At 43.8% G+C, this 118377-nt stretch overlaps 2 protein-coding genes across 3 annotated transcripts; one reads left to right on the top strand and one right to left on the bottom strand.

The window, feature by feature from the left end:
- Positions 1 to 5348: 5348 nt before the first annotated feature.
- On the top strand, positions 5349 to 33478 carry LOC127489680 (uncharacterized). The gene is made up of 7 exons (XM_051841412.3): positions 5349 to 5936; positions 15984 to 16167; positions 17489 to 20701; positions 23002 to 23160; positions 25175 to 25347; positions 29012 to 29129; positions 33160 to 33478. The coding sequence occupies exons 1-7, from the start codon at positions 5731 to 5733 to the stop codon at positions 33346 to 33348; spliced, it is 4242 nt and encodes a 1413-aa protein (XP_051697372.1). The 5' UTR covers positions 5349 to 5730; the 3' UTR covers positions 33349 to 33478.
- A 17909-nt stretch (positions 33479 to 51387) lies between these two features.
- On the bottom strand, positions 51388 to 113099 carry ZC3H6 (zinc finger CCCH-type containing 6). 2 transcript variants are annotated; one of them, XM_070068806.1, is made up of 12 exons: positions 112640 to 113099; positions 92513 to 92711; positions 83212 to 83334; positions 80670 to 80940; positions 76215 to 76348; positions 62228 to 62344; positions 61504 to 61615; positions 59339 to 59448; positions 58896 to 59149; positions 56771 to 57282; positions 56224 to 56460; positions 51388 to 53883 (listed from the first exon to the last, which is right to left on the bottom strand). In XM_070068806.1, the coding sequence occupies exons 1-12, from the start codon at positions 112669 to 112671 to the stop codon at positions 52403 to 52405; spliced, it is 3582 nt and encodes a 1193-aa protein (XP_069924907.1). In that variant the 5' UTR covers positions 112672 to 113099; the 3' UTR covers positions 51388 to 52402. The 2 variants fall into 2 exon arrangements, with proteins under 2 accessions (XP_069924907.1, XP_069924908.1); XM_070068807.2 differs by having other exon boundaries at positions 113032 to 113094.
- Positions 113100 to 118377: the final 5278 nt, after the last annotated feature.

Raw genomic sequence — 118377 nt, 5'->3', positions numbered from 1 at the left:
TTGAACCTCCCAACTTCTAGAATGCTGAGCCAACACATTTCTGTTCACTGTAAATACCCAGCTATACCCAGCTATAACAGCACAGAACAGATTAATACAGGAAATTGGTCCCAGGAGGGGGGTGTTGCTCTAAAAAATATTTGAAAATGTGGAAGTAGCTTTGGAGCTGGGTAATGGGTGGAGGTGGAAGAGTTCTGCTGTGAGCGCTGGGAAAGCATGTGTTGCCCAGAAGGGAGCATTAAGGGCAATCCCTGTGAGGGCTCAGAAGAGGAGGAGAGCTATGGAGAGAGTCTGAAACTTTGAGAGCTTACTTAGGAGGTCACGATCAGACAGTTTGCAGAAATATGGACAGGAAAACAATTCTGATGAGGTCTTGGGGTGGAAATGAGCAATAAAACATTGGAAACTGGGTAACAGGCCATCATTTTTATGAAGTGGCAAGGACCTTGGTTGAATTCTGCCCATGCCCGAGGGCTTTGTGAAAGGCAGAATCTGAGAGTAGAGCCTGAACATCAGGTAGAAGCATTTTCTAAATAAAATACTGGAGGTGTTACATGCTTCTTTTAAATATATCTAGGGAAGGCCGGCGCCGTGGCTCACTAGGCTAATCCTCCACCTGCAGCACCGGCACCCTGGGTTCTAGTCCTGGTTGGGGCGCTGGATTCTGTCCCAGTTGCCCTTCTTCCAGGCCAGCTCTCTGCTGTGGCCCGAGAGGGCAGTGGAGGATGGCCCAAGTGCTTGGGCCCCTGCACCCGCATGGGAGACCAGGAGGAAGCACCTGGCTCCTGGCTTCAGATTGGCGCAGTGCGCCGGCCGTGGCGGCCATTTGGGAGGTGAACCAACGGAGGGAAGACCTTTCTCTCTGTCTCTCTCTCACTGTCTAACTCTGCCTGTCAAAAAAACAAATATATATATATGGAAATGCGAGAGAAGGAATTTATAGTTAAAAAAGAAGCATAATGTAAATGGTAAATTCACAGCCCGGCCACGTAAAGAGTGGAAAAGCTTGTTTGGGAGAGAATCCCAAGGGTTTGGTCAAGCGACCCTTTTGCAAGGGGGTTAGTAAGGATAGAAGGGAGGAGCCAGGTGCTGGGAGAATGATGCTAAGGGCATTCCACAGAGCTCCATGGCAGCCCTCAGAGGGCAGCGCAGGGCACCCACAGGAGACGAGCATTTGCCGATCTGCACGGCCTCCGCTCTCTCGCTCCCCGCATTCTGGGCCAGTGCCGCTCAGCCACCCCAGCCAAGGCTTTGATTTTCCATGTGAACTTTTAGAAGATGTGGTTGGTGGGACCACCCCCAACACTGGATGCTGGGACGGGCACATGGACTCCCAACTAATCAGCATAGTCCCTTCCTGACGGCGAAGCCATTCCCTACCCAGATCTCCTGCTCAGGTTGGGCAGCCATGCCAAGCTGCTGTGGGCTTGCCTGTCGCTCACTGTCACAGGTACTCCCCTTCTCTAAAGAACTGTCCTCAACTGCAGGAACTCCTCATCTGGAGATGTGCCCTCTGTGCTGTGCGAGGACATGAGTAGGGAAACTGGGGGAGCCACAGCCAACAGCTGAATGATATTAGTGACATGGACTGGGTGGAGCCCTCCCAAATTCATATGTTAAGGCCCTAAACTCAAAGTGCTATTTGGAGGTAGTGTCTTTGGGAGTTCATTGGAGTTAGGTCAGGTCATGAGGATGGGGCCCTTGTGATGGCATGGATGCCCCTTCGCCAAGATGGGTAGATCAGATCTTTCTCTCCACCATGTAGGAACACAGCCAGAAGGCAGCTGATCTACAAGGCAGGAAGAGGATCTTTGGTATATACCAAGTCTACTGGCACCATGATCTTGGAAGTCCAGACTTCAGAACTATGAAGAATAAAATGCTTGTATTATAGCAGCCCTGAACTGAGACACGAGGACACACAATGCTGCCCCTCAGCATCAAGAGGAGTGATCCTCCATTACAGTTTGTTCTCTGGATCTCTCCCCCACACGTCAGGCCAAGACATTGCTTTTCTGTCGGGGATTCACGGGCAGCCATTGTTTGCCCCCTGATCCCCAAGGATCCATGTTCCTCCCACATATGAAATACACCCACAGCTTAGCAACAGAGCCCCCAACTTCCCACCTGCCCACAGCAGTGTCTCACTATCCAAGATCACATCCTCGATGATGGAGGCACCTAAGGTGTGCTTTGTTAGCCAGAGCTCCTTGAATTCAGCTTCTCTCAATCTGTGGATTTTTTTAAAAATTCCATATTAATTTCTTTTCTATGTACAATTTTTAAAATTTATATAAGGTGAGCAAATTTCATGTATTAAGCTGCCCATTCATTAAACCAAAAAGACCAGCTAACTAATAGCCCCAACATACAACAGTGGAATAGGCACAAGATAACTGGTTCAAAAAAGACACACAGGTGTCACGGGTCCATAGCAATTCTGAGACCCAGATGTTGGAAGAACTTTGATTCAACACAGTCTTCTTCTTGCCCCAAAATAATTCTCTGTGGTTTTGGGCTCCTCTCTCTCTTTCTTTTTTAAAGATTTATTTATTTATTTGAAAGTCAGAGGTACACATAGAGGAGATGCAGAGGTCTTCCATCTGCTGATTCACTCCCCAGTTGGCCACAATGGCTGGAGCTGTGCTGATCTGAAGCCAGGAGCCAGGAGCCAGGAGCTTCTTCCGGGTCTCCCATGTAGGTGCAGGGGCCCAAGGACTTGGGCCATCTTCCACTGCTTTCTCAGGCCATAGCAGAGAGCTGGATCGGAAGTGGAGCAGCCAGGTCTCGAACCAGCACCCATATGGGATGCCGGCGCTTCAGGTCAGGGAGTTAACCCACTGTGCCACAGCCCCACCCTCTGACTCTTAATTCTGCCTTATTAGTCGTCATTCATTCCTTTTCTCAGGAAAAGTAGCCTCTGTTTTCTCAGCCTGCTCCCTGCCAGAATTTTGGAGGTCCAGCAGCTCCTTTTCATGGTGGACTGTGTATTAGTTCCTTTTCTATTCTGTAACAAAATACCCAAGGCTGAGTACTTTACAAAAAATGCAGTTTATTTAGATCAGGATTCTGGAAATTCAGAAGTATGATGTGGGCATCTGCTGGGCTCTGGTGAGGGCCTGCTTGGCTGCATCACCATGTGGTGGCTGGGACCACGAGGGGAGCACAGTCACTCTTTTTTTTTTTTTTTTTTTTTTTTTTGACAGGCAGAGCGGACAGTGAGAGAGAGAGAGACAGAGAGAAAGGTCTTCCTTTGCCGTTGGTTCACCCTCCAATGGCCACCACGGTTGGTGCTGGTGCGCTGCGGCCGGCGCACCGCGCTGATCCGATGGCAGGAGCCAGGTGCTTCTCCTGGTCTCCCATGGGGTGCAGGGCCCAAGGACTTGGGCCATCCTCCACTGCACTCCCTGGCCACAGCAGAGAGCTGGCCTGGAAGAGGGGCAACCGGGACAGAATCTGGCGCCCCGACCAGGACTAGAACCTGGTGTGCCGGCGCCGCAGGCGGAGGATTAGCCTAGTGAGCTGCGGCGCTGGCCCAGTCGCTCTTTTCATAAGCACCCAACTTCATGGGAACTAACCAGAGTCCAGTGAGAACTATATTAATCCCAGCCAAGGGTAACACCCCCGGTGACTGATCATCCACACTGGCTCCACCTCTTAGAGGTGCCAACTCTCTCAATCTCACCACACAGGGGACCAAGTTTCCAACACATGAATCTTTGCGGGGGAACACTCAAACCATATCCGAACTATAGCACACTGGCTCTGTCTTTTCCAGCCCAAGCTAGCTGATGCAGTTTCTCAAACAATTTGGTGTGTGTCTCACTGAGGTCAACACATTAGATGAAACACACTATGCGCCTCTCTGAAATAAGCCCTCATTATCTTGAGCTCTTGCTGAGAGGCTGAGGAACAATACTCTTAAGCTTCTTAGAGGTTCTATTGTTGGATTGACAGGAACAAGTTAAATCTCTTTAAAGGGATCTTTGACTGAGTATGATCCTTTGGTCCCTCTGCCAACCCAGGAAGTAATTAACAGTTAGCATCACATAGTGGCTTTGAATTCCTTTTTGTTATTTTTTGTCTTGGATTCTTCATTATTCTCAAGCATCTACTTTTCTACATGGACTCTGAAATTTTTAGCTAGGAACTAGGAATTCAGAAATCCTTCCAGTTAGTTTAGCTAGCTCCAAACTCACTGTAATAAAATTTCAATGATTCCCATGCATTATTAATGTTGGGAGGATTCTTATTTCTATAATATTGTTTTCTGTCTAGACATGTTATATCTCTCAAATTATTCAGTTTTATTTCCTCTATAAAATTTTATTCGAGTTAAATTTGTGCCTTCCACATTAAACTTATTTCATGTTAAATTTAGTTGGTTTTTAATGAGATGTTTTTCCATTTCCAGTTCTGATTTCTGTTAATAGAGAAAATATATACAACCATATATGGAAATTTTTTTAAGATTTTTTTTATTTATTTGAGAGGTAGAGTTACAGACAGTGAGAGGGAGAGACAGAGAGAAAAGTCTTCCTTCCGTTGGTTCACTCCCCAAATGGCTGCAACGGCCAGAGCTGCGATGATCCGAAGCCAGGAGCCAGGTGCTTCTTCCTTGTCTCCCTTGTGGGTGCAGGGGCCCAAGCACTTGGGCCATCTTCTACTGCTTTCCCAGGCCATAGCAGAGAGCTGGATCGGAAGAGGAGCAGAACTGGCACCCATATGGGATGTTGGCACCACAGGCAGAAGATTAACCTACTGCACCACGGTGCCAGCCACCATATATGGAAATTTTTAAATAAAATATCTTGAATAACTTTGCCCATTTCAATATATCATTTTTGGCCCACTTGAATTGAGTGCAACTTCAAAAACAATGTTTAACAATGGTCACAGATGGTGTCTCTAGCTTGAAACAGACTTGGATGAAGTTGGCTCTGCATTTCATTCTTTGTTATGGAAGCTTTCTTCTGAAAAATAACCTATCATGTCTAAGTCTGAGAGCATAGTAAATGGGACTGCATTCCCTCTACTGTAGTACAAATACTGAAGACTTCAATCTTGTCTTCACAGTTTCAACCATTTCTTAAACTGTCTCCATTTCATACCATTTCTGAGTCCATTCGCCATTCTGTTTGCCTTTCTCCATACCTGTCTCATTGATTTTTTTTTGTTTTTCATATGTTTATTCTTTGGTGGAAAAAGATTATTTATTTGCAAGGTAGATTGACAGAGAGGGGGTGGAGAGAGAGAGAAAAAAAGAGAAAGAATCTTCCATTCACTGGATCACTCCCCAAATGGCCACAACAGCTATGTCTGGGCCAGGCCAAAGCCAGGAGCCAGGAGCCAGGAATTGCATCCTGGTCTCTCACTTGGGTGCAGAGGCCCAAGTACCTGGGCCATCTTCTGCTGCCTTTCCAGGTCCGTTAGCAGGGAGCTGGACTGGCAGCAGAGTAGCCAGGACTCAAACCAGTGCTCTGCTATAGGAAGCCGGCATCACAAGTGGTGGCTTAACTCGCTGTGCCACAATGCCAGTCTCACCTTTCTCATACGTTTCTGCTAAGCCACAACCTATCCTGTACTTGTAAGGTTCTGAGAATAAGCCTCCATGCGTCCCTTTACTGTTTTGTAGATTCTCTTCCCTTCATAGAAGTCAAATCAGCCAAGCATCAAGTCAAGACGTTCAGTCAGCACAGGCTGTGACCACGTTGCCACAGACTGCGAGAGATGGAGTCTTTTCTCTTCGATGACATCAGCTCCGCGATACAGAACGAGGCTATTGAGAGAATCATCTTGCCCATGAGTGTTCAGCTTTGCCACCTGCTCATCTCCATGGAGAGGACAGATGTGGCGAACGAAGCGTTTGCCTCTTTGGAGAAGATGGCAGAGGACTTGGCTAAAGCTAGCGAAGCATTTGTGCAAGCGGCCAGAAGGTAATGTTGAAAGAACTCAAGCCCTTTACTCTGGCAGATTTGCAGAAGAAAGAACGTGCGGCTAGAAACTTCCCGCAGTGCCCTTAAAAGCCCACGGAAAGAAGTCAGATGTGAAAACCTAAGGCAGACTTACGTAAACGTTATTATTACTTGGAGTGTACTTTAAATATCCAAATATTTTAGAACTAGGTGAGTTTTCCTCTAAGAAGCAGATCTGTGTCCCATCAAAAGATTTTTAGATTCATTCTTACTGCATGTCACACAGATTATTCTATATAGGTATGAGAATATTTAGAATTGTCTAAATATAATTTTCATGTCAATCATTCTTGCATTGGGCATGATTCTTTTTTAATATTAAAAATGTATTATAGATACAGACAGAGACAGAGAGAGAGATCTTCCAACTGCTGGTTTACTCCCAAAATGCCTGCAATAGCCAGGCTGGACCAGGCCAAAATCAGCAGCCAGGAATTCTATCCAAATCTCCCACTTGGATGGCAAGACCCAAACACATGAGCCATCACTTGCTGCCTCTCAGGGCACACATTAGCAGGAAGCTGGATTGCAAGGAGAGGCTGGACTTGACCCTGGGCACTCCAGCATATGATGCCAGAATACCAAGTGGCAGCTTAACCCACAAGCCGCAATGCCTGTCCCAATTCTCCCCTCTTTTACCGAACATTTACTGAGTACCCATTAAGGTGCCAGGCACTGTTCCAGGTGCTGAAATAGAGCCCTACGTAAGAGAGCCAAAGGCCCGCTCTCGGGCAGTGGATACAGCAGCCGTGTCTAGCTTCCTTCCTTTTTTTCCTTTTTCTCAGTGTTTTTTTTTCTTCAGATTTTATTAAAGATCGCATAGTAGTTATAGAACTAGAAAAATTATTTTAAAATAAACAAGAAATTTTAATTTTAAAATAAGATTAATCTTAGTGTAAATCTCTATGGACTGAATGATGAAGCTAATTCAAATAATAGAGAATTAGTAAGGTAATAGGATGTAATATTAACCTACAGAAACTAGTATTCTTCACATACACAAACAATAACCAACTATAAGATTTTAATAGTAGGAAAAAACCCTTGTTATAATGGCAACAAAGAAAATAACATCTTAGGGATGAATTTATAAAAACTGTACAAAATATTTATGAACATCAAAATTAAAATTAAAAACATCAAAACACTTCTGAAAAGTATGTTCAGAGGACCTGAACAAATGGAAAGACGTTCTTGGAGGGCTTGACCACTTCTTAAAAGTGTTAGTTCTAAGTTAATTCTCCAATTTACTATAATCTCATACAAATTCTTTCATTTTTAATGGAGCTTTAAAAGTTGTACTAAAGTTCATATGAGAAAATCAAACATGCAGGAATAACTAGGAAAAACCCAGGATAAAACATTATGAGGGCAGCGCTGTGGCACAGTGGGTTAAGTCTTTGCCTATGGACACCAGTTCTAGTCCCGTCTGCTGCTCATCCAATCCAGCTCTCTGCTATAGCCTGGGAAAGCAGTGGAAGATGGCCAAGGCGCTTGGGTCCCAGAACCCACATGGGAGACCTGGAAGAAGCTCCTGGCTTCAGATCGGTGCAGCTCTGGCTGTTTTAGGCATTTTGGGGAGTAGACCAGCAGATGGTAGATCTCTCTCTCTGTCTCTCCCTCTCACTGTCTGTAACTCTACCTCTCAAATAACTAAATCAATCTTTAAAAAAAAAAATGAGATGGGGCTATACCTGCAGAGATTACAACCAATCTAGGTCTTCTGTAAGGCAAGGGGTGTGATACTGACACACAAAGAGGCAGACAACCAGCGGTACCACACAGAAAGCCAGAAACACACCGGTGCACATGGGGCTGCACGTGGCAAAGAGCACTCTTGGCTGCACACAAATTTTAGAAATGAACCCTGGGGTGAATTTGGCACAGTAGTTAAGGTCCTGCTGGGGACAGCCACATCCCATATCAGAGTGCATGAGTTCAAGTCCTGGCTCCAGCCATGACTCTAGCTTCCTGCTAATGAGCACCCTGGGAGACAGCAGCTGGGGCCCTGCCACCTACATGGGAGACCTGGACTGAGTTCTCAGCTTCTCTGGCCAGGCCTGGCCCAGCCCCTGCTGTTGCACACATCTGAGACATGAACCAGTAGGTGGGAGATGTCTCTCTCTCTCTCTTTTTCTGTATGTCCATGTCTGTCTCTCTTTCCCTCCATCCCTCTCTCCCCATCTCCTCCTCCTCCCTGTCTCTCTCAAAATAAATAAATACAAATTTAAAAACTGAAGCAGGATGTTAATGATCTGAGTGAGAGAGAGGGAGACTGTGACAAGTGACTCTACATAGATTGCAGATGCAAGATATAACGTCATCGAAAGGGTTGGGGTAGCGGGGAAGAACTGCTCTAAGCAACAGTATTTCACCGGATGCTGTAAAACTAAAGACAAAAAGAACCATGCATAAAATGTGGCACAGCAGTTGGTAAATTTGTTTCTTGTAGAGGAATGGTCACTAATTTTGGAACTAATTTACAAATATAATCACTAAGTAATGGAAACAATGAGAGCCAGATTCTCACTGACAGAGACAATAGTTACAAACAAGCCATGTGGGAAGGTTATAATGAGCTCTCTGGATTCCAGGAGACTGTCTCGGTGTGAACGTGTGCGTGTGTGCGTGTGTGCGTGTGCGTGTGTGCATGTGCGTGTGTGTGTGTACTACATGGGTTGGTTCAGATCTATTTCTCAACTACATCTCCTGAGAAGCTCTAGAAGCAGTGACACTTAGTGATAATGAGCATAGCTGTGGACCCTCAGGGATCCCCGGAGAAATGGCTGGGAAACTCTAGGACTGGGGACAGGGAAATACATACAGATACATCTTCTAGCATGAGAAGAGGTGGGAAAAATGGAGGGGCATGGTGAAAGGATGGTAGGCTGAGTATAGCCTGCAAATTTGTTCATGTCCTAACCCCTAGAAGCTGGGAATATGTTACCTTACAAGGCCGATGGAGGGACCTTGCCAATGTGATTAAGTTAAGGACCTTGAGCTGGGAGATCATCCTGGACTATCTGGGTGGCCCTAACGGAGTCATAATAGTCTTTTTCTTTTTTTTAGATTTATTTATTTATGTGAAAGATTTGAAAGGAACAGTTACAGAGAGAAAGCGGGAGAGTCAAAGATCTTCCATGCACTGGTTAAATCCCTGAATGCTTGCAAGGGCTAGGGTTGTGCCAGGCGGAAGCCAGGAGCCTAGAGCTCCATCAGCGTCTCTCATGTCAGTGGCAGGGCCCCAAGCACTTGGGCCATCTGCTGCTGCTTTTCCCAGAGCATTAGCAGGGAGCTGGGTCAGAAGTAGAACAGGGGCCGGCGCTGTGGCTCAGCAGGTAAAGCCACTGCCTGCAGTGCCAGCATTCCATATGGGTGCTGGTTCAAGTCCCTGCTGCTCCACTTCCCATTCAGCTCTCTGCCATGGCCTGGGAAAGCAGTAGAAGACTGGCCAAGTCCTTGGGCCCCTGCACCCAAGTGGGATACATGGAAGAAGCTCCTGGCTCCTGGCTTCGGATAGGTGCAGCTTTGGCCATTGTGGCCATTTGGGGAGTAAACCAGTGAATAGAAGACCCTTCTCTCTGTCTCTCCCTCTCACGTCTGTAACTCTACCTGTCAAATAAATAAGTAAAATATTTTTTTAAAAAAAGCATAATCCCATTGTGGAAAACAAAAAGAACTAAAGCAATGAACTTTTGAACAAGACATTTTAGTGCAAACCTTAAACCTAAAGACAAAATGAACTGCAAACATATACTGAATTCCACTTAGTGGGTTTGTTTTTCAAATTGGCATGGGTTGGGCCGGCGCCGCGGCTCACTAGGCTAATCCTCTGCCTTGCGGCACTGGCACCCTGGGTTCTAGTCCCGGTCGGGGCGCCGGATTCTGTCCCGGTTGCCCCTCTTCCAGGCCAGCTCTCTGCTGTGGCCCAGGAGTGCAGTGGAGGATGGCCCAAATGCTTGGGCCCTGCACCCCATGGGAGACCAGGATAAGTACCTGGCTCCTGCCATCGGATCAGCGCGGTGCGCTGGCCCCGGCAGCCATTGGAGGGTGAACCAACGGCAAAGGAAGACTTTTGTCTCTCTCACTGTCCACTCTGCCTGTCAAAAAAAAAAAAATTGGTGGGCTAACAATGCTCTGTTTTTCACACGTATGGGACAAACCAGTAAATGTGCCGAAGACACAGGGAGTCAGGGTTCTCACTAACAAAGAAGGGAGAGGGAAGTCTAGGAGGAACCCTCTGGTGATGGACTAAGACTGGAGATGAGCAGCATGAACTCACGTGTGTGTCCAAGTGTACGTCTGTATGTGAGTGTGTCTGTGCATGTGTGTGCACTTCCTTTGCCCACTGCAGAATCCTAGAAACAATGATACCCCAGTAGCAATGAGCACACCTGTCACCCAGATTTTGGTTGCTAAACACCATTTGCCTCTAAAAAGAGCCTGAGCCTTTGGGGAAAGGGTTGACTCTGAGACCAGGGTAAGAAAAAACAAAAGATGAGCCTGGAACACCTTGAGCCAAGAAGGAAGTGATTAAAAAAAGAACAGTGAGGACAAATAAAAAAGGTACAGGAACCAATTTGAAGGAGGCAAACTTGGGGAAAACATGGTCTAATATGAGATAACTTGAGCATATAAACAAAACAATAATGGATTATAAACCACTAAATAAGAATCAAAGAGTGTGTACCATAAGAAATAAGGGAGGAGGGAACATTCTTTCTTATTGTAGAGTGACCATTAGTGATGGCAGGAGGAGTTGCGAAATCAGATGACTGCAATTTAGTGACTCTCACAACTGGTCCAGGCAGGATCATCAATGGACGCTAAAAGCAGAAGTCGAATGAAGAGCAGGATGTTTATGTTGTCTCAAGGTACCTTCTTGCCAAGTTTTTATTAATTACAAAGGGGAAAATGGCCTCACAGAGCACAGACTGCAGGCTTCCCGAGTGGTCTGAGTTGACATTGTCCATTTCTGGAACTCAGCGTGATGCTGCTGATGTGAGGCACTGAGGACACAACCTCACCCCTGGAGAATTATTTCCCCAAATGTGCAGCCTAATCAGGCAAACCCAAGCTGAAGGACTTTCTGTAAATGACTGCCTTCTACTCGTCATAAAATACCAAAGGCCAAGAAAGCCAGAGAGAGTCTCAGGAACTGTTTCAGATAGAGGTGAAAGGGATTTGCATTCATTCCTTTCACTGCTTGAACCAGTTATCACAAACTCAATGACCTAAAACAACACGAATGCATCATCTCACAGTCCTGCCGGGGGTCTGGCCCACAGACTAAAGTCGGGGAGGGGGGCGTCAGTTTGCTGGGCTTCCACCTGGAGGCTCTGGGCATCCAGGCTCATACAGGCGGTCGGATGAATCCAGCTCCTTGTGGTTGTAGGACCAGGGTCCCTGTTTCCTAGCTGGCTGGTCTTTGCTTTACTAGGCTGATTGCTTCCCGGTGAGTCCCTCCACCAACTGCAAGTTAGGCTCCTCCCTGCTTTGAATCTCTCTGACTTCTCCCTCTCCTGATCTCTCCCTCACTCTTCCCCCACCTTGGGCTCTCCTGGATAGTCCTGGACACTCTCATTATTCAAGGCCAGCTGATGAGTAACCTAGCTGCAGCAGCAGAGGCCTTGCACAGCAGCACTTAAGTTCATTCTTGGTTGATTATCCAGGGGACAGGGGTCTTGGCAAGTTCTTTCTTTTTAAATACTTTTAGTTATTTGGAAACAAAAAGAAATTTTCAAAATTTATTTGAGAGGGGAGAGGGAGAAAAGTACACAGTGAGATAGCTCCTACCCACTGGTTCAGTCCCCAGATGCCTGCAATGGCTGAGACTGGGTTAAGCCAAAGCCACAAACTGGGAACTCAATCCAGCCATCCCACAGGCATAGCCGGAACCCAATTACTTGAGCCATCACCACTGCCTCCTGGGGTCTGCACTGACAGGAAGCTAGAGTCAAGAACCAGATGCAGGTATCAAACCAGCCACTCTGATATGGGACACAGGTAACTTCACTGCTAGGCCAAATGCTCACCCCCTATTCTAAGTTTTCTCATGGTATACATTTCATAGTCTCAAAAAGGACACTAAATTTTGAGAGAAGCTGGGTGTTGTTTTTGTCTGTTTTAGTATAAGTGCCTTTGCTGTAGTACCTGTTCCTGGCAAGGTCAATTATTTACACAGAGACGTAGCCGCACTCATGGCTGGGAAACAGTCCAGCACAGCCACTGAGCAAGGCTGTTTATAATTCATACTCGGACTCAGATCTGACTGCGCTGTCTTTCAGAGCAGCTCCCCGAGCAGTGCTCAGGGGAGGCCAGATGGAGGCAGTCAGCACAGCACGCGCTGGGCGTGGGGTGGCACTCCCGGCCTTCCTCTGCTGGGGAGCTGCTTGGGGGGGGGGGCACGTCAGCAGGCCCAGACAGCTTTTGGCAGCAGGATGGGGCTTTTAGGCAGGACCCTGCAGGAAGAGGCCAACATAGTATACGCTGCTTTTTGCTAAAAAAAAAAAAAAAAAAATTGAAACCTACATATAATGAATATGTAGAGAATATGAAAAAGCTGAAGGAAGAAAAGAATCATCCATAACTCTACATTTAGTTTACATTTTTTTTTTGAGCCAAATCTCTTTTTAATTTAAAAGATATGGTCATCATAAAGCTCTCTCTATATATACACACATATATGTATATATATACACACACACACACATACATATATGATTTATATAAAACAAAACCAAGTCTCTTCCCTAAAATCCATTATTATTCCATGACAGATTTTCACAGCAACAGTATACATATCAATATAGTTTTTACAATCTTTTCAGTTATCTGTCTGGTATGCACTTAGAATTAAGACACATTACCACCACAGCAGTCTACACATTGTTCTTGCAGGGAGATGTGCTTAGAAATGCTTCAGTGATCTGCTCGTTAGGTTGGCTATTTACAAAGATATCTATTTACGTTAGTAATAAATAATCCTGATATCAAAAGAAATAATGTTCATGCATACACCGAGATTGCTGCATGCTCTTAAAATATTTACATGAAGTTTTTCCTTTAGAGCTCTCCCGTGAACAGTTAAAGTGTGCTTCCTTCCATTTTCTCCACGGTCCCTTTAGTCTTGCTTCTGGGGGATGCATCCTTCCATCTCTACAACTTCAGGCCAGCCTTCATATTTGTTTGTATCCTTATTGTTCTTTATGTGCTGTTCAAAAGGGCTTTTTGTCTTAATGCCCTTCCCACCACAGAAGACCCAGTTGTCTCTAAAACCAAGATTAGTAATAGATGTACTTCCCAATTCTGCAATGAGCCGCCGTGCCTCATCATTGAGTTTGGTTGCTCCATCATCGTATGTTCCCATTAAAACTATTGTTCCATCTTGTATGGCCTTAAGAAACTCAATAAACGGTTCCACATCTCCTCCCCACATGTCAAAATATTTAGTGTCTAATACTTCTCCTGTTTTTCCATTTGCCAAGGCAACGTTGATCCCTCTTCCAACGTTGTTCTTCACGCCGCTCATTAAACTGCTACCCTCATGTTTGGTTTTTCAGTGTATGGCACTTTTCATTAAATAAGCTCCAGCCTCCCGCCCGCCTTCGGGCCTGTCCGCGGTCAGTCGTGCCGGAGGCCGACGGGAACGGCCGCCGCCTCCAGCTCCTACATTTAGTTTACATTTATTCCAGATTCTCTCTCTCCCTCCCTCTCTCGTTTTTATTTCCTCTTTCCATATTTTTCTTCCCCATATTTCCATTTATCCTTTTTTAAAAATTCACATAAAGAAATATCTGTGGGGCCAGCACTGTGGCGTAGTGGGCTAAGCCTCCGCCAGCAGCACCCGCATCCCATATGGGCACTGGTTCTAGTCCTGGCTGCTCCTCTTCTAATCCAGCTCTCTGCTATGACCTGGGAAAGCAGTAGAAGATGGCCCAAGTCCTTGGGCCCCTGCACCCATGTGAGAGACCTGGACAAAGCTCTTGGCTCCTGGCTTCAGATCTGCCCAGCTCCGGCCATTGTGGCCATGGACGATGGACGATTGCGGCCATGTGGCAGATGGATGATCTCTGTCTTTCCCTCTCTCTCTCTGTAGCTCTGTCTTTCAAATAAATAAAATCTTTTAAAAAAGAAAAGAAATACCTGTGTACTATGGTACTTAATGTTCATGGAGGGGCTAGCATCTGATATGGGCACCAATTCCCGATCCAGCTCCCTGCTAATGGGAAAGCATCAGAGGATGGTCCAAGTACTTGTGTCCCTGCACCCACGTGGGAGACCTGGAAGAAGCTCCAGGCTTCTGGTTTTGGCCTGGCCCAGCCCTGGCCATTGTGGACATTTGGTGAATGAACCAGAGTATGGAAGATCTCTCTCTTGCTCTGTCTCTCCCTCTCTCTCTCTATAATTCTGCCTTTAAAATAAAATAAATAAATCTTTAAAAAAGAAAGTTCATGAAAAACAGAATTAAAAGATAAGTTTGGGACCTGCCTCGTGGCTCACTTGGTTAATTCTCCGCCTGTGGTGCCAGCATCCCATATGGGCACCAGTTCTAGTCCTGGATGCTCCTCTTCTAAGCCAGCTCTCTGCTATGGCCTGGGAAAGCAGTGGAAGATGGCCCAAGTGCTTGGGTCCCCTGCACCCACGTGGAAGACCAGGGAGAAGCACTTGGCTCCTGGCTTTGGATTGGTGCAGCTCCGGCTGTTGCAGCCATCTGGGGAGTGAACCAAAGGAAGGAAGATCTTTCTGTCTCTCCCTCTCACTGTCTGTAATTCAAATAAATAAATAAAATCTTAAAAAAATAAAAAGATAAGTTTAATTTGGTGCAAAAAATTGAAGTTAAGGCTTAGTGTTTTATAATATGCATTCTCCAAGAGCTTTTGATGTGCCTTACTACTGATGACTTTATACTATCACTTGATTAAGGTGCTAACAGATTTCTCTATAATTTTTCCTTTTGAAATGGATAAATAGCCTTATGAAAACACTTAGGTAACTGTTCTGCTTCTCAACTTTTTATCCATTTATGGTAGCACACACTATGCCCCTTGCCTGCAAGAGTCATTACTTTGTTTGCCTAATGATAATTTTTAATTGCTGTTATTCCACCTACATTTATTAAGTGGAATTATTCTATAAAGAAATTCTGTCCTTTCTTCCTCATTTATCTATTGAGTCATGTGTTTATTCATACAATATTGCCTCATGAATTCTTATTTCATCCTATGAGTTATAATCTAATACTGTCATTATTATTTTATTATTCAACATTATTTATTTGTTCCAGCTTTGGTCATTGAACACATTCTTCCAATTGACTTCTGTATCCTTTTGACATTTCCCTATTCTTTTTTTTTAAGATTTTATTTATTTATTTGAAAGGCAGAGTTACAGAGAGGGAGACATAGAGGTGGAGAGAGAGAAAGTCTTCTATCCACTGGTTCACTCCCCAGTTGGCCACAACAGCCAGAGTTGTACTGATCTGAAGCCAGGAGCCAGAAGCTTCTTCAGGGTCTCCCCACATGGGTGCAGTGCTGGGGCCCAAGGACTTGGCCCATCTTCTATTGCTTTCCCAGGCCGTAGCAGAGAGCTGGATCGGAAGAGGAACAGCCGGGACTCAAACCGGTGCCCATATGGGATGTGGGTGCTTCAGTCCAGGGCTCTTACCTGCTGCTTCATAGCACCGGCCCCCTCTTTCTCTTCTTGATCCCTCCTCCCCAAGTATTCCACCAGTGCCATCCCCCAGCCTCATCAGAGACCAAACCAATGGGCGTCTTGGACTTGACCCTCCAAAACTGTGAAATAAGTAAGCCCTTTCTCTTTATTAAGTTAGCTATGCCATTATGTTGACAAAAAGCTGATGAATGTCCTGTATCTTGGAGAGACTTCCGTGACTCTAAGTGCAGCCGGACTTCTCCATGGGAATCGCTGTTGCGTGCTCTGCTTCTGCGTAGCCTGCTCTCCTTAGGGGGACATTTCCCTTTGTAACACAGCATGCTGTCTGTGCAGGCTGGCAGCTGACTCAGGGGAGGAGTGGCTCAGGGCGGAAATGGAGCCGGCCACCGAGTCTCTCATCCTTTCTGGGAGGAACATCTCCTGCGTGGCCCGGAAGCTTCACCTGCAGCCAGAGTGTCACAGCCATCGGGAGGAGCTCGTGACCACAGCACAGCAGATCGTGGTGGGCACTGCCAAGGTGAGGCTGTGGTCAGAGCCGGCCGGCTGGCTGGTCCCAACAGAAAGCCCACTGCTGGGAAGCATGGATGGGCGTGTTCTTTTCACAGTGGATCCTTGCCCCAGAGAGAAACCCACCCAATTTTCTGCCAAGATCCTAGGCGAAGTATCCATTGCCAACTAAAAGGCTAAAAGTAGAAGCTGGCACAGGGAGCTGAACAGTCATACTGAGTTAGGGTCTTTTTTTAAAAAAAAAAAAAGATGTATTTATGTATTTGAAAGGCAGAGTTACAGAGAGGGAAGGAAACCGAGAGAGAGAGAAATCTTCCATCCACTGGTTCACTCCCCAAACAGCCACAGCGGACAGAGTTGGGCAGATCTGCAGCCAGGAGCCAGGAGCTTCTTCTGGTCTCCTACATGGGTGGCAGGGGCCCAAACGCTTGGGCCATCTTCCGCTGCTTTCCTCAGGCCATAAGCAGGGAGCTGGGTCGGAAGTGAAGCAACTGAGAGGTGAATGGGCACCCATATGGGATGCTAGTGCTGCAGGTGGCAGTTTTACCCACTGTGCCACAGTGCCAGCCCCAGGTCTATGATCTTAAACCCACATGCAGTCCCCTCATCACTTACATTTAGCCACTTACCTCTAAGGGGAGGGCGGGGAGTCACCAAAAGGGTTATTTTCCACCCTGTCTGTGGCCATGAGCCATGGGGAGAGGCCCCTGAAACCTCAGCTACTCAGCTTATTTGTCATACTGACTGGAAAACCAAAGGCCCACTGCACTGGCCTCGGCTGGAGGGGTATCAGGAAACCAGGACCAACTCCCAGTCTCCAAACACTGGCCATGTTCCATCCAACACTCTACTATGACTGCATTCATGAGGCCCTGTTGGAATCCATGTGCCTTAAACACTATCAAATACAATTGCTCATCAGTAAGTAATAGTGTGGGTTAATCGTTGTTGGTGGTGTGTGTGTGGCCGGGGGAATCTTCCTAATTTTACAGGTCCTTATTAAAAGAGGGTTGGAAATGGGTGGATAAGAGACAGAGCCTGGGCTTTGCCACCTGCTCTTGATGGCACGCGGAAGGCAGGGGACGGAGCTGTCTGGGAGGGCACATCCCTCCAGCCACCATCCTCACCCAGGCCAGGCCCCACATTAAATATAGCTACGTGCAGGCGGCTTTCCATGTTCAGGTAAACCAGCTGTTCGCTTGCGAAGCTACTCCCAGGTGGCTCCTCCCTCCCTTTGGTCTGTCTTGGGAGTTAGGTAGGGGCCATTGCTCTCGCCCTTGCTCCAAAACGTGCATGCATCTCCAGGCCTCTCTCCCCGGCTGTCTGCACAGGTCCTGCTCCTGGAAGAGGCGGCGAGGGCCAGGAGGACGGCGCTGGCGGTTGGCTGGTGCCTCACCTGCTTGGACGCACTGGAGGTGGAGGACGACGCGGCCTCGCTGAGCGGCCCCTTCGCAGACCTGGCGGCGGCGCTGCTGCGCCTAGGGGCTCTGACGGCGCGCGGGCCCGGCCACCTGCTCCGGGCGTGCGTTCCCGCCCTCGTCGCGGCCGCCCGAGGCCACCTGCGGCACCCGCACGACCCGCAGCTGGCAGCCTCCCGGCGCCACGCTCTTGTTCTGACCCGGGAGGCCCTGGGCAAGCTCCTGGCGCGGCTCGACCCCGGCGCCGCGGCCCGGGGCCGCACGCGAGGCGGCACGCTGCCCCGGCGCCTGCGTCAGCTGAGCGAGCTGCTGGCGGCGCCCAGGGCCGGAAGCCTGAGCGGGCTCCTAGATGGACCGCTGGCGGCCGTGCTGGGGCACTGCATGCGCCTGGCCGCTGGCTGCGCCCCGCCGGAGAGGCTGCGCTTAGTGGCCCGCTGCAGCCGGTTGCTGGAGCTGCGTGGGACTCTGTGCGCCTGGGGGCCCGGCCGCGGGAACCTGGAGCCGACCCAGGAGCGCGCGGCGCTGCGGGCCGCGACCGAGGCCCTCTCCCAGGGAGTCCGCACTGCGCTACTGCGCCAGATCCTGGACGCGTTCACGGATACGCAAAGCCCTCTTCAGAGACTGGTGCAGACCGCGCTGGCGACCCCCAAAGTAGGCTGCCCGAACGGTGGCGAAGCCTTGCCCGAGAGCCTCCGGCCTTTCCTTACGGCTTTCCTGGACCAAGCCAAGCAGATGCTCAGGGTGGCTCACCTGGTCTTGGTTTGCTGCCCGCGGCCGCAGACCTGCAGAGACCTGGAGGCTGCCACAGTGGGCCTGTGGGCGCTCGTGGTCAGAGTGCAACAGCTTTTCTCCCGAAGCCCCCAAGGATCTGGTCTGGACCAGGACCCTGCCACTCTGCAGGCCTTGCTTCCGGCCTGGGCCGGTGCGTCCCAATGCCTGTTAGCATGTTTCGATGATGTTCTCAATATTCCTGAGTTCCTGAACGTGTCCATTCAGGAAATGACCAGGCATTTGCCCTTCCTCACGTGGGCTTTGAAAAATGGAGATCCCAGAGAGTTTTGTAGACCTGTGGTGTATTTACAGGGTCGAGCCACACACATCGTGCAAGTCATGAGCAGGTATGTGGGCCAAGAAAGAGACCCCATTTTCCGGAATGGCCTCAGAGTCTTGATCCAGCAGCTGGCGCAGTCTTGCCTGGTCCTGGGTGCGGTTGCTGAGCGCTGCTCAGGTGGGCACAGCTCCCAGGACACAGACGTGGTTTTAGCCATGGCAAAACGACTCATCTATTCAGCGCAGAGCGTGCTGGAGGGGTTGGATGGAACCAACCACCCGGATATCCTCAGCCCTCTTCGGATCCAAGTCCAGAGGTTACGAATTGCCAAGGGCCATCCTGGTTTCATTCTTCCCAGCCTCTGGGACACTAATGCCCCTAAACTGAAATGCCAGAGGGTGCCTGGGTTAGAGGAAGGTGACCCGGGCACCTCCTGTTCCCCAAGGGACCATCCTTCCTGCCCCTGGATTCCTGACATACAACCACAGAGGAGGGTCTCTGCACCCCCTGCCATTAACAAACTCATCCTCGCTGTAGAGAGCCAGGACCACCAGACAGTGCCCTCCGCTGGCATCGGCCTGCTGGAGCAGGGTGCAGCTGTGGATGCAGATCAAGAGGCCCTGGCTGGGGAGGGACCCCTGGGGTCAGAGCGGATGACAGGTCTCCCAGAGATCTCAGCACGGAGACCTTCTGCCTGTGAGCCACCAAGGGAGGTAGCCCATTACACAGCCTCTAGAGCTGATGGGCTTCTGAAAGGGACTCTCCAGCTCCCTGGGAGAACCAGGGAGACCAGACAGAGTTTGGTAGCTGTGGCTGGGGACTGGTACCATCTGTGTCAACAGCTGTTTTGTCACAACCGAACAGCTGATCTACCAGGGAACATGGCAGTATTCATGGAGCTTCAGCAGAATTTAGCCTCAGTGGTTCAGCTAGCAGCTCAAAGTGGGCCCAGGGACTTGACTAAGCAGGACCCGAACTCAACCGGACTCCCAGAAGCACTTTTACAAATGCAAGGCAGATTGAAGGAGGCAGAGACCCGTGCTAAACAACTGATGGACACCATTCTGGCCTGGGATGGTCTCCAAGCCCCCAAGTCATGGGAAAAGGACATTGAAGATGGGTGCTTTCTATGGTCAGCGGCTGTCCATGACCTCATTCAGTACATGGAGAGGTTCACCGAGAGACAAGGCCTGTTCCTGCTTCCCCTACGGCAGGCAGTGAAACGCCAGCAGGGGTTGAAGGAAGGGTTGGAGCAGGCAGCAGACGCTTCTCGGAGGCTGCGAGAGGCTGCCAGGCTGTCTGGCCCACTGAGTCGGAGTGAGCAGGTCAAGGGTGAGGTCTCCTTTCTATGTAGGGAGGTTCACGTGCTCACAGACGCTCTGCTGGATGTGGCACAGATCTTGGTCTCCTGCCCTAAGCCGTCTCCCAGCCTGTCTACACGCTTTCAACTCCTCTGCTTGGAGCTCGCCCTGCGAGCCAAGTCCCTGACTGGCCACTTCAGGAGCATCAATGCAGACTACGAATGTGCCCTGCAAAATGTTTTCTTCTCGAGACGCTCTGGCTGCAAGGATCCCCAGAGCAGCCCAGAAAGCTCCCTGGAAACAATGGCGTCCAGAATCCAAGCTGTGCAGGAAATTGTGGCAAGTAGCCGAGAGTCTGGGCCCTGTCAAGAAGACCTTATGGTGGCTCTGGAAAGCATTCTTGTCCTCACCAAGGAGGTGGCCCGGAGGGTCCCTCTGCTCCGAGAACACCCCGAGGAGTGGGGGACGCACGTCCTGGACTGGCTTCGGTGGGAGTGGGCAGCCAAGGCCCACTATGTCATGGCCCAGCTCCGGGCCTGGAAGGGCGGTCACTCCGAGGCCTGGAGACTCCTGGCCCAGTGCTTGAAACCTGCGGAGGAGCCACCAAGGGTCCCAGAACAAGACTCTGTCCAGTCTCAGCTCCACTGCAAGGAGGCTGCAGCAGGAACCGACATGGTGGGCAGTGTGGATTCTCAGGGTGCCTCACCGACAGGCAGCCCTGGGAGCACTGTGGGGACCTACACTGCTGAGCCAACCACAGCAGACCTGGACACGGTGGGTGGGGTACTCAGCATCTCTCCTTCACCCCATCTCCACTCTCTTTCTAGTAATCAAAGGCCTTGCCAAGTTTTAGAAAAAGCTGTCTTGGTGCCCAGATGGGTAATTCACACTGAGCAGACAGCCCATGCAGCCTGAAAGATCCCCAGCTCAGGCATCCGTTTGCCTGGGCTGTGCTGCCTCCACTGTTTCCTAGCCAAGATCTCAGAGAAGCTCTGTGACCATGTTGGACTTCAGTATTCTAGACTAGGAAATGGGAACATTGGCAATCTCCTGGTGGGGGGTTAATGAAAGCATCCAGAATACTTGCACTTGTGGGCCTATAGGAAGTATCCTATGACAGTGGCCAGAATTCTTACTGTCTTCCAGGAGGTTTTCCTTATCACCCCCAACTGGCAGGGATCCCCGTGCTGTGACAGACAGCACTCCTCTCGTGGGACAGGCTGCTTCAGGCTGCCACCTTGGCTTCCGCAGATGTTACATCCCCATGCCAGTGAAGGTCCTTTTGTTTCCAAGAGGCAGGAATGCTACTTGAATCAGCATAGGCAGAAAGGACTTAGAGAAAGGTGCTTGGTCCATTGCACACCTTCCACCTGTGTTTGTTTCCTACCACGGTGAAGAACAGACACGTGGGTCCCAAACCTTCAGCTAACTTACACTGACCAAAGTCAGTGGGACATAGAACAGGTTGGCAGGGCCTGAGAAGGCTCCAAGAAGATACGCTTAGCCCAGCCCAACCTGCCCGCCCTCCTGAAGCCTCCTGGCCCCAGACTCCCCCATGTCGTCCCATCTGTCACATGACAGCTGCTCACCTGCACACCCATCTGAGTTCTCTAGCTACAGCTCAAGTATAGGATTCACCCTACCTCTTCTGGGATGATCAGTCTCCCTGTTCCACACTGTCAGCCACAGCCCACTTCCCACAAGCTCACCAGCGAAGGATGTAGCTGCCTACCCAAGCAACAGTTGCCAGGCCATGGGCTCTGTGCCAAGTCTCTCCACAAGGACTGATACAGGTGTCCTTTGATTCCCATTCATCCTTTGATGAAATATTTGCTACACATATATCCTTGGACCAAATACAAATAATCGTCATCTGATTTAGATAGAATTTTCTAGTATGTACCATGAGCTCACACCTCGCAGCAGTGGTATTTTTGCCATCTGAGGCATATGTTGCCACACTGGGGTGCCTGGGGAGAAAAGGGGATAGGGTGGGCCCAGAATCCCTCCCATGTGTTCTTCCAGCCTCTATCCTGGGCACAGCCCCTGCGTTGTGGAGCTCAGGGTCCAGACAGTGAGGCAGAGGGACCATCCAGGATGTCTTGACCCTCTGTTCCTGGATTTGCCTTCAAGCACAGAACAGCTGTCTTGACTCCAGGATCAAGGCTTTGGGAGGCCCTGCTAAAGGTCCCACAGGAGAAGGGCAAGGCCTGGCCGTGAGCAGTGGTTCACATCTCAAGGTCAGAGCTGCTCCCATTCTCTTTCTCACTAGAAAGGAGTGGCCACCCAGTTAACAGGAAAAAGTAACTTATTCACAGCAAGTTTGCAAAGCCCTTTCCAGTAGACTAACATGAGGAAGCGTTTGGGTCCCAAAAGCAGGAACATTCAAGGATTCCTGGATTACTTTGGGGGTTGCAGAGTCTCTCTTCTAAGATGGAAATTCCCAGAGAAAAAGACGATGTGATATTTTCTTTATTTTTTAAAAATATTTATTTTATTTATTTGAAGGACAGAGTTACAGAGAGAGGTAAAGACAGAGAGAGAGGTCTTCCATCTGCTAGTTCACTCCCCAGATGGCTGCAATGGCCAGAACTGTGCCAATCAGGAGCCAGGAGCTTCTTCCAGGTCTCCCATGTAGGTGCAGGGACCCAAGCACTTGGGCCGTCTTCCACTGCTTTCCCAGGTCATAGCAGAGAGCTGGGTCGGAAGTGGAGCAGCTGGGACTAGAACCGGCGCCCATATGGGATGGCTGTGCTGCAGGCCGGGCCTTTAACCCACTGCGCCATAGCGCCGGCCCCAATACAGTGTGGTATTGTAACTTTTTCGAGAGCGTGCCAGGTTTAGTTCACGCAGATTCTGGGTGAGTGGAGCACAGACTGTAGGGACCCCTCCTGTGCCTGTCCTCTACTCGCTGTTTCCGCACGTGTTTGGGTAAGAGTGGGAAGGGCAGAGTCAGGACACCCTCTGGGTTCCCTCTTTCTTTTAAAAACATGAAAAAGGCAGTAGCATCCCCGTTGTGTGTGAGAGGCCTGAGAGCAGAAATTGGATGATGTCTAATCTGTCTCTTCTCGCAGCGGCAGAGCGGCCACCCCGACTGGCCACCTGCTGAGCTGGCCCAGCCTCTGCCAGGGGATGGTGGCGCAGATGGTGACAACCGACTCACACGGATCACTCGGGAGATGGCCACGGAGGTGTTGCTGATGGCACAGAGTTTGAAGGGGAGACGCCTCCTGGTACTGGGCTCCAAGAGACCGTGGTGGGGAGAAGCCTGGACATCATGTGGGGGATGGGGTCCCCTGCTGTCCCCCAGGAACTGGGCTGAGGAAGGGCCAGTGGCAGGGCCAGGTGGCACTCAGCACTTCTGTGTGCTGCCTTCATTCTCTGGCTGCTGTAGCCTAGAGTCTACATCACCTCTTCCTTCCCCTCTATAGGGCCTGGCTGCTAAGACATTGTCCTGTTGCCACCGGGGAAGATGATTTCCAGAAAGCCGCAACTTAGTACAATCAAGGACTACTTAAAGCCCAGGAGAAGGAACCGAGGGGAGCCATTTACCTTTAAAAAATGTTTAAAGATTTATTTATTTATTTGAAAGGCAGAGTTACAGAGAGAGAGAGAGAGAGAGAGAGAGAGAGAGAGAGAGAGAGAAATCTTCCATCTGCCGGTTCACTCTCCGAATGGCCACAAATGACCAGAGCTGAGCAGGAGCCAAGAGCTTCTTCCGGGTCTCCCACATGGATGCAGGGGCCCAAGGACTTGGGCCATCTTCTGCTGCTTTCCCCGGCACATTAGCAAGAGGCTGGATCAGAAGTGGAGCAGCTGGGACTCAAACTGGCGCCCATATGGGATGCCGGTGCTGCAGGCCAGGGGCTTACCCTGCTGCACTACAGCATGGGCTCCATCATTTTCCTATTTTTAAGCTCCCCGAAATAGGGGTAACAAGGACTGTAGCCCACTGAAGCGTAGCCATCCGGGACTTGAACAGCTGGGGAGGAAGAGGGCTGCTTCCCTCCAGCTTCTGGGAATAGTTATTGGCTTCACTGAGTAATTCAATAATAGTTGGGAGCGGCTCTGCTCTCCCCAGAAAGCCTCATTATGTGAGTGGCAAACCTTCTCACACCTGTTTGGTTCACATGGCAGCCCAACCAGATCTGGGGAGGGCAGGTCCATCCCGTCTCTGCAAGGTGATCCCGCAGCAGGACATGTGGCATTTCCGGGGTGTCCTCTTTTGGCCTGGCTCTCCTCCTCCCATGGCCTGCTCCTCCCAGATTGGCCAGCAAAGCTGGCTTTGGGCTCCCTGTCAGCCGGGGAAGCACAGCTTTTATTTGTGTTGGTTCTGTCAACATGCACCATTTTTTAAAGAAAGGTTTAGAATGGGGCAGGGTTGGGGTGAGAGAAAGTGAGAGAGAGAGAGAGAGAGAGAGAGAGAGAGAGAATCTTCCATCCGCTGGTTCACTCCCCAAGTCGCCATAACAATCAGGGCTGTGGCAGGCAGAAACTAGAGCTTCTTCTGGGTCTCCCACGTGGGTGCAGGGGCCCAAGGACTTGGGCCATCTTCTGCTGCTTTCCCAGGCCATAGCAGAGAGCTGGATTGGAAGTGGAGCAGCCAGGACTCGAACCAGACCCATAAGGGATGCCTGCATTACAGGCTTAACCCACTGTACCAGCCCCTCACCAGTATGTTTAAGATTGCCTTTGAATACAGGTTTCTGATGCTTAAAGAAAAAAGAAAAATGAGGCTCAGCAGGGTCAGAATTTATCCACTGTCTGGTAGGTGGCCTCTGTCACTGGTCCGGTAGTGATGGAGTCCCAGTGGGCAAGCTCCCGTGTGACCTTTGCTACAGGGAAGACCCCTTCAACCTGGACTGTCCTCACACCTGGCCCTTCTCAGGGGGTTCCTATCTGCCCTGGGCCTGCTGGAGGCCAACTCTGCACCTCGGGCCAGCCTGGTTCCTGGGCAGAGTGGGCTAGGTCGCCACCAGGAGCCTGGGCTGCCTTCCCTGGAGCGGCCCCACACAGGGGGTGGAGCCATGGCCCTTGACTCCGCCCACTTCAGAAGCGTGAGTCTCTCACCAGGAAGGAGCCTTGGAGGAGAGGCTGAGATCACATTCGCCTTGGGGGCGGAAGTGAGAGGTGCTCGGCACATTTGGGCTGCTTTATAGTTTTTTACCAGCTTCCTGGGGCGGGGCTCAGGGGGACACGTCAGGGCGCTGTCCAGCTACTCCTAACTGTCACGGGTCTTTGCTACAGACCAAAGATCAGCTCATTACCTCGGCTAGGAAAATCGTGACCTCCGCACAAGACTTTGCCAGGCTTATCTGCATCATTGCTAAGAACTGCGCGGATCCAAGATGCTCCCAGGAGCTGGTGTGCAAGGCGGAGCAGATTCAAACGATGAGCAGCCAGCTCCGTATCATCTCCAGGTAGGAAATGGCTTTGGTGAAAACCGCTAAGCTCTTATTTGGGGAATGATACACAGAGTTTTAACTTAGGACAAAAGCTACACATTTAAGCTTGGACCTTTTCTCATTTCACTGCAACTGTGTGACAACATAAGAGAAAATAAGATTTAACATGGAAAACTAGTTGCTAAGCAGGTGTGACCAGAAAGTACCCATGAGGAACTTTTAAAAATATTTGTCCATTTGGAAGTCAGAGTAACAGAGAGATAGAGATAGGGAGAGAGAGAGAGAGAGAGAGAGAGAGAGAGATATCTTCCATCTAGTGGTCCATTCCCCAGATGGCTGCAATTGCCAGCACTGGGCCAGGCCAACACCAGGAGCCAGGAGCTTCATCTGGGTCTCCTGCATGGGTGCCAGAGGCCCAAGCATTCAGGCCATCTTCCACTGCTTTTCCCAGGCTACCAGCAGGGAGCTGGATCGGAAGTGGAGCAGCCAGGACATGAACCAATGCCTACATAGGATGCCGCTGTCACAAGCCGTGGCCTTCTCGCTATACCATAACACCAGCCCCGCCATAAGGAAGTTTTAATGATCAGATGTCAAATATCAAAACATACTGCTCTTCAACACCAGCCCCTCCTCCTTGCCAAGTGCCAGGGATACACTTCAGGGTTAAGCTACCGTGATGAACTTTCTTCATAACCATGTCTATGTTTTGGCTATTAGCTCTCTATTTTAAACTAACAACATCTAATGGAAAAGGCAGTTGTCTTTGAAAAACAAATACAGTCATGTGGAGTGGGCATTTGTACTGGTAATTAGATCACTGGGTAAGATGCCCACATCCCATATCAGTAGACCTGCCTTGGAGTCCTGGCTCTGACACCTGACTCCAGCTCCCGCCAGTGCAGACCCTGAGAGGCAGCAGGTGGTGCTTCAAGCAGTTGGGTCCCTGCCACCCATGTGGGAGACCTCAACTGAGTTCTCAGATTCTGACCTAGGCCCCGCTCAGCTCAGCAGTGCAGGCATTTGGGAAGTGAACCAGCAAACGGGAGTTCTGTCTTCTGCTCGTCTGTCTCTTGCCTCTTAAATACTACTACTGCTGAATCGGTGCAGCCACGTGTCACATAGTGTCTAATATGCCCAAACTCTGGGATTGAGCAGTTTTCATTAGTGGTCTGCTTCTAACAGTTTTCCTGTTGGTTACTATAGAACATGATAATGTCATCATCAAACAATTTCATTTCAACCTGAGTCTCTTAGTAACTTGCAATGGCACAGTCACCAGTAACAAACTTTTATTATTCTTTTAATATGGAAAAGATTAATAGTTAAAATTATTATCAGTTTTTGTGAGGCATAAAAATAAGATTGCTAAAACAAAGTGTATGCATTCTTTTAAAATGTAGAATAAAACCTGGCTAAGGGTCTTCAGGAAATAATGTTTCAGGTACATGATTGCCCTAAGCTTAGCTACCAAAATTCTTCTATTTAGAACTGCATTGATTTTTTAATTAATTAAGTAATTAAGAGGCAGATGGGGAGTGGAGGAGAGAGAGAGAATAAAAAATTGTCGTCTGCTGTTTTACTCCCCAAATTCTTAATTTCTTTAATTTAATTTAATTTAATTTTTTGACAGGCAGAGTGGACAGTGAGAGAGAGAGACAGAGAGAAAGGTCTTCCTTTGCCATTGGTTCACCCTCCAATGGCCGCCACGGGCTGCGCGCTGCGGCCTGTGCACCTCGCTGATCCGATGGCAGGAGCCAGGTGCTTATCCTGGTCTCCCATGCAGGTGCAGGGCCCAAGCACTTGGGCCATCCTCCACTGCACTCCCTGGCCACAGCAGAGAGCTGGCCTGGAAGAGGGGCAACCAGGACAGAATCCGGCGCCCCGACCGGGACTAGAACCCTGTGTGCTGGCGCCACAAGGCAGAGGATTAGCCTAGTGAGCCGCAGCGCAGGCCTCCCCAAATTCTTGCATTGGCTGGAGCTGGGCTGGATTGAAGGCGGAAGCCAGGAGTCGGGAACTCAATCTGGGTCTCTCACATGGGTGGCAGGAACCCAACTCCCTGAGCCCTCACCTCCACCCCCTGGGTCTACGTTAGCAGGAAGCTGCAGTCAAAACTGCAGCAGACATACAAAAACTGTACATGTTTACAGGGTACTATGTGCTGTTTTGTTTAATGTTCAATCAGCCTGAATATATGTATCTCTTAAACTTTTAATGTTTATTTTTGTGTTGAAGACATCCACAAGGCTGTCTTCTAGTTTTTATTTTTTTTTATTTGACAGAGTTATAGACAGTGAGAGAGAGAGAGAGACAGAGAGAAAGGTTTTCCTTCCGTTGGTTCACCCCCCAAAATGGCCACTACGCCGATCCGAAACCAGGAGCCAGGAGCTTCTCCTGGTCTCCCATGGGGTGCAGGGCCCAAGCACTTGGGCCATCCTCCACTGCACTCCCGGGCCACAGCAGAGAGCTGGACTGGAAGAGGAGCAACTGGGACAGAATCTGGTACCCTGCCCGGGACTAGAACCCTGGGGATGCTGGTGCTGTAGGTGGAGGATTAGCCTAGTGAGCCACAGCGCCGGCCCGGGTGTTGTTGTTGTTGTTTTTTAATAGAGAACCTACAGTACCCTAGGGTGTACAATGAATTTTAGCTTTTCAGATATGGGTGGTGTTGTCAGCATACCCTGGAAATGAAACAGACAGGGAAAGGACGTCACAAGGGGAGAAGTTCTTAGACTCACAGGTCCCTACACCAGCAGGTACAGTGTGGGGAAGCTGCAGCGCCGGTCAAAAGGCAAAAGGGAAACGTGGGCAAGGGCATTTATCTTGGTTTTCACAGGAAGCAGAGGGTGCATCAGGGGGAGCAGGCTAAGCCGGTGTAGGGCTGTCTGGTTTGAGTCATTTCAGTGGGCCCTGGGTGTTGTGTTTGTCTCTGGTTGTCTGGGATCTGGCTCTGGGTGATTCGGGCAGGTGGATTGTGGCCTGGAGGGCAAAGCTAGGGGAAGGAGGTAGCTGGGGGTGCAGGCTCCAGACTGGTGGTCCACACATGGAAGGCAGCTTGCAGGTGCATCATTTGCTGTCTCTAGGAGCTGGCTGGCCCCTGCAGGCTTCAGAATGTCAAAGCAAATGTCAGAAACACAGACGATAACAAGGCATGCTTAACACGGGTATGCTTACGGCTCTCACCTCCTAAAGAATCTAGAAGTCCTAAAATTTTGCCAGTTAAAGTCAGTTTAAGTTTCACAGCCTTTTCATTTTCCAAGGAAGAGAACAAACTGCCTAAATAATTCAGTTACCTTCCGTTTAAAACAGATGTCCTTGAAGTGAGTCATTCAGATAGGAAGTAGTGGCCTGGCCTTTCGTGGGGCCTTTGCCTCTAAGCTGGCACAGAACTCTGTCCCAAAAAGTCCTGGCTCCCCTTGGGCGTCCACGGTGGTGGAGCACGGACCGCCTGCTCTCTCTTCAGTTAGGTTCCGTGAAGGCGTCCATCCAGCTGCTGTGTGAGTCGTGCTGTCTTCAAGTCAAAGTCAAGGTTTCATTTTCAACTGTTAAGTTCTCTCTCCGCATGGTCCCCCAGCACGGCAGCCCAGCCTGTGGTACAGTCCTCCGGCGTGGAAGAGCACTTACTCGGGGTGGTATCTCTTAACGTGGTGTACGTTCCTTTCTGTGAACTCCCAAGGGTGAAGGCCTCGCTGGCCAGAAGCCAGTCCTCTGAAGAGCTCCTAGTGGGCACTGCGCAGCAGCTCCTCCGGGCTGTGAGTGAGACCGTGAGAGCCGCAGAAGCTGCCAGTCTCCGGGTGAGTGGGGGGCCGGGGTGCGGGGGGCCGCGTGGGACACTCACACACCACCCGGCACCAGGGCTCAGGGTCACGGGCCATGGCAACGTCAAAGCTTGCCACTTTCACAAGGATACTCAACCTTCTTTCTATTTATTTTTGAAAAGACTTTATTTCTTCAAAAGACAGAGCGAGAGAGAGAGAGAGGTCTTCCATCCTCTGGTTCACTCCCCAAATGGCCACAACAGCCAGGGCTGCGCCAGGCGGAAGCCAGGAGCCTGGAACTCCGTCTGGGTCTCCCACATGAGTGGCAGGTGGACACAGCGACACCTTAGGAAGGCGGAGCAGCCAGGACTTGGACGCGCTCCAGTATGGGATGCTGCATCCCAGGCGGTGTTAACGTGCGGCATCGCAACGCCAGCCCCTCTACCTTCCCTGTCGCTGTTGAATTCATCCTCATTCCTCCTCCCCATCTATCACCCAATTTCCTGTGCAATTCAGTTTGCCCAATTGTTATTGATCTACCTTCAATTTCTTTATTTCTTTAGCTGTAGCCTGTCTGTAGATGAGCCTGGCCAAGCATTCTTCATATCTGTTTGCTTGTTTTTTTTTCCCCTTATCTGTAGTATTTCTATTTAATTATTTTAATAGTTTTTAATCTCTCTGCTAAAATTCTCCATTTGGTCATGTACTTCTGTCCACTTTTCCACGAAGATCCTTAATATATTTATCATAGTTCTTTTCAATTCCCTGTGTAATTTGAACAGTGTGGCTCATACCTGAATCTGGGTTTTTGTTGTTGTCGTTTTGTCTTCTGACAGCTTTGTTTTGTGTTTCTTTTTGCATGTCTCATAACTTTCCATTGAAAATTTGGCTTATGCATGGAATAGTAGAGATAAAATAGATTTTTTGGGGGGTGAGCAAAACAAGATTTATTTAAGTGAGAAGCCTCCTACTGCAGCAGCCAGGAGGGGGCTCTAAGAGAAGCAGAGCCGAGAAACTTGTTAAAGTAGGACTAAAAAAAAAATAAAAGATTTCTTTATTTCTTTATTTATTTGAAAGGCAAAGTTACAGAGAGAGACAGGGAGAGACAGAGAAAGAGAGGGAGAATCTTCCATCTGTTCATTCACTCCCTGAATGCCCACAATAACCAGAGCTGGGCCAGGCCAAAGCCAGGATCCAGGAGCTCCTTCCAGGTCTCCCACATGAGTGCAGGGGCCATCCTTTACTGCTTTCCCAGGCACGTTAGCAGGGAGCTGGATCAGAAGTGGAGCAGTTGAGACGTGAACCAGCATCTATATGGGATGCCGGTGTCACAAGCTTCGGCTCACCCTGCTATGCCACAGGTTGGCCCCTGACCTCTTTCTCATGAGCACAGGAGTGGTTCCTTGCAAAAACCTATGAGTTTATGTGGATTTTTCTTGTGTGTGGCTCCCATAGGTTCTGTGTACTCACACCAGTGTTAAACTTGGCCATTAGCAATTTGTTAAACATTTTCCCTAAAATCTCACCAGATTGTGGGGTGGCCCTGTCTTCCTCCCATGCTCTTGTAGCCTATGAAAGCCAGCGTCTCTTTGTAGACATGCCTGTCTTTTATTAGATTTCAGACTAGTTCATTGCCTCCTAACCTGAGCTCTCTAGTGAGTTCAGGAACAGTTATGACTTTGTGGATGATGTACCTTTGCTGTTGTTGTTAGGGCATGAGCACCGCTCTTTCCAGCTTCCTATACCTGAAGTAGAAGCTGGAAATGGAGAATAGTTAAGTGTCCGAAAGAAATCTTGCTTAGACCTCTCTGAGTGCTGTTCCCCCTGTGTGTGATCCACTTCATCAATGGCTTCCTCTTCTTTTTTTTTTTCTTCTTAATTTATGTTCTTACTTATTTATCTGAGAGGCAGAGAGAGATAAAGAGACAGTGCTCCCATCCATTGGTTCATTCCCCAAACAGCCACAGGTCAAGGTTGGGGCCAGAGCCAGGGTCCAGTAACTCTATCCAGGTCTCCCATTTGAGTGGCAGGGTCCTAATGACTTGCGCCATCACCTGCTGTCTCCTAGGGTCTGCACTGGCAGAAGCTGGGATTGTGAGCCTGGCTCCTGCATATACTTTGGATCTGAACTTGAATTCTTTTTTAAAATTTAATTTTATTTATTTGACAGGTAGAGTTATAGACAGAAAGAGAGACAGAGAGAAAGGTCTTCCTTCCGTTGGTTCACCCCCCAAATGGCCACCATGGCTGGAACTGCGCCTATCAGAAGCCAGGATCCAGGTGCTTCTTCCTGGTCTCCCATGTGGGTGCAGGGCCCAAGCACTTGGGCCATCCTCCACTGCCTTCCTGGGCCACAGCAGAGAGCTGGACTGGAAGAGGGGCAACCGGGACTAGAACCCGGCACCCATATGGGATGCTGCCACCGCAGGCAGAGGATTAACCAAGTGAGCCACGGCACCGGCCCTGAACTTAAATTCTGCCTGCTCCAAAAGGATGAAACAATCCCACTGTCTAAACTGAATCACACCGTTTCCTCTACTTTGATTTGTGTGTGTGTGTGTGTGTGTGTGTGTGATTCCTTTATAGTACTCATCACAGTTTGTAATTATTAGTTTTCCTTCTTTGCATTTATTTATCTGGCTTGTTTATTAGAATGTGAACTCCATGAAGTTCCACACCTAGACTGGAAGGCTGGTGCATGCGGGTGCTAAAAATATACTGAGGGTAGCAAAGTGGTAAAGCCACCGCCTACAGTGCTGGCATCCCATCTGGGTACTGCTTCTACTCCCAGCTGCTCCACTTCCAATCCAGCTCTCTGTTATGGCCTGGGAAAGCAGTTGAAGATGACCCAAGTCCTTGGGCCCCTGCATCCACGTGGGAGACCTGGAAGAAGCTCCTGGCTCCTGGCTTCAGATCAGCACAGCTCTGGCCATTGCAGCCATCTGGGGAGTGAACCAGCGGATGGAAGACCTCTCTTTCTTTCCTTCCTTCCTTCCTTCCTTCCTTTCTTTCTTTCTTTCTTTCTTTCTTTCTTTCTTTCTTTCTTTCTTTCTTTCTTTCTTTCTTTTTTTGACAGGCAGAGTGGACAGTGAGAGAGAGAGAGAGAAAGGTCTTCCTTTTCTGTTGGTTCACCCCCCAAATGGCAGCTAAGGCCGGCGCACTGCACTGATCCGAAGCCAGGAGCCAGGTGCTTCTCCTGGTCTCCCATGCAGGTGCAGGGCCCAAGGACCTGGGCCATCCTCCACTGCCTTTCCAGGCCACAGCAGAGAGCTGGACTGGAAGAGGAGCAACTGGGACAGAATCAGGCACCCTGACCGGGACTAGAACCCGGTGTGCTGGCGCCGCAGGCATAGGATTACCCTATTGAGCTGTGGCGCCAGCCGAAGACCTCTCTCTTTCTGCCTCTGCCTCTCTATAACTCTGTCTTTCAAATAAATACATCTTTAAAAAAAAAAAAAAAAAGAGTACATAGACCAGGCATACCGGGTAAAAGGCCTTTGAGAAGTACACTTTTTTCAGCTCCGTGTCCTTTAGTCCTAGGAATATAAAAGGGGCTGTGGGAAAAGCTCTGGCCTGGCCCCTGAGGAGCAGATTGTGTCCCCCGCAGGAGCCATGGCCACAGTCCACAGCCTTCCACTGACCCAGCCACGCCAACCAAGGCAGGGCCACCGCCCACCCCACAATCCCCAGACCCGAGAGCCAAGCGAGTGTGCATGGCGCGCACCTGTGTCGCGGATCCGCTTAGGGCCCTGGCTTCCAGACGCACAGATATTTTGCAGAAAACGAAGACCCCAAGGGAGTGGGCACTTGAAGTGGAGAGAGGATCTGCAAGTATTGGCTACAGTCTCAGCACAGAGCAAACATGAAGAAGCCTCCACTGCGCTCCGTGCAGAGGGCCTTTCCAAACACGGTTCCGGGAGCCCCACAGCATTAGGGCTAGAGCCACCTGAGGCAGGGGGCCCCTAAGAAAGCGCTGCAGCCAAGCAGTGGGAAAGCGGCGCCATGCCTGCAGAACTGAATCCCCCCCCCCCCCCGCCTCTCCCTGCCTCTCTCCCCCTCCCTCCAGGGATTGAGGCAGCCACCTCCCGACCCAGAGGAACTGGAAGTAGCTGCCTTCTGCATGCAGTGGAGGAGAAAACTTCTGCAACACAGACTTCAAGAAACTTCCGACAGAGTCTGTGATGAGTGGGGCCTGCGGACAGCGAGCACGAAAACACCGCCCACGCTTGCAGCTGTGATCCGAGACGCGGTGTAAAAGCCAAGCCATAGCCTCCAAGGTCGGCTCCCTGCTCCCTGCTGCCCTGTCCTCGGGCCCGGGGGCTCCTGCCAGAGCTGGAGTCAGCCTGTGTGGACACAGTGGGCTGGGTGGCCAGGCCACCCTTACACAGAACTTTTTTTTTTTTTTTTTTGACAGGCAGAGTGGACAGTGAGAGAGAGAGACAGAGAGAAAGGTCTTCCTTTGCTGTTGGTTCACCCTCCAATGGCGCTGTGGCCCGTGCACCGTGCTGATCAGATGGCAGGAGCCAGGTGCTTCTCCTGGTCTCCCATGGGGTGCAGGGCCCAAGCACTTAGGCCATCCTCCACTGCACTCCCTGGCCACAGCAGAGAGCTGGTCTGGAAGAGGGGCAACCAGGACAGAATCCGGCGCCCTGACCAGAACTAGAACCCCGTGTGCCGGCGCCGCAAGGCGGAGGATTAGCCTAGTGAGCCGCGGCGCCGGCCTTACACAGAACTATTCCGACAGCATTCCTGGGTAGGCGGGCATCCTGGGGCCCCAGCAGGAGTGCTGGCCTTCCGAGAAGGACACTTAGACTTCCAGACTCGAGATGAGTCATCCATAGACTATAGACAGAGGGGCTAACAGGCGAGTGCCCTCAGCTTAAGCCTTTATTAAGACGTAGCAATGTGAGAACAGTTCCAGAGTGCTCTGCAGGGAGCCAGGAGCTGAAAGATTTATAGGTTAGACTGGGGAGGCCACAATTCACTTTGCTTGAATGATTAGACTCCGTTCAGGTTCTCCAAGGAGAAACTGGGATTGTGTCCACCGGGAGCTAGGAGGTGCAGGTGCGGGGCTGTAGGTGCTGACAGAGAGAGTAACAGCTGGAGCAGAGGCCTTACCCAAGCCCATGGGAATCTGTCAGTTTCACAAAGCTGTCTGGTAAAGGAACCAGGCAAAGAGGGATGAGGACATCGGACCCTTGTACATCCCTGAGGACTGAGTCCTGGGCTGGGGCCACAGTCTGGGAGCAGGAGCTCGCCGAGGGTCAGGGCCAGGGCCAGGGTCTCGCTTGTCTGTGGGGGCACCGTGTGAGCCGCCTAGATTCAGGTACAGCTCTCAGCAGGGAGGGGCCGGTGTTAGATGAAATTGAATTTCCCACAATCCAGTGGGGCAGTGGCTCAGATTTACAATAAAGGGTTTCTTCCAGGTTTTTTTTTTTAAGTGGGGTACAATCTGGTGAGTTTTGATGAGTGTGCCCCCGAACCTGTCACCACAGATGAGATAATGAACAGGTGCGTTGTCCCCAGCGTACCTGCCATGCTCCTTGGTCATCTCTGCCTGCCTCTCCCTGCCTCTCCCCCAGTCCCTATAACGACTAACCTGCTTGGACACTTGCAGGAGAGTCTGCACTCCCTAGGACTTTTATAGAAATACAATCACTCAGCAGGCATTCTCCCCACCCACGCCCGTCCCCTGCACCCCCAGCTTCTTTCGTTTGGCTCAAGTATTTTGATCCTCCTCCTTGTTGTGTGCACTAGTGATGCATTTCTTTTCATTGCCTCGATATTCTATTAAGGCCGGCGCCGCAACTCACTAGGCTAATCCTCCACCTGTAGCACCAGCACCCCGGGTTCTAGTCCCTGTTGGGGTGCCAGATTCTGTCCCGGTTGCTCCTCTTCCAGGCCAGCTCTCTGCTGTGGTCCGGGAGGGCAGTGGAGGATGGCCCAAGTGCTTGGGCCCTGCACCCCATGGGAGACCAGGAGAAGCACCTGGCTCCTGCCTTCGGATCAGCCCGGTGCACTGGCCACAGCGGCCATTAGGGGGTGAATCAACGGAAGGAAGACCTTTCTCTCTGTCTCTCTCTCTCACTGTCCACTCTGCCTGTAAAAAAAATTTTAAATAAAAAAGTCTACTAAGTGGATGTGTATACCAGCATGGTTTATCTGCTCACCTGTTGATGGATGTTTGCATTGCCAGAGGTTTGGAAACCGAAGCGAGGAATGGCTGGTTGCGTAAGTGAATGTAAAGCTACAAAATTATTTTTCAGAATGGCTGTACGATTTCACATCCGCATCAGCAGAGTTTGAAAGTTCATTTCCTCCAGATCCTTGCCAGCACTTGTCCCAGTCTTTTTAATTTAGCCGCTGTAGTAGGTAGGCACGGCATCTCACTGTGGTGTGAATTTTCATTTTGCTGGTGACTAGCGATGCTGTACTTATTTCCACCTGCTTATCTTCCTTAAGGCAACTTGTAGAATCTGTTGCCCTTTTTTCTATTTTTTTTTTTAATTTTGAGATTGTTTAAGTATTCTTTGTCGAGTATGTGACAGCAAGTGTTTCCTTTCAGTAGGAAGCTTGTTTCATGAAGATCATCTAATTTGTGAGTGCACTGTCTGTTTGGTGTCATTGTTGCTGTTGAACCGTGCTGTTGATGTCTTGAGAACTCTGCCGAATTTAGATCACAAAACTTGCTCCTGCTTTCATCTAAAAGATTGCTAGTTTCTACAACCGACTTTTAGATCTGCGGTCAGTTTTGAACCAACTTGTTTAAAGTGTGAGGTATAGCCAAGACACTCTGGCAGAAAAAAAAAAAAAAAAAAACTAAATGAAAGATCTCTGCGAGTGAGATCCTGGTAGAAAGAATGGGTCAGCAAAGGAGGTGCCTTTCTCTGAAGGGAGGAGAGAACTTCCACTTTGACTATGACCCTGTCAGAATAAGATCGAAGTCAGCGAACTCAAAAGGCTTCCAAGCTTTGGAAACTCATGACTAGAGCCTAGGGAGATTACTGACGCCATAAACAAGAGTGTCAATTTGTTAAGTCAACAACAGGAGTCACTGTGTACTTACTCCCCATGTAGGATCTCTGTCCTTAATGTGTTGTACAATGTGAATTAATGCTATAACTAGTACTGAAACAGTATTTTACACTTTGTGTTTCTGTGTGGGTGCAAACTGTTGAAATCTTTCCTTAATATATACTAAATTGATCTTCTGTATATAAAGATAATTGAAAATGAATCTTGATGTGAATGGAATGGGAGAGGGAGCGGGAGATGGGAGGGGTGCGGGTAGGAGGGAAGTTATGGGGGAGGGGAAAAGCCACTGTAATCCAAAAGCTGTACTTTGGAAATTTATATTTATTAAATAAAAGTTAAAATAAATAAATAAAGTGTGAGGTATAGGTCAGGGTTAATTTTTCGAGATGGATGTCCAATTGTTCTAATACTATTTATTGAAAGATTATCTTTTATGGGACCGGTGCTGTGGTACAGTGGTTTAAAGCCCTGGCCTGAAGCACCAGCATCCCATATGGACACCAGTTCTAGTCCCGGCTGCTTGTCTTCTGATCCAGCTCTCTGCTGTGGCCTGGGAAAGCAGTAGATGGCCCAAGTGCTTGGGCCCCTGCACCCACATGGGAGACCCGGAAGAAGCTCCTGGATCCTGGCTTTGGATCAACCCAGCTCTGGCTGTTGCGGCCATCTGGGGAGTAAACCAGCAGATCGAACACCTCCCTCTCTGTCTCTACCTCTTCTGTAACTCTGTCTTTAAAAAAAAAAAGTGGCCGGCACCGCGGCCCACTAGGCTAATCTTCTGCCTGTGGTGCTGGCACACCAGGTTCTAGTCCCGGTTGGGGCTCCGGATTCTGTCTCAGTTGCCCCTCTTCCAGGCCAGCTCTCTGCTGTGGCCCAGGAGTGCAGTGGAGGATGGCCCAAGTACTTGGGCCCTGCACCCCATGGGAGACCAGGAGAAGCTCCTGGCTCCTGGCTTCGGATCGGCGCAGCTCCAGCCATTGAGGCCATTTGGGGAGTGAACCAGCTGATGGAAGACCTCTCTCTCTGTCTCTACCTCTCTCTGTAATTCTTTCAAATAAATAAAATAAATCTTTAAAAAATTATCTTTTTTGCATTTAATTGCATTTGCACCTTGCACACAAAAAACCCACCTGATCATTGTTGTTTGGGTTTGTGTCTTCACTCCATTTTCTGTGTATTAGTCCGTGTCTGCCTTTCAGGAGTCTCACACAGCCTTGATTTCTGCTCTTATAATAAGCCTTAAAATTGGGTAGCATGAGTCTACCAACTTCGTTCTTCTTTTGCAAGTGGTTTTGACTATTTTCATTCCTTTGTCTTGCGTACAAATTTTAGAATCAGTTTTTATCTCACAAAATAATGCTGGGATTTTGTTGGAATTGCATTACGTTTCTAGATTGTTTAGGGAATAAAATATTTTTAAAAAATAAATATTAAACAAAATTAAAATTAAAATATTTTAAAAAATATTTCAGGAAGACAGATGGAGACAGAGAGAATTTCCATCCCTTGGTTCACTCCTCAAATGCCAGCAGCTGGAATGCAATCTAAATCTCCCTTGTGGCTGGCAGAAACTCAGTCACTTGAGCTATCATTGCCACCTCCTAGGTCCACATTAGCAGGGACCTAGATCAAGAGCCAGAGGTGGGACTTGAACCCAGGCACTCTGATATGGGGCATGGACATCTTATCCACTAGGGCAAAAACCAGCCCCTGATACCTCAACTCTGAAAATATTTGCAGTTCTTGAGTGCAATACATCTTTTCCATTTACTTAGGATACATTAATTTCATCAGTATAATGTGGCTTTAAACAGGACTCTGCACAGGTCTTCTATACTTGAACCTAAGTATTCTGACTTTCATGGTTATAAATAATACTGTAAAAATAAATTATACTGTTTTGAAAATTTTTCCCTTCCAATTTTCTATTACTAGTATAAAGAAATGGGATTGGTCTTTACATGTTACCCCTATATCCTGCTAGGAACTTTTTTTTTTTTTTTTTTTTTTTTTGACAGAGTTAGTGCGAGGGAGAGACAGAGAGAAAGGTCTTCCTTCCGTTGGTTCACCCCCCAAATGGCTGCCACAGCCGGCGCTGAGCCAATCCGAAGCCAGGAGCCAGGCACTTCCTCCTGGTCTCCCATGCGGGTACAGGGCCCAAGCACCTGGGCCATCCTCCACTGCCCTCCTGGGCCACAGCAGAGAGCTGGACTGGAAGAGGGGCAACCGGGATAGAATCCAGCGCCCTGACCGGGACTAGAACCTGGTGTGCTGGCGCTGCAGGCAAAGGATTAGCCTATTGAGCCGCGGCGCCGGCCCCATTCTGTTTTTATATTGTCAAGAATGTTTTAGAAATTTGTTATTTATTTGAAAGATGGAGACAGAGAGACAGAAATCTTCCACCTACTGGTTCACTCCCCAGATGCCTACAACAGCCAGGGCTGAGCCAGGCTGAAACCAGGAGCCTGGAACTCAAGCTAGGTTTCCTACGTGGGTGGCAGGGGCCCAAGGACTTTGGCTGTTACCTGCTGCCTCCCAGGATCTGTATTAATAAGAAACTGGAGTCAGGATCCAGAGCTGGGTATGAATCCCAGGTACTCCAATGTTAGATACAGGCATCTTAGGTGAGATGTTTATTTTTTTTCATTTTATTAGAAAGGCTGAGAGATGAACAGATGGACAGAGATCTTCAATTTACTGGTTCAGTCTCCAAATGCTAGCTGAAGCCACAAGGCAGGAACTCCATCTGTCGCCCACATGGCGGGCAGGGCGCCAAGTACATAAGCCATCATCTCCTGCCTTCCCAGGATGTATATTAGCAGGAAGTTAAGATTGGAAGTAGAGCTGAGACTTGAACCAGGCACTCTGACATGGGATGCAGATATCCCAAGCGGCATTATAACTGCTCTGCCAATCCCCACCAACACCACAAGCACCAAATACTGTTTGCAAATAGGCACTGAATACTCAGGGGAAATATGGTAGTTTGTTGATTCCAAGAAAGTACCTGTCTTTAAAACGTTTTATATTTATTTGAAAGGCAAAGAAACAGAGGTAGAGAGAGAGATCCTCTATCCACTGGTCACTCCCCAAATACCACAACCAGAAGGGCTAAGCCATGTCGAAACCAGGAGTCTGGAACTCAATTCAGATCTCCCAGGTAGTGGCAGGGATCCAAGTCCTTTTTTTGCATTTTTAATTTTTTTATATGAGAGTTAGTTATAAACAGAGAGAGGGAGAGACAGAAAGGTCTTCCATCCACTGGTTCACTCCCTAAATGGCCGCAATGGCCAGAGCTGAGCTGATCCAAAGCCAGGAGCCAGGAGCTTCCTCCAGGTCTGCCACATTGGTGCAGGGGCGCAAGAACTTGGGCCATCCTCCACTGCTTTCCCAGGATACAGATGAGAGCTGGATTGGAAGTGGAGCCCATATAGGATGCCAGTGCTGCAGGCAGAAGGTTGGTCCACTACTACGCCACAGCGCTGGTCCCCAGGGTGATTTTTAATGATTATTTCAAAGGCAGAGCAACAGAGAGGGGGCAAGATGGAGATGGAGACACACACACAGAGGGAGGGAGGGAGGGAGGAAAAGAAGGAAGGAGAGATGGGGGGGGGGAATCTTCTATCCACTGGTTCACTGCCCAAATGGCCACATTAGCCGGATCCGCACCAGAGTGAAGCCAGGAGCTTGGAACTTCATCTGGGTCTCCCACATGGGTAGCAGGGGCCCAAGCACTCAGGGTCGTCTTCCACTGCTCTCCCAGGTGCATTAGCAGAGAGCTGGATTAGAAGTAGACCAACCTGGACTCCAACCAGTGCTCAGATATGGCATGCCAGCGTCACAGGTGGCAATTTAACCTGCTGCACCACAGCACAATGCCAGCCCTTGGGACCCAAGTACTTGAGTCTTCAACTACTGTTTCTCAGGTTGCACATTTGCAGGCAGCTGGAATCGAAAGTGGACCTGGAACTTGAACCCAGACATTCTGACATGGGAAGCAGTGTGTCCCAAGAGGTGTCTTCACCATTGCACCAAACATCTGTTTGACTCACTTTTTCAAGTTGTCAAGCTTATTGACATAAAATTGTTTAGAGTGTCTTTTTCTTATGTTAGCCTTTTTGTATCTGTGGGATTTGCAGTTATGTCATGGCTCCCATTCTTGATACCGGCACAGTGATGCACTGCACAACAGCGCTTTGTTGAGTGACAGACTGTATGTACACATTCAGTGGTGGACCCGTGAGATTATATTGCCCAGTGATGTCACGGCTGTCTTAATTTGTGTAAGATGTTTGCACAATAACAGAATCACCCAAATTTCTCAAAATGTGTCCCTGTTGTTGATCAAAACATGACTGTAACTTACCTCTTCACTCATTTTTTTTCCTGATCAATCAACCTAAAGGTTTATCAAATTTTTAAAAAGATTTATTTATTTGAAAGGCAGAGTTACAGAGAGGCAGAGGCAGAGTGGGGAGGGAGGGGTCTTCCATCCGCTGCTTCACTCCCCAAATGGCCGCAACGGCCAGAGCTGAGCCAATCTGAAGCCAGGAGCCAGGAACTTCTTCAGGGGTCTCTCACGTAGGTGCAGAGCAAGCACTTGGGCCATCCTCCACCGCTTTCCCAGGCCATAGCAGAGAGCTGGATCAGAAGTGAAGCAGCCAGGACTCAAACTGGTGCCTGTTTGAGATGCTGGCATTGCAGGTGGTGGTTTTACCCACTGCGCCATAGTGCCGGCCTGGTCCTTTTTTTCTTGATCAGTTTGGCAAGTGGTTTATCAAATAAGTAATTTGTAATTTTTTTATATTGTTTTCCTGATTTTTTTTTTTTTTGACAGGCAGAGTGGACAGTGAGAGAGAGACAGAAAGGTCTTCCTTTTCCATTGGTTCACCCCCCAAATGGCCACTAAGGCTGGCGCACCGCGCTGATCCGAAGCCAGGAGGCAGGTGTTTCTCCGGGTCTCCCATGGGTGCAGGACCCAAGCACTTGGGCCATCCTCCACTGCACTCCCAGCAGAGAGCTGGACTGGAAGAGCAGCAACTGGGACAGACTCTGGCGCCCCAACCGGGACTGGAACCCGGTGTGCCGGCGCCGCAGGCAGAGGATTAGCCTACAGAATTGAGCCACAGCGCCGGCCTATGTTTTCCTGATTTCTACCGTTCTTGTTTCTTTTACTTACTTTGAGTCTACTTTGTTATTCTTGTTCTGGTGTGTCAAATTTAAAACTGAAGCCATCAATTTAAGACCTTTCTTTTATTCTAATATAGGCATTTAATGCTATAAATTACCTCCTAAATACTGCTGTAGCACAGATTCTGGTAATTTTGTTTTTATTTTCATTCAGTTCAAAATATTTTCTAGTTTCTCTTTTCATTTCTCTCTGGAAGAGGGTGGGGAGGGCACCTTGGCACACTTTAATAACGAGCGTGACATAGGTCAGCTCCTCCACGCCACCACATACTCATATCCCATTTGCTGCTGAACCCTCATAAAATGCCTTCCCGTATAATATCACACATGCACAGAAAACCACATTTCTCTTGCACATGAAGTCCATAAACTGAGAGACCCGTGAGTCCTGAGGTTCTCCATTCCAGGGGAATTCCTGACTGTCAATTCTGAACTGGAAGATGGGTCATGTGATGACCTGCATAGGCTTAGGTGCCCCCATTTTCAGAGACCCCATTTTCTCAAGGACAAAGTGCACCCACGTTCCACAGCAAGTGTGTTTTCACACATCCGTAATGATTAATCATATGAACATCATGACAACTGCTTTTGAGGTAATCTTTTGTCACGTATCTTTGTCATTTTTCTTATAATATTTTTATATCAAAGTCTTTTTTCAAGTTGCAACATTTTGAAGAAGCCATGGGCCCTGGGAAGGGACACACACCCCACATACAAAAGCCCCTGGTGGACATTTGGTGCAGCAGTTCAGTTGCTGCTTGCGATGCCTGCATCCCATCTTCGAGCGCCTAGTTTGATTCCTAGCTTCTTCATTTCTTTTTTTTTTTTTTAAGATTTATTTATTTTACTTGAAAGTCAGAGTTACACAGAGAGAGAAGAGGCACGCGTGGGGGGGGGGGTCTTCCATCTGATGGTTCACTCCCTAATTGGCTGTGACGGCTGGAGCTGTGCTGATCCAAAGCCAGGAGCTTCTTCCGGGTCTCCCACGCGGGTGCAGGGGCCCAAGGACTTGGGCCATCTTCTACTGCTTTCCCAGGCCATAGCAGAGAGCTGGACAGGCAGTGGATCAGCCGGGTCTTGAACCGGTGCCCATATGGGATGCTAGAGGTTCAGGCCAGGGCGTTAACCCACTGCGCCAGAGCGCTGCCCCTGGCTCTTCATTTTAGATCCAGCTTCCGGCTAAGGCACCTCCTAGGAGGCAGTAGCCAATGGATCAAGCACCTGGACCCCTGCCACCCACGTGGGAAACCTGGATTGAGTTCTAGGCTCCTGGCTACAGCTTGGCCCCCAGCTCTGGCTGTTGCAGGCATTTGGGGAGTGAACCAAAGGATGGAAAATCTTCATGTCTTTCAAATAAAATGAAATAAATAAAGGTCTCTGACATGAAGTCCAAGGCTGTCACGTCATAGTGTGTGCGGACACAGGGAGCTCCTGCTGAGCACGCACTGGGTGAGGTCATGGAGATGGCGCAGATGGAAACAGCTCCGAGGGCCACGGAGGAGAGCAGCACACAGCGCACTGGAACAGAATGTGGTCAGCAGCAGGGGCGCACACAGAGAACGAGTCCTGCACAGAGCCACAGATTAAGCAGAAAAGGCAACGGAGAAGGAGCCTGGACTGCCCAGCCAAAGGAGCCTGGACTTCTTGCCCAAGTAGAGGAAGTCAGGAATGCTTGGAGGCCAGTGAGTAGCAGGATACCAGCTGCATTTTTGGACAAACTGGTTGCTGTGTGGAGGACTTAGAATGGGGTTCCCACACTGAGTTCCTAGGTGATCCAGGAGTGGGACCCAGCACCCGTCCCACAACTTCAGCCATAATGTCTCTGCTTTTATCTATTTTTTTTACACTGGAGTTACAAATAAAATTTTCATTTAGAAATTGTAGAACATAAAGACAGTCTTTTGTTCACTAATAGGCACAGAACTGGCCAGGAAGAGGTGCTCAACAAATGTTTGTTGAGTGAAGATGGACATTTGCTACAAGGAATCAACCATTCCGATTCTCACTCAGTAATTATTAACCTGCGACCCTTCCACTGTGGGCAGTGTTCTTCCCTAGATAAGGACGTTGGCCAGGACATAGAACTTGCCTTGTCAGGGGAACGTCAGCAGATACAACGGAGGCTTGAAAGGAGCCTGAGTGTTCTTGCTCCAATCTAAGCAAGCAATCTGAGAGCAACCTCTCAGATTCAGATATTTTAACAGAACATTAATTTTAGCAAATTTAAGAGAGGCGGCCAGCGCCGCGGCTCACTAGGCTAATCCTCTGCCTTGCGGCGCTGGCACACCGGGTTCTAGTCCCGGTCAGGGCGCTGGATTCTGTCCCGGTTGCCCCTCTTCCAGGCCAGCTCTCTGCTGTGGCCCGGGAGTGCAGTGGAGGATGGCCCAAGTGCTTGGGTCCTGCACCCCATGGGAGACCAAGATAAGTACCTGGCTCCTGCCATCGGATCAGCGCGGTGCGCTGGCCGCAGCACGCTGGCCGTGGTGGCTATTGGAGGGTGAACCAATGGCAAAGGAAGACCTTTCTCTCTGTCTCTCTCTCACTGTCCACTCTGCCGGTCAAAAAAAAAAAAAAAAATTTAAGAGAGGCTTCCTGGATTGAAGGCAAGATCAAGCAATGGGGCCTTAAATGCTATTACTCTTTTTTGGTTAAATGAACTTCAGTGTCTGTGTACTAAGAATAAACTGGGGGCCAGTGCTGTGGCATAGCAAGTAAAGTCGCCACCTGCAGTGCTGGCATCCCATATGAGTGCCGGCTCAAGTCCTCGCTGTTCTACTTTCCATCCAGCTCTCTGCTATGGCCTGGGAAAGCAGTGGAAGATGGCCCAAGTCCCTGGGCCCCTGTATCCACGTGGGAGACCTGGGAGAAGCTCCTGGCTCCTGGCTTCAGATCGCCTTAGCTCCTGCTGTTGCAGCCATCTCGGGAGTAAAACCAGCGGATGGAAGACCTCTCTCTCTCTCTCTCTGCCTCTCAAATAAATAAATAAATCTTTTCAAAAAAATAATAAACTGGCCGGCACCATGGCTAACTTTGTTAATCCACTTCCTGCAGCACCGGCATCCCATATGGGCACCGGGTTCTAGTCCCAGTTGCTCCTCTTCCAGTCCAGCTCTCTGCTGTGGCCTGGGAAGGCAGAGGAGGATGGCCCAAGTGTTTGGGCTCCTGCACCTACAGGGGAGACCAGGAAGAAGCACCTGGATCCTGGCTTCGGATTGGCACAGCACTGGCCATAGCAGCCATTTGGGGAGTGAACCAACAGAAGAAAGACCTTTCTCTCTGTCTGTCTATAACTCTACCTGTCAAAAATAAATAAATAAATAAATCTTTTAAAAAAGAAAATATAAGGGCAAAGAGTTAAATGCTATCCCCTTCCTTGCAGAAGGTCTGGGATAGGTCCTGTTTGCAAACTCTTACAAGTACACATGGCTCCCCTATGCTCTGTCTTCAAATGCTGAAGTGTGCCGGCGCCACGGCTCACTAGGCTAATCCTCCGCCTTGCGGCGCCAGCACACCGGGTTCTAGTCCCGGTCAGGGCGCCGGATTCTGTCCCGGTTGCCCCTCTTCCAGGCCAGCTCTCTGCTGTGGCCAGGGAGTGCAGTGGAGGATGGCCCAAGTGCTTGGGCCCTGCATCCCATGGGAGACCAGGAGAAGCACCTGGCTCCCGCCATTGGATCAGCGCGGTGCGCCAGCTGCAGCGTGCCAGCCGCGGTGGCCATAGGAGGGTGAACCAATGGCAAAAGGAAGACCTTTCTCTCTCTCTCTCTCACTGTCCACTCTGTCAAAATAAATAAATAAATAAACAAATGCTGAAGTGTTATTCAGGCAAAGCAGCACACTGCCAGACAGGTATTATTAGAAACATTTTTATTTAAATCCTGACAATAAAAAGGTAACACAGGGAAAAAAATGACAGAAACTTGCAGTAACAGAATGCAACCTGGAATTTATAGAGAATTAGAAGGAAAAAAAAAAAGAGAATCTTGATTTTGCCAAGTGGTTTGCTATTTCTCAACATAATAATTTTCCAATTCAGCAAAATAACTGTTGAACAGAGAATAAACAGATTAACAAATTAGTTAATCTACTGAAGTGTCATCTACTACACCTTCCAAAGTGAAGCAGTAAGGCAGTATTTCCCCAACATCTGAAATACAACTTGAAGAACTGAAATAATACTAGAAAGTTAAAACAAACAAAAATCAACCTACCTCATACCAAACAGGCGTAACCTGGATTTCAGGTCACAGAGTGTGCTGGTAGATCTGATAGAAGATAGGTGATCCTAAGTCTAGGCACCTCCCCCCGCCCCCACCACCACCACTGTCAGCCCTACACACTTCCTCTGGACGCACCTGCCACGTTCAGGCACAGACGCCTGAGCTTAAACACAAAGGCCCTGGGCCCCGGGCCCTGGATCTATGCTGAGCCCTTTCTGATTCCTGGATGGATGGGGTAAGAGTGGGAAACAAACAAAACGAACTTTAAACTTTGGCAAGTCAGTACACAAATGACTATTTCTTGATTGTCACTTTTGTAAGGAAACTTCATTCTAACTCTTGAAAAGATATTTTATGTTATTTGACATCCCTCAAACATGTGAAGGGTAAATTCCTGTTCAAAAGAGTTGGACTAAGACCTCTTCCCTGTAATAATGGTTAGTTCATCATTTTTGCACCTTCTCTAACAGGCATATAAAATGTGTGGTCTACCATGGACAAATAGCCAAAAGACGTTGCTGGTTATAGAGGCCTGGGAACATGTGGATAATATTTTGAAAATTTTGGTCTCTATATATTGCCTTTATAAATAAATTATGTGTTTCAGAACTTTCATAAACTATTAGCTAAAGCAAATTTCAGCATTCCTCTAAATCCTAATACCTCTGTGAGGGTAGTAAAATCAATCATGAGCCACGTACGTGGGACTCAATAATTGGCAGAGCTGGTTGCTTCTAAAATGCTATCATTAGCTGACCACTTTTTTTTTCTAACAAACTCTAAGTTAAAAAAGAGACTCAAGATTAAACAATGCTATAAAATACTATTCAAAGAACTCACAATCTTTGATATTAAGGAACAAATTTTCTTTATGCCTGCCATGATTTTGCTAACTGTAACATACTTGTTTTGTTCCCAAGGGTAATGAAAGCTGTTTAAAGATGAGACAAAGACCCCAAATTAGAGTCCCATCATCACTTGAAAGGGTAATTTTTGCTGTTAGTGGTGTCAGGCTATCAGGAATTTTAAATGCTACCGATAATTCCTTAAATTAGACCTATCTTCATAATTTTGGTTGATAGTTTAAGAACAAAGTTGGGGAGGAATATAATTAAAACCAAAAATATATGACTTTGGTTATATACCTTTCTGGTTATGAAAAAAATCCTTCACATATATATAGGAATAAATTACTGATCTATTCAAATTTTCCCCATGGAGTAAGTGGAGTTATGTTTGAAGTCTGGAGGACTTTTAAGAATTGTGAGTTATTATAGAAACATATGACCTCCTCAGTTGTATGTTGTCCTAACCTTGCCTTCATATTGTTTGGGGATGGGAGTGGGAGAAAAGGAGACGAAGTGGGGGTACTGGTCTTGTGGCACAGAGGGTTAAGATACCAGTTCTGATGTCACCATGCCCTACCAGAGCTCGTTTGAGTCCCAGATACTCCACTTCCCATCCAGCTCCCTGCTAATGTGCTTAAGAAAGGAGTGGAAAATGGCCCATGTAGGAGACCTGGATGGGGTTCCTGGTTCCTGGATTTGGCTTGGTTCAGCCCTGGCTGTTGTGGCTATTTGGGGAGTGAACCAGCAGATGGAAGACCTGTGTCTCCCATTCTATTTATTTCTGTCACTCTGCCTCTCAAATAAGTAATCTTAAAACAGATAGCAAGAGAGAAAATGGGTTCCCTATGTCTACTGAAAAGAAGTATAATTGATAAGTTCATTCTAATATGATCAGGGAATGCTTCTGCCATCTCTGTTCTAGTTGACAGCACCTGTGAAACCTACTCCTGATTGGATGTCAAGAAGCAGCTAGCAAAGTACACGCTCTATGCCTGGGTTCGCTGCTAAGGGGAAACTTAAAAGTACGTAGACACAGATGAGTCTTGTCTCTGAAAGTACAAAATGTGGCTTAGAATAACTTCCTACTTAAAAATTAGAAATTCTAAGCATTATGTTGATGTTAGCTTGACATCCTTTCTTAGGTCTGCATTCTTTCCAAGGAAAAGGCAAGTTAATTTGGGTCTTCTTACAACTAGCAAATATTGCTGATAAACAACATACATACCCGAACACAACACTCCCGCAATAGTGGAACTGGTAGCCATTAAAATAGCTTCTGCAGACCACATTAAGCTGTCTGGGGAAAAAACATCACGTAAACACCAAGTCATAACATACTGGGAAGGAAAACAGCTTTAAACATTCAGACCCTGTTTGGTTATATTTTATCAAAACTTAGGTTTTCTAAACTAAGTCTTATTTAAACTAACTATAGCTAATATTTTTTTCTACTGGGCTTAATTTTTTGTTTCATTTTATTTTTGTTTGATACATAATAATCATACCTTTTTATGGGTTTTGAATACAATAATATTTTCAAGCACTGCTAAACCATTTCTGGAAAAAAAAAAAAAAAACTACAACTCTTTGTTTTAGAAACTCACAAAAACCCAAGGACTGAAGGTTCCAGGGGCCCTATCAGTGGACTCTTCTACAGACGGCCCTCAGAGGCAGAGCCCTCAACACAGAGCAGCTACTGAGGTGCAGCCTTCAGTGTGGCAGGGTAACGCCCAGGAAGTCAACTGTAGCCCAAGATTCTGGGTAGTGTACACAGGGATGTGCGACCAGCCCCTCCCAGGTCTCACATCTGGCCCCTAGGGACTTCCTAATTTCTAGCTGCTATGAACCGAAGGAAATGATACCTTTATCAAGCAAGTGCGGAATCCGAAGACCTCAATGTCACATGCCTGAGAGGTGAAGTAAATAAACCCGTTTCTGAGTCAAGCAAACACATCATGCAACATGGACGCTCACAACATTTTTACCCTTCATCAAAACCCAACCTGTATAAAATGGGCAGAGAAGTCAGATACCAAGGAGACACTACAAGTTTATACAGCTCTAAGGTATGGAAGTCCTGTGTCTTTGTGGCACAACAATGCTTAAGGAAATTGTTAACTTGATGGGTTAATAGTCTCTGAAACAACTTCTCAGGCAAGTCTATCTTTGTGTCTTCAGTGTACATCATCTAAAACAATAATATTGGTATATCACAGTAACCGTATCATGTTGTTTTGGAATTTGTACAACTTAATACACCCCAATGGAGGTTTAACTATTATATTCATGAAAGTTATAAAGCAATTTTGTATTTACAAATACTTTACAAAAATCATTCATTCGTTCCTTGCATCAAATCTGTGGTCAATTAAAATTATCTCCATTTCACAGAAAATGAACTAGACATTGAAATAAACTGTCTAGCAATCAGTACAAGAAGAGAACATGATTTCATTTTCTTTAAACTTCCAGCACTTCTGGTGTTCTCTCTCCTCCTCCCTCCCTCTCTTCAGCAATGTAACTTACTGAAAGCTCATACGATTTATCTAGTAATAAACTATTTCTCCATTCTTAAATAAGATTAGCAAGGAACACGACTATGTAAAAGTCCCATGGCAATTACAATAGACAGAAACCTAAGCATACAGCATTTCACAATTAGGGGGCTCTGACTGCAGCTTAATTATGGGGTTTGGAGCATTCAGCTGGGAAACACAGAGGGTCTATAGAGATATGCTTGCTATTACTGAGGCAGGGTGGAATTCACTCCAACTTTGACTTGTTTTAGGGTTGCAAATCAGGTTCTCAGCAAGATATGGAAAAGAAGTTGCTAAATATAAATTATTAGGCTCTTTTGGTGTACCAGTTCAACACACTGATATATACCTTCTTACTGAACATGGAAGTAAACAGGCACAAAACTTCTGTCACAAACCAGAACACCCAGCAACAGGTGTTTGGCCTGGTGGTTAAGACACCTGCATTTCACACTGTAGTAACTGGGTTGGACTCCCAGTTCTAGCTCCTGAGTTCAGCTTCCTCTTAATGCAGACCCTGGGAGGCAGCAATGGTGGCTCAAGTTAATGGGTTCCTGCCACCCTAGGTTTGAGTTCCCAGCTTCTAGCTTCAGTTTGGGGAGTAAACCACTGGATGGAAGCTCTCCGTCTCTCTGCCTCTTAAATAAATAAAAATTTAAAATAATAATAATGAGTTCAGTAACATCTCAGCTGATGAACTTACCCAGACTGTTATTTTTAAAAGTTATTTCTATTATCTCAAAATATGTGTATCCTAAGAATAAGGACATAATTTATTTTTCAGTGTGATAATGTCAAGTACATTCCATGGATTCTGAAAATATAGATTACCTTAAGTAACAGCTCATTAGTAAAGGAAAATAGATACTTACTAAATTTTTGTGAGAAAGTAGAAAAGAAGGAGAATATTAAATAATCCATGTTGATCAAATATGACAAAATGTCCTGTGAGTCAATGTTATCGCAAAAAACTCAGTACTAAAAATAATTTTAAAAATAAATAAAATATTTTCACATAAAATATTCTGTCAGCTTTGAAACTATGCTGAACTTTCTTGTAAAATAGCCTCAGCTGATGCCATAAGGACTCAAAACTAATGAATTAATGAACATTACACACTTTGCATTAATGACTTTTAAACCTTACATTTAAATTAATCTTTCAACATCTCCTTTAGTAGTAAAAATAATTTCTATCAAGAATTTTAATCCCATGTTTTCATACATTTTTATTTATTTGAGAGGGGAAGCAGAGAGCAGAAGGGAAGACAGTAGAGGGAGTGAGAGAGCAAAAGATTCCCCGATGTACTGATTCACTCCCCAAACACCAAACGCCTTGCAATGGTCAGGTCTGGGACAGAGCCAAGATGGGAGCCAGGAACACAACCCATGTCTACCACGTGGGTGCCAGCTGAACCACCACTGCTGCTTCCCAGGGATGCACTAGCAAGAAACTAAAGTAGGAGCCAGATATGAGAATCAAAGCATGCACTCTGACAGAGGATACAGGCATCTCAACAGGGAGGCCACAGGCTTGCTCTCTGGGTCCTAATTTGATCTTTAACAAGCCAAATTATCTCTTTCGTATGACATTTAAAATATAAACTGCATTACTTAACAATTATAAAATACATGAATGAGTTAAGGATTTGCTAAAAAAATTCATTTACTAAACTTCAGAAATTGTACTGATTTGATACTGATTAAAGAGTAAATTGTACTTTGGGACATACATATATATATATATTCATTGTCAGATTTAACCATTTTATTGACTTTTCAATTAACAATAAAGTTAATTTGGACACTAAATCAGAAAATACTTTCTATGGTGACTTTAAACTGCATTTTTCAACCCACAAATTTATCCAGAGCCATGTTTTAGGCAGTAAGAATTCACATTCCCTCTAACTGTCCTTCCACAGAGAATACAATGAACTTCGTAGGTGGGCAGAGTTCTGTTCACTTAACTGCGACCGCGTTTCCTCGTTTTACCATGGAATTGAAGCAAGAAAAACTGGACAGAGAAGTGAATAGAAAGGATTTTCATTATTATCAAACCATATGCTATCTGAGTGTTAAGGTTCCCACACAAATATTTTGCTGTATATTTTTAAAATCACTTCTCAAAGGTAGCTGTTTTCATCTAAGAACTGATTTTACTAGCTATTTTCATTATCTTTTATCATGAAATACTCCTTTTTCAAGTTACTTACTGGAGTTTACACCAGCAAACACAGTCAGGAAACTCCAGTTTAAGATATGTGTCAGTGTAATACTTAGTTTCAGTTATAAATCATGTATGTATAAAACAAACAGAGCTGCTATTATCTACATACTATAATAAAGAATGAATATAAGTTGTTTTTCATAAAAATACAACTTCTTATCAATTTATATTTCCAAAATATGAGGGCATTAAATACTTAAAATGCCAGGTAATCCCCTCTGTTACAGAATGCCAGTCAGGTTAGAACTGAAAGAGGTTCTTTATTGATAAGACATAGATAGTTGACTACCTGCAATCTATATGTTTTCTTGCTGTTTAAGAAAAAATATAGAACCTAGACATTTAAAACATTATCAATGTAATAATCACTACAGACTCACCATATCTTTTAAAATTTTGTTAAAAATTGCCAAAACCATGATGAGCACAATTATTACAGCTACATTATTTGGAAAAGTAATATAAATTATGCTGCTAAAGACAAAAACATTGAGATACATAAACATCACAATGTAACAGCAATAACTCATGACTATTTGATATGAAAAATTAAATTTAAAAAGTTATGTTAGAGAACTTGGGAATCTTTCCCTTTAGCAAAACATTCTTCTATTTATATACCTTCCAACGTCTATGATACAGTATACAATAAAATACTTTTAAAAGATATGACATTCAAATGCTTCATTTACACAAACAGTATTACCAATACTAATAAAGTGATGCCCTTAAACAGTAACTGCTCTGCTAATTTTGATTGTAAAATATTTTCTTTACTTCATTTTGTATTTTAGTTAGCAGTTGGCATTACATACTAATCAGTTCTGGGCTGACAAATGGAGATGGTTTTAGTCAAAATACTGTTTCTCAAAAGTAAGGTACATCAATTGCTTGCAACTAAACAATCATATAAAAGTGGTAATCATTTATCTAAACATTGATTATGAAAGACAACTAGCATATATTCAGGCAGAGCACTGAATTCATGATGGGTTATTTACAATAAAAGTACTTTTACTAAAACTAACATGATATATAAGTTTCTATGTCAATTACTACAGTCTCTTAAAGTTATAAAAATATTATATAAAATACCACAGGCTTTAGAGGATATAACTTCATGTGGTTCTGATACTAGCAGCTGAAAAGTGTTTATAATTTAAAAATAAATAAACTATAGAGGTAAACCAGTTACAAAACAGCAGAGGACTGCAATAGTCACAAGAATGAAAAGAATTGCTTGATTACAGAACAGCTAACAAAATGGTGAAGCAGTTGGATCAAAAGTTTTAAAAACCTCTTTTAGAGATTTATCATCTGTTTCTCTATTGGGATCATTATCTGGAATTGGGCTCACTTGTCCAGGTGGCCTTGACTGCCTTGGATCGCTGTACTGGGGTCTAATCAAACCTGTGAGGGCCTGAATAGGAAGACTGTGCACTGCTGGGAACTGAACCTTACTGGAACTTCTGAGACTATCCACCTGTGTGTCAGCTGGCCCATCGACAGTGCCTTCCACATTTGGAGAGCTTTTTTGTGGCAGGACTGCTTCGCCAGGGGAAGGCTCGTTTTTGTCATTATTTTTTAACCCACCACTTTTTTTCTCATTCTCTGAATTTTCTCCTAAAGCAGCTGTTGCTACCTCTGATGTAGATGAACCCTGCTCCCTAGGGTCATACAAACTAATAGCACTAAGGACAGAACTTGGAGTTCCCAGTGGAAGGCCTGCTGAAGATGAGAGTTTAGGAGCGTATGGAGGCAGAGCCCCAGAACTAGCATTGCTAGTTACTGCCCCTGAGGACTGTGATGAACCCGAGTTTGATCTGGCTGAATGAGGGGCACTCTTGGATGGACGTGATTCCTTCACAGCCACCTGATGAGACTCCGCATTGGGCAGTCTGTGAAGCCTAGGATCGAAATTCTTTTGCAGCCTAGGATCTCCTAATTTACTTCCTGAACTATGTGAGTCTCCAAATTGTTCTGGGTAGCCTTCTCTGCTTGTTGTGTTACTTTTGGCTTTGATTGCTAATTTTGGATCATTAGATGCTATATTTTGATGAAGATCACTTTTTGTATTCCATAACCTACTGAGCCTCTGGTCAGCTATTAGAGGGGGCAGAGGTAAATTGATTGAAGATACTGGATCAGGTTTAGGTAAAGGTACTGGAAGTAAGTCTTCAGGAGCCCACACAATGTGTTTTGCAAAGTTGGGTTTAGTTAGGATAATGTCCATTTTAATGTGACTGAACTGTCTCAACTGTGACCTTGGATCCTGGAGCATTATACCAGGTAAAGGTTCCAAAGGTATGAGGAAGGCTTTTTCTCTCAGTTCTCTTTCTGTATCTTCATCATCATCATCCCCTCTTTTGTGTTTGACATTAGTACCAGTGTTTGTATGATGTAAATCAAACTTTGCTCCACCAACAGAAGAGCTTACATGACCACTTCCATTCCCTCTTAATTTCCTGGGATCCCATGCAAGTCTAAGATCCAGCGGGGCAGACTCGGACGGTTTTCGAACATCTTGCCTTGAGTTGGCCCTAAGTCTAGGGTCAACCACTTGATTTCCTTTACTTTTCTCCTTAGCAAGTCTTGGGTCAGTAGGAGTGCTAAGTTCTGTGGAAGGCTGTTGCTGGTTCCTTAAAGTTTCTGTTTGTTTCTGTAACGTTTTCAGTATTGACTTGACACTGCTTCCTTCTTCCTCTTCACTACTGGAATACCAGTTAACCGTATCATCTAAATGCATATAAAAATTTATTGTAAAGACTGAAGTATTCATATTTTGCCTTAATTAAGATAAAAAATAATATTTCTGAAATCATTATAGTCTAACTTTAAGAAAATACATGATAAGAATGCCATGTTTCAATTCTGGAACAAGATGAAAAGTGGTAAAGTGATTACCAATTTGTTGAGTAACTCTGTAAAGGAAGAAGTACATATCGGAATATATGTAAAATCTTTCCATTCAGAGAAAAGTCAGGATCTTTCATTCCAGTTGGCCAAAGGAACTAAAAAATGTGTGCCATTTGTACAGCAGGGTTGGGGAGAAGGGAAGATACTCTTGGAAAGGTACTCTACACTGTTTGAGTCTCATCAATTCAAACAATCCTTAAGCTTCACAGCTCTGGACTTAAAACAAGGGAAAACAATTAACTAACAACCATGGTGATGGGAGTTGAGCAAATGAGGGACTGGGTGAAATTTCATTTATGCTTTATTCTATCTTTAGATGTTTAACATTTGCGAACATATTAGCTATTCAAACTGAAATTGAAAAGTAACAAAATAAATCTAACATCCTAAAATTTATGTATTTTAACTTTCTGAGACCGTATTGGGCCTTACTCATAATGCCTATTTAGCCCTAATGCACTGGGCACACTTTTAAGAAGCCTGATTATCAGAGGTCCTCTCCCTAGTTAAGTAGGAGGGATCACAAATGGATGTTTCTATAGGAGGGCAGTTCTCCTTCCTGGCCATTAAAACATACATAGGTTGGCTCAAAATTGGCCACATAGTATCTACTCTTCACATTCTTGTCAGAACCCATCTCTATCTTCGAACATCCTGCATCAGTAAAATATCCTAGATATTTTCATTTTTACCTTATTTTGCTGCCCACTACATTTCTACCATATGAAAGTGTGGGTCTCTGGCTTAGTTTGAACAGAACTGTGCTTTATTAAAACAAGCACTGGTATTTAGGGTGGAATGTGGTTTAAAACAGTATATAGCATATCACAAGAGCAAAGTTTTACTCAGATCTCTGTACTTCTAGATACTACATCTCCTTTCTTCTCTTTGATCACCAGGAAGCATTTAGCTGGACCTGTGATTCACTTCAACTGGATGCAGTTACTTTAAATATTTCTGTATAGTGACTCTACTGGTAATATTTGTTGTTTTTATTCTTACTTTCTTTGCATTTTCATAACAATTTATTTTAAAAGCAGTCTTAAATCATTTTTGGAATGACAGTGAATCGTAACAGGATGTAGAAGTGCAGAGATAGGTCAACGGAAAAGAGGTATTAGCTCAGAAATGACAGTTAACAGCTTTTTTAATCAAAAAAGACATACAATTAATGAAAGCATTACAATTTATAAAAATGAAAACACATAAACCTAGCTGTTAAAGATTATTTTTTTCTTTCTATTCACAGCAAACAATTCTCACTGAACATCAACAACTATGTATCACAGTGTAAAATTTTATATCATTTTGAGTTTTCTTCTTTATGAAAATATAAAGTTCGCAAGAATTTTGGAAAGATCGTCATTAAAGTGTTTTTTAAATTAGGTTTTAGTACTTGAAGTAATATATTTAAATAGTAAAAATATGCACTTATGAGAATTCTTCATTTCCTTAGATAAATGAAGAGTTAGCCAGTCTACAGCCATACCACCCTGAATGCGCCCGATCTCGTCTGATAAATGAAGAGTTAGCTTACCTCCTTTGAAAATATAACAGATCATGTTCATAACCTTATAGCTACCTACTCTTAACTTATATAGTTATTTATGATTAAGAGTGGCCAAATACAAACTAAAAAAGAGTACCCAAACATATCAGTATGTCAATTATGTAATTCACAAAAAGAAGTGCTTTAAATTTTTCTGATCCTTAACTGAATTAATTGCTATATACTTATCAATACCCCAAATTCTAAAATATACTTACTATTTTCATCTAACCTTTTTTTCACTAAAAAGTATTTGTTAATAACATAGCAAAATATTAACTGTGCCCATAAAAAATTATCTAATAACGAAAAAGTTGGGGGTTGGTCTAGAAGTCAAATCTCCAAATTGGAAAGTATTTTTTTCCTGTCTTATTTCTTTTCTCCCTTAATAAAAAAGGGCTCACTTGCTTACAAGTCTACTCGCTCAGGACTTGACCTCTAGTTTTAGATGTATTCACTACTTCAAATGAACCCTTTTGCAATTTATTATTAATGCATTAATGTCACAATCAATCCTAAGCAGATAGGGGCTAGAGGGTAAATCAGAAATGGGAACTGATTTTCAAGTGTTAATCTATATAAATTAAGATGTGTTATAATGCCTGACATACCTTCTTCCTTGCTTGGTGCCCGATGAGGATGAGTGCTGGTTGGTTCTTCATCTTCTTGATATCTTTGAGTAAGTCTGACAAAAAGGGCTCTCTGCACTGCAGGGAGGAGCCCTGGAGCAGACAAGGAGCCATGGCCTGTGATGTTGCTGCTGCAGTCAGACCCACCAGTCCCAAGGTTAGGTGAGTCTTGAACCATGGGAGGCTGCTGCTGGCCAAATTCCCCATGCCACATCCCATCTACAGACAAAACAGGAGAGCAGACAGATACTGTGTGAGCACAAACTCCACCACAGACGTAAGAAATAGAAGCTTTACTAACAATCACCTTGATTCTTATATTGTTATATAATTTAAAAACATTGTTCAAAGTTATTTCAAGTTCTACATTCTAAAAGTTTGGCTAAAATTAAAACATATTTTAAGGTTTCAATTAAACCAATTTTACTTAGCTTTACTTAAAACATGCACTGCTATTATACTTTTAATGAAAAAACAAGACTCATAATATGTTAAATTAAATATGAGTTATTTCAAGAGGTAAACTTACCACTGCAGTTACTGGGTGTCTGAAAATTATGTACAGCATGCTGTGAATAGTAATTACCATAAAACTCATCTGGGGTTTGAAGGGATTCATAATTGGTATTGAGTGGCATTTCACCAGGACCTTGCTGGTATGATGAACCTGGAGAACAGTGATTCTCTCTGGGGACCTTCATCCCATGTCCTGGAAATGCCGGGGAGTGATAAGCCCCACTCATATTTGGTGCTGTCAAAGGTGCATCTGGTTGGACAAGTACTCCAGCTTGATTGTGAGGGCCTACAATTTCAGGTGGACCAGGTGGCAAAGGCGGGCTGTGTCGCATTGCTAGGCCAGGAGGACCTGCACATGGGTGATGCCCAGGAGAGCCTGGGTGTATCACAGGACTACCGCATCCCTGAGACACATTAGGTCCTGGACCTGGACTTGACCCAGAATTATAGATGTGCTGAGGGTGTGGGCTGCTTCCCTGAAATTGTGGTCCCGGTGGTGAGGCACTGTTATAAAATGCTGGTGGCCTGCATGTAGAAAGAAAAACAGTTAATAGTTGAAAGAAAAGAGATAAATGAGAATGTTACAATTCTGAAAATAAATTGGTTATGTTTTTCTATATCAGAATACTATGTATTCAAAGATGCCATTTATTCCATATCTTGTATAGCACAGGTGGAAATATCATAAACGCCTTGCTTTCATGGCATGCTAGAATTTTCTTAATTGCTACTTACCATCAGCTAGTCTAGAACTTACTATAGATAAGTATTTTTAAAAATACAGAAAAGTATGAAGATAAAAAAGAACCACCTCTAATCCCACTGCCTCCAAATTTTTTCATTGGTTCTCAGTCCTTTTTCTAGGCATATGTACACTGTTTTTTTTTTTTTAATTTTATTTATTTATTTATTTTTGACACACAGAGTGGACAGTGAGAGAGAGAGAGACAGAGAGAAAGATCTTCCTTTTTGCCATTGGTTCACCCTCCAATGACTGCTGCAGCCGGCGCACTGCGGCCGGTGCACCGCGCTGATCCGAAGCCAGGAGCCAGGTGCTTCTCCTGGTCTCCCATGTGGGTGCAGGACCCAAGGACTTGGGCCATCCTCCACTGCACTCCCTGGCCACAGCAGAGAGCTGGCCTGGAAGAGGGGCAACCGGGACAGAATCCGGTGCCCCGACCGGGAGTAGAACCTGGTGTGCCGGCGCCACAGGCGGAGGATTAGCCTATTGAGCCGTGGTGCTGGCCTACACTGTTTTTCACAACAAAATTGGAGTCATACTATATAAACAAACAACTTTTTATTATACTTTCATAATTGGTTATATATCTGATGTACAAAATAACTTCTGCTTTTTAAATGTTGCTTATCTTCCTGGACATTTTACTAATTAATTATTATTTCTAAACTCAATCTTAGTCAAAAGGCCAAGAAGCAAAATAATTCTTATTTCTAATACTTCTATCAGCTGATTTTTCATGATATAGTCAGGATCACTACTCGGCCTTCTGGCTAAGATCAAGTGCAGGATATAATGAGGAAAAATACACAAATAATGAGTCTGCTCTTCACTTCTAGTTTTTATGCCTTTTCTTTCTTTTATCTTATTGGTTGGGATCTTATATCAGCAAAATTGGACACACTTGTTCTCTTGACTTTAACAGAAATTTTTTTCAATTTATTTTATTTTTATGTGGAAGATTTACAGAGAGAGAAAGAGTCAGAGAGAGGTGGGGGTGGGGGGAGGTCTCTTATCCCCTAGGTCACTCCCCAGATGACCACAACGGCCAGAGCTGAGCTAATCTGAAGCCAGGAGCCAGGAGCTTCTTCCAGGTCTCCCATGTGGCTGCAGGGGCCCAAGGACTTGGGCCATCTTCTACTGCTTCCTCAGGCCATAGCAGAGAACTGGATCAGAAGTGATGCCCATGTGGGATGCTAGCACTGCAGGCTGGGGCTTTAACCCACTGTACCACAGTGCCAGCCCCTAACAGAAATACTTTTAATGGCTCCAATTAACTGTGATATCTGCTTTAGATTTCTTGTTTCTCATTTGCTGAGACCACATTGCTTCCCCGAACTAACAATGGGACAAATTTTTAGGGAAAAAATGTGCTACCACTTTGAAAATTTTAACTTACTTCTTCCCAATTTTATGTGCTAAATCCACAGTAGGTTTTACAACTATTTCAAAAAGAGAAGGGATTTTCTTGAAGTCATCTGGAATATCCGTCTGAAAATCATCTTCAGGATCAGAAAAGGGAAAATGCTCTGGTGGGGTTGGCAGAAGTCCAACTCCTGGAGGCGGCTTGGGAAGAGGAGTTATGCCACGTTTTCTAAGTTCTTCTAATTCTCTTTCATCTTCATTTATAAGTTCTTCCTCAGTATTCAATACCTAAAATAATTAGTTAAGATTATTATTTCAAAACAACCTCTCTTCCTCACTTTTAAAACTGTAAAGGCTTTAGTAAAAGAAAATATAATATTAAAGTTAAAATAGATCAGAGACAGTTAACTCCTCATTTTAGATACAGACTGATGATGTTCAAACAAGTTAGAGATATTGTTTGAAGTATATACTCACTTTGTCCAAAAGTTTCTTTGTTTCTTTAGTCAGATCATCATGGGAAAATTTACATTTATCTCCTTGGTAACATTTTGCTCCTGTATGATAGAACTTACATGGAAATTCATGTAAATAAAAATATTAAGGAACAGACCAAGTAAAGTCAAGACCTAATTTTTGAAAACCAACCAATGTAACTGCTATGCATGATTAGCTCCTGGAGAGCTACTGTACAACATTGTGCCTGTAGTCAGCAGTACCATACTGTATACTAAACATGTCAGCCCCATCCCTCAATTATAAACTTCCTCATTAACCGTTCAGCTAATGATTTTAGTGACTATCAGTAACCACTACTCGGATCTATTATTAGAATTTGCAAAATGATAGGATTGTTAGATCAAAAGGTGAATGCATGTGTAATTTTGCCAGACACTGACAAGCTCTCCTCCATGAAGATGCATCATTTTGACATCCACACAACAAGGTATTTTCTTACATTTTTTTGTACCAAATTTTGCTGTTACATTTACTTGATTCTTATAAATCTGTGTCATTTCAATGTAGCTTAGATTATGTTCCTCTTATTATCAATAAGCTTGAGCATCTTTTCCTATGTTCTGAGATTATTTGCATTCCTCTTTCTGTGAATTACCTGTATCTCTTGCTCAATTTTTCTAAATTTTTTCTAAATTTTTCTAAATTTTTAGAAACTCACATATTAAGGGTATTACCTTTTTATGATATAAATTACATATAATTTGCCCACTTTATTACTTATCTTTTTACTTACTCTGTTGTATCTTTTTGTTATACAAATTTAAACTTTTTTATTCAGTCCAATTTTCAATGCTTTCCATCATTGCTTCTGGATCTTAAGACATAGTTAGGAAAGTTCTCTGTTCTGAGTTATAAAGGACTTCACTCATGTATTCCTCTAGTAAGTACATGGTTTCATTTTCCACATTTGAATCTAAGACAACAGAAATTTTTCTCTATCCATTTTATTCACTTTCCTTTTGTTTACATTAATTAAAAAATTATCTGGAAAAATAAATGTGAGAATCTAGCAAATGTCACAGTATGCTGTTGAGGCAGCAACAGTCACTGCAAAGCAGCACAAACATGAGGGCAACCAAATCTACACAGCCAAATAGAAAGTTCAGGAAAAAATGTATGTATAAATATTCTGTCTCTGATAAAAAATGGGGTTTCAAATCCATGGGGAAAGCTCCCATAGCTATAAATGGTAGTAGAGAAGCAACTAGATATTTGGGGGAAAATTAGTGGAAAGATGCATAATAACTATTTTTTCAAAGGATCAGAGTACCATATATAGTGGAATCCCATTTTGGGTAGATGCAGCAGTCCAATTTAAATGTATCATTTCCAAAGAGAAAAGTATGGAATTACATACAGTGTTTATCACTGGGTGGTAAAAACTGATGAGACCTCATGTTTATAATTTTCAACATTGATAATTTATTAAAGAAAAAATTACATAAGAAAATGAATATTTTGCTAACTACTCCTTCAGGAAGCACATTCTCTTGATATGATTTAAACTGATTATATAAAATATAAAGTACGGGGCTAGTGCTGTGGCATAGTGGGTAAAGCTGCTGCCTGCAGTGCAGGCATCCCATATGGGTACTGGTTTGAGTCCCAGCTGCTCCATTTCCAATCCAGTTCTCTGCTATAACCTGGGAAAGCTGTAGAAGATGGCCAAGGTCCCTGGGCCCCTGCACCCACGTGGGAGACCTGGAAGAAGTTCCTGGCTCCTGGCTTTGGACTGGCGCAGTTCCAGCCATTGTGGCCAACTGGGGAGTGAACCGGCGGATGGAAGACTGACTCAACTCTCTCTCTCTCTCTCTCTCTCTGCCTCTCCTCTCTCTCTGTGTAACTCTCTCAAATAAATACATTTAAAAGATATATAAAGTACCTTCACTTCATAGAACTGCCTTCCAAAGGGAAGATATTTCATTTCCCTGAAAAATGAAAAGTTAGTTTGTCCTTTTGAAATATAAGATTTGACTAGATGGGGTTTATGCAATGTGTTGTTTTAAATTTAAAATCAAACTAGGCATTCTAGGTTATATTTATGATTTTTAAAAACTTCAATAATACTTTAAAAACCTTAGTATTTTAGCATTTTGGTCAGTATATATTATAATAAAGGATATTATGCATATAAATGCAGTTCTCTCCTTTGGTACAATATCCTTGTAAATAAAATTTGCAGATCTCTTTTCTCTTCTCCAACTCTGCATCATGATCAAATTTACATTGATCTCCCTGTTCAAAAGAAAGAAAGAAAGAATTGAATTACTGAATTGCATTTTCTCCATGGTGTTTCTTGGTAGAATAGCAGTCATTATCTTCAGTCTTTAAATAATGAGATAATAATAACTGAAACAACCCCTTAGAATTCTTGTCCAAGACAGTGGACATGGCCATTTGCAGCAGGCCAGCTAGTGAGCAAGGCCTCAGAGGATACTGGGAGCATTCCAGGGCATGCACCATTTCTAGATGAGCTACCCTGGGGACTTATTTAACTTCTTGTTGCCATGTGTAAAATGGGGACAGTAACAGCAAGTACTTTGTAGTGTCACTGTAAGGAATGAATCATTTACAGTTAGTTGTACTTTGAACAGTACTTGCTACACAGTCAGAATTATGTGCTTGTTAAATAAAACCTGATTTTAACAAATTATGCTATTGTCCCAGAATACAATTAAATGAACACTCATGTACAGTATTTCCATGCAAGATAAATTTTAACTAATCAGTTTTATTACAATTACCCAATAATAAAGTAAAATAAGATAATCACCGCCAAGAAAGACTTTTAAATTTTAAAAATCATTTTAGAAGCAGAAATGATTTATGGCATCTCCATAGATTTACCTTAATACATCTCCCTTCCAGGAAGTATTTACAGATTTGTTTTCCTTTGTGTTCCACTGTGTGTTGATTAATAAATTCCTGAGTCATAACCTTCCATTTTTTCCCTGGTTTACTATACTGTAAGAAAAAATTTCATTTGAATGCAACATGTGAAATATTAATAGTTATAAAAATATACAGTTAAACATACCTGGGAAATGGTATACAATGACTATTAAAGTTATCAAGATCCAATGTTCTGATGCTAATCATTTATTTATAGAGATATACTTCTATTAATCTGCTTACACAACCTACTAATAGTTACAAAGAAGTCTATTTCTATTTTAATGAGGATCATAACTATATTTTTAAAGTAAAATCATAACAGGCTTGCAAGTGCACAAAACTCTGTTTTGGTGAAGGCACAATAAAATGTGCACTGTCATGTATCATTGAGATGTCTCTTATGAAAGACTTCAAAATAGCCATGCTGCTTGACATATAACATGTACATTTCAGGATCACTCTAAAGGAACTATCAGGGAGGCACTCAAAAATTTATTCACAAAAGTAATTACTGAAGAATTACATACATGGTAAATCAAACAAAAATAGAAACAATCTACACATACAAAACTAGGAGACTGGCCGGTGCCGCGGCTCAATAGGCTAATCCTCTGCCTGTGGCGCCGGCACACCGGGTTCTACTCCTGGTCAGGGTGCCGGATTCTGTCCCGGTTGCCCCTCTTCCAGGCCAGCTTTCTGCTGTGGCCCAGGAGTGCAGTGGAGGATGGCCCAAGTGCTTGGGCCCTGCACCACATGGGAGACCAGGAGAAGCACCTGGCTCCTGAATTCGGATCAGCGCAGTGCACCGGCCGCAGCACACCGGCCGCAGCGCGCCGGCTGCGGCGGCCATTGGAGGGTGAACCAACGGCAAAAGGAAGACTTTTCTCTCTGTCTCTCTCACTGTCCACTCTGCCTGTCAAAAACAAACAAACAAACAAACAAAAACAAACTAGGAGACTGGGCAAATATATTTTATTCATTTATGTGCTGAACTATTACATAATCATTAAAAAATATATGCTTACTATACTTTACCAAGTGAAAAATGATCCCAGTTTTTTAATAATAAATAACAGCAAAAAAAAAAAACTTGAAAGAATAGATTGCTACATCTTACAGTGTATATCAATCACTAATTGTGACATTAAAAGATTTTGTATGTGATTATCTTGTACTTTCTTCAGGAAAATAAGAAGAAAACAGAAAGCATGTCTTACCTTTAAATTAAAAAAAGTAAACTAAGAAAGAGAAATGTATGAAGAAAAATTAAGAAATCTCACAGCCAGATTTGTTCTCCTCAGTCCCCTGTTCAATTTTTGCTGCAAGTCTAAGAAGACTGAGTAACAAGTCAGGCTATGATGTTTGGTCACACTGAATGTAATGAGTTACATTTATGAACTCTAAAATTTTCAAGCACCTATCATGTGCTCTGTCTTGCACACCACAGGCGCTGAAGTAACTATTTACTCTTGATACGATTTCAGATTTCCCTCTTCTCTTAATGGAACTTAATGACAGTCTATGGAAAATGGGATATTGCCTCACAGAAAATACTTGAGGCAATGAATGGCAGGCTGAAATGTGATACTTTGCGATCCCAGCTGAAATTATGTTTTACTGTATGAATTCTTTTTTTTTTTTTTTTTTTTTGACAGGCAGAGTGGACCGTGAGAGAGAGAGAGAGAAAGGTCTTCCTTTACCGTGGGTTCACCCTCCAATGGCCGCCGTGCCCAGCGCGCTGTGGCTGGCGCACCGCGCCTATCCGAATTCAGGAGCCAGGTGCTTCTCCTGGTCTCCCATGGGGTGCAGGGCCCAAGGACTTGGGCCATCCTCTACTGCACTCCCTGGCCACAGCAGAGAGCTGGCCTGGAAGAGGGGCAACTGGGACAGAATCTGGCACCCTGATGGGGACTAGAACCCGGTGTGCCGGCACCCCGAGGCGGAGGATTAGCCTACTGCGCCGCGGCGCCGGCCTGTATGAATTCTTAAAAGATAGGCAGCTGAGCCGGCGCCGCGGCTCACTAGGCTAATCCTCCGCCTTGCGGTGCCGGCACACCGGGTTCTAGTCCCCATCAGGGTGCCAGATTCTGTCCCGGTTGCCCCTCTTCCAGGCCAGCTCTCTGCTGTGGCCAGGGAGTGCAGTGGAGGATGGCCCAAGTGCTTGGGCCCTGCACCCCATGGGAGACCAGGAGAAGCACCTGGCTCCTGGCTTCGGATCAGCGCGGTGCGCTGGCCGCAGCGCGCTGGCCACGGCGGCCATTGGAGGGTGAACCAATGGCAAAGGAAGACCTTTCTCTCTGTCTCTCTCTCACTGTCCACTCTGCCTGTCAAAAAATAAATAAAAAAATAATTAATTAATTAATTAATTAAAAAAAAAAGATAGGCAGCTGAGTAAGATGATCTGGTAATTGTTTCCTTACAGAAACATCAATTTGAGCAGCTATTCACGCACAAAGTCACCTTCACAAGAGCTAAGGAGGTCAGGTTAGAGACCGCAGTGCCTGGTTTTAGCACGATAAGAAGAAAAGATGCATTCAAGAAAGCAGGAAGGAGAGCTGCTGGATCATCCCTCCAACTCCTTCAAGTAGCATAGAGTGGAGAAGGACTTCCTGTTTGGGAGAGGCAGAGGGAATTAAGTCTAGACTTTAGAACTGAAGCCCAGTACCAAACCTGCTTCACAGGCCAATACCTGTGGACTGAGTCTTTGGACCTTCCTTAGCCAGGAGGCCAAGGGAGCTGCCTTCACCTCCCCTCCCCCAACCTCCAACAGACAGTAGAGCAAGGCTTCAGTCAACAGGAATTAGGGCAGGAAAGTGAGCTTAGGACTTTCCCTTGAAGCTCATTGCCAGACCTGCTGCAGTAAGAACCAAAGAAAGCTCAAAAGCCTCCATCCCTAGGCCAATGCTAACAGAGCTTCTAGATGTATCCTGGCATCAGGAGATCTATATTCTTGTGGGATAGACTTTTTTTGGTCTGTCATCACTAGCACTGCATAGGCCTGGATTACACCCTGAGAATGCACAGGGCCCAGTGATGCTGACACTTAGGTGCAATGTGGTCTATTGTCAGCCTGGGCAAATCCTCTCAGTTGATCTTATATCCCAGCCAGTATCACCTGTGGTTGGTTGCAGCAGGCTTAGGTCACATGTCTACCTCAGCAGCAAGCAGCCATAGCAAGGTGGACTTTGGCCCTATCCTATGCTGTGCTGGTATTGATGGGCTGTAGACTCCAGGTGTTACCTAGCATTGTGGTACAGGTGCCCATAGCACTGCTCAGTCCATTCCTCGCCCAACCCCAGGTGGCATAATACAGAGGGAGTAACTTATCTGCTTGAGGGTTAGAAAAGGGAGGGGAGGGGAGGGGGAAAAGGAGAGGGGAAAGGGAAAAGGGAAAGAAAAGAAAAGAAAGATTAAAAAAAAATACTGAAGACACAGGGCCAGCATTGTGGCACAGCTAATTAACACACTTCTTGGGATGTCCACACCCCATGTCAGAGTGTCAGTTCAAGTCCTGGCCACTCTGCTTCCAGTCCAGCTTGCTGCTAATACATCCTGGAAAGTAGCCAAAGAGAAGAGTAAAGGCATAGAAAACCTATCTAATAAAATAGTAACTGAAATCTTCCCCAGTCCTGAGAAAGATTTGGACATCCTAGTATAGGAGGCCCAAGGGATACCAGATAGATATGACAAGAAATGACACTCATTGCAACACATTCAGGTCAAATCTCAAAAGTACAGCACAAGCCGGCGCCGCGGCTCACTAGGCTAATCCTCCGCCTTGCGGCGCTGGCACACTGGGTTCTAGTCCCGGTCGGGGTGACGGATTCTGTCCCGGTTGCCCCTCTTCCAGGCCAGCTCTCTGCTGTGGCCCAGGAGTGCAGTGGAGGATGGCCCAAGTGCTTGGGCCCTGCACCCCATGGGAGACCAGGATAAGTACCTGGCTCCTGCCATCGGATCAGCACGGTGCGCCGGTCGCAGCGCGCCGACCACGGCGGCCATTGGAGGGTGAACCAATGGCAAAGGAAGACCTTTCTCTCTGTCTCTCTCTCTCACTGTCCACTCTGCCTGTCAAAAGAAAAAAAAAAGTACAACACAAATAATTCTATGATCTGTAAGAGAAAAACATAAAACACTTAGGATAATCAATTTATCAGCAGAAACTTTATAGGCCAAGAGAGAATAGAATAATATACTCTAAGTATGGAAAGAAATAAACTGCCTACCAAGACTACTATACCCAGCAAAGCTAACCTTCATAAATGAAGGAGAAATATTTTCCAAAACAAGAAAAACTGAAGGTATTCATCGCCACCACACTGGTTTTACTAAAGATACTTAGGGGAGTCCTATATACAGAAGCAAAAGAAAGGGTAGGAGGGTAGAGTGGGAAGTATCACTATGTTCCTGAATCTGCATATAGGAAACACATGGAATTTGTATACCTTAAATAAAATTTAAATAGATAATTATCATTATGAACACATATGAAAGTATAAAACCCATTAGAAAAAAGAACATTCAAAATAAACAGAACAAATTTTTTTAATGACAAGACTAAGTCATGCTTATCAGCAATAAATCCTTGAATGTAAATGGAATAAATTCTCCTATTAAAAGCTATACACAGGGCCTGGCACTGTGGTGCAGTGGGTTAAAGCCATGGCCTGAAGCGCCAGCATCCAATATAGGTGCCAGTTCTAGTCCCGGCTGCTCCTCTTCCGATCCAGCTCTCTGCTATGGCCCGGGAAAGCAGTGGAAGATGGCCCAAGTCCTTGGACCCCTGCACCCATGTGGGAGACCCAGAAGAAGCTCCTGGCTCCTGGCTTCAGACTGGTGCAGCTCCAGACATTGCAGCCATCTTGGGAGTAAACCAGTGGATGGAAGACCTCTCTCTCTGTCTCTAGCTTTCTCTGTAACTCTTTCAAATAAATAAAATAAATCTTAAAAAAAAAAAAAGAAAAAGAAAAAAAAACACACTATAGACCCAGGGCCAACACTATGGCGTAGCAGGTTAATCCTCTGCCTATAGCACCAGCATCCCATACGGGCGCCAGTTCGAGTCCTGGCTGCTCCTCTTCCAATCCAGCTCTCTGCTATGACCTGGGAAAGCAGTGGAAGATGGCCCAAGTCCTTGAGCCCCTGAACCCATGTAGGAGACCTGGAACAATCTCCTGGCTTCATATCGGCTCAGTTCCAGCTGTTGCGGCCATCTGGGGAGTGAACCAGCAGATGGAAGACCTTTTTTTCTCTCTCTCTCACTGTCTGTAACTCCACCTCTCAAATAATTAAGTCTTTTAAACAAATAAAATAAGTAAATAAAAGCTATAGACTCTGGGTTGGTTCTGTGGCACAGTGGGTAAATCTGCCACCTATGGTGCTGGCATCTCCTCTGGGTGCCTGTTTTGAGTTCTAGCTGTTCCACTTCCTATCCAGCTAATGTGCCTGAGAAAACAGGAGAAGATGGCCCAAGTGCTTGGGCCCCTGCACTCACTTGGGAGACCCAGAAGAAGCTCCTGGATCCCAGCTTCAAATGGCCCAGCTCTGACTGTTGCAGCTATTGGGAGTGAACTAGCAGATGGAAGAGCTTTCTCCCTTTCTGTTTCTCTGTAACTCTTCCTTTCAAATAAATAAATAAATCTTAAAAAAAAAAAAAAAAAGCTACAGATTCACTGAATGGATAAAATCCAGCCCTAATTATATGGTGCACACAGAAACTCAATTCACAGACACACACAGACTGAAAGTAAAAGGATAGAAAAACATACTCCATGCAAATGGAAAGCAAAAGCATGCAGGAGAAGCTATACTTATATCAGACAAAATAAATTTTGAGACAAACACTTTATAAAAAGAAACAAAGTCACCATATAATAATCAAGGGATCAATTCAACAAGGAAATCTAATAATTGAAAATGATATGCACCTAATGCTGGAGCACCCAATTTTATAAAACAAACATTTTATGTCTGAAGGGAGAGATGAGTTCTAATATAATAACAGGGGGTACTTCAACACCCCCACTTGCATTAATGGACAGATCATCCAGACCAAAAAATTTCAATTAAAATAATCAGTTAAACTGTACTACAGATCAAATAGACTTTACAGATACTTACAGAACATTTCATCCAACAACTGCAGATTACATACCCATCAGCACAAAGAACAATCAATCTCTCAGATAAACCATATACAGGCCACAAAATAAGTTTCAATAAGTTCACACACACAAAAAATCATAATCACATCATGTGCCCTTTCTGAACACACTGGAATAAAACTAGCAAAAGAAACTTTTGGAATGATACAAATACAGAGACTGAACAACATGCTCTTGAATAAACAACGAATCACTGAAGAAATCAAAAGGGAAATTTTAAAATTCCTTGAAACAAATGAACATGGAAATGCAAAATATCAAAACTTATAAAATACAACAAAAGCAACACCTTAAAGTTTATAGCAAAAAACTTTATAAAAAAACAGAAATATATTAAAGATAATGATGTATCTCAACATCTCAGAAAAGAACAAACCAAACACAAAGCAGAAGTAAAGAAATCGCAGAGGCCAGAGCTGTGGCGCAGCAGGTTAACGCCCTGGCCTGAAGTGCCAGCATCCCATATGTGTGCCAGTTAGAGACCCGGCTGCTCCACTTCTGATCCAGCTCTCTGCTGTGGTCTGGGAAAGCAGTGGAAGATGGCCCAAGTGCTTGGGCCCCTGCACCAGCATGGGAGACCCGGAAGAAACTCCTGGCTCCTGGCTTCGGAATGGCGCAGCTCCAGCCATTATGGCCAAGTGGAGAGTGAATCATCGGATGGAAGACCTATCTCACTCTCTCTCTGCCTCTCCTCTCTCTGTGTAGCTCTGACTTTTGAATAAATAAATCTTTTTTAAAAATCACAAAGATCAAAGCAAAGATAAATTAAATACAGGCTAAAAAATTATAAAACATTGATGAAAAATAACAGAACAGGAGAGGAACTGTGTTCCCAAAGCACTGTTGGAAATTTTTTGGAGGGAAGTATACAGAAAGAACAGAGATTTAGTGGAGCAGCAAAGATCGTACAATCATGCAGCAGCTAGCAGGATACCACCAGCAACTCCTGTGGCTGTCAGGGATGCCATCTTCTCAGGCCACAGTGAGATGAATCTTAGCAGCCTGCCACACCACTGGTAATCCTGTCTAAGGGAGAATCTCATGATCCCTACTTTGTGAGTCCGGCCTGAAGAGCTGGTGGGGTACAAGGTTCACATCTAACTGTGAACGGAGGGCACACCGCTCCCCTTCCCTCACATGATCAACCTCTGTTGAGCAGGTGGCTGGCTCTGGGAAGGGGCAGTTCTCTCTGTGGACGGAGAGGCTCGCAGGACAGGAAATGGATCCTCTGCACCATGACTGTGGGAATCCTGTGACTGCACCATAGGCCGGAAAACTGAAAAAGGTGTGAGGTGTGCCTGGTCTTTGGCAATCACTGTGTCTGCTTGCAGCTACCTGAGTGCTGGGGAGGGTCATTGCAGAAGGCTCCGTGCTCACACTAGGGAGCACAGAGATCCTTTGTATGTTTTGTGCCCCTTAGTGTGTGGGGTGCACAGGCACTCTGGGCTCACCTTGGGCAGTTGGTTCACCCTGGCAGAAAAGGGTTGCAGTTGTAAGCAGGCTAGCCCGTGTGCCACTGCTGCTGACAATAGAGATCTACCATGCCAAACTTGGGTGGTTTTTTGTTTTTGTTTTTGTTTTTGTTTTTTTTTTTTTTTTTTTTTTAACTCTGGATTCTTGTCCCAGTCTCAAGCTCTGGCCAGAGCTTCCGGCCCCATTCAGCACTAGCCTCAGGATATCTGCTGAAGGAGCACACATTCCACTAACCCATAGAGGCACATTTCAGAGAACAAAGATTTCAGTGGTGATATCATCAAGTATTTACCCAAATGCATAAAAACAATTGTAGAGATACAAGAAACATGAACAAGGAAAACAATATGACACCCCAAAAGGAACACAACAATACTTCAATATTAGTCTGTGAAGACAAGGAGGTTGATGAAATGCCTGAAATGAATTCAAAAGAATGACCATATGATTACTCAAAAACATTGAGAGGCAAACACATGAGTTAAAAAAAAAATCTATACATGACATGAATGAGAAACTCTGCCAGGTAATAGAGATATTAATGAAAAATCAAACTGAAATATCAGAAATGAAGAATTCAATACATCAAATACAAAGTACAGTGGAAAGCCTCAGATTTGATGAGGCAGAAGAAAGAATACCTGAGCTAGAGGACAAATCTTTAGAAATATCTATTAGACAAAAAAAGAAGAAAAAATTAGAAAAAAAATCAAAAACCATTTTGAGATCTAAGGGATACCATCAAACAACTACATATATGAGTCTTAGGAGCTCCTGCGTATATTGAAAAACAGAATTGCTTAGAAGAATTACTCAGTGAAAGACTATCAGAAAATTTCCCTAATTTGGAAAATGTAAGGACAGTCAAGTACAGAAAGTGCATAGAACCCCTAATAGGCATTATCAGAAAAGATATTCACCAACACATACTACAATCAAACTTTCAAAAATAAAACATAAAGAAAAGATCTTTTGTGGCTGGTGCTGTGGTGCAGTGGGTTAAAGTCACAGCCTGCAGCACTGGCACCCCAGATGGGAGCTGGTTTAATTCCTGGCTACTCTACTTCTAATTCAGCACTTTGCTAATGTGCCTGGGAAAGCAGCAGAGGATAACCCAAGTCCTTGGGCCCCTGCATCCATGTGGGATACCCAGAAGAAGCTCCTGGCTCCTGGCTTCATTTGGCCAAGCCCCAGCCACTGTGGCCATTCAGAGAATGAACCAGTGAATGGAAGATCTCCCCCCCCTTTTCTCTCTCTCTCTCTCTCTAACTCTGCCTATCAAACAAATAAATAAACCTTTTAAAAAATCTTAAAATGAACAAGAGAGAAACACTAGATTACCTTTAAAGGAACTTGAATTAGATTAATGGCAGATTTCTCATCAGAAATCCTACAGGCTAGGAGAGAATAGAGAGACATAGTCCAAGTCCTAAAAATTGTCAACCCAGAATATTGTACCCAGTGAAGCATTCATTTATAAATGAAGACAAAATAAAGACTTTGCAAAAATAAACAGAAATTGAAAGAATTTGTCACTACCTGGCCAGACTTACAAATGATATTTAAGGATGTGCTACACACAGAAGCAGAGAAAGATAATCAGCATCACGAAAGAATATAAAAGCAGAAAACCTCCTATAAAGGTATAAAGGAGATCCAAAAGAAACATTAGGAATATGGCAGGACCAACAATAACCTTTAAAAGTAAATGACCTAAATTCTCCAATTAAAAGATACAGACTGTCTCGATGGTTTAAAAAACAAGAGCCATCTATTTTCTGCCTACCAAGAAAAATACTTCATCAACAAAGATACATGCAAACTGAAAGTGAAAGGATGAAAAAATATATTCCATGCAAATGAAATTCACAGAAAAGCAGGAGTAGCCTTCTTTAATATCAGACAAAATAGACTTTAAGACAAAAAATGTTAAAAGAGACAAAGAAAGGCATTATGTAACAATTAAGGGATCAATTCACTAAGATGTGACTATAGTATATGTACAAGCACCCAATGCTAGGGCACCTGGCTATTTAAAATAAATGTTAATGGATCTAAATGGAGAAAAATGCTCCAATATAATAGTAATGGATGACTCCAACACCCTACTTTCATCAATGGACAGATCAACTAGACAGAAAAATCAATGAAGAAATAATACAGCTAATCTACAGTATTAACCAAATGGATCTAATTGATATCAAGAGGAAATTTCATCCCATAGCTGCAAAATGCACATTCTTTTCATTGCTGTATGGAAAGTTCTTTAGGATAGACCAAATACTAGTCCATAAAACAAAATTTAAATCATATCACATCCTTTTCTAACTATAACAGAATGAAGCTAAAAATTAATAACATAAGGAACTCTAGAAAATATGGAAACCAATGAAGAATGATCAGTAGTGGGTCATAGAAGAAGTCAAAAGGAAAACTAGAAAAGTCCTAGAAAAAAATGAAAATGACAACAAAACATATCAAAACTTATGGGATATAGCAACAGCAGTGTCAAGAGGAAAGTTTATAGCAATTAGTGCCTTCATCAAGAAATTGGAAAGAGAACAATAACTGATCTAACAATATATCTCAAAGATCTAGAAAAACAAGAACAAACCAAACCCAAAATTAATAGGAGGGAAGAAATAATTAAAACTACAGAAGAAATAACCAAAATTAAAATAAAAACACACAAAATATCATGGAAATGAAGAGCTTTTTTAAAAAAATAATAAACAAGACTGATATACTACTGGCCCAACTAACACCCCCACCAAAAGGAGAAGACCCAAGTTAATAAAATTAGAGATGAAAGTAGCAGCTCAAAGTACGACTCAGGAAACTAAACTTTTTTTTTTTTTTTTTTTTTTTTAATTTTTGACAGGCAAAGTGGACAGCGAGAGAGAGAGAGACACGGAGAGAAAGGTCTTCCTTTGCCATTGGTTCACCCTCCAATGGCCGCCGCAGCCAGCGTGCTGCAGCCGGCGAATCGCGCTGATCCGAAGCCAGGAGCCAGGTGCTTTTTCCTGGTCTCCAATGAGGGTGCAGGGCCCAAGCACTTGGGCCATCCTCCACTGCACTTCTGGGCCATAGCAGAGAGCTGGACTGGAAGAGGGGCAACTGGGACAGAATCCGGCGCCTCAACCGGGACTAGAATCCGGTGTGCTGGCGCCGGCCAGGAAACTAAACTTTTTAGCTATAAAGTAAATTACTGGGGGCCAGCACTGTGGCGTAGCAGGTAAAGCCACTGCCTACAGTGCTGGCATCCCTTGTAGCTGCTGGTTTGAGTCCTGGCTGCTCCACTTCCGATCCAGCTCTCTGCAATGGCCTTGGAAAGCAGTAGAAGATGGCCCAAGTCTTTGGGCCCCTGCACCTGCATGGGAGACCCAGAAGGGGCTCCTGGCTTCAAATCAGCACAGCTCCAGCCACTGAGGCCAATTGGGGAGTGAACCAGCGGATGGAAGATCTCTCCTCTCTCTCTCTGCCTTTCTGTCTCTCTTTAGGTAACTCTGCCTTTCAAATAAATAAATAAGTAAATAAATCTTTAAAAAAAATAAAGTAAAAGAACTGGGTATAGAAGCACACGTACTTCGCAAGCATTCACTTTATTTTGGGTTAGGGAAAGCAGCACATCATAGAGGTATAATGATGTCTAAGATGATGAATATGAAGGTTATAATAACTACAAATTCTAAATTAGTACCTTTAATAATTCCAATGCTGCTCTTCCATGGAACAGTGACTATCAATAGGTATGCATTTGTGGGAGAAGAGTTTGTAGTCAAATAAATTTTGATAATTGTAGGCTTCTTTATTCCTAACCTGCTCAGAACATTTAATATATTAATACTGACATTTTGCTGCTGTTTACACCTGGGTATATAATTCCTAGGAAAGGAAAGCCTAACAGAACACTATTAGAGGATTATTTTTGTTTTTAAAATCATCAATTTTATTTTGAGGCTCTATTAAACATTTTAATTTTATTATGAGATCACTTAAATTTGCACCTCTATTGTGGTATTATAATTAATTAAAACAACAAATTTTTTCAGTTTATTTACACTCATTTTATCTGAGCTGGCTATCTTTCATTTAGTAGGGAAGGAGCATTGTCATCAGAGATGCATCAAAGGGTGAATAAAGAAAATGTGACATAACTACACAATGGACATTATTCAAGCAAAGAAGGATGAAATTCTGGGGCCATCAGTGTGGCGTAGTAGGCTAAGCCTCCACCTGCGGCACCGGCATCCCATATGGTCACTGATTCGAGTCCCAACTGCTCCAATTCCAATCCAGCTCCCTGCTAATGCACCTGGGAAAGCAGAAGAGGATGGCCAAGTCCTTGGGCCCCTGTACCCATGTGGGAGACCAAGAAGGAGCTCCTGGCTCCTGGCTGTGGATCAGCCCAGCTCAAGCCATTGCAGCCATTTGGGAAGTGAACCAGTGGATGGAAGACCTCTCTCTCTCTCTCTCTTTCTCTCCTGTGTCTCTCTCTCCCTCTCTGTAACTGGTTTTTTTTTTTTTTTTTTTTTGGACAGGCAGAGTGGACAGTGAGTGAGAGAGAGAGAGAGAGAGAGAGAGAGAGAAGGGTCTTCCTTTACCGTCGGTTCACCCTCCAATGGTTGCCGTGGCCGGTGTACTGCGGCCGGCACACCGCACTGATCCGAAGCCAGAAGCCAGGTGCTTCTCCTGGTCTCCCATGTGGGTGCAGGACCCAAGGACTTGGGCCATCCTCCACTGCACTCCCGGGCCACAGCAGAGAGCTGGACTGGAAGAGGGGCAACCGGGACAGAATCCGGTGCCCCAACTGGGACTAGAACCCGGTGTGCCAGCACTGCAGGCAGAGGATTAGCCTATTGAGCCACGGTGCTGGCCAATGTAACTCTGCTTCTTAAATAAATAAATAAACAAATCTTTAAAAGGATGAAATTCTGTTATTTGCAGAAACGTGGATGGAATTTGAGAACATTATTTTTTTATAAAAGAGCTATTTTCTTTTTTCTTTACAAAGATTTATTTATTTATTTGAAAGTCAGAGTTACACAGAGAGGAGAGGCAGAGAGAGAGGTCTTCCATCCACTGGTTCACTCCCCAACTGGCAGCAACAGCTGGAGCTGAGCTGATCCGAAGCCAGGAGCCAGGAGCTTCTTCCAGGTCTCCCACATGGGTTCACGGACCCAAGGACTTGGGCCATCTTCCACTGCCTTCCCAGGCCATAGCAGAGAGCTGGATCGGAAGTGGAGCAGCCGGGTCTTGAACTGGCGCCCATATGGGATGCCGGCGCTTCAGGCCAGGGCATTAACCCGCTGCACCACAGCGCTGGCCCCAGGACATTATTTTTTTAGAAAGATTTTATTTCTTTATTTGGAAGGCAGAGTTACAGAGAGAGAGAAATAGAGAGATCTTCCACCTGCTGGCTCACTCCCCAAACGGCTACAATGGCCAGGGCTGGGCCAGGCTGAAGCCTGGAAATTATTCTGGGTCTCTCATGTGGTTGTAGGGGCCCAAGGACTTGGGCCATCCTCTGCTGCTTTCCCAGGTGCATTATCAGGGAACTGGATCAGAAGTGGAGCAGCTGGGACTTGAACCAGCACTCTTATGGGATGCTGGCACTGCAGGTGAAGGTTCAACATACCATGCTACAGCACCAACCCCAAAGGCATTGTTAAATGGAACAAACTATACACAGAATTACTAACATAGTATGTTCTTAATCATTTGTGGAAGCTAAACATATCAATCTCTTAGAAGAGAACATTATATAAGGAATCTTCCAAAAATCATGGAGGATACATAGTATAAAAAATTGATGAATAGAATGCAAAATAGCTTTTGCACCAAAAATAAATTTAGCTCTTAATTCTCTTTTCCATGAACTTTTTAAAGCATCCTTGCTGTGTCACTAGAAAATGGGAAGAGAAGCAATGAGGGGGATGGAGATCAGTTAGATAACAAGTACTGAAACACAGTTACCAGGCATTCATCCTGGTGCTCTGTAGCACAGTAAGGGAACTATTGTCTGCATCAGTTTATACTCTATTTAAAAATAACTAGAAAAGAAGGCTTGCAACACACAGAAATGATAAACGTTGTTGGAAGGAAATGCTAATTACTCTTACTGGGTCATTATACATTGTGTACGTGGCTCAGATTATTACACTGTGCCCCAGAAGTACATAGAAATATTGTGTTGATTTAAAAACACATGAATATTTTTAAAACGTTAAAAAACCTTCTTTTCAACCAAATAAATTAAAATATGGAAAAGCTACTCTCTTCCTTAATATAAAAATTCTCGGTACCTCTTGATAGTCATCTGTTCCTGAAAAAACATGTCCTTTATTAGTTCTTCCTCCACGGTCTTTTCGTTTGATTTTCTTCGGCAAACTACGTCCACGACCAACATTATAACTTTTAACTCTCTGTTGTTCAGTACCTAGAAAGTTGAAAAGTACTTTAAATATTATAGAAAAAGAGTAGAATGGTCAGTCTATTAATTTCAAAGGAAGGGTATATTTTTAACTAGATTCAATAAAAAAATTAATGAAATCTTTTTACTTTACCACAAATGTACTGCTTTTTGTTCCTTTGCTTCTTAAAGGATGTTAGCAACATAGGAAGGAAAGGAACAAGGATATACATGGCTAGAGAAGCCAAATGTAGCCTTATGCCTTTTAAATTTCCTTAGGATAAATGCAAGTCCTTCTGTTTTAAGAGGATTAAATATTATATTAATACTTAAAGAAGACATCACAGATATTAGTGATTAATTTGTAGCAAACTATTTTTTGAGGCTTAGAACAGTTTATTTTCTGTGATTCAACTTAAGTTTAGTTGAGATAGGTTGATGTTTAGCTCTATGCAGTGGTTTTTATTTTTAAGAAAACTTTTATTTAATAAATATAAATCTCAAAAGTACAACTTTTGGATTATAGCGGTTTTTCCCCCAAAAACCACCCTCCTACCCACAACCATCCCATCTCCTACTCCTTCTCCCATCCCATTCTTCATTAAGATTCATTTTTAATTATCTTTATATACAGAAGATCAACTTAGTATATACTAAGTAAAGATTTCAACAGTTTGCACCCACACAGACACCCAAATTATCAAGTACTGTTTGAAGACTAGTTTTACCTTTAATTCTAATAGTACAACACATTAAAGACAGAGATCCTACATGGGGAGTAAGTGCACAGTGACTCCTGTTGGCAAACTGTATTTCTATCGATAATCTTTAGTAAATCTAAATATATATCTCCAAGTAAAAATTTTTTTTCACTTTAGAAAAACTTGGTGCTTAAAAGTATCCCAAAAGAGGCCGGCGCCGCGGCTCACTAGGCTAATCCTCCGCCTAGCGGCGCCGGCACACCGGGTTCTAGTCCCGGTCGGGGCGCCGGATTCTGTCCCGGTTGCCCCTCTTCCAGGCCAGCTCTCTGCTGTGGCCCGGGAGTGCAGTGGAGGATGGCCCAGGTGCTTGGGCCCTGCACCCCATGGGAGACCAGGAAAAGCACCTGGCTCCTGGCTCCTGCCATCGGATCAGCGCGGTGCGCCGGCCGCGGCGGCCATTGGAGGGTGAACCAACGGCAAAGGAAGACCTTTCTCTCTGTCTCTCTCTCTCACTGTCCACTCTGCCTATCAAAAAAAAAAAAAAAAAAGTATCCCAAAAGATACCTAAATTACAAAAACTATTATGTTAGGGTACTAAGTTATAATATGTAGTAATTTCTCATTTTACCAAAGTCATACTGAAACTACTAAGTTTCCTAATAACCTTAAAACCTACATAACCAACCAATAAACATATGAAAAATGTTTCACTTTATTAAAATAAGTAAAAGTATAAAATTAGCATATCCATTTTCACTTTAGAAAGTAATAAAACTTGGAGTCAGCACTGTGATGCAACAGGTCAAGATGCTGCTTGTCAAGCCAGCATCCCATATGGAGCGCCAGTTTGAGTCCCATGTGTTCCACTTCCCATCCAGCTCCCTACTAATGTGCCTGGGAAGGCAGAAGCGGATGGCCCAAGTACCTGGGCCTCTGCCACCCATTTGGGAGTCCAAGATCGAGTTCCTGGCTCCTGGCTTTGGCTTGGCTAAGACTTGGCTGTTGTAGTCATTTGTGAAAGAACCAGCTGATGGAAGATCTCTCTTTCTTTCTCTTCATCTCTTCCTGTCACTCTGCCTTTCAAATAAATACATAAACATTCTTTAAAAAATTAAAGCTGATTGTTGGTATAATGTGGAGAAATTTGCATTTTCACACTCTGCTGGGGCTGGGGTTATAAGTTAGCACATTATCTTTCTGGATATCTATTTGATATATACCCTCAAATAGATGAAAGATAAGTCTTTTGATTTAGCAAACCTATTTTTTATTGTGATTTTTTTTGAGAGACACAGAGAGATAAACAGAAAGAGGGCCTCCATCTACTGGTTCACTTCCCAAACACCCACAATAGCCAGAGGGGAGCAAGGCTGAAGCAGGGAGCTGGCAAGTCAATCCAGATCTCCCAAGAGAGTGACAGGAATCCAACTACATGGGCCATCTGCTGCTGCCTCCCAAAGTCTGCATTAACAGGAAGCTGGAATTAAGAGTTGGAATTGAGAATTGAACCCAGTTACACCAACGTGGAATGCTGACATCCTGGCGACAGCCTTAACCATTATGCAAAACAACAGCCCCAGGAAATTTACTTTTTATAATTTATTCTTTTTTTTTTTTTTTTTTTTTTTTTGACAGGCAGAGTGGACAGTGAGAGAGAGACAAAGAGAAAGGTCTTCCTTTGCCATTGGTTCACCCTCCAATGGCCGCCGCGCTGCGGCCGGCGCACCGCACTGATGCAAAGGCAGGAACCAGGTGCTTCTCCTGGTCTCCCATGGGGTGCAGGGCCCAAGCACTTGGGCCATCCTCCACTGCACTCCCGGGCCACAGCAGAGAGCTGGCCTGGAAGAGGGGCAACCGGGACAGAATCCGGCACCCCGACCGGGACTAGAACCCGGTGTGCCAGCGCTGCTAGGCGGAGGATTAGCCTATTGAGCTGCGGTGCCGGCCATAATTTATTCTTTTTTTTTTTTTTGGATGGGCAGAGTGGACAGTGAGAGAGAGACAGAGAGAAAGGTCTTCCTTTGCTGTTGGTTCACCCTCCAATGGCCGCAGCGCTCCAGCGCACCGCGCTGATCCGATGGCAGGAGCCAGGTACTTATCCTGGTCTCCCATGGGGTACAGGGCCCAAGCACTTGGGCCATCCTCCACTGCACTCCCGGGCTACAGCAGAGAGCTGGCCTGGAAGAGGGGCAACCGGGACAGAATCCGGCGCCCCAACCGGGACTAGAACCCGGTGTGCCAGCGCCGCAAGGCGGAGGATTAGCTTATTGAGCCACGGTGCTGGCCCCATAATTTATTCTTAAGAAAAAAATATATGCCAAAGTTATTTTCTGAGATATGCTGAAGTATGTTTACTGTAGAGTTCATCACAGAGTTGGAAATAAAACTGGTTATAACTTGAATATCAAATAATCATTGTACTACTACTAAACAAACTGAACAATTTAAGACAACTGTGTATGATTGATTGAATAGAATGTAGGTATTTAAAACTGTTCATCAACATAGTAGTGATTGAGATACATTTCATAGTCAAGGGAAAAAACCAATAAAACAATATGTATAGTTTTATTAAAAATAGTGATCAGATTATTGCTGGATTATCTTTCCAATACATAGGAAAATTTTTCTGTACTTTATCTTCTATTACTTCTGTAACTCTGGGGGAAAATATCCAAAATAAAATGCAATATTCTTTAAAAAGACAACAGTGAACTTGAAAACCGTAGGCAGGAAGGGATATGTAAGCTCTCTCAATATTACCCTTCTTCTTCAAATATGATGATCCCTAATAATACTACATTTAGATTCCAGGAACAAACTTACTCACTGCAATAGAATCCATGTAGATAAATTCTTTTTCCTTTAGTTAAGCTAACCCTAAAATTCATAATTTTAAAAGGATTTTTTCTAGAAAATGAAGAAAAATTTAAGCAGGGAAATGGGCAATTTTACCCATTATTAATTCCTTTATTCAAAAAATAATCTTTAAATTGGGTGTGAGTTCACTTCTTCACCTCAGCCTCATCTTGTTCTGGTTCTCTGGAATCAGACATATTAACTAGCCAAAACCTAAGTCTGATTTGAGCCTTTTGTGTTTCACATAAATATGAAATATCTGTCACTAGCTAGCAACTCACCCTGGTCTGTACAAGGACAATGTACCTCAGTATAGCAGATAAACAGGTGATCATGACACAAATTTCTCTAGATTATGTTCTTATTTCCAATCCTAAAGGATGTTTACAGCCCTATGTATATTTGCATAGCATAGATAATCATCATATTTTAGCCTAATAAAATAATAGCTACCTAGAATGCTGCCTTATTGGTCTAAAATATAAAGTAATATAGAAACATAACTATATACTAGCATAATATAAAAGAGAGGGGAAAACATAAGAAAGTTGTATTAAATTTTTATATACTTTTAAAGAGTATTTTTCTAATTGAAATAGTAAGACATCAAACAGATCAATATATTTGTAGATTTTTTTCAAGGTCTACCAAAAAAAGGAAAATGAAATTAGGTACCATAAGAGTAAGCTGATTTGGAGAAGGGGTTAAGACATTCTAAGTTTCACTCTATTGGTACCTACTGGAATAAGGTTCTCATATTCTAAAACAGACTACAATTTCAAACTTACCTTGTTGAACTCCTTTCATTCTTTTTTTGCCTGGTTCTTTAGAAAATGATGACCCTAAAGCAGTACTTGAGGTTTCTTTAGCATGTCTGTATTGTTTCAACTGACTGGCAAAATCTTCCTCAGTTTCCTGACCGTAGTTACCAAAGTTGTCATCACTGTAGTTACCAAAGTTGTCATCACTGTAGGTACTGTAGTCATCATATTCCTTACTCTTAAATTTTTTATGTTGACCCTTCTTTGATGTCATGTAGCTTCCTGATATGTGTCCATGCTAAGTGAAAATGGAAAATCATAAGAATTTTTCTACTATATACTTAATAGCAACACATCTTTTCCTCTAAGTTGGGAAAAACAATAAGAAAAAGTAGTTATTAGTTCTGATTCTTTCTTTTTAATTAACGTATTTAACAGGCAGAGAGAGAGAGAGACAAGCAAGAGAGAGCTCCCATTTGCTGGTTCACTCCCCAAGTTCCTGAAAAAGTCGTGATGGGGCCAAAGCTGGGAGACTTGAGCCATCACTGTTGCCTCCCAGAATCTGCATTCAAAGGAAGCTGGAGTAAGGAGCCAGAGCCATGTGTCACACACAAACTTTGATGTGGAATAGGGGCATCTCAACCCCTAGGCTAAACACCTGCTCCCAGTTCTGATTCTTGATTAGTCTTCATTTATAAAACTTTTGAACACTAAGCTCAAAGAGCTAAATGCTAGCTCTAACGTTATCAAACATTATATTTTTTACACTGTAGCTTAAAAGCCTGCTTTAGGCCTCTCTGACAACACAGAAAAGATAATAAAACAGAATGGGGGAGGAGTGTGGAAAATATATGAATACCTAACATTATTATTATTATTATTATTTTTGACAGGCAAAGTAGACAGTGAGAGACAGGGAGAAAGGTCTTCCTCTGCCATTGGTTCACCCTCCAATGGCAGCTGCAGCCAGCGCACTGCGGCCAGCACACCGCGCTGATCCGAAGCTAGGAGCCAGGTGCTTATCCTGGTCTCCCATGCAGGTGCAGGGCCCAAGCACTTGGGCCATCCTCCACTGCACTCCCGGGCCACAGCAGAGAGCTGGCCTGGAAGAGGGGCAACAGGGACAGAATCCGGCGCCCCGACTGGGACTAGAACCCGGTGTGCCGGCGCTGCAGGAGGAGGATTAGCCTATTGAGGCACGCGCCGGCCTGAATACCTAACATTGGCATTGCAGCATAGCTGGTAAAGCTGTCATCTATGATGCCAGCATCCCATATAAATGCTGTTTCAAAATCTGGCTGCTACGTTTCTGATCCAGCTCTCTGCTATGGCCTGGGAAAGCAGGTGAAGATGGCCCAAGTGCTTGGGGCCCTGTACCCATGTGGGAGACCCAGGAGAAACTCCAGGTTCCTGGCTTTTGCCGGGCTCAGCCTCAACTGTTTCATCCATTTGGGGAATGAACCAGCAGATGGAAGATCTCTCTTTCTCTGTCTCTATAATTCTGCCTTTCAAATAAATAAATATTAAAAAATTCTCAAATAACATGACATTAAATTAAAAAATTACATGTTTGGAAAATGTTGTTTATATCTAAGGCCTAATAGAAAACAGAGCTTTCCCTAATAGTGAAGATAATCTAGTGGGTAAGCTGCTCACTAGAAAATGTTTATTACAACAAACATCATTAATTTTATTGCTTTTTACTAAAGGATGTGAATCAAAGGATGCAGTTTTGTTTATGTGATGATGATATTCAAATCTGTCTTAAAAAGCAGATGTAAGTGCTTCTTCAGTAGCACATACACTAAAAAAGCAGATGAAAACCAAAGCAAAAAAAGGTAACTGATTAGATGAAACTGTAGATTCATTAACTGAACAATGTTTAAATCACCTTTTATTAAAAATAATTATATTAGTACTCCAGTGATATATTTTACTTTTTATGATTAAAGACTATTTTGTTAGTGGATTTTCTTTGCAGATTAGATGCTTGTCATAAAATGTTTTTAATTTTTAATATTCTCTGTTCATTGCTTTATACAAATAATCTCTGTATTCCCACCTTTTAAAGCAGAATTATACTTAAATTTTCAATTTATTTCCTCTCATGATTCCCAATAGCTATGGCAGAAGCAGTCCCAGTGTCAATCAACAAACAGACAGACAAACAAAACATGGTATATACATACAATAGAATAGTATTCAGCTTTTAAAAGAATGAGATTCTGATATGTGCTATAAAATGTGCTAAGTGAAATAAGTTGGATACAAAAAGACAAATACTGGGTGATCCCACATATATAAAGTATGTAGAGCAGAAAAAATTCATACCGACAGAAGGTAGAATAGTCATTATCTGGGGTTGCAGCAAAAAGAAATTGGGTTTTATTATTTTATGAATACAGAGTTTCTGTTTGGAATTAACAAAAAGTTTTAGAAATGGCTAAGTGATGACGACTGCACAATACTGTCAGTATACTTAATGCCACTGAATTGTATACTTTAAAAATGACTGAAGTAGACTTCATGTTATATGCTTTACCACATGTGTTTTTTAAAAAGGCAATACCTGAGGAAATGGAATGTCATAATCCCTGTAGAAACTAGTTCTCTTTTTATGGGAACTTTCTGTATGTTCAACATCTGAATCAAGGCTGTAGTCGGAACTATCATCACTTGATGGAGAATTATGCTGAAGGGAAGAAAAAGACAAAGATATTACATTTGCAAAAGGAAGAAAATTAAACTAGGAACCAGACAAACTTGTTTCAACCATAAATACTAGTACATTACATTATTCCAGTAGACTCTGAAATACTATTGAAAAATTATATTTTTTAATTAGACTCTGAAGTATTTTAGAAAAATCATTGCATCAGAGGCTACCACCATGCCAACCTCTCCTAGGTATTCTGAGAGGAAAGTATGTATCTTCCCCCTCTGCTTAAGGACTTTATGGCAACATTTTCTTCATCATCTCTTTGGCCCCAAGACTTTAAACAGAAGTTCCCTTTGCTCAAAAATGATCTAGTCCTTGGGCCCTGCACCTGCATGGGAGACCAGGAGGGGCACCTGGCTCCTGGCTTCAGATCGGTGCAGCACCAGCTGCAGTGCGCCGGCCACGGCGGCCATTGGAGGGTGAACCCATGGCAAAGGAAGACCTTTCTCTCTGTCTCTCTCTCTCACTGTCCACTCTGCCTGTCAAAAAAAAAAAAAAAAAAAAAAGTTGGAAATAAAGTAATCAAAAGTTATCAGACAATTAAGTGAAAAGATATGGTATAGTTTTTATTTGAAAACATTTGTGTTTCCTTTTATGTCTCCTTTAAGGGAGAAGGGGAATACTGTGTTTAATGTTCAAAAGTATCTCTTAAATTATTTTACCTATTATATACTAATGGATTATCTCCTTCAATAGGCATGGTTGTTAAGTACTCGATTTCAAGTCTAAATTATGTTTTCTATTACACTCCTTAATACTAGCATCACATCACCCTACAGTGAGTGAAGAGTGTAAAAGGTTCGGGGCCAGCGCCATGGCACAGTAGGTTAATCCTCTGACTGTGGCGCTGGCATCCCATATGGGCACTGGTTCTAGTCCCAGCTGCTCCTCTTCCAATCCAGCTCTCTCTTATGGCCTGGAAAAGCAGTAGAAGGTGGCTCAAGTGCTTGGCACCTGCACCCACGTGGGAGACCCAGGAAGAAGCTCCTGGCTCCTGGCTTTGGATCAGCACAGCTCCGATTTGTCTGTAACTGTCTGCAACTCTACCTCTCAAATAAATAAATAAAATCTTTAAAAAAATGAGTATAAAAGACATATAAGCGCTGGGGCCAGTGCTTTGGCATAGCGGGTAAGGCCACCACCTGCACTGCTGGCATCCCAAATGGGTGCTGCTTCAAGTCCCAGCTGCTCCATTTCCGATCCAGCTCTTTGTTAATGCTCCTGGGAAACAGTGGAAGATGGCTCAAGTCCTTGGGCCCCTGCACCCATGTGGGAGGCTCAGAAGAAGCTCCTGACTTCTGGCTTTGAATCAGCACAGCTCTGGCCATTGTAGCCCATTGGAAAGTGAACCATCAGACGGAAGACCTCTCTCTCTCTCTGCTTCTCCTTCTCTCTGTGTGTAACTCTGACTTTCAAGTAAATAAAATAAATCTTTCTTCTCTTTTTTTTTTTTTTTTTTTTTGGACAGGCAGAGTGGACAGTGAGAGAGAGAAACAGAGAGAAAGGTCTTCCTTTGCCGTTGGTTCACCCTCCAATGGCCGCCACGGCCGGCGCGCTGCGGCCAGCGCACCGCGCTCATCCGATGGCAGGAGCCAGGTGCTTCTCCTGGTCTCCCATGCGGGTGCAGGGCCCAAGGACTTGGGCCATCCTCCACTGCACTCCCTGGCCACAGCAGAGAGCTGGCCTGGAAGAGGAACAACCGGGACAGAATCCGGCGCCCCGACCGGGACTAGAACCTGGTGTGCTGGCGCCGCAAGGCGGAGGATTAGCCTAGTGACCTAGTGATCCACGGCGCCAGCATAAAATAAATCTTAAAAAAAAATAAAAATAAAAATAAAAAAAAATAAAAAAATAAATCCAGGACCAGCGCCATAGCTCACTTGGTTAATCCTCCACCTGCTGCGGTGCCAGCATCCCATATGGGTGCCAGATTCTAGTCCCGGTTGCTCCTCTTCCAGTCCAGCTCTCTGCTGTGGCCCAGGAGGGCAGTGGAGGATGGCCCAAGAGCTTGGGCCCCTGAATCCGCATGGAAGACCAGAAGCACCTGGCCCCTGGCTTTGGATCAGCTCAGTGCCAGCTGTAGCGGCCATTTTGGGTGGTGAACCAATGTAAGGAAGACCTTTCTCTCTGTCTCTCTCACTGTCTATAACTCTATCTGTCAAATAAAAAAAAAAATCCAATTAATGGCACCGGTGCTGTGGTGTAGTGGGTAAAGCCACCGTGCTGGCATCCCATGTGGGCACCAGTTCTAGTCCTGGCTGCTCCACTTCCAATCCAGCTCTCTGCTGTGGCCTGGGAAAGCAGTAGAAGATGGCCCAAGTGCTTGGGCCCCTGCCAGCATGGGAGACCCGGAGAAGGCTCTTGGCTCCAGATCAGCCCAGCTCCAGCAATTGTGGACATATGGGGAGTAAACCAGCAGAATGGAGGACTTCTCTTTCTCTCTCTATCTCTGCCTCTGCCTCTCTGTGTCTCTGCTTTTCAAATAAATAAATAAATAAATCTTTAAAAAAATCCAATTAATAGGAAAGCTACTAAGTGATTCCCTTCAATATTCAAATAGTGACAGAAAGAATTTAAGGACTTAGGGGACTTTATATATGCCATAATTTTCACACTTCTCTGCTTTTGTAGTCTCTGTCTTCTTGGATAGCTCACTAATATCTACCTATCCCTCAAGATTTACTACAAACAACTTGCTGCCCAACAATAAGAGAATGGTTTATTAAAATGCAGTACCTAACAGTCTATTAAACTGATATTTTGAAAGATTTTTATAGTAACACAAAAGTTATCTTTTATATTAAATATTAAGTGAAAATTTAGGTATAAAAACAGTATTATTTCGAATATTAAGAACAAAAACAGAAACAAAGATATAAAATAAATACACCAAAATGTTAACAATGATTATTCTTAGTAAGTTTAATTATAGAGGTTTTTCTCTTTTCATTTTATATTTCTTAATTGTCTAATTTTCTTGGAATACATATCCCTTACAAGAAGAAAATCATTTTTAAGAACATATTCAAAGACTCTTGGAATATTTTTCTGACTTCTTGGTGAGATCAAATATTTCTCAGAGGCATACAGAATGCTATTTGACATGTTTACAAAAGAAAAAGCTTTTCACACTTCTGAAGCCTTTCCTGTTTCACTTTGTACTGCTTTCCTCCCAATAGCTAATGGTTCTGTTCTCTTCCACCTCTTCTTGGAGAAAGCAGTCTCTTAAGGGCTCAGCTCTCCTGGACCTTTCAAAATTACTGCAAAGAATACATGCCCAATGGGAACTCTCTTGCTATTTCCAATCCATAATGTCCTCCCTCTGTGTATTTCATATTTGCCCTAACCTAATCATATCTAAATTAAATTCCATTTTTTTTTCCTAAACTAGGATTATCTATTTTCTGTTTCTAACATTTATCTATTAATAATAATCCCCTCTTGGCTAAAAATGTAGGAGTCTTCTTTGCTTACTTCTTCTTACTCTTCTGCAAGTTTCATGAACCCCTTCTGCAACTTCTTAGATTTATCTATTCTTCACCATTCTTTTTTTTGTTTTGTTTTGTTTTTGACAGGCAGAGTTAGACAGAGAGACAGAGACAGAGAGAAAAGTCTTCCTTCCGTTCGTTCACCCCCCAAATGGTTGCTACAGCCGGCGCGTTGCGCCGATCCAAAGCCAGGAGCCAGGTGCTTCCTCCCAGTCTCCCATGCAGGTGCAGGGCCCAAGCACTTGGGCCATCCTCCACTGCCTTCCTGGGCCACAGCAGAGAGCTGGAATGGAAGAGGAGCAACTGGGACAGAATCTGGTACCCCAACCAGGAGTAGAACCTGGGGTGCCGGCGCCGCAGACGGAGGATTAGCCTTGTGAGCCGCGGTGTCAGCCCTATTCTTCACCATTCTTACCACCACAAACTTGGATCAACCTCTCATTCTACAAACTATCAAACAAATTCAATATAGTCTAAAACAAAAGCTTGTATAGGACAAATAATTAACAAAAGTAAACAAATGAATAATAAATCTTATAGGGAGAAAGTTTAATAGTTACTAGATATTTAGCATTATTTGTTAGCACATACCTAAGAATAATATCTTCTCTTTCTATATATTTTTGTCATGACTGAATTAAAAAAAGTTAACTTCATGTTTCTTTGGTAAACATGAACAAATAGTATATAAATGTACTTCTATGGCTAATATAAATAAACAAAGCTGTCTCCTGCACTATGTGCTTCACATTTCTCAAACATCCAGTCCACCCTGCACCCTGGTTAAATTTCCTAAAATGCCACTTTCCATGCAAACAAGGCTTACTAAGACATTTTCTTAATACTAGTACATCAGTGTTAACCAGCTTTGATATTTTCCAAACCTTCCCAAGACTGGCTTGTCTCACCCTTGTCCTGCCTCCTGTACAATGAAAACAAGCAGTTTAGTTACTGTCCATAGGTCTCTTTCACATATGAGATGCTCCTGAAGCTTCTAGTCTTGATATTCCTCATCACCGGAAATATTTTATCTTCTTTTCAAATATCTTTTTCCACATCAACTCTGATACTAACTGCCCTCCCCCTTTTTTATTTTTTTTTTCCCCAAGATTTACTTATTTGAATAGGAAAGTGACAAACAGAGGTGAGGGGAGAGAGAGAGATTTTTTTCATTCTTTGGTTCACTCATAATGCACAATGGGCCAGGCTGACCAGACCAAAGCTAGGAGCCCAGAACTCCATCCTGGTCTCCTACTTGGGTGGTAGGGGCCCAAGTACTTGGGCCATCTTCCACTGCCTTCCCAGGCACATTAGCAAGGAGCTGGAGAAGTGGAGCAGCTGGGACGCAGACTGGGTAATTTGTAACAAAGTTTCTTCACTCCCAGATAATAGAGTATATTCACTTATTCTATCACTTATATAGTTTCATTTTTAAATTTATCCACCACTGATTAAAAAAGTGGTTCCACTTTTGTGTTTGTCACTAACTCTCTCAGCACTCCTTATTTTAAAATTCACAATGTTGTTGATCTTTTAAAAAATTACTGGTTTTTCATTCTAACTTATTACGTTCTAACTGTAATTTTCTTACATACTTAATTTTCCTTTGTTTTGTTTGCTTTGTTCTTCCTGCCTTTCAAGCTGGATATTAAGTTTACCTTTCCCCCCATTTTTATCACCTATTCCCCCCATGGACACTTGATACTATAATACTGCTACAGTTTAGATGCAATGCCCCCAAGGCTCAGGTGCTGGAGGCCTGGTCTTCAGTGAAGTGGTAGCTTTAAGAGGTGAGACCTAGTGTAAGGTAATGAGGTCTCTGGGGGCCACTGTACTTGGAAGAGATTAATGCTCGTCTCCCAAAATGAGTTAAATCTCTTTGAGAATGGGTTGTTATAAAGTGAGGACACTTCACCCACTTGGTCCCTTCTACATACAGCCAGTTCCCTTTCCATTTTGTGATGCAGCCCAGAGAGCCCCTGCCAAAGGCTGAGTGGATGTGGCCACCCAATCTTGGATTTTCAATCTCCAAAACTAAATCAAACAAACTTCTTTTCTTTGTAAGGAGCCAGCTTCAGGTCTTTTGTTATAGCAACAGAAAACAGATTAATACAAACATCATTTTTCTTCAGATAACTGCTTTAGCTATATTCCCAGGATACTGATATATTAAGATTTTATCATTATTTTCATAGATTTCTGCAATTTTCATCTGTGTGTTCCTATGTTTCACAGGCTACTTACAGCAAGTATTAAATTACCAAACAAAGACATTTTTGTTTCTTATTTTATTATCATTAGTTTCATTGTACTGTGGTTTGAGACGGCTCTTTGTACTATTTCTGTTCTACTGAATGATCTGTAGTTTTCTTTGTAATCTATGATATGGTCAGTTTTTATGATTATTCCAAGTGTAGTTCAAAGTAAGATACATTCTCAGGATTCTAAACTTATTACGAGGATATTTCAAAGTGCTCACAGAAGACAGAATTAAGATAAGTTTATTTTGGTACAAAAATTTTAAAGCCATGCACATGAGTATTTATAAAATATATTCCATATCCTAACCATCTGATTGATCTCTTAGATTAAGAGGTATATGGGGGGGTGGGCCGGCACTGTGGCGCAGTGGGTTAATGCCCTGGCCTGAAACACTGGCATCCTATATGGACACCGGTTCGAGACCTGGCTGCTCCACTTCTGATCCAGCGCTCTACTATGGCCTGGGAAAGCAGTGAAAGATAGCCCAAGTCCTTGGGCCCCTGCACCCACGTGAGAGACCCGGAAGAAGCTCATGGCTCCTGGCTTCAGATTGGCGCAGCTCTGGTCGTTGTGGCCAATTGGGGAGTAAACCAGTGGATGGAAGACTTTCTCTCTGTCTCTCCTCTCTCTGTGTAACTCTTTCAAATAAATAAATAAATAAATCTTATTTAAAAAAAAAAAAAAAGAGGTTTATGGGTATGTTGGATATGCTAGGTATTATGTTCTACTTCTGCTGTATTAATAACGTATCTTTATCATAAATTGTAACCTTTAACATTATAAAAATGCTCTTCTTTGTTTCTTTCAAGGGCTTTTTGACCTAAATTTGACTTTCTCAGTTGTTAGCAGTGTGACTTCTCCCTTCTCTTTCTTTGCATTTTCCTGGTAGTTTTCCCATTATTTGTATATATTTGAAAGGCAGAATTACACAGAGAGAAGGAAAGAAAGGGAGATCTTCCACTGGTTCACTCCCCAAATGGCTGCAAAGGCCATGGCTGGGCCAGGAGAAGCCTGGATCCCATAACTTCATCTGGGTCTCCCACAAGGGCAGCAGAGTCCCATGTGCTTGGGCCATCCTCTGCTGATTTCTCAGGAGCATTAGCAGGGAGCTAGATGACTTGTGGAGCAGCTGGGACCTGAACCAGTGCCCATATGGAATGACATTATCACAGGTGGAAGTTTAATACACTAAGCCACAACACAGGCTCCATATTTCTATCTTATACATAGCAGAGTTGGATTTTGTATTGGTATTTAGAAAGGTTTTTATTTTTATTTGAATGATTTTTCCATGCTACCTTTATCTAATAATTTTAGTCTATTTTTGCATCCAATTTATTTGCAAATAGGAACAAATGAAATTAGGTAATAACCTCATTTCCTCTCTCCCTTTCATTCCCAGGACAATAGCCTGATTATCTTTTTATTCTCAGTTAATAACTTGGTCTTTTTTTAAAAAAAATTATTTGTTTGAGAGGAAGAGAAACAGACAGAAAAAATTGCCAATCAGCTGGCTATCTCCTCATCTCCTCAAATGCCCTAATAGCTGGGGCTGGGCTGAGCTCAAGCCAGGAGCTGGCAACTCAATCCAGGTCTCCCATGTGGGTGGTAGGAACCTAATTACTTGAGCCACCACCAATGCCTCCCAGTGTCTATATTATCAGTAAGCTGGAAACAGGAGCTGAAGCCAAAAATCAAACTCAGGTACTCTGATATACAACGTGGATATCTAACTGCAAAGCCAACATCCACCACAGAGATTTGATCTTTTTACCTAGATGGCGAAAGAACTTTGTTTTCCAAATTCTATTTGTGTTATCTGATCATGGCTTGTACTGTTTGCTTAACTTTTTATTATTTTGAAATTAAGATTTTTCATATGCTTTGTGAGCACTTTCTTTTCTAGAAAACAGTAGTATCTCCTTATTCTCTTTGTTCTTATAACTTCCACAGAATAAGATAATAGTCTTCTCTCACTATTTATGGGAAAAGGGATGGAGCAGGCTGGGAAGCTTCCCTAGCACCGTGGCTCTAGAGTTCTCTCTTCTGCTGTTGGCAGGGCTGAGCATTTTCTGAGCTGTGCCTTTCCTGCTCCCTTCCTCCATTTGTTAACTGATCATTTCTTCCTTGGACTCAGTATGCCTAGGTCTCAATTTGGATTCTATTCCTAGAAGTTATCATTTTTTTAAAGATTTATTTTATTTATTTGAAAGACAGAGTTACAGAGAGAGGTAGAGACAGAGAGAGGTCTTCCATCCGCTGGTTCACTCCCCAGATGGCGCCCACATGGGATGCCAGCACTTCAAGCCAGGGCTTTAACCTGCTGTGCCACAGCACCAGCCCCAGAAGTTACTTCTTAAGTGAGTTATTCTGTCTTAGAAAAGTACTTGGTTGATTAGTACTAAGAGTTCATCAAGCCCAGAGCATTCCAGCATCATCCAGTTTTCTGCAGCCACCTGACACTCATGTGTAAACTGGAGCTATTAAAGTCCCTCCTGGCTTCTGTTGCTGTTCCCAGACTGACCCACAAGCTTTCCATGCTGAGTGGGAATCTACCACTTGAGATAAAGGACTGTTGGCAATTTGTTTTCTAAAAGTCCTATTCCTCTCCCCATGCTTTGTTCTGCACAGTTGCTGATACTACACTAGTCCTGTTACTGTCTATGGTTTAACTCAATCCATTTGTAATTTTGAGGTTTCTGGGGATAAGTTGTTACTTCATTTTTCTGCAGATGTTGTCCATGAATTTTTGGTTTTGCTATTCTGTTATTCTGTTTTTATGGGGGAAATAAAGAGAATTTCAAAAACTGCTCCATCACTGCTGCCAACTTTTTCCTGATTTCTCTGTCAACATAGGTTCCCCTTCTTTCCCACCCAAAACCCACATTATTTTCCATCCAGAACCCTATTGCTTTCTTGATAACATCTGTTTTTTTTTCTTTGATTACTGCTTCTGTCCTTCCTGCTTCAATATAATCTCTGTAAGACGTAACTGCTTCACATACCACTACAACGCTCATCATGTAGCACAGTGACTTCCACAGTAGGCACTGAATGCATATGAATGAATAAATACATGAACGGACATATAAAATGTTGCCAAACTATATCTGCAGAGAATGAAACCTTTCCTTAACCTCCCAATATCCTTGCATGCAATCTCCCATCTGTTAAAAGACTATTTATTTTAACCTGCAGTACAATTTATCTTGATTTTTAAAAATCTTTAAGATAATTCATATAATCTCTGCATTTAGAAACTTTGTTAAACATATAAATAAAATATCTAACCCATACACATCATAAGAAAGCAGCCACTGACTTACAGGTTCTAATTTTCAGTATTTTATATTTCACAGAAACTTACCAAAAGAATTTTTTTAAAGTAGATTCTAACTAACCTTATGTTTCTCACGTTTTCTCCTTTTGGATTTTTTCTTCTCTCTTTCTTTCTTGTGTTTTTTCCTTGATTTTCTGTAGGATTTCTCATTTTTCTCATTTTTCTCATTTCTCTGCTTTTTATCCTCTTTTGCTTCCTGTTGTTGTGTTTCTTCAAGTCCTGCATCATCTATTTCACCATCTTCTAATTCACCATCTTCTCTGTAGAATACAGTGAACATTTTAATTTTCCAATGTCAACTATAAAAAGATCTTACAGAAACTTTTCAAAAGGAAAAAAAGTATGTGCCAAGAACTTAAATTATATTCATTTAGACCTTTTTTCTATAAAGGCATAGACAAATATTTTACATTTTTAGGCCATGTGAATTTTTGCTGAAAATTCTTTTTTTAACAATCATTAAAAATTTAAGAGCCATTCTCAGCAGCTGAAGTTTTCAAACCTGTTTTAGATTGACCCTTTCACAAAATGAATGAATAAATGCAGTGCCACTTCAAATTATTATACTAGTTACCATCTACTAAACTACCTTTAAAAAATTAAATTACTTTAGGAAACACTAATTCCAGAAAGAAAATTTTAACTTAGCTGTTCATGGAAAGCTTTAAAATAAAAGCCATCTAAACTTCTTATCAACAAAATAAACTTTAATAAATTTTAATATGTAAATATATAGTAAAACCTGACATACAAAATAACTGTAAATTCCTCAATTTGAAAAAACTGAAAGGCAAAATTATAAACCTAATCCCAGTTTCCAAATTCTAGTACATTTGGAAGCTCAATTAGAGGATAAAGATGACTTTTACATTTTGATTTTTTTATAGTTATAGAAGCCTAATGTTCAACTGTAGCACTTTGGAGCCACTTGTGGCACAGTGGGTTGAGCTCTTGCCTAGGACATTCACATCTCATATCAAAGTGCTGAGATAGAGTCCCCACTCCTCTGCTTCCAATCCAGTTTCCTGCTAAGGCACCTGGCTGCACCTGGGAGGCTGTAGTACAATACTTGTGTTCCTATCAACAACATGTGAGACCTTGACAGAGTTCCTGCCACCCGGCTTCAGCCTAGCCTAGCCCTGGCTATTTCAGGCATTTGGGGAGTGAACCAGCAGATGGAGGATCTCTTTCTCTCCCCCAATCCCCTCTTCCTCCCCCCTTTTCTCTCTCCATCACTGCCTTTCAAACAAAAATTTTTTTTAAGATTTATTTGAAAGTCAGAGATAGAGAGAGATTGATCTTCCATCTGCTGGTTCACTTCCCAGATGGCCAAGACAGCTAGCACTGGGCCAGGTCAAAGCCAGGGCCAAGAGCAGTCTCCCATATGGGCAGCAGGGGCCTAGGTACTTGAGCCATCTTCCACTGCTTTCCCCAGGCCATTAGCAGGGAGCTAGATTGGAAGTGGAGCAGTTTGGAAGTACTCAGCTAGTAACTCTTACCTCTCTCATTACTGCACTCAGCATATTATGTTCAAATGGCTTCTTTTTTATTTGTTGGTGAAAGCAGAGTACGATTGTCTTTCATAGACTATTTCTAGCTTCTTACTGAATGCCTGAATATATAATATTCATGACCCTGCACTACAGAACAGGCCTATGATACCACCTTAGACTGGTTGTAAAGAAACTGTTATTTTCCCCTGCATGAAATAAAAGAGGTATCCACTTTAAAAAGACTTCAAAATTTCTTGTGAGGCATTTCTTGTATTGATTTCAATAAAAATGCTTTGAGTCTTACAAAATTATATAATGTTATTTCCCAAGAAAATTAGCATACATATTCTCCAGAAACAAATAAAAGAATGCTTTTAGTAGACTTTGTCATAATAGTAAAAAAAAAACAAAAACAAAAAAAAAAACAGTAAGTCCCCAAATATCCATCAATAGGTTAATAGACATAAATTGCGCTTTATTTACATAAAACTACATTGATGAAATTTATAAACAATGAGCAAAAGAAGCCAGACAGGACACTGTTCCATGATTTCAAAAGCAGATAAAACTAATCTATAGTGACAGAAGTCAAAATAGTGATGGCTCCTTGAACAAAAAAAAGGGAAGGAGGACACTAAGACTCTTAGTGGGGCTTTGAAATATTCTGTACATTGACCTGTACATATATATATATATAATTTGTAAAAAGTCATCAAGCTATACATTTAAGAACTGTGTATTTTACCACTACACAAAAAAAAAATTAAAAACAAATGACAAAACAAAATCAATGACTGTTTATCCTTTCTTATACAACCCCTCTTTCCCTGATCTGAGTTCCTTAAAGTAAAAAAATTTTTAGCTGGGGGCAGGTATTTGGCCTAGCAGTTAAGAAACCCCATATCAGATAACTGGATTTGAGTCTCGGTTCTGAGCTTGATTACAGTTTTCCAGACTCTGGGAGGCATCATATGACTGCTCAAGTAGCTGGGGTCTTGCCACCCACATAGGAGACTGGAATTGAGTTCCTGACTCCTGGATTCAGCCTGACCCAGCCATGGCTGATTTGGACATTTTCGAGGTGAATTAGCATATGGAGACTCTCCCTGTCTCTGGGTATCCCTCTGCCTCTTAAATAATTTAAATAAATAAATGATGGGTTTAAAATTTTATAATTGGAAATCACTAATTCATATTTAGCATTTGACTATAATTGTTTAAAAATATAAAGTATCCAAACTAAAATTGCTACACGGGAATTTATGTGCAACTTCATATAAATTCTTTAAGTGTGAAATATGGACTGTTTATATTTTATTAGACAAAACACTACAAGTTTTTAAAAAACTTACTCTTCTCTCAGCATATTTATGATTTCAGTATTCATACAACTGATTTAAACTTGTGAATTTTCATTTGGTTATCAAAAAAAAAAAAAGAACAAATAAAATGTCAGTGTTGGGACATGTCGTTAGCCTAGCATTTATGATGCCACATCCTTTATCACTGTGTGGGTTTGACATCCAGTTCTGGCTCCTGTTTCTAGTTTCCTGTTGCTAATGCCAATCCTGGGAGCCAGTAGCGATGGCTCAAGTGATTGGGTTCTAACCACTAGCCCTGGTCTAGCCCTGCCACTGTGAGCATCTGGGGAGTGAACTGGCAGATAGCAACTCTCCCTCCCTCTTTGGCTCTCTAATAAAAAAATTTTAAATAAATAAATAACACCTCAACTTTGAGTACATACATAAAACGTGTGGTATAACAGAAGGAGAAGGAGATTTAACAGGAGGAAAGCTGGGCTCTAATTCCAGCTCTGATGCCAAAATAAAATAAATCTTTCTTGAATGAGCATCTAGTAATGTATGAGACACTAACCTAGTTCCGTGGTCTTGAGAAAAATCAAAGGAAGAGATTACAGAATTAAGAAGGCAGGTATTTTGTGCAGCAGTTAAGCCTATGCTTGGGACACCAACATCCCATATCAACATTCCTGGTTTCAAGTCCCAGTTCTGCTTTCAATTCCAGCTTCCTGCTAATGCGCACCCTGGTAAGCAGCAGGTCAAGTACTTGGCTTCCCTGCCATCCCCATTGGAGACTGAGACTGAATTCTGGATTCCTGGCTTCAGCCTGGCCCAGACTTGAGTACTGTAGGTATTTTGGGAGTGAACCAATGGATGGAAGATCTTTATTTGTCTCACTCTTTCTGCCTCTCAAATAAAATTTTTAAAAGTTTTTGGCCGGCGCCGCGGCTCACTAGGCTAATCCTCCGCCTAGCGGTGCTGGCACACCGGGTTCTAGTCCCGGTCAGGGCGCCGGATTCTGTCCCGGTTGTTCCTCTTCCAGGCCAGCTCTCTGCTGTGGCCAGGGAGTGCAGTGCAGGATGGCCCAAGTCCTTGGGCCCTGCACCCCATGGGAGACCAGGAAAAGCACCTGGCTCCTGGCTCCTGCCATCGGATCAGCGTGGTGCACCGGCCGCAGCGCGCTGGCCCCGGCGGCCATTGGAGGGTGAACCAACAGCAAAGGAAGACCTTTCTCTCTGTCTCTCTCTCACTGTCCACTCTGCCTGTCAAAAAAAAAAAAAAAAAAAAAAAAAAGTCTAAAAAAAAAGTTTTCAAAAAGAATGCTTAGATTTGAACTAATGACACCATTACAAGAACTGTTTCTTTTACTAACCTCAAAACATTAAGAACTTTATAAATCAAAAAGAGAAGGGAGTGGCCATTTGGTGCAGTGGTTAAGATGCCATTTGTGGGGCCAGTGCTGTGGTATAGTAAGTTAAGCCTCCGCCTGTGGTGCCAGCATCCCATATTGGTGCTGGTTCAAGTTCTGGCTGTTCCACTTCCAAGCCAACTCTATGCTATGGCCTGGGAAAGCTCTGTAAGATGGCCCAAGTGCTTGGGTCCCTGTACCCATGTGGGAGACCTGGAAGAAGCTCCTGGCTCCTGGCTTTGGATTGGCCCTGCTCTATCCATTGCAGCCATTTGTGTAGTTTAACCAGTGGATGGAAGACCTCTCTCTCTGCCTCTCAAATAAATAAATCTTAACAAACAAACAAACAAAAAAGATGCCATTTGTGATGGCTGCAACCCATATTAGGTTTAAGTATCAACTCCACTACTGATTCCAGCTTCCTGTTAATGCACACCATGGGAGGCAGCAGGTGATGGCTCAAGCAATTGGCCCCCTGCTACCTATACTGCATTTAGGCCTGCATTTAGTTCTAGGCTTCTTGGCTTTGGTCTGGCTCAGCCCCAACTATTGTGGGCATTTGGGAAGTAAACCAATGGGTGTGGAATCTCTGTCTACCCTTCAAATAATTTTTAAAAAGTAATTCAGTTATACATGTGAATTTTTACTAATATAAAATAATAATCATTTCTTTTTTAGGAAAGCTGCATATTCATGTTTATATACCAAATATTGGATATAACTGTTCATTTAATAAAAATATTTTTAAATAGTTTATCTTTTTTTTTTTTTTTTTTTTTGACAGGCAGAGTTAGACGAGAGAGAGAGACAGACAGAGAGAAAGGTCTTCCTTTTCCTTTGATTCACCCCCCAAATGGCACCTACGGCCGGCGTGCTACGCCGATCCGAAGCCAGGAGCCAGGTGCTTTCTCTTGGTCTCCCATGCGGGTGCAGGGCCCAAGCACTTGGGCCATCCTCCACTGCCTTCCCGGGCCTCAGCAGAGAGCTGGACTGGAAGAGGAGCAACCGGAACAGAATCCGTCGCCCCAACCGGGACTAGAACCTGGGGTGCCGGAGGATTAGCCAAGTGAGCGGCGGCGCCAGCCTAAATAGTTTATCTCTTGAACAAATCGAAAGAGACAGAAAATAGATTAGGTGCTGCCAGGTTGATAGAGGGAAGAATGAGTCACTGCCAATGGGCATCAGGGTTTTTTTTTTTTTTTTTTTTTGGAGTGATAAAAATGTTCTAAAATGAGATAGTGGTGATGACTCCATAACTCTGAATTAAATCTAGTTATATTTAAACTTTAAAAGGTTTAACTGTATCTTAACGAAGCTATTACTTACGTAAAAAATAAAGCTAAAAATGATTTTTTTTTCTCCAGAGTTACATCTGGATTGGAGACAACTGGAGAAAATCATAGTATACAATAAACTCTATGGAATGTATTTAGTTTATGGAAACTAGCTTGAATCAAGTAAAAATTGATTTTGTCTTTGATCCAGTCTTTTTTTTTTTTTTTTAATTTTTTGACAGGCAGAGTGGACAGTGAGACAGAGAGAGACAGAAAGAAAGGTCTTCCTTTGCTGTTGGTTCACCCTCCAATGGCCACCGTGGCCAGCGCACCGCGCTGATCCGATGGCAGGAGCCAGGTGCTTATCCTGGTCTCCCTTGGGGTGCAGGGCCCAAGGACTTGGGCCATCCTCCACTGCACTCCCTGGCCAGCACTCCCTGGCCACAGCAGAGAGCTGGCCTGGAAGAGGGGCAACCGGGACAGAATCCGGCACCCCGACTGGGACTAGAACCCGGTGTGCCGGCGCCGCAAGGCGGAGGATTAGCCAAGTGAGCCACGGCGCCGGCCCTTGATCCAGTCTTAGAATCTGAATCTGTCAAAGCTTTAATCCAAATACAGATTCTTTCAGGAATGAGACTTAGCAAACATACATGGACAATATTGTACTATTTAATTAGCCTAACATGCTTCATAGTCCTATGAGAACCTTTTTTTTTTACTTTGTAATTTTTTTTTTTTTTTGGACAGGCAGAGTGGACAGTGAGAGAGAGAGAGAGAGAAAGGTCTTCTTTTTGCCCTTGGTTAACCCTCCAATGGCCGCGGCGGCCGGTGCGCTGCGGCCGGCGCACTGCGCTGATCCGAAGCCAGGAGCCAGGTGCTTATCCTGGCCTCCCATGCGGGTGCAGGGCCCAAGTGCTTGGGCCATCTTCCACTGCACTCCCGGGCCATTGCAGAGGGCCAGCCTGGAAGAGGGGCAACCGGGACAGAATCCGGCACCCCAACCGGGACTAGAACCTGGTGTGCCGGCGCCGCAGGCGGAGGATTAGTCTATTGAGCCGCGGCGCGGGCCCTATGACAACCTTTATAAATTTTGTTTAATCCTATTTAAGATATCTCTACTTCAGAGATAATTGAGAATTCCTTTCTTACTTTTGTTACAAGTAATCCTCTTTGTTTTTGAAACTGTATGTGACTCTCCTAATCTCCAGAGCCATATATCTCTATCTATGCTACTACATAGCTGCTATTTCACTGATGTTACAAAAACTTATTTTGCAATAGAAGGGATATAAGACGACTCTAATAGCCAGTCAGGCTAAGTGCCAACCCACACAGCAGTAAAAATGTAACCTTCTGTTGTGCCCCTATAGGACTAAGGGAGGAGCAAAAGGGGGAAGTGTTAATATGAAACTCTTCCAAGTTTCCAGTATGTGCATGCAAGTGATGACTGTATGTCCAGGAGTTTAACAGACTTGCATATCCTACATCAGATCCCTCTGTTAAGTAATCCCTGTACTTTTGTGACACATGCAGAAAAAAAATCGAGAGATTTACCAAGCACCAAATGAACCAATCAGATCTTAATACATAGATTCCCTCCAAAAAGATAATACTTTATTTCTCTCCTTGTCTCTACTACAGTTAGCGTGGAGAGACACACTGAACTCTTTTATTGCCCAGCAAGCACATTACATTAGCTTTTATTTTTAAGCTCTAGTGACATTTGTGTTATTCCTTCAAAGGTATTTATCGAGCTGTTTTATTGGAAAAAAAAACATTAAATATGCAACAAATCACAGCTAAAATCCCAAAGATTAAGGATGACACTAAGATTGAGATTAGACTATAAGAGGGTATGTCAGAAATCACTAATTTTTAGATGTAAGTTATAAACTTGGCTTTGAGCTTTAGGACACAAGGATTAGGCATAAGACAATAGTGCTTCAAAGACAAAAAACAGACTAGCTGCTCCAGGTAAGCACAGAAATAAGATCACCGAGAAATTTCTCCTCTTAATACTCATAAATATTACCTATTATAATGGAAAGTACTTAATATGATGGACACTGTCCTCAAAAACATCTCTAACTCACATAAATTTGTTGTTTACAGCATACCTCAATTTGTGCCAACAGACAGGCTGCCAGGATTCAATTAAGAAAAAGCAATTATATAAGGAAACAAAGAATTATTGTCCAAGGACATAACTGTCAGATGTTCTAATTTAATCCAGGGATGAAATCTACACTATCCAGAGCAGCAATTCTTAAAACTATATGTAAATTAGCACTGTCCATCCAACTTAAAAGTGGGGCACTCATTCCTTTAAAATGCATTTATTCACCACCTTCTCAGTAGGGACAAATGATAAACAACAAAAAGAAAGAGACATGTTTCTTCTCTCATTAAGTTTTAATCTAGTGGTGGGAGAGATAGACACAAATCAAAGAATCATACAAATAAATATAAAATAACAACTATACAATTATATGAAGGAGGCATGTGGTGTTATGAGAACACACAATGGGACAGTCATATGCCAGGGAAGTCTGGAAGCCTGTCCCTGAGGAAGCAGTGAATGCACTGATACGAGTAGTTAGCCCAACCTCTCAGAGTACAACACACTACAGAAACTGAGACAGAGCTGATGCCAATGGGTAATAAATATGAATTATTTCAATTCCTCAGGAGTTATTTTAATGTTTGTCAGTAAGGGGTTGCCACCAGGATAAATCAATTAAGTTGAGAATATGGGATCTGGTGTTAAAAGATACTAAAGGGTCTTCTTTTTATGAAACTATTTTCTTAGATATTCAAAGAACATTAATCTTAACTTTAACAAAAATTTTAAAATGTGTATTTATTTCTTTGAAAGGCAGAGAGACAGGAGGAGACAGAGAAAGAGAGAGATCTTCCATTCCCTGGTTTATTTCCAAAATCCGCGCCCCCCCCAAACAGCCGAGGCTGGACCAGGACACAGTCAGGAGCCAGGAACTCCATCCAGGTCTCCCTCACTGGTGATAAGAATCCAAGTACTTGGACCACCATCTGCTGCCTCCCAGAAGCATTAGCAGGAAGTGGGTCAGAAGCATAGGCCAGACTCAATCCCATGCACTCATGGGATGCAGGCATCTTAAGTAGTACCTTAACCCACAGTGCCAGAATGTCTGCTCCAGTCTACAGTTTTTATTGTAGCTTGTAATTTTTCCTAAATAAGAGGTAAAAAGACTTAACAAAATCAAAAAGAGATGGGAAATGGGCCTCCTTATTTCATTTCAGGGTAACAGGTGTGATGACAGAATAGTGCAGTTTATTTAACTACCCACTAGAAAAAAGCCTCCACATCAAAGTCACAAAGAAGGGGGGAAAAACTGGAGAATGCTGGAAGAAATGAGAACTGCTTGCATTGCGAAGGCTTGCAGTTCAATTAAAACAAGAATGGGCCGAGCACCAATACCCAGAAGAGAATGGAATATATTAATGAGGCAGATAGCTGCCAGAACAGCAATTTCTACCTAAAAGTTAAAGAGGAATCAAACCAAAAACAAATACATCTTATTTAATGAAGACCCAGGGTCTTGACAAAATGAGATCACCTGAATCTGAAAATGTAAACAGGAGTATGAAACAAGAACAATAACCAGCAACAATAGATTTCATAAAAAGTACCTTTCAATGTTCTAAACTGTGGCATATTAAAACTGATTACATAAGAAGGCATCAAAGGGCTGGGGTATACTGCACAGCAGTTAAGATACTGCCTGGGATACCTACATCCCATATTGGAGTGCCTGGGTCCCAGTTCTGTATGTGTTGCCAATTCCAACTTCCTACCAATGTGCACACTGGAAGGCAGCAAGTGATAGTTTAAGTGCTTGGTCCCTGTCATCCACATGGAAAACCCAAAATGAGTTCTAGCCTCTTGGTCACAATCCAGTTGTCATGGGCATGTAAGGAGTGAACCAGCAGATGGAATACCTCTAACTCTCTTTCTGCCTTTCAAATAAGTAAAAATAATTTTAAAAAGAAAGACATTGTCGGCCGGCGCCGTGGCTCAATAGGCTAATCCTCCACCTTGCGGCGCCGGCACACCGGGTTCTAGTCCCGGTCGGGGCACCGGATTCTGTCCCGGTTGCCCCTCTTCCAGGCCAGCTCTCTGCTATGGCCAGGGAGTGCAGTGGAGGATGGCTCAGGTGCTTGGGCCCTGCACCCCATGGGAGACCAGGAAAAAGCACCTGGATCCTGGCTCCTGCCATCGGATCAGCGCGGTGCGCCGGCTGCAGCGGCGGCCATTGGAGGGTGAACCAACGGCAAAAGGAAGACCTTTCTCTCTCTGTCTCTCTCTCTCACTGTCCACTCTGCCTGTCAAAAAAAAAAAAAAAAAAAAAAAAAGAAAGAAAGACATTGTCTAGGGTCGAAAGAGCAAAAAGCTCTACAATCAGAAAAACCGATGTTCAAACTCTGCTTCTTAATCATATTCATATACTACCTATACAAACTTGAACAAACTACCCTACTCCTCTAATACTGTTTCCTATCTATAAAATAGGACTAATTAATCACCTTCACCATCACAGAGTGGTCTAGGGTAATTACCCAGCACTACACCTGTCCCCTTTGTGGTTTACCTGAAATACCTGTATTAGAAAAGATCAGCCCTTGTCCTGACTGTTGATGAACAACTTAATACTTTATCCCTTTTAGTATTTTTTTGTCCTACTTAGTACTATTGGTTGAACTCTGTAATTAACAATTATTCTTAGGTGTTTAAATTTAACTGAAATGTGAACTCTGTTAAATATAAGAGTGGGAACAAGAAGGAGGAGAGGTACAATTTGGGACATGCTCAATCTGACTTGCCCAAACGGTAGTTAGAAACGTGCCAGGGGATTCCAATTCAATCCCATCAAGGTTGCATGTACCAATGCCATCTCACTAGTCCAGGTGATCAATTTCAGTTCACAATTGATCATAATGATAGATCTAAGAGTCAAAGAGATCACCTAAACAAGTCTAGTGTCTGCTAATACTAACTGATAGAATTAAGGAGGAGAGAACGATCCAACATGGGAAGCAGGATACACAGCAGACTCGCAGAAGGGCAGATGTCCTAAACAGCACGCTGGCCTCAGAATCAGCCCTTAAGGCATTCGGATCTGGCTGAAGAGCCCATGAGAGTATTTTAGGTATGGAAAGCCAATACACTCTGGCGGGGGGGAAAAAAAAAAAAAACCAACTCTAAATGGTGAGATCCCAGTGGAAAGAACGGGTCATCAAAGAAGGAGGTGCCTTTCTCTGAAGGGAGGTGAGAACTTCCACTTTGACTATGACCTTATCTAAATAAGATCGGAGTTGGCGAACTCAAAATGCTTCCATATCCTTGGCAACTCATGACAAGAGCCTAGGGTAATTACTGACGCCATAAACAAGAGTGTCAATTTGTTAAGTCAACAACAGGAGTCACTGTGCACATACTTCCCATGTAGGATCTCTGTCCTTAATGTGTTGTACAATGTGAATTAATGCTATAATTAGTACTCAAACAGTATTTTACACTTTGTGTTTCTGTGTGGGTGCAAACTGTTGAAATCTTTACTTAATATATACTAAATTGATCTTCTGTATATAAAGATAATTGAAAATGAATCTTGATGTGAATGGAATGGGAGAGGGAGCGGGAGATGGGAGGGTTGCGGGTGGGAGGGAAGTTATGGGGTGGGGGAGCCATTGTAATCCATAAACTGTACTTTGGAAATTTATATTTATTAAATAAAAGTTTAAAAAAGACAAAAAAAAAAAACAAGAAAAGCATGGGCATGCTATACTAAAGGTGCTTTCACAGAAATGGGAAAAGTTATAAATCCAAGGAGGATTTCTAAAGAGAAATTTCTCTAATCTTTCAGGGACTAACAACTAAATACCATGTGAAACAAGTAAAAGCAGAAGGTATGCTGGAGTAGAACAAGTTTAGAGTCTGTCTCTATGATTATGCAATGGGTAGCAGAGGTCTGCTTAAAAGTCTTTGATACAGCCAAAGACTTCCCAAAACAAAAATGAAAGTTCATTTTCATAATATTCATTCAAAAGACCCTTAATATGTATGGATTTCATTTTCTTTTGTATCAAAATAAACTTATAGGGGCCAGCGCTGTGGCATAGCGGGTAAAGCCACCTCCTGCAGTGCCGGGATCCCATATGGGCACCAGTTCGAGTCCTGGCTGCTCCACTTCCGATCCAGCTCTCTGCTATGGTCTGGGAAAGCAATACAAGATGGATCAAGCCCTTGGGACCCTGCAGCCATGTGGGAAGACCCAGAGGAAGCTCCTGGCTCCTGGCTTCAGGTCGGCGCATCTTCGGCGTTGTAGCTAACTGGGGAGTGAACCAGCGGATGGAACATGTCTGTCTGTCTCTCTGTCTCCGTCTCTCTGACTTTCCCTCTCTCTCTGTGTAACTGACTTTCAAGTAAAATGAAATAAATCTTTTAGTTTCACTTTCCATGAACTTTTTGAAATACCCTCATATTTTTGACATTATGGAGAAAAACCATGCCATTCTTCAAATATCCTTTATGCTGTAAACAGATGCATACTATATGTGAACAAATCAAAAGTGTAATTTAGCTTGCCATACAGGTTTTTTTTGAGACTACTTTTTTTTAAAGTATCCACTTTTATATTTCATTTACTTTCTTGTGTATTTAACTAACCTAGAACTGACTTACATTCATTCAATGTCTATTATCTTTTTTTTTTTTTTTTTTTTTTTTTTTGACAGGCAGAGTGGACAGTGAGAGAGAGAGACTGAGAGAAAGGTCTTCCTTTTTGCCGTTGGCTCACCCTCCAATGGCCGCCGCGGCCGGCGCACCGCGCTGATCCGATGGCAAGAGCCAGGAGCCAGGTGCTTTTCCTGGTCTCCCATGGGGTGCAGGGCCCAACCACCTGGGCCATCCTCCACTGCACTCCCTGGCCACAGCAGACAGCTGGCCTGGAAGAGGGGCAACCGGGACAGAATCCGGCGCCCCAACCGGGACCAGAACCTGGTGTGCCGGCGCCGCAAGGTGGAGGATTAGCCTAGTGAGCCGCGGCGCCGGCCTCAATGTCTATTATCTTGATTTGGACTCTCTAGTGTAGACTAAAGAAGTCAGAAACTCCAGAAACATCAAATAAATTTCCATTAGAATATGAATGTCAGAGAGCCGGCGCTGTGGCTCACTAGGCTAATCCTCCACCTTGCGGCGCCGGCACACCGGGTTCTAGTCCCGGTCGGGGCGCCGGATTCTGTCCCGGTTGCCCCTCTTCCAGGCCAGCTCTCTGCTATGGCCAGGGAGTGCAGTGGAGGATGGCCCAGGTGCTTGGGCCCTGCACCCCATGGGAGACCAGGAGAAGCACCTGGCTCCTGGCTCCTGCCATCGGATCAGCGCGGTGCGCCGGCTGCAGCGGCGGCCATTGGAGGGTGAACCAACGGCAAAAAGGAAGACCTTTCTCTCTCTGTCTCTCTCTCTCACTGTCCACTCTGCCTATCAAAAAAAAAAAAAAAAGAATATGAATGTCAGAAAATAATCTTCTAAGTGTCATGTCAAAACAAAAATAAAAGCTGTCAGTGCTTTCCACGTTTTTGTATATCAGCTGCCTAGAAACGCCTATTGCATGAATCAACAATGAACCATGGTGAAATTGTTTGTTGACTTAGTAAATATCCCAAAAGGGCATTTGGTCTCCAATTGGTGTTCAAGATGCCAGTAACTATGGGGGCCAGCACTAGGTTAAGTCTCCGCCTTTGGTGCCAGCATCCCATATGGATGCTGGTTGGAGCCCCGGCTACCCCACTTCCAATCCAACTCTCTGCTAATGGCCTGAGAAAGCAGTGGAGGATGGCCTAAAAGCTTGGGCCCCTGAACCTATGTGGGAGACCCTGAGTAAGCTCCTGGATCCTGGTTTCAGATCGGCCCAGCTCCAGCCATAGCAACCATTTGGGGAGGGAACTAGCAGATGAAGATCTGTCTCTCCAAAAAAAAGAAATTATATAACTATAATTATGAGATCCAGGAGCCAGGTATTCAATCCAAGTCATCTATCAAATTAGTAAGGACCCAACCACTTGAGCCATTACCTGCAGTCTCTGAGAGAGTGAATTAGTAGGAAGCTGGAGCAGAGCTGGGATTTGAACTGAGGCACTCCACTATGGGATGCAGCTATCTTCCCAACATCTTAGTTGCTGGCCAAATGCCCACACTCAAAGTAGATATATAAAAAAAAGAAGGGGCCAGCACATGGCACACTAGGTTAATCCTCCGCCTGCGGTGCCAGCATCCCATATGGGCACTGGATTCTGTCCCGGTTGCTCCTCTTCCAGTCCAGCTCTCTGCTGTGGCCCAGGAGTGCAGTGGAGGATGGCCCAAGTGCTTGGGCCCTGCACCCGCATGGGAGACCAGAAGGAAGCACCTGGCTTCTGGCTTCAGATCGGCGCAGCACACCAGCCTACTGGCCATTTGGGGGGTGAAACAACGGAAGGAAGACCTTTCTCTCTCTCTCTCTCTTACTGTCTAACTCTGCCTGTCAAAAAAAAAAAAAGTTATTTTATATAAAGAAAAAATTAACAAGTTTAGTTCAAATACTGAGTTGGCTAATGACTAGGATGACAAATGACCATAAAAATCTTAGCAAATATAAAGGTTAATAGTGACTATATATAATCCTAACTCTGTTCAATTGCTGGTGTATTAGTTTTTATAACATAAAACAAAAATCACTTATAAAGATTGTTTCAGATTTTTAGTTATTTTGCCCCATGAATCTTCCAGCAAAAAAAGTCTTACTTGGGGTTTCTGCACATATTTTCTGGATGAAATATAAGCAGAATGTTAACTTTGCCACTTTAAAATTTCATGTGAAAGATTATGTTACATCTAACATAATTTTTGTTCCAGAAGTATTTATGTATATCTGAATATACATACATACAAAGATGTTGGAGGAAAAAAGGTTCAACTATCTTGTATTCCACCAACCTAAAGTGAAAGTGACCATCTATTTAATACCTACAATGTACATTACAGCAATCACACCAACAATCTACCAATAGGCAGTGCCTACTGCTACTACACTTGTAGATTCCACTCTTAAAACAAGGTTACTACAATTGCTAACAGAAAACAGCTGGTTAGCATAGAGTTAAGACGCCTGCATCCCACACTGGATGTGCCTGGGTTAGATGTCCAGCTCTAACTCCCAACTCTAGCTTCTCACTAACTTGGACCCTTGGAGGCAACAGTGATGGCTCATAATGTGAACTCCTGCCACATGTGTGAGACCTAGATTGTGTTCTTGGATCCTGGCTCCAGCTGCCACCCATCCCTAGCCACTGCAGGCATTTAAGAAGTCAACAGATGGATAGGGATTCTTTCTCTTTCAAATAATTAAAATTTCTGACAATAAATTATTGCAACTTTAGGGATGACGTTTCTTATTTCTTCAGGTATGCTAGATGTTTATGATGATAATGACTTTAGCTCCTACTTTGGCCAAATAGTTGTATTGGGTTTCAAACTTGACAAACTGCCATTAAAACAAACAAAAAAATATTTTGTGCAATGTATGTATAGTCAAAATATGTAGGTATTTCTTAGGCCAATGGATCATCCCTGTCCATGCTGATTTGCTTATATAAAGCATACATTTTAAACAGAATTGTATATATCCCAAGGAAGTAGAAATCAACCCACAATCTCTCTTCTTATAGAGGTTATAAAGCACTCAACCTCACACACAAACACAAAGATCTAATGTTAGTTTATTGTAAGCACTACCCAGGAGAAAAAAATACCTTGTAAGGCAGATAGATCCAACTGACTGCTGACAGTGTGCATAGATATTAAGCTTAAAGTCTACCAGTTTGCAAACCCTACAGCACTCTTTCATGTGAATAATAAAATACTCTAATATCCTTTTCTCCATGACACACAGACCTGGGTGCTGATTCATTTCAACTAACGTCACAGCTAAAAACCCCCAGACACTCATATTTATCTCCACTTCTATCGATGCTAAGAAATACTTCAAAGATTTTGCCTTGTGTGTGCTTCCTCATTGCCAATGGCTTTGATTAGGACTTCATCAACTGGACTTTCACAGCAACTTGGCTCATCTTTTCTCTCACACTCCATATTCATCCACTAGCAAATCTACTAGTTCTGCCTGCAATCAAATCCAAAGCTAGCCATTTTCACACGCATGTCCTAAAATAGCATCTCCTGTGGCCTGGATTACTACAGCCATTTCTTTTCACCACTCTTTACAAAACTCTATACAATCATCATTACAACTCTCTCACTCCTCTCCCCCTTGTTTGCTCTCTTCTCCAGCCACACTATTCCCATATCTCACTGTTATTGTTTGCTTGCTTTTTCCTACTCCTAACCACAGAGGCTCATTCCTGGCTGCAGGCTTTTTGCACCTCCCATTCCCTTTATCTTTCCCCAGATGTCATGAGACTGGACTGCTCTCTCAGTTGAGGGCTTTGCTTAAATGTTATTCTAAGTGCTTCCCTAAACACCCTATTTAAAACAGAAACATTCTCCCATATCCACAAGACTCCCTATTTTCCTTTCTGCTTTATTATCATCTGATGCATTTTTCAAGCGTGTTTATTTATTCTCTTCCCAGGATAATCTAAGCCCCATTACAGTAAGGATTTTTTTCTGCATTGCTGTGCATGGAACAATACATGTTAAATATTAGGTGTTTACTGTTTAATGAAAATGATTGAATAGCCTGTCTTCCTTCTACTGACCCACCTTTCCAGAGTTCACTTCCTCCTAGCTCTCAAGTTATTATACTAAAAAATGCATCTGATCATTCTCCTGGTTAAATACTTTAATGGCTTCACATCCTTCAGAGCCTTTCCCCCCATGTCCCAAATAGTTGTACAGTCTCTGCACACTAATGCTCTTGTCATAACAGAACCTACTATGTCATTTCATTTCTCCTTGCTTTTCATATAGCTCTGGTTCTACTTAGCCTCATCTTTAGCTATCCTCCAGACCTATCTATTCCCCCCCCCAACCTTTTTTGTTTGTTTTGAAGATTTATTTATTTATCTTAAAGTCAGAGTTCACAAAGAGAGAGGGAGAAACAGAGAGCCAGCGAGGTCTTCCATCCACTGCTTCACTCCCTAAGCGGCCACAAAGGTCAGGGCTGGGCCATCCTCTGTTGCTTTTCTTAGGTCATTAGAAAAGAGCTGGTTGGGAAGTGGAGCAGCTAGGACAAGAACCACTGCCCACATGGAATGCTGGCATGGCAGGGGACAGCATAACCAGCTATGCTACAACATCAGCCCCAAGACCTCTCTATTCTGCAATGCCTCCCTGAAGATTTTCTCTGTACTCTAACACACTCAGTTCATACCCCCACCATAATACTTGGGCTATAACTATGTATCCATTTCCCAACTAGATTCTAAGATCCCACAGAGCAAGTACATGATGCCATGATGCTGCATCTAGATTTGTTTCATCAGTGCTTAATGCTATACTTCGAAAGGAAACACTGAATCTGGGGTGGGGGGGGGGGAGGTAGGGGTTGGGGACAGAATGTCTTCCTAAGAGAGTGCTTTCCAACCTCAAACCTGAACCTGATACATAACTTCAGTTTCACATTTCCTAAAGAAGGACTCTGTATGGTAATTTCAATAATAGTTAAATTGGTGGATTCAGAAATCCAAAATAATAGTCAGGGAGGGCAGCTACTCCACTAAACAAGCTAATTTACAAATCAGATATTGAGTAGAGCATAAAGTATACTCTGATGTGAAAAAAGGCATCTATAATTCTTTTAACTGACTTTTTAAAGAGAGAAGGGAAACTGGTGACAATCTAGTTCAACTACCTCATTTCATGAAGAAAAAAAAATCATTAAAAAGAGTATTAACCAAGTTAGAAGACAGACCAGAATCAAAATGGAAGGTTCTCTCAAACATAACACATTACAATTCCAACCTATACAAGAATTAAAGGCCAGAAATCACTCAGTAACTTCCCTGTGCCAAACGTAAATAGTGACAAAATATGGCAAGTAGTAGTTTGTATACTAGGTCCTTATCTGGGCTGTGATTGTGAGAGCTCAAACAAATCACTGAACATTGTAATACTACCATGATGACCTACCACATGGGATTAATTCAACAATCAAAGGAAAGTCTTGTCATAAAGAAAGTACAATCATCTCTATTCTAGTCACTTCAGAATCTCCAGTACAATCTTTTGGCAAGATTTCAATTGATATAGGGAGCTATGGAGGGCCATAAACCACCATAATTCTGACTATTTGGAATTTTACTGTTGTTTATATGACAAAGGAAAGGAGGGAAGGAAGGCATTGAGGATGTTTATAATAGGCAAAGAATTATCTCCTTGCAAAGGAAAGTATTAGCCATACCTCCTCATCAGTTAAACTCTAAGGATCATAAGCTTACATTAATTCATATTAAAAGCATCTTTTGCCCCAGTGCAGGCCTTGTAAAACTTATCAGTAGCCCATTTCAGAAAATTCTTTAGTAGTTACTTGGGTTGCATTTATCTTTTCCTTCTCTACTGCAGAACGTGTCCAAAGCAGGGGCTCATAGTATTTAGCCTTCAAGAGTTGTTTGCAAATTGCTTTAATTGGGTTTAACTGGGTTAACATCCAACTGAAATATAAAGCTAGCTTGCTCGAGCTGCGCCTGAGAGGAATTCAGTATTCCTGGGAAGCATTCAAAACTGTTTAAACACAGGCCGAGGTTCAGCCTACAACAACGACACCATTACTTTTTTCCAAAGCGCCCCAGAGATGGTTGAGAACCACCGATCTTGGGGAAGTTGAAATTTTCCCTTGGAATCCTTTTAGCAATAACATAAGTAGCAACAAGGCTGGAGCTAGAACCATTTCTCCTGACTATTTAGATAGTTCAGGTTTTCTGGGGTTTGTTTTCACGTGGGACGACTAAAAAAAAAAAATAGTATGAGAAACAATCTATTTGCCTCAGAATACTGCCACTTAACTGAATTAAAATATAGCTGAAGAAAATATTGTGTACTAATCTGAAACAAAATAGGCTAAAATCACACTAATCTTGACCACTAATCTTCAGTTCCTACTAAGCTGTTAATATTTCACAAAGAATTCTTCAAAGTTTTCAACATTTAAACCAGTATTTTAAAATTTCAAGTCATTTTTAAATTCCTTACTAGAAAACTTATATTGATTTTTGAATCTGGTGACATGGTTGCTTCATTATGTAGAATACATAATTCTAAATCTTAAAGGTACTCTACTCTGCACTAACAGATAACGGATTTCCTTTCACATAAAAGAACAAATTTTAGTCTGTTTTAGCAAAACCCCATCACTGGTTTGCCCACAGATATTCAGAGTGGAAAACTTCTCAAAGTACTAGTGAATTCATTTCATGCATTCTTTTAATGGGGAAGATTAAAAAAAATAGTGAGGTGCAAAGTTCATGCACCTATATTTTTAAGAGTGCATTTTCTTTTCTAAAAACGACTACACCTTTGACTTGTCTTCTAGGAATCTGCTTTTATTATTACCGTACCAAAACTGTTGCAAAATCACTTTTATCTCTCTCAAGATTATCAAACAGATATTTCAAATTCCAGTGATGTCTGTGATTTTTGTTTCTGGGTTTAAAAACAAAACAAAAATAGAAAAGTGTTTAGAATGCGTTACCAAAAGCTGAACAAGTTACTCCACAGGTAAAACTTCAGCAACCTGTATATGACTTAGAGCACAATGCATACTTTTGATTACTTCTATTAACAATGAAGCTAATTACGAGGTTCTACATTTTCAAACTGTTATTCTACGCAAAAATAAAACGCAATGGATTTTGTGCCGGTAATTTTAATGAATGAAAGCCCCTCCCTCTCCGTGATTAAGATGACTACGGACGTAAACTTACAATCTAACCGAAGCTTAAGTCTCCTAAAAGCGCATACTTTATAACTGTCCACCGAACTGCTAAATGGAACCAAGAACCTGCCTCTTCGGCCACAGCCAGAGATTAAAAAAAAAAAATTTTTTTTCACCAGAATCTGTTACATCTTCAAGCGATACACAGTATCTAGAAAATCGGGCCAGCTGGAGTAACCCTCAGCGTTCCCACTTTCGGAGCAGGCTGCGCTACATACACCGAGGTCTGCACATCCCAAGTAGTCTCCGTGTTAACACGTTTAACTTGCCATTCCCAATCCCAAGGGCGAGACCGCAGACGACAACGGCCCTCGGGGTAGGGGGTAGGGGGTTGGGGGGGGAGACTCCAAACTTTCCTTAAACCCAAACGTGTTTGTTTTCAGAGGCGTGCTCGGGTGGGAGTCAAACAGCACCACGCCACTCCGAGTGGGCGTCCTGGGCTGCTCCTGCTGGGCCGTCGTCGGCAGCGGCCCCCGGGGCCGGGGAGACGGAGGGAGCGCGGCAGAGCCGCGCGCCGCACCCCCAGCCGCCCCGGGCGGGGGGCTCGCGCGTGCCCGGCCGGGGCGGGGCGGCGCCGGCGACCCCGGACCTGCCCGCGGCCGCGAGCCTGAGGTTCACACGAGGGCGCGCGTCATGGAACTGACGGAGCCACACAGAGACGTCCAAGTCATGCAGGAGGCGCCCGGCCCGGCCCGCCCCCGCCGCCCGACCCTCCTCTCCTCCGACAGAAAGACAGACAAGGGTTCCCGACCTGTCGTGCCCTGCATGTTCACAGTCTGTCATGTTTGGTCAAGAACGGGGGGGGCTGGAGGGCAGGTCTGCGAAGCCGGCGGCGGCGGGGCGCGGGGCGGACCCCCTGCGCCGCCTGCGGGCACCTGCTCCCGGCCGCCGCCGACAGGTGACGAAGTGGTAAAAACTCACGGTTACTAGTGAGCGACACAGACACAGACTTTCCAGTCTATTAACAACCACGCCAGAGAGATGGGGCTCTAACTGCACACACTGGGCAACGGCCCCGCGCTGCCGGCGCTGCCGCTCTAGTCTCTATTCGCCGCCGGTGGCTGAGGCGTGGGAGCGGGCGGGCGGGCGGCGTGCGGCGACGCGGGGATTTGGACAGTGGCCGTAACGGTGATTTCTCCTCACCAACATGGCGGCACCCGAGATAGGCGGCTCGAAAAGATGGCGCCGGCCGCAACACCTTGCCCGGGACTAAAGGGCAGGAGAGATTCCTCCGCGAGCCGCGGCCCTTGCCCAGCCCGCCGGGGCCGAGCGCGCGGGCCATTGGAGGAGACGGCGCGTCAATCACCTCCAGGGGCGGGCCTCTGCCCGTCTCTGCGCGCCGGCGGAGGCAGCAGCCTGGCGGCGAGGCCGAGCGCAGAGAGACGCGGCCGGGTGGCTCCCGCTGTAGCTCCGGGCGGGGGAGGCGGCCCGTGGGACCCGCGAGGTCCCCCGGTCCACCCGCGCCTTGGGCCCGGCCGGTGTGAGGCCGCGGCTTGCCTGCGAGACACTGGCCGCCCAAGGGCTGAGGAGTTGCAGACGCAACGAATTAAAGAGTCAGCGAGCCGTTAGCCGATGTGGGCAGGGATGGGGTGATAAATAACCGGCGCCTTTGTTGGTGAAACAAGGGGGAAATGTACTTTTCTCCTTCAAAGATGTAGCGATGAGCTCGTTTTGTAATGTTTAGTGCTCAGAATCGCGTCTTGAGGACCATGGCTCGGCCGTGCAGTATTTCTGATACGTGGCAGTAAATTTATGCACCTGACACTTTCTTGGTAATCAGATTAAAATAGATGTAAAAAATAATTATGTAAACGTTAATTCTTATATCGACATGTAAAATGCATGCGAAGGTCTTATAAATAAGAACTAGGCGTTACATTACTCCAAACGAATGTGGCCATTAGAATGTTTAAATGACAAGCCAATGTTTTGGCCTACTTAATATGGTGGATGACTTCATTGTGAAGGAAAGTTACTTGATTTCTATAAAAATGATGGACTTAATGGTTAATCCTCCCACCCAACTACCCGACTTCCATTGTGTCCTGAACAATGCATTTTGGAGATGCGTAAATGGAGTGCATTTAGAAGTAGCTGCAGTAAATGGATTATTTTGAAGTTAAAAGCTTTGTGTTTATACGTTAAAAGGAGAAAAATCTCTTTTTTAAGTTGAATGCACCCATTGAGAGGATAGATAATTCCAAAGACAGCGGCCATGATACCTTAATAGGGAAATTTCAAAAAGCAGATGGTTTGGAGGGAACAGTATTAGCATCTGGAATTATGTTAGAATGTCGGGGCTTTGTTATACCTATTTTACTGAATCTAGGGCTTACCTTGGCTAATTTGGATAGTTGATTAGTGTGAAGTTATCCAAAGGCATTTAAGACACCGTTTCTGTTTTTTCCTGCACTTCTGTTTTCCAGTCTCCTAGACCTAGAGGCCTGTCTCTGGTTTGTTACTGGGTGTGCAACAAGGCAATTCTTTCTGGATGAAAAGCCTGCTTTTGTAACCCTTGGTACACTCTGCTTAGGATGTTTGATGCTAAAGTATGGCATCAGGCCCAGTCTGTTTCCTTTGGTAACAGAAAGGGAAGAGTGGGTGGGTGGGTGGCTGAAATACAGGGGTAAGAGTGCTCGGATAGATTTAGGTTATAAATGTGTTTAAATCTGTTACACAGAATGCGGCCTTTTTTTTTTTTTTTTTTTTTTTTTTTTTTTTTTTTTTTTTTTTTTTTTTTTTTGGATAAAGAAAGCCAACATTTCTCCCTTTGTCTTTAACTGGCTCAGTTAAGGAAAGGACCGTATCCATCACAGAGAGTAATAGATTCTACCTAACAATGACCAGGAACCAAGAGAGAGATAAAAACTTTCACCCCATAATGAATCTGCCCAAACCTCCACGGTAAGAGACAACCAAACTCTGGCAAGGTTTATAGCAGCAGGAGGCTATGTCCCTAGGATGATCCCAGCCTCCCATCAAAATGCTGGCCTAAGAAGACACAGCACTGTAGTAAAATTTACCAACGGCACTGTAGGCCCCTGATCTCTCCTTGTTAGAGCCTTTGCTAAATTGAGAATCCTTTCTCTGTCCCTTTGAGATGAGACTGTATCTCGTACAACTCTGGAATGTAATCAGGAATGATATTAAAAACCATTAATATAAATGAATAAGGATTTTTTTTTTTTTTTTGACAGGCAGAGTGGATAGTGAGAGAGAGAGACAGAGAGAAAGGTCTTCCTTTTTGCCGTTGGTTCACCCTCCAATGGCCACCGCAGCTGGCGCGCTGCGGCCGGCGCACCGCGCTGATCCGAAGCCAGGAGCCAGGTACTTATCCTGGTCTCCCATGGGGTGCAGAGCCCAAGTACTTGGGCCATCCTACACTGCACTCCCGGGCCACAACAGAGAGCTGGCCTGGAAGAGGGGCAACCAGGACAGAATCCGGCGCCCCAACCGGGACTGGAACCCGGTGTGCCGGCGCCGCAAGGCGGAGGATTAGCCTAGTGAGCCGAGGCGCCGGCCCAGGATTTCTTAATATGACTTCTTTTAAAAAAGTTTTTTGGGTTCATGAAATAAGGCTAATTTTATTTGCTTTGTTCTAAATCTTAAAAATTTGGTAGATATTATTCATTACTGTTTTGTTTATATTTTTGTATTTAAATTCATAAAATAGATCTGTCATTTTCTTTTACTATTTTAACTATATTATCAAGGTTATGCTGGCTTTGTAGAATGAGGTGGGAGTATTCCCCTATTTTTGATCATCTGAAAGAGTCTGTGTAAAGCTAGAGTGTTCTGTTCTTTGAAAGTTTAGAACAATTTGTCTGTAAAGCTGAACATGACATCTTCTTTGTAGAAAGATTTTTCCAAGTCATTGCTTCAGTTTCTTTTACTCTTTATAGGACTATTCAAGTGTTTTATTTTTTCCTGAGTCAGTTCTTGGGATGATACATTTTCTATGGGTTTATACATTTTAGCAAGATTTTCTAAGAATTTACTCGTCGTCTAGGATATCAAATATACTTGTTAATAGTATTCGGTTATTAGCCTCTTATTGCTATGTCCTTTCAGCCAAGACTATTGCTTGCAAGTTTTCTAGTTTCTGTATCTTTGCATGATAAAACAGTCAAGCAAAGTAATTTAAAACCTTTTATTATGATGATGTTGGATTTACTGATTCCTTCTTTAGTTGTATCTCATTTTTGCTTTTATAGTATAAGGATAGTTTACTAGGTGCATTAATGACTTAGTAAAGTTTTGTTTTCTTTGTGAGCTATTTACTAACTTTCTCCATTTCTAATGCTGTTTGTCATAAAGTCTTTTTAAAAATATTTTTAAATATACATATAGCTACAAAAGCTTTTTTTTTTCTGTTTTCTCAACCTCAGCATTACAAAAGCTCGAGATTCCATACTACCCTGGTTTTAGTCTGTAGGGCACTTGCACTAAGTGTGGGTTACTGTTTGTACAAGGCTTCCGTGGGAGAAGAGCATAATCAGAACCATTTCTCTTTCATTTTTCTCCTTCCACGTCCTTCCCAATCTGCTACTTATCTCACACACAAGACACTAACTGCTGTAGTTTGTGTCCCCGAGAATTCATGTGTTAGAAATTTCATCCCCAAATTAACACTGTTGAGAGCTAGGGCCCAATGGGAAATGTTTGGGTCATGAGGGCTCTTCCTTTGTGAATTTATTAATGCCCCTAGGAGAAGGGCTATGGCAGCGGGTTCTTTCTCTTTTGCTCCTCACCGTGTGAGGATACAGGGTTTGTCCTTCTGTCCCTTCCATCTTCTGCCCTGTAATGATCCGGCAAGAAGACCCTCATCAGATTTGATGTTGGTGTCTTGATTTGGGAGTTCTCCCTCTAGAACTATGAGGAAATAAATGTCTGTTCTTTACTTATGGCCTAGTCTGTTATAGCTGCACAAAATGGGCTAACTCCAACCCATACATAGACCTTAGTTCAAAATATCACCCAGTCCTAGAAAATTCTCTCTGCCCCTTCCCATTCAATGCTCATCTCCACTCCAAAGACAGCCACTCCTGTGAGTTTTTCTATTCTAAATCAGGTCTGCCTCCTTCATAGCATCACTGTTATGATTCATGGATTGAAAATGCGCTGTGTCATATTAGGCTTCTTTCATTCAATGGAGTAACTTTCTCCTAAAAATTCCCTTTTTAATTTTTATATTTCTTGCCTTGTTCAGAATCTTAGTGAGAAAACACTCAGTTGTGTCAAGTATATTAGCTGTGGGGTTTAAGATGCTGCTATGGTTTGGGTTTCAGTTTGGCTATTAGGGGCCCACCAAAGCCCTGTGTGTTAAAGGCTTGATCCTCAAGGTGGTACAATTGGAAGGCAGTGAAATGTTTAGGAAGTGGGGTCTGGTTAGAGGTCCCAAGGTCATTGGGGGCATGTCTTTGCAAGGTAATTCTTGCAAGAGAAAGTTGCAAAAGCCTGAGCTGGGTCCAGCTGCTGTCTTTGCCTCGGGGCTCACCATGCGGTCCTTCCTCTGCACGTATGCCCACCACCCTCCATCCTTACCAGGTGCCAGACCAGTGGGGCTACCTGATCTTGGACTCGATCCCCAGAGCTGTGAACAACTAAATAAACCCTTTATCTTTAAAAGTGAGGCTGCCCCGGCGAATTTTGTTACAGTGATGAACAGCGAATACAGATGCCCTCTATCAGCTTAAGAAAATTCTCTTCTATTTATAGTTTGCTGAAAGATGTTATCCCAAATCCATTTTAGATAATTGTAAAATAATTTTGTGTTAATTGATGCATTCATTTTATTTGACTCATAGTGTGTTGAATTAACATTGACTTTGAAATATGAGCCATCCTTATAATCCTGAGATAAACTTCACTTGGTTATTATATATTATTCTTTTGTATTGCTGAATTTGCTGTCTAACGTTTTCTTGAAGATTTGAAAATCTGCGTTCAAAGGAGGATATTGGTGTGTAGTTTTCTTTTATTGCCTGACTGTACTTTTGCAACTGGGTTGATGTTAGCCTCATAGAATAATTTGGAGGCCTGGCATTGCTGCATAGCAGGTTAAGCCACCACCTGCAGTGCCAGCATTCTGTATAGGCACTGGTTTGAGTCCTGGTTGCTCCACTTCTGTTCCAGCTCCCTGCTAATGTGCCTGGGAAAGCAATGCAAGATGACCCAAGTCCTTGGGCTCCTGGATCCACATGAGACCCAGATGGAGCTCCTGGCTGTTGGCTTCAGCCTGGACCAGCCCCGGCCATTGCGGCCATCTGGGGAGTGAACCAGCAAATGGAAGGTCTCTCTCTGTCTCTCCCTCTCTCTGTAACTCTGCCTTTCAAATATAAAAAAAAAAAAAATCTTTAAAATTAAATAATTTGGGAAGTGTTCCATCCTTTTCTGCTTCCTCTATGAGACCATGTAAATTTAATATTTCTTCCTTAAATTTTCAGTATAACTACCCAGAAAAAGCATCCTGGCCTTGAGACTTCTTAT

This window comes from Oryctolagus cuniculus, chromosome 2, assembly GCF_051225735.1.
Source record: "Oryctolagus cuniculus isolate XC-2025 breed Fujian yellow rabbit chromosome 2, ASM5122573v1, whole genome shotgun sequence".
NCBI classification, from domain to species: domain Eukaryota; kingdom Metazoa; phylum Chordata; class Mammalia; order Lagomorpha; family Leporidae; genus Oryctolagus; species Oryctolagus cuniculus.
This window is presented reverse-complemented; position numbering and strand designations above follow the sequence as displayed.

Excerpts from the sequence above, each read along its gene's own strand:
- LOC127489680 (XM_051841412.3), top strand. The coding sequence starts at position 5,731 with ATGGAGTCTTTTCTCTTCGATGACATCAGCTCCGCGATACAGAACGAG. Across the intron at positions 20,702-23,001 it reads CCACAGCAGACCTGGACACG|CGGCAGAGCGGCCACCCCGA; the intron begins GTGGGTGGGGTA and ends CTCTTCTCGCAG. Across the intron at positions 29,130-33,159 it reads CAGAAGCTGCCAGTCTCCGG|GGATTGAGGCAGCCACCTCC; the intron begins GTGAGTGGGGGG and ends CCCTCCCTCCAG.
- ZC3H6 (XM_070068806.1), bottom strand. The coding sequence starts at position 112,671 with ATGACAGACTGTGAACATGCAGGGCACGACAG. Across the intron at positions 59,150-59,338 it reads CAAAGAAACTTTTGGACAAA|GTATTGAATACTGAGGAAGA; the intron begins GTGAGTATATAC and ends TAATTATTTTAG. Across the intron at positions 53,884-56,223 it reads GGCACCAAGCAAGGAAGAAG|ATGATACGGTTAACTGGTAT; the intron begins GTATGTCAGGCA and ends ATATGCATTTAG.